Source organism: Salmo salar, chromosome 03 (genome assembly GCF_965601325.2).
Source record: "Salmo salar chromosome 03, fSalSal1, whole genome shotgun sequence".
In the NCBI taxonomy this organism is placed as follows: domain Eukaryota; kingdom Metazoa; phylum Chordata; class Actinopteri; order Salmoniformes; family Salmonidae; genus Salmo; species Salmo salar.
The window spans coordinates 75,310,031-75,440,000 of NC_138293.1; the positions used below are offsets into that span (position 1 = coordinate 75,310,031).

Genomic DNA, 129,970 nt, shown 5'->3' on the forward strand with positions numbered 1-129,970 from the left:
CTTCTGATGTAAAGGTACAGTCTGAATCATTTGGACATAGTTGTCTTTTCCCCCAGCCTCAGATACGTTTTACCTTACTGTATTGTGATGTAAAATGACATTGTATCACCAATATGTAGGTGTTCTTCCATTACTTTCCTGTATAATTTCACGTTTTAAGCATTGAAGTTGTTTAACATGTTTTTAGTTTGACAGTGGACACTAACACTAAATGGACATTAAACCAATAGTGAATGGGTTCAGTCACGATTATTGAACAATGCTCAAATGTGGCGGTGCATTTCATTGTTGTCAAATTTCCCTTTGACACGTGTAGCTGTGTCTCTGGAGTAGAAGCCCCGCCCTTTCACTATTCCGTCTGTTTCAATGGCCGAATCTAGAGGTTTATTACCTTATTTGGACCAATAGAATCCATCCACATCCCAGTACGAAAAAAGACACGCGACTAGTTCGAGAAAGCCCCGCAAATGTTTTCAATAGTCGTCTGTGTCGACTGCGATTTAAATGAACAATAAATCAATGAGTGTAGATCACACACATATATATATATATATATATATATATATATATATATATATATATATATATATTACAGCTGAATATTTTGATACATCAACAAATATAAGAACATTTTCGAGCTACCTTGTATGCTGCATATAAGTTGATTCAAAGCAGAAAACAAATCACATGTTCATGCATAGCTATAAATTGTAGCATCTGCGTTCTGCCAGTACTATTGTATATGAATGGTATAGTAGCTACAAGCTCAGGCATATTCGTTGAGGGCTCTTAATGAACCACTGAGGTCTTTGAGCCAGTGTAGCTGACGTATCTCAATGAAAACAAGTACACTCCGGTATCCTTTCCACCGGGAAAACTGTCTGAATAGGATGCCTTTGACAACCTGGATCGGGACAGGAGTAACGTTTGCTTGAACGAGAGACCTGCAATTAAGGACATATATTCCGGATTCAACACTATACTGCGACAGCTGGATTGACAACAATGATGGATTTAGCTAATTGCTAGCTAACAACCAACCAACCCACCAATCTAACGTTGGCTAACTAACGTTAGCTAGCTAGCAAAGTCAGCTAGCTAACAGGCACATTTAGCTAAATCTTTGAAGAGGAACCACAGACGGATCTGTAGTCACATTAGCAACTGTCTGCCCAGTTAGTTGAACGTTACAGCGTCACCATTTCCGGGCTTGTGATATCTGGGATTGTGGAGCGGGACGTTGCTTTGAGGGGTACGGGGATCGGATCTGTATCGGTTTCCATACCCGGACAGCTAGAGGACAGCATGGCTGCAGGAAAGGGAGCAGGGAAGCCCTCGCTACTGCAGAACGAGCGTATACGATTCATTGTCTGTTTCCTCGGAGTCTTCGTTTGTTATTTTTATTATGGCATATTACAAGAGACAATGTAAGTAGTTTCTTGGTCTGACATCCGAGCGACAACATGGATTTCAAAACATAGGCTCTTGATGCACATTGCTTTTATTGGCTGTTTCTTTGTGCACATATGTTAGTTGCTGATGCTATAGTGCAACAAGTTCATGTCATTATTGAATGTAGGCGAGCCAACTCTACAGAGCTGAAAGTGTTCAAAAAAACTATATCCCTATGGTATTAGCTTGCTACATACTGTAGATATGTCTTGAATGGTATGTCACTCAAGGGTGAGGAATCTCATCTTGTTTCCAGTGATGATTTGTATCTGTAGTCAACCAGAGCAGACTACTAGTACCTCCCACTGCTCTCTCATTCTCTTTTTATAACCTACAGATACTCCACAGTCTAATTAACAAATAATTCCTTTGCTGAATATCAAGGCCTGTGTGTTTTTGTGTGTCACACCGGTCTTATATGTGTAATAAGAAGTGGATTAACTCTGGATTAACATGAGTGGTTGCACTGATGAATTGTCATAATGCTGTTTGTCTGATATACCCAGTACCCGAGGACAGTATGGTGAGGGGGAGAAGAAGGAGAAGTTTGTTTATGCCACAACGCTGGTATTCATCCAATGCATCATCAATGCTGTGTTTGCCAAGATCTGTGAGTAAACCACACATAGTCATCAGTCATGGCCTTTCACCTTCTGCCCAACACAGTCATCTCCAACATATCTTTCCCCCTGTGGGTGTTTCAATGGTCTGTTGGTGTTGAATCTCCATGTATTATAGATGTCTCGTCTCTGCCTCCTCCCCATTTAGTGATTCAATTTTTTGAGGGTTCCAGACCAGACCACACCAAGAGCTGGCTCTATGGAGTGTGTTCCCTGTCTTATCTTGGAGCCATGGTATCCAGCAATTCTGCCCTACAGTATGTCAACTACCCCACACAGGTCAGCCTTATCCCTCAGCCCATACAGTGTCTCGCTGTCATCATCATCATTTGTTGTGATATTTTATTATTCTAATATCTAAACAACCTCTCTATTGTTGTCACAGGTGTTGGGGAAGTCTTGTAAGCCCATCCCAGGTAGGTGTAATAATTATATTATTGCTCATCCTGACCCCATTCTCAACACCTGAATATGTAATAAACAAGTCATATGCAGCCTTTGGCTTAGTGACCAGGGCAGGTTTGAGGGGTTAGTTTGCCTTATTGTATTGCAGGGCCTCTTACTGCAGCAGTGTGTCATGTTTCAGTGTCAGCCAGACTCCCTTATTTCCAGTGCCATTTTTAAAGCTGCAGTATCTAACTTTTTGGGCGACCGAACCAAATTCACATTGAAATATGAGTTATAGATTTGTCATTCTCATTGCAAGCCCGTCTAAGAAGCGGTGTATCTGTTCTATGTGCACTATTTCTATCCTTCCCGTTCTTAAGTTTTGTTTTTGCATCTTTTACTTTCGGTTTTGTATGGTACAATGATTATTTACACTATACATGGCTTGTTTTGTGACATACACTGAAATTAGACAAACTATTCGAATTTTTGCAACCAGGAAATATCTGTGTGATTTCTGCATATTGCACCTTTTTTAGAACTACACATCCCATCAGCCCTTCCAAACTCAGTGTCCCTGTTAAATGAACATACATTCTATTTGCATGCACCTGCTGTGAGTCTCTGACTCCTCATGTAGACTACCCTATGACTGCAAGTGTCATGCTAACAATAAGTACAGGAGCCTAGTCTTCTGTCCTGCCCAGTATGTTGCAATATGTAAACACTGTCTAAGGTTAGTGTGTTCTATAGTAATACACTGACCAGTCTTATCCCTTGAGCACGTGCAGCCCATTAATCTACATAGCCATGGTTTTTACCCCCTGACTGAATTGTCTTTCTATGTGCACATCAACCTAATAGACCAGTGATGGCTGCTGCTGATAACCACCCCTCACATCCCTTTGCCTTTGGTTCCACAGTGATGATTCTGGGTGTATTTGTACTGAGGAAGAAATACCCACTGGCCAAGTACCTGTGTGTGCTGTTGATCGTCAGCGGGGTGGCCCTGTTCCTCTATAAACCCAACAAGAGTGTCGCTTCCACAGAATCTGCTTTCGGCTTCGGGGAGATCCTGTTGGTGAGTGTAACTGTCTTCATCTGCCTGTGGTATTATCTCTGTGACCTGGTCAGTGTTTCTCTGTGTGTGTCTCTGCCTATATGTGTATTTGCTGTCTGTGCCTCTGTGGGTTTGTAAATGTGACCTCTTTCCCTGTATCCTAGCTGCTATCTCTGACCATGGACGGTTTGACTGGTGTGGCCCAGGACCACATGAGGAGTCTCTTCCAGACCAGTGCCAACCACATGATGCTCAACATCAACATGTGGTCCACCCTGGTGCTGGGACTAGGTGAGACACCTGTTTCCCCTCACAAGTGTGAAAATATACACTTTGTCTGATCTCTCTGCTTTGTGTTTCTTCTGTATCTCTGCCAGCTCCACGTCTCTACTAAATGCACCATTATTTATTCAATAAAATATCTTCATATCAGATCTTCCTTCTCAGTCTAAGTGTCCCAATCTCATGCTTTTCTACAGCCTTACTTTTATCAGAAACCCTTTCTTCGGTTTTGGCCAAAGCAGTCCCCACATCCCCAGTTCTATTCAACCCAATCAAACTGCTGTTACTGCTCTGTACCAGTAGGAGGAGCCCTTAATCCACTGTTGATTTTGAGTTTGGAACAGGCATTTTCACCATAAAGTCATGGAACCATATCTCAGCATGGGTTTGATTCCAAAACAATTAAAGTAATTAATTGGCTTCTCCCCACATTTGTAGCAGAAGAAAAGGCTAACCAATCCTATAACTTGAGATTAAACAATAAGAATCAAGCAGCCTAGTTAAATAAAGGTTAAATTAAAAATAATACAAATTTAAAAAACCAATTGTTACATGCAGGATAAAATACATCAATTTATGCTGAATTGTGTCACTTTCAGTAAATTATCCCATGTGTTTTTCTTTCAGGGGTGTTGTGGACAGGTGAGGTATGGGACTTCCTGAGCTTCACAGACCGTCACCCCAGCATCTTCTGGAACATCCTTTTGTTTGGAATCACGAGTGCTTTAGGCCAGGTATGGTCTCACATGGGTGTGACTGTGTGTGTGTGTGTTAAAAGGAAATAATGTCCATGTCTGCAAATTGTCACATTATACATTTTAATTGGTTCACATACGTGTGATTCTTATGGATAAGTGCCAATGTGTGGTTTACAGTGGTCTTTCGCTATTTTGCTCTCACGCTCATTGCAGAGGGTCTTTTATAGTAACAGTCATTCACTCCTCTTCCTCTCTTAGACCTTCATCTTCATGACTGTGGTGTACTTCGGCCCTCTCACCTGCTCCATTGTCACTACCACACGGAAGTTCTTTACCATCCTGGGCTCTGTCCTTCTGTTCGGCAACGTCCTCAACACCATGCAGTGGGTCGGCACTATCCTGGTGTTCCTTGGTGAGTAACAACATTAACTTGTTAACTCTTAATATCTCTCTGATGTTGTGACTATCTCTCTGTTTCAATCTCTCTCTCTCTCTCTCACTCTCTCACACTCGCCATCTCCCTCCACCATGTGCTCCTGTGTCTGTAGTAACTTTATGCTTCACCTCATAGTTGAAATACTGAGCTGCTCTTCAGCTGCTTATGGAAATGTTCCATTAGAGCTCAGAGGCCTCAACTAGTAGTGACGTCTCTTTTTGGTTGATGAGGTGACTAGACACTACTGTCTTAATTGTATCATGTGCTTTCTCATTTAAGGTCTCGGGTTTGATGCCAAATTTGGCAAGACACCAAAGAAGACCACACACTAAGGAACCTGGAATATGTGTCATGCAAAACTGACAAACTGAAAGTCCAGTGGACAGAAATCCATATCTCTCTGATTTTCTTACTACATCCTGCCTAGGCAGTACACCTACATACACTTAGTCATTGTTAGTTACCATATTATAATTTAATTTTTTTACATAATCATGAAAGAAGCCCCTATGTTTTCAAACGTCCCCATTCTCCTGAACCTACTAAAACAGACAAGCATCATCTACTTAGACCGCAAGACCACATCCACATGAAGAGGAAATGGGGCAGAATGAGATGGGTGGGCAGAGGAAAGATGACAACATGCACGTCAAATCCCTTGTGGTTGTTGAGGCTGCTCCTCCCTTTGGACTACATCTAAACCACACAGGCCTATGAATCTCAGCTCCAAGATTTACCTCATGAACTCATCACCAAGGAATGCCTGGTTTTCACTGGTATTTGTAACCGTAGTAAAGAAATTGGTTACAGAAAAACACCCTAATAAACGAGTCGATTGACTTGTCAGTTAGTAGAAGTTTTCCAAGTAAAGCTCTGTTATCAGATCTCAAGTTGTTGAGACCTGCACAAGATTCTGAAAGTTGACATGCTGTAGATGAGGAGTTTGAACACTTCCATGTAGTTGACTCGGGATGTTAGTCATCTTTTCCATTATTATCTTGGCAGACAACTAGCCTCTCTGTATTGTAGAAATAATAAACATAAAATACTGTAAATAAACCATTCCATCTGTATTATGGAAATAATAAACATAAAATACTGTAAATAAAGCAATTTGATACTCATGGCCAATCTGACAGCTAAATGTTGTTGCTTTTAAAAAAATAAAAGTAGGATATGCCTTGAACTACATAGTAAAAGGGAAACCATAATATGGTATCAGCCTAGCTATATGTTTAATAAATTGCTATTATTGAAAGTTTTGGCCAAACTGGATGAAAATCTGCCAACGTACAATTATTTTCCAGAGAATTAAAACCAGATGAAATTAAACAGAAGGAGACATGATTTGGCTTGAATCTGTGTTTTGATATGACAATTAAACATGTTTTCCATGGTTCTAGGATTGTAACACCAGGCTGACAATGACCTAGTTCTTTCTCAAAATTATAAATGTATCATGTAAGCATGTCATGGGAGTGCATTTGTTTTACTTAATACTGAAAGACTTTTGGAAGGTTTGTTCGTTGTAGTCTATCAGATTAGGTCTACTTCACTGGTTGGAACTTTCCCACACAGCATCATAGACAGGCTGTGCAGAAACTCTTATGAGATGTTTATGACCAATTTTCAGTGAAAATACAATTCAGAGGAAACTAACGTTGGTAGATGTTGGCGAGGCAATCTGATTAACAGGGTGAGCTGCAGGATGCTGGCAGAGCACACAGAAAACTAAATTGTCCAGCCCACTGTTTGGGCAAGCTATCCCGAGGTCCTGCTGATAGAGACAATGAATTACAACACATGTAGTGTGAGGATGCTGTTCTCTGATGTAGCATCACCCTTATAATATACAAGAATGCTGTCAAATAGCAGTAGCTGAACACTACTATACTGTTTTACAGCCTCCTTCGTTCAACATCGGAGGACCTGATGGTGCAGTGGTTTGGACGCAGGTTTGAGTCCCGGTCGGCTACCCAACAAAATTGCTGTGTTGTTATCAGAAGTGGGATGATGTCGTTGTGCGCTTCCTAGGGGTAGTGTTGCATCCCACCTAGTCTAGAGCTTCCGACAGCTAGGCATAGTGGCTCAGGTATTGGATGAACAGATGAAGGGTTAGTTTGAGTCAAGCTTGGTCTACCCCTGAAGACACTGGAGTATCATTACTGAAAGTACTGTAGGTGTGTGAGACAGAGTCAAGTGAAAGTAATCTGACATCCCTCTACAAATATTCTCCCATGAATGCTTCTGTTGTATGACTGGTGGGATTCGTCTTCAAACCTACTGAGGCCCTGTTCAAATACTTTGAAAAAGCATCCTTCCTTATTCCCTTCCTTGAAGTAAGCTAATCAGTGATGGAATATAATCAGATATAATTGGACTGGGAGGTAGGTTCCTAGGTGTGAGAAGTGTGCAGAAGGGCATGAGACAAAGGAATGTGTAGTATTGGGGAAAGAATCGTTATGTGTTAATTGTAGGGGTGCCCATGGATCAGAAGTGTCCGTTGCGAGAGAGGCAGGTTGAGGTTACCAGGGTTAGAGTAGAGCAGAGGGTGTTGTATGCTGAGGCAGTGAAGAAAGTAGAGGAAGATGGTTCAAGGGGGAGGGATCCTGAGAGGATCCGTGTGAGTAGATCTGTGCCAGCACAGAAGGATAGGCCTATGAATGACATATGCTTCAGTAAGATTGGCTTCTTAACGTTTATAGCAATGGTTATCAACCACGGGGATGGAACATAAGTCCCAGAAAATAGAGGTTCTGGTGGCAGCTGCAGAGAAATATTTGGTTGTACGAGATTTTACTTCAGAAGAGTTACAGGGTGTGTTGAGTGGTGGTGTCCAGATAGGGTTTTAAATATTGGAATTGGGTGGTGGGTTGATCATGGTTAGATGACAGTTTTTTCTTCTTCTTATTGTATTTAATTTTGTTCCGAAAAGTATAAGGGATTTAGACCCGAGTGTAGTTAGTGGCAGTTTTGCAACATAAATATGATGGATGCCAACCGCCACACCGAAGAAGAACGAGTTGAGGACTCAAGGGCGTGAGGAATCTCCACAGAAAGAACAATGAGACAGATATTTTACCGGATGTATAAATATGAAGCATCCGGTTGGCGTTTCCACTCACTACCAAATATGGTGACGTGAGGAAGCTTGTGGCCGGCAGTGGGAGAAGATTGAACGAGATGGACTTTGGCCGAGATTCTGCACATTTTCTCATCGCTGAAACAGTTTATCGACATACAGGTTTCTGTTTCCAAAACTAGAATCTGTAGACTTTACCCTTTGCCAAAGTAAAAAAAAAAATGTATTGTTTAGGAGCGCAAGGACGAATGGATCTCACTGGCTCGTGCTTTACTCCCACCTCCTTGCTTGTTCGACCCACTATGATTCGTTCATCTGCTCTGTGGTATATCTTGGGTTAGTTATAAAAAATCATTGATATCTCTGAAACGCATCTGAAAATACGCTCAGTTCCTGCCCTGGCAAGGCCTACATTAATCCGGTTATTGCTGTACAAATTGGGAGAAGTAAACCCTCACAATGCTGAGCACAGTTAGCCGGCAGCTTAAAAGCCACCCAGCAGTAAGTACATGTGAAATCGGGAAGTTTGCTAAATCGTATAGATTATTTGGGGGGGATTTGCGTCGTGCTAACGTTAACTTCGAAGCTAACCACATTGCAATTTTTAATACGTTACTCGTTTCCCCCAAGTGTCGACTTTTTGTCATGTGTTTCGTGTTTGGAAAAAGACGACAAGATTGAATATAACGATATGGTGTTTACTGCATTGATCGTTGATTGACAAGTGATGGCATTTACCACAGACCTAAACGGCCCTGTTTGCTAACTAGTTAGCTACTGTAGCTATTTGGCGCAAGTGTGGGTTATGTTCTTGAAAGGGCAAGGTCTAAAAAATAATTGAATGTATAGTTAATATTATTTACACGTTTTAAGTGACTGTCCAAGGGAGGGAGCAGGCGTGTTTAGCTAGATGGTTAGTTGCTGGAATTGCGACCTGGCAAAAAAGACCTCAACTCAGTCAAGGACGAGGCGGTTAACCGAGGACATAACGTTACTATGCCAGTGTCACAGAACGACCTAGTGTAGTGGCTTTTTCTTGAAAAAGGTTAACTAGCTATGAAAGTACTTTTCTTTCTTTTTTTAAATCAAGGTTTATTTGGTGGAAATCGGGTAACTGTGGTCTCGGGACTTTGGCGAAAGTATTTTTTGGGGGGGAGGAAAGCAATCCAGTTGACTAAATATTTTTTTATAGACGACCCTCCTCGGTCCTGCCATTATGCTCCTGAAGTTGCCGGTAATAGGCTACACCAGCGGCCGGTTGTCTTTTTCATGTGGAGTGCCAATTTACAATTTATCTAACCAGTTATGGTTTTCATCCACATTTTCGTGGAACAGCTTAATTTCCATTACAATAACGGTTTTTTTTTTTGTATTGCCAACTAGGTAAAAATAATCAACATAAAGCCAACGAATAACATTGCAAGTAAATCATATCCTGATGAAAATAAATATCCTATAAATCACATTGGCTATGCATGGAGGTTTGTTCATTTCATGTTCTTCAATAGTTAATCTCTCTACTCCATCTGCAATGAACTTGAAACATTGTATTAACTGGGTCTGGCCCACAGTTTGCACTGGCAACTGTATCAACTCTTATTGGTCCTCAGAGTTTAATGAGCCACTGGACCAGAGCATTACTTTTATATTTTCATGCTGAGGCTCGGTGGTTATCGAAAGTGAGCAAGCTGGAAAGATTTTTCGAATACAGTGAGGAACTATTTAAATTCTCATTGGATGTAAAGTAAAGACTGACTTGCTGTTTGAGGAAGAAGGAAGCTCATTAGTGGTGGTGAGTTAAGACCATCAGAAATACTATCGGACATCACCAAATGGGCACATTCATACATTTGTGTGTAGACCAGGTAGCCTAGATTTACTTCTGTGTAATCGGGTGTGCCTCCTTACTCAACATTGACAGGAGCGCTCCAAACAAAATACAATTAATAAGTTGACTAAACTTGTAAATGGAGTGAAATAAGTGTCGCATAAATTGTGAGCTCTGCAAACGTGTCCGCTCCGACAATGAGAATGGTAAACGACTAATAATTTATTGAATTAACATAAATTACTGTAAACAAACGTAGCTTAGAATTGGTGGGAATGAACCTTAAATGTACCACTGGTCATGTATGTAATGGTGACTTGATGGACACCATTACAAACCAATTCACACAATGAATTTATGAAACAATGAATGCATACGAATTGGCGGGAGAGAGCAGATTCTGGAGCGACGCAAACGTTGTACATCTAAGCCACACTTACCTTCTTCACGCAACATTTTTTAAATTATACCTAAGACACATTTTCTTCACACATACTGTAGGCCTAAGGAATACTCTCACAATCAGCTTCAGGTCCAAAGCAGTAGTCATTTATGGAAAACCAATGGAATTTCACTTGTTTTCAAAATGTTCTCAAATACCCTCATGGCACCCGTGCCTTGCGTTGAGAATGCTTATCTTAGTATGATGGACTGCCATCCCCAGCGGCCTCCGCAATGGATTAGTCCACAGAGACGGGCACGAATCAGACAGGAGTCTACTGTGCCATGAAAAACAAAAAATCTATCGACCAAACAATTGCTCAGTTGACTGAATGGGGTCAACCCTATGATAGCCATATTTCCCTTGATTGCCACCTTACCCTGTCCTCCATTGTTTCCCCCTAACTCTTTTCTATTTCCTCCAGCTGGTCCCCCTCTTCATCTTCATCGGTGGTGGGACGGTTATGTCTGGGGCGTATCTCTTGCGCCTGGCAATGGGACCCCATGTCAGGTAAGGGCCCTTGTAAAACACGTCACTAATAAGGCTCCAGTCCAAATGGAAGCCGTCTGAAATGAGAACCGCATAGGAACTGGATTGACCTTGAGTGTTTTGATGTAACTTTAGCTATAGTTAGTCATAAGTCAGACACCGGTGTCAATTTCAATGTGCAGGACGGGTATATTGCTATTAGTTCAACTTAATTTCAATATGTATGTTGTCTGTAGTTGGAATCGTAATGGCAACCCCGAGCCATGGAACAAGACGGAACCCACACATCAGCACAAGGTAGGTCAATCACTTGCCGGATGATCCGTTATGTCTGGATAAATATATCACAATGGTCAGTGCATTAAACTTGGTCCCTGCTGCACATGGTAGTGAGCAGAGGTTCCCTCACTGCGCTGTACAACATGTTAATGTAGTGGCTTGAGCCAAAAATGTCATTGGGCTGTTGTCTGATTCCACTCATCCCGTAGTTTAATTCATTATACACTATAATCCTGTTAGTTTAGTAAGTCATCTGATCAGCCAATCTAATTGTCAGTCACAACAACAAAGCAAGTTTGACACTGACTGAATAACAAACTTGGGAATGATTCAGAAAGTAAAGGCAGGTTTTTGCTTAGAATATCTACTGTTATTCATCAATATTTGATCTCTGATGGTCTTGTCCTTAATCTTTATTGTTCCTTCATTTCATTCATAGTTTTACTCGGTGAACATGGACTACAGCAAGCTGAAGAAAGAGGGTCCTGACTTCTAAACTCTTCTGCTGGACCAAAGGCTTGAGGAAAGAAATGACTTATTCTAACACTGACGTCCCTTACACCTGTAACTTGAAACCAGTGGATGCAAAGAGGCTAAACCGCACAAGTTCCGTCCCCTTTGACCTTTTAACCATCTCTTTTTTTCCCTCATACCTCATGGTTGTGCCGCAATAAAGTTAAGGAGTCTTTTCTCCTGTGTACAGAGAAAATGATGTCTGTAATTCTTTGTAGTCGGTGTTAAGGGCTTCAGGACTGATTTTTAATTCTAAAACATGATATTCTGGTACCACGTTCTGGTTTGAAATAATGAATTTAGTAATTTGTTTCCCCACACTGACTTGATTGTCAATATTTTGCTCTTGGTTTTTGCCTCATGCCACCTTTTGTCTTCCTTGCCCTCCTTTTCCACCTGGCGGCTTTGTCTGCATACATGTATATCATAATACGCTTGACTATGGTCCAGTGTGTAATTTACAGTATGACATGCTTGGTACTGCATATGCTCACCCACAAGTTATCAGATGAGCCGTTGACATGCTAGTGCTGTGTGCCTTTGATAGATCTTCACATGGTCTGACCATCTGTTCAAGGCTGCACTGCACCATTATAGGCCATGTTGTCTGAAGGTCTGCAATCACTCACTGACTAAAACCAGGCACGTGGGAGTAAAGGATAACAGACAAACTATTAAGGTTGGCATTGTATTAGCAAACAATAAAGCAATGATAATGTTCCCGAGAGTAATAAACAGCAGATAAAAGCGGGTTCTCAGGGAGACTGGTGCGGAGGTGTTTCTCCTAGAATGTCATGGCTCTGCCTGATGAGTTTGTGAATGTCTTCAGGTCACACTGCATCTCTCAGGCTGGGAAAACTCTGAAAAGGATGTGCAGCCAACACAACACTGGAAATGTCAAGGATGGCTTCACATTGGAATAAAACGACACATAAGAACTTCCCCCACCCTCTTAAAGGTTGGGACAGGCTTTGTATCCAATACAATAATGGTTTCAGTTGAGAGATGAAACTGTTTCCTTCACAACTTTAATTTGTTTTACAAAGAACCCCTTTGATTACGCTGAAATATTCAGGTTGTAGAAAACTAATCTGAAGACTACTTTCTGTGCTTTATCAGAGACCACTGTAATTGGGGCCATGAGTATTTTTCTGACCGTGAGACCTCTGCATAGTCATACAAAATATTGTCACAGTATAAAATTGGATATATATTATTGGTCCTCTTTATTACGTGGTGACGGCTCCCTAGAACTGGAAGACCAGTCAACAGTGAGAAACCGGCTGTGAGTCCACTGTACAAAGAGAAGTTTGAATTCTTCAAGGGTCCTGGCTCACCTTAACCACTGGCCAGCATTTTTACTCTTTTTCACATGACACCTGGTCAGGGGACATCGGCCAGCAACACCAAAGACTAGCAACACACTGTCCATCCAGAATTTACCTTTATTTTTTACAAGGCAAGTCAGTTAAGTACAAATTCTTATTTACAATGACAGCCTACCGAGGAATAATGGGTTAACTGCCTTGTTCAGGGGCTTAAAAACAGATTTTTACCTTGTCAGCTCCGGGAGTCGATCCAGCAACCTTTCGGTTACTGGCCCGACACTCTAACCACTAGGCTACCTGCCGCCCCATATACCTATCCCCTGCTTCATATTTTCTGACAATCTGAGTAGGTACTTGGAATGCTTCCACCACAGTTTGTGTGTGTGCACGTTTGTATGTGTGCACACAGGTACTAATTACATATGTACATTAATGTGTACTTTATGCTATGCAGACAAAAACATTAAATTTTTTATTTATAGTACTAGTCAAAAGTTTGGACACACCTACTCAATTTATTTGTACTATTTCTATGTTGTAAAATAATAGTGAAGACATCAAAACTATGAAATAACACATGGAATCATGTAGTAACCAAGAAAGTGTTAAACAAATCAAAATATATTTTATATTTGAGATTCTTCAAAGTATCCACCCTTTGCCTTGATGACAGCTTTGCACACTCTTGGAATTATCTCAACCAGCTTCACCTGGAATGCTCCTTGGTAACTACATTATTTCATATGTGTTATTTCATAGTTTGGATGTCTTCACTATTATTCTACAATGTAGAAAATAATAAAAATAAAGAAAAACCCTTGAATGAGTAGGTGTGTCCAAACTTTTGACTGGTACTGCATGTCTGTACTCAATAGACATTAGCTCTGTCACACAGGCATGTTTAGGTTACATAGCAGTTTAGCCTGGTATCATGTATAACTGGATGGCACTCAGCATTTGATGCCGATCCCAGATACCCAGGCAATCTGAGTCACATGATAATACATGCATGCACACACAGGCTAGCATGGTTTCAATAACAGCATGAACAATACAGAGATCTGTCTCCATGTTTGGTGAGTAGTGAATCTGAAGGTATTACGAATTGGTGGTTTCACTGGTAAACACAGCAACACTGTGGTCACATAGCTCACATGTCACCAGTCCACTTTCATTAGTTTTCTGCTTCAATATACAACAGCAATAATTCTGCAATGCCCCCCTCCCTCCCTTGCTCATTCCCCCAACATCACTGTGGTTCACAGAGTTCAACCGCAATTTCAAATCTGATGTAAACATGACATTTAGTCTTCTGATATTAATCATGTTTTCTTTGACAATTTATAACCCATTAAGGCAAAGAGCCGGGGTTTCTATCTTTACCAGAACAGTCACTGCTCTCTCTGGCTATATGAATGTTTACCCAGGATCATAGCATTCTTAGTAGAAGGATCCTCTGGTAAATCTGGGATATGAATATCTTATATTAGATATATTTGCCGAGATATTTAGAGATTTAGATGGCTTCAGCGCTCTGTGCTGTGTGTTATTATTCGATTAAAACAATGAAGAATAGGAATCATGAGGTGGATTTGAATGATAAACTGTACAGTATATCAAGATTTATTGCACTACCAATTAGGTTTGACAGGCAGCAGGTGACCCCTCACACCTACAGCTGTGTCGTACCGACCCCAGTGTATAATACCAACGACACACCCTCATCTGACACGCACTGTGTGGTGATGACAGGTGGCAGGGGCTGCTAAAGGTGAAACCAGGCTCATGACTGAGTTACAGGCTGACGGTGCTAAAAGCTGATTAAATTAGAGTGATGGATATGCTCATGTGTTGACAGCCCTCTCTGTCTCCAGAACTGTGGTTTCACAGGCACCCTACACACCCAGACCAGAAACAGCTGTAGTTTACCACTCCGTACATGATCACTCTCATAGTCACCCAACACGATTCTTCTAAATACCTGTCTTCCTTTGGCCTAGTTTCGTTCATTTCGAGAGAAAAGGGGCGAGGTTGTGGAGAGGTCATCTTAGCTATATTTTTCCTGTCAAAATAAAAGTTTGGCTCTTTCTCTGCTCCCTTTCTCCCACTGATCACTATCGTTCTTCCTCTGCCATCATTTTGTTATCTAATAAAACTCAATCATGCACAGACAAACCCATAGGCATGCACATGCACAGACAAACCCATAGGCATGCACATGCACAGACAAACCCATAGGCATGCACATGCACAGAGTGAAGTCAGTGCTGTTGTATACCAAGACAATCACATTGATCCTAGGGCTCCTTCACTCCCTCTGACAAAGTGCTATTTGCTGCAGACACCCAGAAAGGTCAGGGCTGTCCATGTAGTTTTGAGGGATAGATTGAGTAAGGACACTGCAATTTAACAGCCAATTCAAAGGAAATACCATTGGAATGAATCAGGGACTGTGCTGGAGTCTAAGGTGCCTAGTCACTTTGGAAACATTTCCTGATTCTGAAGTTAAATGGCAGCTACTGTCTGTGTGTTATCAACACCTTTACTCAGAGGGGTAAGATACAATAGGAGAATATAGAAAACAAAAAAACACAACAGATAAACAAACATCTATATCCAAGTTCTTATCATCCATGGCATCTGTGTGTTGATTGAAATCGAATCTAATCTTTTCTTCAACCGTGGAAAGAAAGCAGGTCAAAATTTAAATAGCTGAAAATAGAACATCTGGCTGGGCCTTGTCAGTCACCGGTGCGTAATGAAATATGGAAATGAGGGCGCTCTTCAAAGAGATGCGGGCCTTCCGTGCCGTCTTGGGTCTCCAGCAGGCCCCTCAACAGCCCTGGTAGAACCCCGCCCTCCTGAAACACACAGTGCATTTTCAGGTGCTGTGGCCCAAGCCATCAGCGCTGCCAGTTCGTTAGCGCTTGCAGACTGGCAAGGCTGGCAGGTGGCATCATTAAACTTCAAACCCGCTTTCGACCTGGGGTTCTGCCGCAAGGAGACCGCCCGCTCACACGCTTGCCAGCAGCTGATTAGCGCCACACCACCACCCAACACCCAACACACCTTACCCCCCTCTGCTACCATCACCAGCCCAAATAGAAAGCACCCTGTCTCTGGCCAAGCATAATATCTTTATCAATAACACCAGTCTGTCTTCCTTTTGTTGTCCCCAACATCACTCTTCTCTTTTCTTCGCCTCCACTGAAGGCTGACGGCATATCTCCCCCTGGCAATTTCCTCTGTGATTGAGTCATGAATGATAATGGCTGAATTATTTGCTGAAATGGTCTCGTAGGATTCATTTCATGTTCACTGATAATGGAAGGGCTTTGTCTGTCTTGCTAATGGTAAACTGGTGAGAGAGACGGATCATATGTCTTTGTAGGCAGCCTGACTTTGTATTTTCATTGCCACATTGTAGAATCATTGATGTATTTTTATATTTTGTGTAGTGGTTCAACCTATGGACGACAGGATCCATTTCCACATGTTCTACTTTATTACCACAATATCTAAGAGTGACCAGAAATCCTGTGAGTCTTTCAAACTTCTACTTTGAGGTCCACATGATCTCGCCATCCCTTCAGATCCCAACACGCTGTGTCACTGACCTCCCATCATGACATGCAAAGCCCCAGAGTGTTGTCAGGGAGCTGTGGCCCTCCCATTGGCCCCCCTGGTCAATCTGCGTAGCACAGTCTGTCACTCTTAACAGCCAGAGCCTTGAGGAGGTACAGTCTAGAATTTAAGACCCAGTCAGATTTCCTCAGTCCTGTCTCTTAATATAAATCACAGACATTTCAGTTGGGACTCTTTCTTTAATGCTGAGAGAGAGCTTTTGCCAACTGTACCTTTTTAACTGGACAGAAGAAGATCTGATAATGTGCTCCAAAAGCACCCCCGGGAGATGTAAGGACTGCTGTGAGGAGAAACAACAGTTTTGCTGCTGTAAGACGATAAGAAAAGGGGCCTTACTCATAATTCAGATCTGTAGCTAATGAACACAGACACCCACACAACTGAGGCAGACTCCAGGAGAAACTGGAACAGGACTGAACCAAAATGTCCTCTGACGGGGAGGGAGACAGATGAAGGTCTAAGGAAGCCCTAGAGTAAAAAATAAACACATTTACAAATATGTGTAACTTGTTTCTCCTTCCTCAAGGGAAACAGTTTCCAGTTTTTGGATTGTTATCTTTTATGCCACGTTGCTATCTTGGTACCAGTAATTAGTGTCCAGGGCATGAACACAAACAAATGAGCATGAGGCTAATAGGAAGACCAGTAGATCAAGCAACATTTGCTTGTTTATGTCTTATAACTCTCCACTCTGTATGGGTGTAAAGATCTTCTCCACTGATTTGCCACATGAGCAGTGGCACAGAGATCACACAGTTACTCTCATCAACTTCACAGCCTTGGGGCTTTGACACAATCCAGTGAACCCCACTATGCTGTTCCTCCTGAGTCAGGACTGGCTTCTCATCATGTTGTCACACAGTGCACGCAAGCCACATATACAAAGAAGTCATAGGGGACCACAGACAGAAATGTTCCTCTGCCTTATTGCAGAGGATTGCTGGGTATGTTACTGTAGCTCTCAACATGACCGCTGATGAAAATGAATGTACATTCATACACATTCTGTGAGTTTGGGTGAAAAGCATAGGCCTCCGAAGATATACAACACTCTTCTCTAATAGGAGTACATGCAACAGGGTATTCATCTTCATCACAATTATTTCTCTCTCTGCAATGTTGGGAAGGGCCCGTCAGTAAGCATTTCACTGGTAGTGTACACCCGTTGTCTACGAAGCATGTGACAAATAATATTTGATTTGAATTCACAGATTGCTTTGACGTTATTTCCTCCACAGGGAGGCAGCAGAGTGTGTGTGCGTGCGTGCGTGCGTGCGTGTGTGCGTGTGTGCGTGTGTGCGTGTGTGTGTGTGTGTGTGTGTGTGTGGTGTGTGTGTGTGTGTGTGTGTGTGTGTGTGTGTGTGTGTGTGTGTGGCAGCAGAGGTGAGCACCAGGCAGGGCGACCCCTCTCTGTAAGTGGTTGACCCCCGGGGCTGGGCATGGCCACCATGTTCCCCTGGCTGCTGGCCCTCATCCAGAGCAGTCAGAATGGTGGAGCAGCGCTGGGACTGGAGCAGAACCTTCGGACTCCATCTGTCGCCTTCTCCGCAGTCACAGCAGAGCAGAGGGAGACAGAGAGAGCCACAGACAGGCGTGCCCACCCCCACCAGCTGCCAGCACTCCCAGCATCTGACTTTCCTTCCTCCTCATCTTCTCTATCACATCCTTCTGTTCTCCTTCCCGCTTTGCCTCATTCTGTTTAAGCTCAAAGTGTCTTCACCCAGGATGTTATTATTTTTGGGGCTATTTGTGATAACCCCTAATTTCTACATTTGGAGTGAAAGTATCTGTAGAAAGCACCAGGTTAGAGGGGAAGTGTTTTTGCTCTTCCAGATGTTGCTACAGTGAGAATATGAGTGTGTGCAATATATGACGCTGACCCTAGGGGGCGGTGTCACCTCTTCTAGATACCAGCCACTGTATTTTAATTATGTGAAGGTCCCAAACACTGCTGGGACCCAAGAGTCGTGCTCTGCTACACTGGGACTGGTTTTTGTATTCTGAGCTCAAGTGCTTCTAAATGGTACCACAAGGTTTTAACATAGGGATTCACAATTGACATTCTGTCCTTCCCCTGTCTTACAGCCTACTGCAGAATGAACCTGTCCTTCCCCTGTCTTACAGCCTACTGCAGAATGAACCTGTCCTTCCCCTGTCTTACAGCCTACTGCAGAATGAACCTGTCCTTCCCCTGTCTTACAGCCTACTGCAGAATGAACCTGTCCTTCCCCTGTCTTACAGCCTACTGCAGAATGAACCTGTCCTTCCCCTGTCTTACAGCCTACTGCAGAATGAACCTGTCCTTCCCCTGTCTTACAGCCTACTGCAGAATGAACCTGACCTTCCCCTGTCTTACAGCCTACTGCAGAATGAACCTGTCCTTCCCCTGTCTTACAGCCTACTGCAGAATGAACCTGACCTTCCCCTGTCTTACATCCTACTGCAGAATGAACCTGACCTTCCCCTGTCTTACAGCCTACTGCAGAATGAACCTGTCCTTCCCCTGTCTTACAGCCTACTGCAGAATGAACCTGTGCTTCCCCTGTCTTACAGCCTACTGCAGAAATGAACCTGTGACCGCAGATGTGTTTGACTAAGACAGAGAAAAAAACATGACTAATTCTGATACATCTCTGGTGGACCATTCCCATTTAGTTGCAAATTGAAACAGGCTGGAGAGGAATTTTCAAAACAGACAATCAGCCAGAACTGACTAGGCTGTAATTAACTCAGCCTCAACAGCTACAGACAAATCGGCTTGCTGTAGTTTTTGGTACGTATGCTACCCCGGTCCCCATAACACACTGGACATTCAATAGTACGGATGTGTAACTCCTTAATATAGCAGGTTTAATTTGTCCAGCAAGTTTGATGTTACTTATTGAAAACTGAATCATATAGTCAAAGCAAAAAATGTTATGAGACCTGGAGACTTCTAGCATGCTTCAAACCAAAACATTATGCACAGCTAAAGTGAAAACTCATCAGGAGCTATGCTGGTCATTATAGCTGGAGCCTCGAGGCAATGATATGAAAATGTAAAACTATTAAATAAACTAAACTATTTGTCTAGACTTTCATATCACTTTTTCCTTCCTGTCAAATGCGTACGTGCATGAGGCAGAGTTGAGATGATCACAATATCGTATTCATGCTGGCAGTATTTTGATGAGAGACAGGGATATAACCGAGGCCTGCTTCCAAACCACTGTGCGTAGACTGCTGTTTAGGGTCAGACGCCACACGGGGGACACGAAATGCACGCTCTCCTAAAACCGGAGAGCTAAACAATAATTTGTCCGTGCAAATATCCTCAGCAATAGCATCCACTGTCACATAGTCCATTAAGCGACACATTGTGACATGGTGCGAATATGGCCTCTGATTTCTTAGGGCCTCTATTCCCCCAGACAGACCTGGCACTGATTGTGTCCCTGCTGGGTCACTAAAATCAGCGCTTTGTGAAACCTGCAGGCTATCAATTGCAAGAAGATTGATGGATGTGCAGCAGAGCATTTATTCAATGGCCCAACATGACATTATTTGTTAAAACATGCCTATGATGTGATGGTCATCCTCATAAAATCATTTAAAACATATGTCTATGCTGATAGGTGCTTATACCTCTTCTCTAAACTCATGGACCTCTCTTACAGTGACACATATTTGCCTATCCCTGTCTTATTGACACATGGGTGGTTTGATATGTGAGTGAGGTGAAACATTTTCATTTTCTACCTTGGTTTGCTCTAACGTCCCGGGAGACGGCAGACGTTTGGGCCGCGGCTCAGCTCACAATCACACTGAAGAAATGGCCAAGCGCGCTATTGAGGCGATTACCGCCTACACCTTTGACTTTCCGCTCCGGGCCTGCTGTGATGCATCGCATTTGGAATTCCGACAGTCGTTTTATAAAGCTATTTCAGCCACCCAGGTGCTTTTATACGCATGCTTCCCCCCTACCCACACAGCAGAACAACCATCCAACTAAAACCCCATTTTATCATCTCTCCGCGTGAGGATATTGGGACACATATCAAAGAAGTCTGGTCTTATGTTTAGCCAACTGAAAAGAATATGGTGGATGTATAAGCAACCAGGCTAGCCTAGTACAGCTTAGTGTGAAAAGGGTAATAGGCTAAACAGCAAATGCTAAATAGTAGCATAGCCATATGCTTTTCTTGTGTATTCTGTTAGAAATCTGTCTACATAAGTGACATCACTTATTTTCAATGAACATCTCCCTGTGTGTTTTACCTGAGTTGAGTAACAGCTGATGCAGGAATTCTGCTCTGGACCATGTGAATAATTGTAGGTCTATTCCTGATTTTTAAAGCTCCAGCCTCGTTAACCATATGAGCCTACTGTATTGCTGCCATATTTGCACAATATAGTGGAGACAAATGCCCCAAATCGCCCATATCCGCACTTTCATAGGGAAGTCTAATCCCATTGCAAGTTATTGCCTTCATTTGTCTCCCGTGTTATCATTACTGTGCATGTGATTGACACTCCCGCGAGAATCTATTTGGCAGGCTCACCTTCCGTTCCTCTCCTGTAATGTGCAAGCCCCGCGTGATGGACGCTTCTCTCGGGGCCGATGCACCTTTCTTCTGATCATCCTTTATCTCTGACTGAACATATTGGATTATTGATTTTGCGAAAGACTCGGCGTGTCGGGAGTGTGTGGTTGTGAGCGTTCAACAAACCCACATTCCTCTGTTGCAAGTTGCTCATAATAACCCTGACATCTATCAACATACAGACACAAAATGGGACATAATGAGCAGGTTATTTATTATTTATTCCATCGCAGTTTAGATTCCATTCGCTATATAATTGGGCTTATGTAATAGGGGACAGAGCTGTCCATGGTGCTGAAATGTCTCACACGCAATGTCGAATCTCAGAGAAGTGGCAAAAAGAGATTGAGAGCAGATGATTAAGGAAACCCTTCCTCCAAACCGTACTCTGCTCTCTGTGCCGTTGTTGGGTTGACTCGTGGGTGTTTTTTTTACGCAAGGTAGGCACACATATGGCTCCAATGTGGAAGTGGATTAGGCAAAGTGGAGCGAGGTCATTAAACAGAAGTTAATAATCCAATGAAACAACACACACCACACACACACACACACACACACACACACACGCACACACACACACACACATACACACACACACACACACGCACACACGCACACACATACCATCAGAGACGGACCATCTGGAATCTCACTCGTCCTCTGAAGAGATGAATTACTGGACTGTAGCTCCAGCGCCAGCAGCATCCACAGGCAGTCCTCCTCAGCAGTACAGTGGAGGGAGGAGGAGAGGGGAAAGCTGGGAAGAGAACACAGACAAAACAGGTAGCACTTTCATGGCTCCTCAGGAGACTGTGTGAATTAGGGCAGTCTGATGGGGAAATCAGCAGGAGGAGGGAGGAGGCTTCAGTCAGGAGGAAGACATCAACTTGGGACATGGATTTTATTGATATTAGTGTGTAAACTCAGTCGGTATTTGTGTGAGAGAGGGAAAGAGGCAGAGAGAGAGAGAGAGAAAGACAGAGAGTCAGGTGGAGAGAGAGATGGAGAGAAAGTGAAAGAGGCCGAGAGAGAGAGTATTTGTCTCCAAAGGCCTCCCCAAGTGGGACGCCTCTCGCTGTTCACTGACGTCAATGGAGCAGTGACATGTGACTCATTAGAGCAGCAGACACGTGACTTGTTTGCTAGCTGTTCAGTTTCAAGGCCCCCACCACACCACAACCAGCACCCTGTCCGCTACCCTCTCCCAGACAGCTTGTGGCATACAGTGTGTAAAGCAGAGAAAGCCCCAGGGACCCGCTCCCCATGTCCCCCTGCTGTCTAAATGAATTAGTAACATGCAATGCTACAAACACTAGCAGACCACAGATTCATGCAAAGCAACATCTGGGCACACCTGAGCATCACAGTGACAGCGGGAGCCCCCATGAACTTACTAGGGAAGTACCCCTAAAGGAAACTTGTAACTGTCACCATATGGAATGTGTAATTGTTGGAGTACAAACACTCACATGATGTGCCAAAACTGAGTGTCTCAGCATAACTGCATAGACAATATGGTTGTCCTCCCTGTACTGTGTTTACCAGTGTGGTTGTCTTGTCTTGTCATATTTAGAACTCAGATAATTGGTGTGTGTTCAGGTGAAGTCATTCCCACTTGATTCACTGACTGTGTGTGTAACTGGCTTGTGTTGACAAAGCCCTACCCCTCCCACTGCTTCCTCAACACTTCCGTTAGACTGCAGAGAATCTCAATATCTCGTCCCCTCTGCCTGGCTCTCTGTTAGGACTCTTTCTCTCTATCTCTTCTTGCTATCTCTCCATTTTCTCTCAACATTTCCACCTATGTCATGTTTCTTCTCCTCTCTTCCCCTCTTTCCTTCTCTCGTTCTCTCTCTCCTCCAGACAAATGCCACCAGTGACAGAAACAGCTCTGCTGGTTTGCTCTGAATTTGCATACTGTATGTAAATGAGTGCCAATGTTGTTCATAGATCTGTAATTAACCAAACAGCCGAAGCTTACAGACAAACGTCGGTCTCCATTACTTTTCCAATAATAGAGTTTCTGGTGCGCTGCTTTTAAGTGGCTAACCCGATTACCTTCTCTCTAATGCCTTTCCAGGATTGGTTGAAACTAATGTCCTAGATGGGACTGCAGGTCTTTGACTATTGGAGCTCGAGTTTGTTTCATGATGAAAAGAAGCTCCCCCCTCTGAATGCCTGAACGGATGCAATTATATTCATTATAGGTTCTTGGGCCGAGCGTTTATATAATAATGTGATACTTTCATGTTTTTAATATACCACTGCCTGAGAATATGTGTCATCTATATGAATTATGTGCTGTACAAAGAAGACTTAAGCCATTCCCAGTCTGTCAGTTGATTTGAGGAGGTAGGACACAGTTTGATCTGGTGATGCCATGTGAGAATGGCCCTATGAGTGACTCTACAGACTGGGATTCAAAGGATTCAAAGCCCATTTGTGCCTGAGGAATCAACATCTGAAGCTATCCAAATCCAGGTCATACATTTCTGATCTCTCTCTCTCTCTCTACAAATCAACAATGTGATTGATGGCTGAGGTCAAGAGGGAGCGGTAATAAGAAAGTCAGTATTGCTTTGGGAGATGATAAGGTATTACTGAGACACTGATGACAGAGATGTTAAATGTTTCTGTTTCAGCTCTTCTTTAAGACACTGTAATGAGAACACACTATTCTCTGCGTCTCAGAATCTCTGAACACCCAACTGAGATAGGATGGGCTTTACTCTGTATCACTTCATAGTGCCTTAATGAGACTTCATTAAAAAGTCCATGGCATCTTTAATGGCCACAGCAGTTTTTGTTTGTCTATAAGCACTGCTGTTTTCCTGGCCTAATTTGGGGATGGAAGAGAAGAAAAAGTGCATTGACCTGTGGCTTGGAGTCGTTACGCCCTTTCAATGTCAGGAAAACAGATTGATAAAGACAAGTACAAACCCATACTGAGCTGATTGGTATCTACTGCAGTGAGCAGACATACAGTATGGGCTAAACAGTGTGAAGAACATGACTTGTGTGCCAGAATGTCTTAGTTGGAAGTGCAGCAGTGCAGGTACAGTATATGGCACATAGCCCTGAGATTCACCTTGCTGAGAAGTCAATCATAGCAGAATTTTTTTATTCCAGGCTTTATGAGGTAATTATCATTCCAATTGCATTGTGCTGGCTACAGCCTAACTGTGTCCAAGCAGTTTCCACTTCAAATATTTCTCCCTCACTTTTCATCTCCTAGTAGCTAATTAAGATATTAATAATTGGCTCCTTTGACAAGAAATTTGGGGAAAAAACTGAAATAGCAAATAGGACATCTATCTGAGAAGCATTATATTGGTTGGATTAGAAGAGATTCCCTTCCCATCTTGGGCAAACTGAGAATCTGGTTCTCACAAATGTATGCTAATGTCCCAGAGCACACAAACTATCTTGTTATGCTCTTAGCCCTCAAGAGGCCTTTCTGGAAATGTTCAAACTATCTTTTCAACTTAATCATTTCATTGCAGGACTCTTTTCCACCCGGCTGACTGATTGAGTATGCATTTCAAGCTCGTCATAAGAGAGGTAGCAAGCACAAACAGCACTGATTTCTTCTTTTCAATAAAGAAAACTACCTCCGTTTGGAATAGTGGGACCGTCTCTAATTAGAGGAGAAAGAGTCCCTTTCTAACAGCGTTGGGATTTTGAAAAAGTCCATTTGCCAGAGTAAGGAATCATTAAACACACCATTAAAGCCCTCTCCTTTAATATTGTTGAAGGGAGTTTTAGCCCATTTAGTCTGTGGATTGAGCGTTGTGAGCTTTTTCTATGCATATTTTCATTTCCTTGGCAGGGAAGTCAAGGATACAAGCCTGATCAAGCAAACACACACACTGAATATTTAGTCTTACAGTCTGCATTATCCATTGAGTGTAGGCCTAAAGTCCAGCATTCATCTCCACACAAACCACAGTGAAATAAAGTAGAATACCCTGTAACATCTAAATGACAGTCTGACTTGTAGTTTTTTGTTTCTGTCTTTACAGTTGATTTTTTTCACTCAGCGGTCTGACTTGGCCTGCAGCGAGGGGCTGGTGAGTCTCGGTGGATATGTTGGCCTAAGCAGCCGGGTCTGAAGTGATTATGTGAGTGCGGTGGGAGAGATTCCTTCAGGGCCTGTGGGAAGACTACACACAAGGCTACACGGCCTCTATGTTGACGAGAGACAGAGAGAGAGAGAGAGAGAGAGAGAGAGAGAGAGAGAGAGAGAGAGAGAGAGAGATCTGATCTGTCCTGATCTGTGGTCTCAAATCCCATTCTAATTATTATTATGCAAAGCATGTGGACAATGGACATATCATTGTAGGCCTATTACTTTCTAAATTAGTACAGGAGGCTAATATGCTTCAAGTCATTCCTCTGTGTCTGTTCACACATTTTGTGTAGGGATATTTCAAAAAAAAATTATCATTTTATTTTCATTAATTATGATACATTATGATATAAGTTTGACTGAAGAATTTTAAACTGATTTTTGACACTGTATTGCCTCTGTTCAAGTTATCCCTTTGAAATGTTTTAATCTGAGTCTGTCTTGATTGTGTAAACAACACAAACAGTAATTAAGCAGTAAAAGCCCGCCATAATGACCTGTAACAATTAATTATTCCTATTATCTCGCTTTGTCTTTTAAAGTGCAGCCAAGCAATCAAATTAGTTTATTTTTCCTTTTTGCCATTGCCTTGTTTACTCTATAAGCACGTCCTTCAACGATCTCTTTTTCAGAACTGAGGAGCTAATCCGAAGAAAGGCAAGCTGTCGTTTATCGCTGCCTAACAGACAAATCCACTCTAAATGGCCGGAGATATTCACTCATTGGCTCAATAAATCCATTTGTGAATTTACCCAGGGACTCCGGCGGATTGTTGTGGTTGATGTTGTTGTTTACTATCCTTTTTTACTGACTCCTCGGTCTAGACTCTTCAACTTTAAGGATAATTATGTAAATAAACAGCACATAAATGGAAAATGGGGAGATAAACACTTCAACAGACAAAAAGTCATCACTGTTGGACTGAGTGGTTAGTATCCATTTGCTTTTAATAAAACGTAGAGAAGTGCACTGGGAATGTATTCAACCTGCCTCTCTGCTCAATGTTTCATAATTCTCTTAATTTCTTAGGTTCTTCCTTTTGCCTACCCCATCTGTTATTTATTCTCACTCTCCTCACATGTCCTCAGTACAGTCTACTAAATGACCTAAACTGCACCTCAGCCCCTCATCCTGTCATATCCAACCTTCCTCATTTCCTCCTGTACCTTCTCTCTCCTAACCCTAACCCTCCCGTTCCCCCTCTCTGCTGTCCCTCCTCCCATGGTGTGGTTGGTGTAGTAATTGAGTGAGAGCAGTGACCCTGGAGTGCTACGTGTAATCCACACTCTATAAGCACTCTAATTAAAGTGCAAATTCAATACTCCCTCATCAACATTTTACTGGCTGCACATTTGCTCGCCTGACACCCCTCAGGTAATTACAGGGAGACTGGCAGTTCAATCATTCACCAGAAGAAAACATGAGCAAAAAACATGAGCAAAAAAAAGACAATGTGCTGCCTTTTTATGGTGTGGGGATAGGAGTGCACAACTGAAGCACACTGACTGTACCACCACTTGACCTGCCTCCTGGAAATCTTGCTTTCACTTTTTTCCACATTCAGATAATCTAATTCCTTTCTTTCTAATGATAATGATTACATTATCAAAACCAATGAAGTGATGTGTGGCCACATGAGAGGATATTCTCCAGATGCTACACATAATAAAAGCCATGAGCACACACATGCACGCACACACAACAATTTTTCGCCAGTATGTGTTTGTTTGTGTGTTTCACTATGTGTGTGAGTTTGTGTGTGTGTGTGTGTGTGTGTGTGTGTGTGTGTGTGTGTGTGTGTGTGTGTGTGTGTGTGTGTGTGTGTGTGCATGTGTGTGTGTGTGAGTAGGAGTATGGTTTCGCAGCTTTAATTAAACTTCCACTATTTTCTCTCAGCTTGTCCCCAAAGGGCCCCGTCTTCTTCCCCACCACATGCTTATTTATTTATAATTGCATTAAACTCCTTCAGAGTGGAGCTACCGGAGAACATGGTGCCAACCCTGCAGACTGAGCAGACACTGTCACAGGGTAATACACTACTATGTGGTGACTGCATTCTATTGGCTTGGAATAATAAGGATTTTGCATAACTCATGAACATGTGTGTTATGCTTGGTAGTAAAAATCACAAATGAAATATGTAATGGTATTCCTGTCAAGGCTGTTCCCCTTGCTATGAATGGGAAAGAGCAAACATATCCACTGTTTCGGGAACATCACGAATGTTCAAGCCAACATCCAAATTCTGGTGCCAATGCATTTTTTTATTTTAGTAAGAGTTCAATAAACGTTTAAAGTTATCTTTTTTCTTCTTGACAAATATTTTACATTTCTTTACTATATTTCTATAAACTTCTTCTGCCTTCAAAACCATATATCCCGGTAGACAACTGCTTGGAAGATGATCACAGAAATAGAATCTAAGAACTTCAGTTCAAGATGAATAATCTATGAAAGATTAAAGTCCACAAAATAATATGCAATCTGTCTGTGAAAATCACATCTTTCATTTCAACGCTGTGAAATTGTCACTTTCTGCTACAATAGTTTTCACCAGTTCCACGTACAGGAGGACACAAAGTTTTGGAATGTTCAGATAAACCAAACATGCCTCTCTGACATCTAGAATAAGGAATCACATCAGCTCTATTTGTGGTATTTCTATCTACAACATTTTCGTAATGAACATGGCCCTGGAATGAGATCAAATGGCGGGAGTAGTGCGGACAAAGTGGAGGAAATGGAGAAAAGGTTGGGGAAGCAACAGCTGTGCTGGAATGCGTTCTTTCTGGGTGACAGTTCTGATGATATGGAGTGGAAGGATGAGGGTCAAGGATCTGAATGGTCTGTAGTGGAAAGACATAGGAAGAAGAGAGATCATGACACTGAAAGCAGTGGAGCGTCTAGTATGGAAAGCATAAAGACACCATAAGGTAGGAAGTAAGAGTAAAAATGTGTCCGAGTGGAAAGTTGTGATGGTGTTTGATGAGAACACAGGGCCTTATTTACACCCTATCCGATTAAGAGAGAGGCTAGAGAGGCTCAGAGATATAGAATCAGTCATGATGTATCATATGCAGATTGGTGGAACTACAGTGAGGAGTCCTGTAGTAAGTGGACTTCCTCTCGGGGCTGGTGCTTCTGCTGGTCCTGGTTTCAAGACCTGTTCAGAAATCTTGCGCTCTTGAATGTGCTTTGTCAAAGGACACGTTGATAATGAATAAAGTTGACTTCATAGCTTTCATTGGTAAGGTTATCAACACGACTTCGGTTGTGGAAAGCAGAAATGCCAGGTTGAAGGTTATTGTAGGTATGACAAAATAGTTATTGGAGGTAACAAATGTTACTGTGGAAAAGGTTGCTGACATGCTGAATAATCCTAAAGGTGGATAGTTTCAGCATGATATAGATTAAGTTTAATGGGATTGGGGGGGTCTGGGAGGGATTTTGGGGGGAGCATGTGCTAGAAGTTAGTAGGGATTTATTTAATTATTTTATTTTATACCTAACAAAAATATAAACGCAACATGTGAAGTGTAGGTCCCATGTTTCATGAGCTAAAATAAAAGATCACAGAAATCTTCCATATGCGTAAAAAGCTTATTTCTCTCAAATGTGGTGCACATGTTTGTTTACATCCCTGTTAGTGAGCATTTCTCCTTTGCCAAGATAATCCATTGATTGGTGTGGCATATCAAGAAGCTGATTAAACAGCATGGTCATTACACAGGTGCACCTTGTGCTTGGGACAATTAAAGGCAACTCTAAAATGTGCAGTTTTATCACAAAACACAATGCCACAGATGTCTCAAGTTTTGAGGGAGTGTGCAATTGGTATGATGATTGTGGGAATGTCCACCAGAGCTTCTGCCAGAGAATTGAATGTTCATTTCTGTGCCATAAGCCGCCTCCAATGTCAATTTGACAGTATGTCCAACCGTAACCACGCCAGCCCAGGACCTCCACATCTGGCTTTTTCACCTGCGGGATCATCTGAGACGAGCCACCCGTACAGCTGATGAAACTGTGGGTTTGCGCAACTGAAGAATTTCTGCACAAACTGTCAGAAACCGTCTCAGGGAAGCTCATCTGCGTGCTCATCATCCTCAACAGGGCAAATGTTCACCTTCGATGGCCACTGGCACACTGGAGAAGTGTGCTCTTCACGGATGAATCCCAGTTTTAACTGTACTGGGCAGATGGCAGCCTGCGTGTATAGCATCGTGTGGGTGAGCGGTTTGTTGCTGTCAACATTGTGAATAGAGTGCCCCACGGTGGCAGTGGGGTTATGGTATGGGCAGGCATAAGCTACGGACAACGAACACAATCACATTTTATCAATGGCAATTTCAATGCACAGAGATAACGTGAGGAGATCCTGAGGCCCATTGTCGTGCCATTTATCTGCCGCCATAACATCTTGTTTCAGCATAATATACGGTCCCATGTCGCAATTCCTGGAAGCTGAAAATGTCCCAGTTCTTCCATGGCCTGCATATTCACCAGACATGTCACCCATTGAGCATGTTTAGGATGCTCTGGATCGACATGTACGACAGCTTGTTACAGTTCCCGCAAATATCCAGCAACTTCACATAGCCACTGAAGAGGAGTGGGACAACATTCCACAGGCCACAATCAACAGCCTGATCAACTCTATGTGAAGGAGATGTGTTGCGCTGCATGAGGCAAATGGTGTGACCAACAGATGCATATCTGAATTCCCATTCATGTGAAACCCATAGATTATGGCCTAATGAAATCATTTCAATTGATTGATTTCCATATATGAACTGTAACTCAGTAAAATCTTAGAAATTGTTGCATGTTCTTACAATGTTCTTATAATGGTGCTGGAGGGGATGGTTGCCGTTTTACGGGCTCCTAACCAACTATGCTATTTTGTTTGTTTTTTTGCATTGTTTGTAACTTATTTTGTACATAGAGTTACTACCTCATCCCCATATTATTACTTACTCTCTTGCTTTTTTGCACCCCAGTATCTCTACTTGCATATTCATAATCTGCACATCTATCACTCCAGTATTTATGCGAAATTATAATTATTTTGCCTCTAGGGCCTATTTATTGCCTACCTCCCTACATGTGTCTACATAGATTTTTCTATTTTTCTATTTTTCTTTTGTGTTATTGACTGTACGTGTAAGGGTGCGTGCTGGTGGCAGGGAAGTCAGGCGCAAGAGATCGAACTTGGTATAAAATGGAGCAGTTTAATTAGTGCTCAAAACTCAGAAAACCAAAATATACAAAATAATACAAGTGGGTACAAAACCCGTCACACACCAGAACATATCTAGCACAAAGCTTACAAACAAACAATCACCAACAAGGACAATGAGGGGGAACAGAGGGTTAAATACACAACATGTAATGAATTGGATCGGAACCAGGTGTTATACAAGACAAGACAAAACCAAAGGAAAATGAAAAGAGGATCAGTGATGGCTAGAAGGTCGGTGACTTCGACCGCTGAACGCCGCCTGAACAAGGAGAGGTACCAACTTCAGCGGAAGTCGTGACAGTACGTTTGTTTATGTGTAACTCTGTGTTTTTGTTTTTGTCGCAATGCTTTGCTTTATTTTGACCAGGTCGCAGTTGTAAATGAGAACTTGTTCTCAACTGGCCTACCTGGTTAAATAAAGGTCAAATAATTTTTTTTTAATAAAGTTGCTGCTACTGTCTCTAATGACCGAAAATAGCTTCTGGACATCAACACAGTGATTACTCAACTAGAACTGGACAAAGGGTTTTATATAATCAGTCAGACGCAAAGGATATACTGCTTCCCGGAGACCAGGCCCAAATCCCTATCATTTGCGTCGGGGTGCCTTGTGAGGATTCGTAGGTTAGTGAGTAAATCGCCACCACCATCGGTTCTGTTGGCCAATGTGCAATCACTAGAAAACAAACTGGATTATCTACAGTCAAGATTATCCTACCAACGGGACATTAAAAACTGTAATATCTTATGTTTCAAAGAGCCATGGCTGAACGACGACACGGATAATATAGAGCTGGCTGGGTTTTCCGTGCATCGTCAGGACAGAGCAGCTACATCTGGTAAGACGAGTGGCAGGGGTGTGTGTCTATTTGTCAATAACAGCTGGTACTTAATGTCTAATATTATTGAAGTCTTGAGGTATTGCTCGCCCGAGGTGGAGTACCTCATGATAAGCTGTAGACCACACTATCTACCTAGAGAGTTTTCATCGATATTTTTCGTAGCCGTCTGTTTACCACCACAAACCGATGCTGGCACTAAGACCGCAGTCAACGAGCTGTATAAGGCCATAAGCAAACAAGAAAATGCTCATCCAGAAGCAGAGCTCCTAGTGCCTGGGGACTTTAATGCAGGCAAACTTATATCTATTTTCCTTCATTTCTACCCGCATGTCACATGTGCAACCAGAGGAAAGGAAAACTCAAGACCACCTTTACTCCACACACAGAGATGCATACAAAGCTCTCCCTCGCCCTCCATTTGGCAAAACCATAATTCTATCCTCCTGATTCCTGCTTACAAGCAAAAACTAAAGCAGGAAGTACCAGTGACTCACTCAATGCGGAACTGGTCAGATGACGCGGATGCTACGCTACAGGACTATTTTGGTAGCACAGACTGGAATATGTTCCGAGATTCATCCAATGGCATTGAGGAGTATACCACCTCAGTCACCGACTTCATCAATAAGTGCATCGATAACATCGTCCACACAGTGACCGTATGTACATATCCCAACAAGAAGCCACGGATTACAGGCAACATCCACACCGAGCTAAAGGCTAGAGCTGCCGCTTTCAAGGAGCGGAACACTAATCCGGACACTTAAAATAAATCCCGCTATGCCCTCAGACAACCATCAAACAGGCAAAGCGTCAATACAGGACTAAGATTGAATCCTACTACACCGGCTCTGACATGGCAGGGCTTGCAAACTTTTACGGACTACAAAGGGAAACCCAGTCGCAAGCTGCCCAGTGACGCGAGTCTACCAGACGAGCTCAATGACTTTTATGCTTGCTTCGAGGCAAGCAACACTGAAGCATGCATGAGAGCACCAGCTGTTCCGGACGACTGTGTGCTCACGCTCTCCGTAGCCGATGTGAACAAGACTTTTAAACAGGTCAACATTCACAAGGCCGCGGGGCCAAACAGATTACCAGGGCTTGTACTCAGAGCTTGCGTGGACCAACTGGCAAGTGTCTTCACTGACATTTTCAATCTCTCCCTGACCGACTCTGTAATACCTACATGTTTCAAGCAGACCACCATAGTCCCTGTGCCCAAGAATGCGAAGGTTACCAGACAAAATGACTGCCGCCCAATAGCACTCACGTCGGTAGCCATGAAATGCTTTGAAAGGCTGGTCATGGCTCACATCAACACCATCATCCCGGAAACCCTAGACCCACTCCAATTTGCATACCGCCCCAACAGATCCACAGATGACGCAATCTCAATCGCACTCCACCCTGCCCTTTCCCACCTGGACAAAAGGATCATGTATGTGAGAATGCTGTTCATTGACTACAGCTCATCGTTCAAGACCATAATGCCCACAAAGCTCATCGCTAAGCTAAGGACCCTGGGACTAAATACCTCCCTTTGCAACTGGATCCTGGACTTCCTGACGGGCCGCTTCCAGGTGGTAAATGGTAGGCAACAACACATCTGCGCCACTGATCCTCCATACGGGGGCCCCTCAGGGGTGTGTGCTTAGTCCCCTCCTGTACTCCATGTGAACCCACGACTGCGTGGCTAAGCACGACTCCAACACCATCATTAAGTTTTCTGACGACACAACAGTGGTGGGCCTGACCACCGACAACGATGAGACAGCCTATAGGGAGGAGGTCAGATACCTGGCAGTGTGGTGCCAGGACAACAACCTCTCCCTTAATGTGAGCAAGACAAAGGAGATGATTGTGGACTACAGGTTAAAGGATGGCTGAACAGGCCCCCATTAACATTGATGGGGCTGTAGTGGAGCGGGTCGAGAATTTCAAGTTCCTTGGTGTCCACATCACCAACAAACTATCATGGTCCAAACACACAAAGACAGTCATGAAGAGGGCACGACAACATCTTTTCTCCCTTCGGAGACTGAAAAGATTTGGCATTTGTCCCCAGATCCTCAAAAGGTTCTACAGCTGCACCATCGAGAGCATCCGGACCGGTTGTATCACCTCTTGATATGGCAACTGCTCGGAATCTGACCATAAGGTGCTACAGAGGGCAGTGCATACGGCCCAATACATCACTGGGTCCAAGATTACTGCCATCCAGGACCTATATACTTGGCGGTGTCAGAGGAAGGCCCAAAAAATTGTCAAAGACTCCAGTCACCCAAGTCATAGACTGTTCTCTCTGCTACCGCACAACAAGCGGTACCGGAGCGCCAAGTCTAGGTCCAAAAGGCTCCTTAACAGCTTCTACCCCAAGCCATAAAACTGCTGAACAATTAATAAAATGGCTCCCCGGACTATTTACACTGTTTTTACACTGCTGCTACTACACTGTTTATTATCTATGCGTAGTCACTTTACCCCTACCTACATGTACAAATGACCTCGACTAACCTGTATCCCAGCATATTGACTCGGGACCGGTACCCCCTGTATATAGCCTCGTTATTGTTATGTCATTTTATTGAAGAAGAAGAAGAAGTGGAAGAAGAAGACTGTATAGTCAGGCTTTTTCACATACTGACTGTCCTATCACAGCATGGCAATTATATATATATAATTTATACTTTATTGTAAACCAATTCAAAATATATAGAAAAACAATGAGTTTACAACAGAGAAAACAAGCATTACAAACGACAGTGAGGGGAATACAGACAATACATTAAAACAATAATGTGTCTTGATTGTTTTTTTTGCTATGAGAAGAATGAATTGTGTATATTTATTGTTCAATTTAATTCTCAAAAAGAATAAAGAGGTTTTTGACTCTTATATTTACATGAATAAATGTATTAATAAGACATGTACTTTCATGAATAAAGTATTTAGCTAAAATTACAAAGCATGGCAATGTTTTGGTATGGGCGTGCATGCTTTCGTCACAGGCATAACCCGGATGTAGAGTGCCAGTGCTGACAAAAAAAAATCATATCCTGCCGTGGAACAGACTGAAAAAAGGTGAGTTTTAAAACAAAAGGGAACATTGCTTTGAACAAATTCTAAACTTTGCTTGTACTCGCTTTCATTCTGAGACCAAACACCAGTGAACGTGTGAGTTTGGTATCTAACAGGAATACGGAAGGCACTTAGCCAACTTGTATCTATCTATTTTACCTTCTCAACAATCTCGACTGTTGATGTTCAAGATAGCAAGCTACACTTAGCTAGCTAACGTTAGCTCGCTAGCTAGCTAGCTAGTTAACTAGCCAGCAGTCTGGTAGCTAGCTCGTCGGAAGCAAGCCCTGACAAATCGTCTACCAAACATTAGCTAATCGTGCTAAAATGTAGCAAACTACTTGTTGTAGTTTCCTACTTAGCCAGCTTACTAGCTAGTTGGTTAGCCAGCTGAGCTAGTTAGCTAGCCAATCTACGCTGCCTCGCGCTTGTCTGACAATGGTTTGACAGCTGGTTTTAGTTTGACCACTTGTGAAGGAAGGATTCATTTTATGTAGTTGGTGTGCGGGAAAGAGGTAGATTATTCCTAGAAATGAATACATGAGTAATTCTCACAGGGGCCCTGTGCGTCAGTAAAAGCATATTTTTTTGTTGTTGCCACATTATGAACCCACAATTTGCTCTGAAGCCACCATCCCACAACTGCCCGTATCCTGCCAAATAGTGACCATCACTTGTATCCCGTATTTGTTTGCATGAGTTGTGCGGCACAGTGGCCTTTGCCAGAAACTGAGCTCCATAGATAATGTGAAGAGCAGGCTGAGGGGTTGCTGCATTGCAGAATAAGGTCCTGCCTAAAGATGAGCAAACTGTGAAATTGTCAATATGGTTAACCATGCACAGACAGAGGAAATTACGATGGCAGATGTTTTTTAAGTGGGCGTTTTGGGGCACAGCTGGTATTTCACCAAATAAAATGTTGATGCAAGATTAGTTTTAGTACATGAAGTGCTGTGGGAATTCTCAATCATTCTTGTGTGGTCCTTCAGCATTTTTCCAGATTGTAAACACATGCAGGTTGAAACTGAGGGAGCCATGTTGGAGTTTAGTTGAGCATCTGAGTGGTTTAGGGAGGTATGCTCTGAGACAGCATAGATAACAACTACTGGGACACCCATTACAGTCCCAGTCCTAAAAGCTGCCCGCAAGGAGCTGCGCTAGAAGTACTCATTCACCTGCCACACACCTGCTCCAACAGACACCTCAAAACTGATAGGCCTACACTATTTCAGTGTAAGTCAGAGTTTTGGCTCTGTTGATGAAAATGGGGCCTGTGAAAGTCTGAAGACAGACAGGTGTTTAGTTGTGGCTTGAGTGCAGAGACTTCATCTTGGCAGCTGTTTAACTGGGAAAGTCATTTTGGTGTGAGTGGAGTACTTGTCTGACTAGAGTACTTACCTTGATTTGACATGCTGGCCTCACCAGTCAGTGTGGCTGTGCTGAGAGGCAGCCATCTCATAACGGTAAGGAAACCCCTGTGGTTGTCAACAGGAATGTGCTTCTCTATATGAAGACACATTTTGTACATGCTTCCAGACTGCGTTGACAGGAAAGGATCCTCAGAGCAGGCACAGAGTTCCGTAGTTAGTCAGGCTGTAGTCAGTGATTAGGCCAAAATGGTAAAAGAAATTTCCGTTGCACAACACCTTAATGACCATGACTGGCGATGGAACACTTCAAAAGTTACCGGTTCTGCAGTACCTACCTAGTCGTTTCACTGCACACAAACTCCTAGCCAGCCATCACTTCCCAGCCAACTCCATCCATCCATTCTATGTTATGATATGTTAAATTGGTCAGCACTCGATTTAGCGGAGATGCACTCTACACACCATCCACAGGACAGAACACTTTGTTTTATTTACGTGAGGTGCTTCTTTAACTGCTAGGAATAACAGCCAATCGAAGTGCATGGCGGAGGGCAAGCTAATGTAATCTGACAGCAATGGAGTGGTAGAGGCCGCTCAGGAATCGTAAAGCTGTCGCTGTTTAAGCTCCTAAATTTGTTGCTAATACCCGCCTGCCTCAGCTTCCACATGGCCACAGAGCCGTGAGAAGAGCACCGGAGTGTGCGTCCAGGCAGTTTAGTTGTGTAACTGTGTCTTTCCACCTGTGTATATATGTGGATAATGGTGGTAATAGGTGTGTGTGTGTGTGTGTGTGTGTGTGTGTGTGTGTGTGTGCGCAGCTCCAGTAAATGTGAGTCAGTGTGACACTACAGGTGCAGCTTTAGAAGAAGCCCATTTCTCACAATGCTGATTACTTGTGAGGGAATGCAACAAGTATTGAATTAGTTTGCTGAGAGGTTGGAAATTGAAATATGGATTGGGGCCGCAAACGCCTGCCTGTGCTATTGGCTGTTTTGGATGTGTGGGATGAAATGTATTTTGTGTGCGTGTGACTGATGCAGACAGTGGCGGTATCTAATGGTTTTCCACTGCTCATTCCTGCATTCCAATAACAGGATGGGAGCAGGAGTGACACAGATGAAGTGGATGTTTTTAGTCACCTTAAAGAGACGCCAGGCCATTTTTTTCAGCCAGACTAACACCAAGCCTGCTGCTCTTCCATTACATTATGGCATCCATTTTAAAGTGAAACACAAACCAGGGCCGGTTTCCTAAAAGCATCATAAGGCTAAGTTCATCGTTAGAGCCTTCGTAGGAGCATTGTTAAATCCAAGCTTTTTCCTTAACCTGTCTGGGAACGTGGGACGCTTGCGTCCCACCCTAGTCAACAGCCAGTGGAATCGCGTCGCGCGAAATACAAATACCTCATAACTTCAATTTCTCAAACATATGACTATTTTACACCATTTTATAGATACACCTCTCCTGAATCGAATCACGTTGTCCGATTTCAAAAAGGCTTTACAGCAAAAGCAAAACATTAGATTATGTTAGGAGAGTACCCTGCCAAAAAAAATCACACTGCCATTTTCAAAGCAACTAGCATGCATCACAAATACCCAAAACACAGCTAAATGCAGCACTAACCTTTTGACAATCTTCATCAGATGACACTTCTAGGACATCATGTTACACAATACATGCATTTTTTTGTTCGATAAAGTTCATATTTATGTATAAAAACAGCATTTTACATCGGCGCGTGACGTTCAGAAAATATTTTCCCTCAAATGCTTCCGGTGAATCAGCGCTACAATTTACAAAAATACTATTCTAAAACATTGTTAAAATGTAATATTGTCATTCAAAGAATTATAGATTAACATCTCGTGAATGCAACCGCATTGCCAGATTTAAAAATAACTTTACTGGGAAATCACACTTTGCAATAAACGACGTGGTATGCTCAGAAAAATAGGCTAGGCGATACATGTTAGCGCCATCTTGGAACCATCTAAAATCAAATATACTATTGTAAATATTCCCTTACCTTTGATTATCTTCATCAGAAGGCACTTCCAGGCATCCCAGGTCCACAACAAATGTAGTTTTGTTCGAAAAAGTAAATTTATGTCCCAATAGTTCCTTCTTGTTAGCGCGTTCCAAAGGCTACTCATAATGTACTGAAGCGCGCGGGACTTGTCCTCACGAATGTGCAAAAAATATATATTTACGTTCGTTCAAACATGTCAAACGTTGTATAACATGAATCTTTAGGGCCTTTTTCAACCAGAGCTTCAATAATATTCAAGGCGGACGATTGCATTGTCTTACTAAACGTTTCGGAACAAAAGGGTTCCCATGGGCGCCCGCGTCATAGTAGTAATGGCCCTCCCCCTGTGACCAACTTCCCAAGCCTCTCTTTGGGTCAGTTTCTACCATAGAAGACTCAAACCACTTTGTAAAGACTGTTGACATCTAGTGGAAGCCTTAGGAAGTGCTAAATGATTAATAAGTCCCTGTGTGTTTCAATGGCAAAGGCTTGAAAGTGATTCCACACATCAGATTTCCACTTCCTGTTCTCTAATTTGCCTCAGTATATTTCATGATGTGTAGCCTAACATGCGCAATGATGTGCCAAATCGGTGACTTAGTGCATTTGTATTGGGTAAGCATTAGAATAAGACGCCTCAATATTTGCAGCCTTAGGTGGTAACTTCTAAGTTCTGATCCGTCGTCAGTATTGTGAAATCATTCTTATGTTAAGGCAAGATTAATGGAGAAAGCTGATCCGAGAGCAGCACTGCCTTTTCTTTCCAGCCTATCAGTATCGACACATGCTCCTACAACTCACTTAGCGACCATTCTCTCTGCGTGGTGATTTGGGAAACGCCTGTTACGTCTTTGGCCGTTATAGGAAAGATGCATTGTTAAAACACTCATAAGTGTAAATTCCTTCGGTATCGGGAAACCGTGCACAGCTCACTCCATCTGCCATTTAGATGTATTTAAATGTGCTGCTTTGCTGTGCTGGTGGCGGTTTAGCTTAGTGAGCGTCTGGCTGGGTGTGGAGAGTGTGGGCTGGAGGCTGGCCTGGTCTGGGGGCTAGAGGCCATCTTCTCCCTGGCCGAGTAGCCTTGCCGCTGACCCCGGGAAGCTATCTGAATATCAATGACAATGCAGTGATTTAGAAGTGGCCGTGGCCCCAAAGTCAGATCTAATCGTGCTGGTATTTACTGCCATTTGAGCTTGGAAAGCAGCAGTAGACCATCTTGCTGTTGTGATGTGAGGCCAGTTGAATTCAAAGGTAATATCCATATGGCTGTTTGGTATTTGGGGAATGAATCACCCATCTAGGGGTAGTATTTCTGAGGATTGGGTTAAACAGGGTTTAAGCGCCGTGTAAATTCAAGGTCAAAGGGGAAATTATGCAAAGAGATGCCCAGACAGACGGATGGAGTGAGAAAGATAAGTGAGACTTTACAGAGGGAGATGCTAAACTATTGTCTAGTAAATTGGAAGTGAGAGGAACTGGTTTAATGCAGGTGGAGTGAGTGTTATGTGCAAAGATGGAGATAAAAAGATGAACAAATCTAGATAAGATGGAACGAGAAAAGGAGTTATATAGGAGGTGGAGGTATAGAGAGAGCGAGTGAGATGGGGGAGAGGGAGGTGATGTTGGGGGTGGAAGAGGATTGCGGTAGTGAAATCGATAGTTCATACCATTCTGAAATTGAGTTTCTTTCTTTTTTTCTCTCAGAGAAACAGGTATGGAGGGTATAATATGAAATGGCTCTGGCTGAGGACCGTTACTCGAGCAGCAGTATCGATTCCTGGGCCGTGTTCCAATTATAGTTGGGTATTTTTGTCCGAGGCCCTCGCTCTGCAGCCCTTAAAAAGCTGGGGACAAGGCCGGACAAAGTTTTTGGGTGACGACTGATTTTGTCTTATCGCTTCCCCAAAGCGGCCCACTTTTTCAGTCATCAAAGAAGTTAGCTGGGAAATATCGTGTGCTGTCTCACTGGTCTCTGAGGACATCACTAGAGAATGGAGATTTCCCCCATGGCTGTCCCTCTTAACCTGTTGGGGATAGGGGGCAGTATTTGCACGGCCGGATAAAAAAACGTACCCGATTTAATCTGGTTACTACTCCTGCCCAGTAACTAGAATATGCATATAATTATTGTCTTTGGATAGAAAACACCCTAAAGTTTCTAAAACTGTTTGAATGGTGTCTGTGAGTATAACAGAACTCATATGACAGGCAAAAACCTGAGAAGATTCCTTACAGGAAGTGGCCTGTCTGACAAGTTCTTGTTCTTCTTGGCTCTGTTTATTGAAGACTGAGGATCTTTGCTGTAACGTGACACTTCCTACGGCTCCCATAGGCTCTTAGAACCCGGGAAAAAGCTGAATGATATCGAGGCAGCCCCTGGCTGAAAAACATTAGCGCGTTTGGATAGTGGCCGGTCAGAGGATCATCAGACTGGGGCTCGTGCACGAGATGTTTTTATTTTCTCTCTCTTTGAACGTAAACACGCTTTCCCGGTCGGAATATTATCGCTTTTTTACGAGAAAAATTCCATAAAAATGTATTTTAAAATCGGGTACGTTTTTTTTATCCGGACGTGAAAATACTGCCCCCTATCCATAACAGGTTAAGAGATTCACTGGCATTACAGAATAAAGAGAAAATAATATTGTTTGTGTGTAGGTTTGTCAGTGTGTGTCTGTAGCTAAGTGGATTTGGCCATGTCTCTGTTGTGGGTTTGCATAACCTATGTGCAGGAAACATACATTCTTTCTACACTTGTGTGATTGAGTGTGTGTATTTGGGGGGGCAGGTTGGAAAAACAACACCAGGTTGCAGACTCTCTTCTCTGGCTGAATGGCAGTAGAATGACAGTAGATTGCTCTGTGGCGTCCTCCACGCTGCACTTAGCCGTTCATTGTGTGTGCAGCCAGACATGAGCAGAGAAATTGTAGCTCTTTGTCGCCTTTGTTCCTGGAGGATTTCCAAGGTACAATGGCATGTAATTCCCAGCCTGATGTCCTTGCCTTTGCTCCTGCTTTTAGAGAGACTTATCTGGGTTTGGAATTGGGGGAGAGGGGGCTGCTGGATCTTGGAATAATGTAGGACAACTTTCTGGTACTCTTGAGGTTCAGTAAAGTTATTGTGTTGTCTGTCTCTATTAGCGGACTCTCTCCTCTTTCTCTAGCGTCTGTCCCATTTGTATTTTATTCCTTTTCTCTCTTCCTCCCATCTCTCCAAATAATGTCAGGCTCATGCAATATGTTGTTTCTCCACTTATGTGTTAATGAAGTGGATGAATATTCATGAGGCAGAGCTGACATCGCTGTGGAGATCTTGTCAAGGGAATATAGAGTGGCAGGGCTAGACATTAACTTTTTGCTTGTCATGCCACTAACACCATTTGCACGTCATTGTATGATGCAAGGAGCCATGCATTACTATCTTTTTTTACCATAGAGACTCAGACCAAAATGTATGCTACACTCTTTGCGTAGTCGAGCCTATCTCAAAATACAACACTGCCCCTTTAAGGCTCTCCTGGAGGATGGTTAGCCACCCTTGGTAGCCTATAAAATAGTGCAACTTTACAATTACTACAAAATACTTTTCCCTACAGGGCTCGACATTAAGGGAGTCCCATTGTCCCTGTGATGATGATAAATGTCTGTTTTAAAATGGACTGTTTTAAAATTCATCCAACCACTGCACATAAAAAAAACTAAAATCCCCAATGTGGCTGATGCAACAGATCAGACCATTTAGCTTAAAATGTTGATAGTTTTTTTTCTTTATATTAGAAGCTCAACAATGCGCACATGGCTGTAGGCTATCCGTGGATGTTCCAAAATGCAATTAGCAGGAAAACATCTTTCTCAAAAGCGCACCGCATGCACCAGTGGTTTCATGTAAAAATTAAGGGGAGATCTAAAGATGCATTAACTAGCATGGCTTACTAATATGACTAGGATTATGCTGTTGGACAATAAAATAACGTTGACTTTAAAACCAGTAGAACATGAGAATCATGCTGTTTTCAATGGTGTATTAAGTGTTAATAAAATAATTCCCTCAACATTTCTATGGTTGTATTTTGGCTATGCTAGGCTACTTTGAAAGAAGGTACATGCTTCAAATTACATTAAATGTCCAGGTTTTAAACAATTATGTTTATGGTCAAATAGATTTAAAATGCTAACCTTCCCTGCTCAGATTTAAGGTGGGTGACGTGTGGTGCGCCACAGGCACTGTCCTTCACTCTCCAGTCTTGTGACCATTTGATCTGAAGGAACCGTGCCTCCAGTATGTCGACAGAATCAAGCCTTTACATGCTCATGTTAATTATCCTTCATTATATTTGTCAATCATCACTATATTTTTGTAATTAAGTCTCATTAAAGTTTGGCCACATTTTCTGGCACCTCATGTCAGTATCGGTTTGGACATGAAGCTGTAGCCAATATGCATATCACCTACATTTTGACATGTAGGATTTTTTTTCCTGAACATTAATAAAACTAGGGGTGTGAACATTTTAAATGAAGTTGGGATCCTTAACGTTAAGAAAAATCCTTAACCGAACCCCCACCCTACAAATTAAAGTCACAGTGCAGTTATCACACTTTTTAAATTTGTATTTATTTATTTTTTCTCTTTGTCATAGCCTTACTAGACTATGGCTATAAAGGCCTAGGGAAGGTAGTGTAATTTAAATTAATTCAGAGAGGAAGAGGTGAACTTTAGGCTACTGTGGTGAATTTGCAAGGCATGGAAGACAATTAAGACCTTGTGAGATGCAGATTCCCAAGATGTATATGGTTCTGCCTGCCCCTCCTCTCTCTCCCTCATGCTGGCCTGCCTGCTCTTTCTCTTCGCTAATGACCCAAGTGTGTGTTCAGTCTTTGGTCTGTTGCGAGGATATTCTACATGCTTAGGCTATTCATGGCACTGGTGTTGGCAGTATACAGTATCTTTGGGCCAGTCTTGCACGGGGTAGGCTTCTCTTAGTTGCTTAGTGGGTAGGGGTGTTACTGTCTCATATGAAATTACAGTAGGCTACTGGTGTAGCGTGTATTGATTACCCTTTTCAGATATAATGATATGTGTCCTCTTGTAAGCGCCTTGGTTACGACATGCTTGTTTGTCTGTTAGGGCAGGCTACACTACGGCTTTTTAAACGCTGACAAGAAACTTTCTCTGGAGACATGAATGCCATTTTATTTGTCTGTAAAGTAATGTCGAAGCGGGACTACTTTCCATCACTAGGCGTCCAGAACTTTCAATCCTAGCATGCCTGCTGCCTGTGCTCTGACTAAAAAAAGTACTTTAAAGTATGTTAATTATCACGACTTACGAAGACATTTAGTAGAAAGAAAGCACTTCTATCTACCCTACCATAAAAAACAGCATAAACAACACAGCAGCATCAATCAGCAACGTTTGTTGTCAGGGAAACAATTGAACATTCTATGCTGGAGCAAAATTTTAGTGTCTGAAAAGGTACATACGCTGCTGATGCGGCACTTTTTTTTAATTGTCAAAGTGATCAATTATGGACATGTTACTGTATTGCGTTCTGTGTGTGTAAAGGGTCACGGTAGATATAACTTCATTGCACAAACGGTCATACATCTGTAATAGGACCATTTGCATTATGAATAAATGTTGGTTATTAATTTTTTTTCTTATCATTTTAAATGGAACCCCCCCTCCCCAAACATGGCAATTTAAACGTTAAGAAAAAATGTCCATTTGGCACATCCCTAAATAAAACATTACTCTGTTGGCCTCTGATCCAATTCTGATCAGAGTAATTGTTTGATATTGTGATTTTTGTGTGAGGCATTGTACTTAAACTTAAATCTATATTCTTCTGCCCATTTCAGAAATACAATCTCAATGTATATGATGTATGCTGTGCTTACTTCTCTCACATATTGCCAATCTATCTCACCCCCCTTCTTTCATTATGTCTGCTTTGTATTGCTTTTCAGTGTACAGATACTCTTTTTGCTTGGCAGCCTTTCATTTGGATTCTCGCTCTCTCATTCTTCTTCCCTCTCTTCCTTTCTCTCTCTCCTCCATTGCTCCATACCTCTGTCTCCGTGGCAGGGGATGTCAGACCCCTGCAGCCCACCGCTAAAGTATCTCATTCGATCTGTAAAATCTTTGATCTCACGATATCCATGCACTGAGCCACGACAGCAAATTGTATGGATGTTGCGGCACAAGAAAGAAACGTGTGCATGTGATTGTCATTGTCTATGTGCTCAAAAACCTTTAATTTGGCAGTGTGATGGTGTCAGCATTTGTGGGAGAAACTCTTAATTAGAGGGAAGAGCTTGTCCTCTCTCTGCTTGTGACGTTCGATAGAGCAGTAGTTTTATCAGTTGATATTTAACCCTGTCAGCTCCAGACAGTATGACAGATCTCCAGTCTCATTCTCCCAGACATGCTCCCTATGGTCAGGGAAGGGTGGAGTTTGGTCAATTCATCTACACTCTATTACAGAACCCCTCCATCTTCATAAATCCACTCACCAGCTATCTATAGGCTATACACAACCCACTGGTATAGGCTTTATACAACCCACTGTCACTTCACCTGTCTCATCACTCACTAAAACTGATGCTGGGATCACTAGCAAGAGCATGTGTTGCTCAAATTGATGATATTGAAGGCCATGGAATGGGGTTACAACCTAACTTTGGGGGTAGCACCCTGACTTTGGGGGTAGCAGCCTAACTTAAGCCATTACAGTGTAATTGATCCAACCTTCTTGGGGGCAGCTATGGAGGCAGACAGCCCTTTGAATATGCCCCACTGTCATCTCCTTGGACACCTCAGGGTCCTGATGACAGGGAAGGACACTCATCTTGTCTGTGTGTCTGTCTCTCTGTCCCTCGCTCCTCTGACGGTGTGTGTGGGCTGTGTCCTCGCCCCCCCTCTGTCTGTTCGCTCTCCTCGCCCCTCGACTGATCAAAGCCCCTTTGAGGGTTCTGAGTAGTTCTGAGCTAATAGCCGATAGTGATCTGATGTGTGTGTGTGTGTGTGTGTGTGTGTGTGTCTTCTCAGTGATTAGACACCCAATGACAGGCTGAGCCAGCCCTGCCTACCGTTTTTATCCTTTAAATGGGCAATCTGCAGTTGCGGCATCCATTTGTTAAAATGTATGAATGATAAGTACCCATTTGATTCTTGAAGAATATAGCTTAGAAATGCATCATGAGCTTAGTACTACTGTCGTACCCCATGAGAACCCAAAATATAAGCTTGTTTTACTCCAATGTTTGTAAACAAAACATAGTTCAAACTTACATTTTGTCAGTCCTTGCATTCATAGCTCTGCCTATGAATTTCGTAGTGGTTACATTTTCTCCAGCCCCATCCCTCAACTGCGGATTGCCCCTTTTAATGTTGCACCTTCCCCAGCAGTCGACTCAATTATCAGTGATTAAGTTAGTGTCAGTCTTTAGCGCTGAGCCATACCTCTCCTCCCCGCCGTGTGGCACAGAGGCCCCGAGCAGAGCTACTGATCCCAAGTCAGCGCTGTGGAGGGACGTACATTATGTAGACAGCTCTAAGTATAACCTCTGTCCTCAACTCTGATCCCCAGACAACAAGGTGACAGCGTACTGAAAGTTGGCAACACCCCCAAAGCCTTAACCTCAGTGAGGAGGAAGAGGTGTTGCATTAAGTTATAGGATAACTGTATAAAGCTTTAACCTCAGTGAGGAGGAAGAGGTGTTGCATTAAGTTATAGGACAACTGTATAAAGCCTTAACCTCAGTGAGGAGGAAGAGGTGTTGCATTACATTATAGGATAACTGTATAAAGCCTTAACCTCAGCGAGGAGGAAGAGACATTGCATTAAGTTATAGGACAACTGTATAAAGCCTTAACCTCTATGGGCTAGGTGGGACGCTTGCGTCCCACCTACTCAACAGCCAGTGTAATCCCGTGGCGCGATATTGAAATACCTCAAAAATGCAAAGACTTCATTTTTTCAAACATATGACTATTTTACACCATTTTAAAGACAAGACTCTCCTTTATCTAACCACACTGTCCGATTTCAAAAAGGCTTTACAACGAAAGCAAAACATTAGATTATGTCAGCAGAGTACCCAGCCAGAAATAATCAGACACCCATTTTTCAAGCTAGCATATAATGTCACAAACCCAAACCACAGCTAAATGCAGCACTAACCTTTGATCTTCATCAGATGACAACCCTAGGACATTATGTTATACAATAGATGCATGTTTTGTTCAATCAAGTATATATTTATATCAAAAACCAGCTTTTTTACATTAGCATGTGACTAGCATGTGACTAGCATTCCGACCGAACACTGCCGGTGAATTTACTAAATACTCACGATAAACGTTCACAAAAAACAGAACAATTATTTAAAGAATTATAGATACAGAACTCCTCTATGCACTCGATATGTCCGATTTTAAAATAGCTTTTCGGTGAAAGCACATTTTGCAATATTCTAAGTAGATAGCCCGGCATCACAGGGCTAGCTATTTAGACACCCAGCAAGTTTAGCACTCACCAAAGTCCGATTTACTATAAGAAAAATGTTATTACCTTTGCTGTTCTTCGTCAGAATGCACTCCCAGGACTTCTACTTCAATAACAAATGTTGGTTTGGTCCCAAATAATCCATTGTTATATCCAAATAGCGGCGTTTTGTTCGTGCGTTCAAGACACTATCCGAAAGGGTAAATAAGGGTTACGAGCATGGCGCATTTCGTGACAAAAAAAATCGAAATATTCCATTACCGTACTTCGAAGCATGTCAAACGCTGTTTAAAATCAATTTTTACGCCATTTTTCTCGTAAAAAAGCGGTAATATTCCGACCGGGAAAACGTTTTTTATTACAAAGAGAGTGAAAGTAAAAGCATGCTATCCCCTCATGCACGAGCCTCAGTCTAATGGCCCTCTGATAGAGCACTTGCCAAACGCGCTAATGTGTTTCAGCCTGGGGATGGAATTACATTGTTCAGCTTTTTCATGCCTTCTGAGAGCCCATGGGAGCCGTAGGAAGTGTCACGTCATGCCAGAGATCCCCTGTATTTGTTAGAGATGATCAAGGAGGGCAAGAAATGGTCAGACAGGCCACTTCCTGTAAGGAATCTTCTCAGGTTTTGGCCTGCCAAATGAGTTCTGTTATACTCACAGACACCATTCAAACAGTTTTAGAAACTTTAGGGTGTTTTCTATCCAAAGCCAATAATTATATGCATATTCTAGTTACTGGGCAGGAGTAGTAACCAGATTAAATCGGGTACGTTTTTTATCTGGCCGTGCAAATACTGCCCCCTAGCCCCAACAGGTTAACCTCAGTGAGGAGGAAGAGGCATTGCATTACATTATAGGATAACTGTATAAAGCCTTAACCTCAGTGAGGAGGAAGAGGCATTGCATTACATTATAGGATAACTGTATAAAGCTATCCTGGTGCTTAGGTTCTTATCCAAGCTGAGATGACCCTGCTTTCAGAGGGAGAAACAAGGACAGAGCCTTACATTGTAGAATGATATTAGTGATTCTTATTATTCCAGTTAGATTTTGAACTTGCAGGGGGTTACCGAAGATGGCATTGAGATATATAAGATCTGAGCCCTTGTCGCTCAGTCCTCACCCCCTCCTCTCCACCAGCCTTTCTCTAGAGTAGAGGACTGGCCTTGGTGGTGGCACAGGCGTGTGTTTGTGGGTGGGTGTGTGGATTATTGTGAGGCGTCGCGTAAAAAAACCCTCTTGGCTGCAAGGTCACGTCTCTTCTCTGCCTCATCCCCCTAATCCTGGCCTGTAAAGACATACCTAACACCCCCCACACTAACACCATAATACCTCCCCTTAGCTACACACACACACCCCTAACCCTCTCTGTTCTGCCCTGAAGTCTCCAGAAGGCACACCTCGCATGTCTTTGCCTGTAGCATTTTGACAAGTGAATAAACATCAGCTGCTTCAATGCCCCCCTGTCTCCCAGCCTCTACCTAACGCATAATGCTCCCCTCTCTTCCACCTCTATCTTATCTGCCCCTCACTTGTCCTCTACTCTCCCTCTAACTCTACCGTATCTCACAGGCTGGAAGTGGAAGCCGACCCTTGTAGGCTGGTTATGGATCCCCACAATCACTGGGCTATTACCTCTACCCTGTCATTACATATAGATAAGACCCACTTCTAGTCTTTAGTCTATCTATAGAAAACCTAGCAAAATGCTCTGTCCGTATAGGTTCTGAGTCCTCTCAGGGGACAGACAGACAGGTGTGGGTTGGACAGGTAGGGAGTTCTCAGTTGGATTTAAATGTATAAACCTCTGAATTGGGATGTAAATACCTTTTGCAGATTTGGTGGGTGTAGCTCTCTCCCAGTTTGGCGCTCCAACCACGATCTCCCTCCCTGTGCCTCCCTCCCCGTGTTGTCCAGTGAGCAGCAGCAGTGATCAGTAAGGAGAGATGGTAATCTGCCGTAGCCTTAGCGCTCTCTGGCTCTGCTCTCCTTGAAGAAGATTGATGGCCCTCCTGGAAAGGCTGCTTTTGTGGATGGGCAGAAAAAAAGAGGGGAGGGAGGAAATGGATTTAGAATGGAAAATTTGAAGGAGAGGGATAGAGGGAGGTAGTGGGAGAAGTAGATAAAAAAGAGATGGTGCTTGAGAGGTTAGGAGATGAATGGGGGATGAGTTGGAGTTGATGAAATTATGCGAAGGGGTCCGGGGGACTGTGTTTATCTGAATGTGTGTTTGTGTAAACATGGCCAGAGATTAGGCTTGGACTCATCAGTCCTCACCCATTATCTGACTCCCACACACACAGTACTCGCGCACACACAATTGTATGTTGGTTTAATCCATTTGAATTCAATCCATTTTTGACAGCATCCCTTTTGATTTAAGCGAAACCTTCCATTGATGTTTGCCTATGGAAGAAGGGGCCAGAAAGTGACTTTTTGGACCTGATTGCCTAAACATTCAGGAGATAATGGTGCTTAAAGTTCATCCACTTTGCATACCATACCATGAGACATCCATGTCTTCACCATTGGGGAAAATATAAACTGTTGAGTTTAAATTATATCAAAAGCTCACAAGCAGGGTTGTCAAACTATTTGATAATTTCTTCCCCCAAAAATGTTTTAATAAAAAAAAAAAGTGGACCAATTAGCATAAATGCGTAAGCTCAGATTTTTGTTGTTTTTGATATGGGCGTATATTGTAGCTTCGACCCAACTTTACATCTTCTGCGGTTTTGTGTTTGTGCCCGCTATCTGTTGAGACACAACATGCTCTTGAATACAGGGTGGTGGGTGTCATTTCAAGCATAGAACAATTATTCATAGAATGGACCTATCCCTTCAGACCACTGAAATTTAGCTGGTATACCATTGAAATGTAAATTGAATTAAAATTGTAACTTCTAATTATTACCACAGAGATGGCCGCCAGTCCACCCACCATCAGATGTCAACTTAAATGGTCATGTCTATACTATGTTTCCTATGGAGTATAAACAGTATAATTTAAAAACAACAGATATTCCCATTCAAGGCAACATTCCCTCTCACACCATCTTTGTGGTACCATTTCAAAGTGGAAATGTCTATTTTATTCCCATTTCAGTACATTTAGTTACCATAACATGACACCCACCCTGTATTGAAGAACATGTCTCAGCCGATGGTGAGCACAACACAAGGCTCTAAGCTACCACATATTTGAATCTAAAAAAACAGTAGTTTACGTGTTTTTAGGTAATTAACGTTTAAGGTAAAATAAATTATATTACAACAAATTGAGTAGTTTGATAACCCTGTTTTTAAGTGATATCAATCTCAACCGTTTCTCTTTTGCAGTGATGAAGACATGGCTGTCTGGTACCTTTTCTATCTCTTGAATCTCTTGGCATTCGGGTCCAAAAAGTAATTTGAGCATTTCTACAATGGGCAAATATGTATGTAAAGTTTGCTTCAAATCAAAAGGGGTGCTGTCAAAAAGGTATTCAAATTGATTTACCTTCTTAGTTCAGGTTTTCACGAATAAACAGATTTGTACTACAGTTCCTGTCAAGATGCATATTTGCATACACAAATGAGCTGTGCATAAGAACCATATGTAACCATAATGTGTGTCTAGGTCTGTGAGCACACACTGTTCCATTCTACGTTTTCCATTTTAGTCATTTAGCAGAAGCTCTTATCCAGAGCGACTTACAATTAGTGCATTCATCTTTAGATAGTTAGGTGAGACAACACATCACAATTGTATCAAGTACATTTCCCTCAACACATTTCTTCCAGATGTTTTTGAAAGATGGGCAGGGACTCCGCTGCCCTGACTTTAGGGGGAAGCTTGTTCCATCAAGTTGCAGGAGTTTGATGGCAGAAGCGGGTAGCCCAGCCAAAAGAGTTGCACTAGATGTGCCTGGATTAGGACCTGCACCGCTTCCTGTGTGAGGAAAGGTTGTACTCTGAAGAGAGTGAACTTGCAGGAGCGAGTCACTGCTTTGATGTTTGCAGAGAATGACACTGTTGTCCAGGGTCACGTCAAGGTTCTTTGCACTCTGGGAGGGGGGCACCTTGGAGTTGTCAACTGTGATGGAGAGGTCTTGGAGCGGGCAGGCCTTCCCTGGGAGGAAGAGGAGCTGTGTTTTGTTGAGCTTGAGGTGGTGGGCCGACATCCAAGCTGAGATATATGCCAGGCATGCAGAGATGCGTGTGTCCACCTGGCTGTCAGATGGGGGGAAGGAGAAAAAGTAGTGTCATCTGCATAGCAGTGATAGGAAAGACCATGAAAGGATATGACAGAGCAGAATGGCTTAGTGTAAAGAGGAGAGGGCCTAGAACCAAGCACTGGGGGACACCAGTAGTGAGAGCACGTGGTGCAGACCCAGAGTCAGCTTTGGCAAAGTGGAGAGCAGTCTCGGATGAGTGACACAACTTGAAGCCTAACTGGTTAGGATCAACAAGATTGTTCTGAGAGTGATAACGAGAGAGTTACAGCACGCTCAAGTGTTTTGAAAAGAAAAGAAGGGATACCGGTCTGTAGTTGTTGACGTCCGAGTGATGAAGTGTTGGTTTCTTAAGGAGAGGCAAACTTGAAGTCAGAGGGGACACAGCCAGTGGTCAGGGATGAGTTGAGGTAAGTGAGGAATGGGGATGGTCTGGAGGAGGGGATGGGGTCAAGTGGACAGGTTGTTTGGTAGCCAGCCTTCATTAGTCGCAGGATTTCTTCGAGAGAGAGAGGGGAGAAAGAGGTCAAGTAGTTCTGCGGGAGTTATGTGTCCCCCGAAACATGACCTGCCGCGCTGCTTTGCTTTGCTGCTTCTTTACTTCTTATGGGTACCTGGGACGGTAGCGTCCCACCTGGCCAACATCCAGTGAAATTGCAGAGCGCGAAATTCAAAAATTCAACATTCTTGAAAATGTGTTACACATCAAAATAAAGCTTAACTTCTTGTTAATTGTCTCAGATTTCCAAAAGTCTTTACGGCGAAAGCATACTATGCGATTATCTGAGGACAGCGCCCAGCACACAACACATTACATAGTTTCCAGCCAAGTAGACTAGTCCCAAAAGTCAGAAATGGCAATAAAATTAATCACTTTACCTTTGGTCTTCGTATGGTTGCACTCACAAGACTCCCAGTTACACAAATGTTCGTTTTGTTCGATAAAGTCCGTCTTTATATCCAAAAACCTCAGTTTTTGTTGGCGCGTTTTGTTCAGTAATCCAATGGCTCAAAGCCAGTCACAACAGGCAGACGAAAAATCCAAGAAGTATCAGTAAAGTTCGTAGAAACATGTCAAACGATGTTTATAATCAATCCTCAGGTTGTTTTTAGTAATAATAATCAATAATACTTCAACCGGACAATAGCTTCGTCAATATAAAAGAAAAATAAGAAAGGCGCACTCTCGGTCGTGCGCATAAAACGGGTCTGGGGACTTTCCACTATCCACTTATTCAGTTGTCTTACTCCCTAATTTTTCAGAATACAAGCCTGAAACAATTTCTAAAGACTGTTGACATCTAGTGGAAGCCATAGGAAGTGCAATTTGAGTCCTAAGTCAATGGATACTGTAATGGCATTCAATAAAAAACTACAAACATAAAAAAATCCCACTTCCTGGATGGATTTTTCTCAGGTTTTCGCCTGCCATATCAGTTCTGTTATATTCACAGACATTATTTTAACAGTTTTAGAAACAATGTTTTCTATCCTAATCTACCAATGATATGCATATCCTAGCTTCTGGGCCTGAGTAACAGGCAGTGTTGCTTTTCATCCGGAGGTTAACAAACTGCTCACTTAACCTGTTTGGGATAGGGGGCAGTATTTTCACGGCCGGATAAAAAACGTACCCGATTTAATCTGGTTACTACTCCTGGCCAGAAACTAGAATATGCATATAATTAGTAGATTTGGATAGAAAACACTCTAAAGTTTCTAAAACTGTTTGAATGGTGTCTGTAAGTATAACAGAACTCATATGGCAGGCCAAAACCTGAGAAGATTCCATACAGGAAGTGCCCTGTCTGACAATTTGTTGTCCTTCTGTGGCATCTCTATCAAAAATACAGCATCTCTGCTGTAACGTGACATTTTCTGAGGCTTCCATTGGCTCTCAGAAGGCGCCAGAAAGTGAAATGACGTCTCTGCAGTCTCTGGGTGAAAAACAGCAGGAGTTTTTGTGAGTGGTCAGGCAGGGAACAATAACACTGGAGATGCGCGTCCACGAGACGACTCCATGTTTTTCTTTCAGTCTTTGAATGAATACAACGTCGCCCGGTTGGAATATTATTGCTATTTTACGAGAAAAATAGCATAAAAATTGATTTTAAACAGCGTTTGACATGCTTCGAAGTACGGTAATGGAATATTTAGATTTTCTTTGTCACGAAATGCGCTCGCGCGTCACCCTTCGGATAGTGACTTGAACGTACCAACAAAACGGAGGTATTTGAATATACCTATGGATTATTTGGAACCAAAACATTTGTTGTAGAAGTCCTGGGAGTGCATTGTGACGAAGAACAGCAAAGGTAATCCAATTTTTCTTATAGTAAATCTGAGTTTGGTGAGGGCCAAACTTGGTGGGTGTCAAATTAGCTAGCCATGATGGCCGGGCTATGTACTCAGAATATTGCAAAATGTGCTTTCGCCGAAAAGCTATTTTAAAATCTGACACCGCGATTGCATAAAGGAGTTCTGTATCTATAATTCTTTAAATAATTATGTATTTTGTGAACGTTAATCGTGAGTAATTTAGTAAATTCACCGGAAGTGGGTATGCTAGTTCTGAACATCACATGCTAATGTAAAAAGCTGTTTTTTGATATAAATATGAACTTGATTGAACAAAACATGCATGTATTGTATAACATAATGTCCTAGGAGTGTCATCTGATGAAGATCATCAAAGGTTAGTGCTGTGGTTTTGGGTTTTTGTGACATATATGCTTGCTTTGAAAATGGCTGTGATTATTTTTGGCAGGGTACTCTCCTGACATAATCTAATGTTTTTATTTCGCAAGTAAAGCCTTTTTGAAATCGGACAATGTGGTTAGATTAACGAGAGTCTTGTCTTTAAAATGGTGTAAAATAGTCATATGTTTGAGAAATTGAAGTTATAGCATTTTTGAGGTATTTGTATTTCGCGCCACGCTCTACCATTGGATATTGCTGAGGCGTTCCGCTAGCAGAACGGCTGTCCCTAACAGGTTAACCCGGAAGCCAGCTGCACCAATGTGCACCAATATGTCGGAGGAAACACCATCCAACTGAGGTCAGCTTGCAGGCGCCCGGTCGGCCACAAGGAGTCGCTAGAGCATGTTGAGCCAAGGAAATCCCCCTGCAAAACCCTCCCCTAACCTGGGCGACGATGGGCCAATTATGCGCCACCCCATGGGGGTCACGGCCGGCTGTGACAACCTGGGATCGAACTGGAGGCTGTAGTGGCGCCTTAGACCACTGCGCCACTCGGGAGGTCGTATTGTTTTGACAGTATCGCAATGTTCTTTTTGAGCTAGTTGGCTGTACCTGCACCAAAACTCCAGTATTTTTCCTTCATATATTGTTCTCCAACTTCTTTTTAAATAGATTGATTTAAATACATTTTCTCATGGCTCTCTGTTGTGCCTCTGCAGCAGACATATGGTGAGCAATATGCTTGGAACATCGAGTTGCAATACATACAGAATCGTGAGAATCGCAACAGGTATCGTATCAGCACCTAAGTATCGTGATCGTATCCTGAGATCCCTGGTAATGCCCAGCCCTATTATTAAGTAGCCACTGGATTGGCTGACGGTGTACACCCCCTGGACAGGATGCTAGTCTCTCGTAGGTGACCTTTGAATTACCCTAGGCATATTACTCCTTTATGGTTGTGTGTGTGTTTGTGAAAAACCCAGATCCTCCACTGTGTGTGCAGCAGCAACACAGGGTTGACTGGCCCAGTTGTGCTCATAATTATGACAGTTATTCACTCTTAGTGGCTCTTTTTAAACATAGTCAAGCGCTTGATGTGCCCCCCTGGCCAGCTGCCGCTCTCTAATTATTCCTCTTTGTCAAGTCTTAAGGGGTTTCAGCAGCGGTGAACCTGTGAGGAACAGTCCTTTTTTTCTCTTTTTCCCTGTATCATGGCTGACGTCTTTTAATGTCTCTCCCCGTCCCTTTCCGACCTCTGCTTAATTTGTCTTCCATCCTTTCTCGTTTTGTTTTTTTATCCTCGTCTTGTCTGCTGCTCCCCTTCTCTCTCTTTTTCATCAGCATGTAGTACATCGACCCATCTTTCATCCTGCCTCTCATCTCCCATTCTTCCTCTCGCTTAGCTTTTTCTGCTTTCCATTTGTTTTCTTCTTACACTTTTGTTTCCCCCGCTACTCTCCTGTCTCTCTCAGCTCCATCCTCCTCTCCTCCCCTCCCTCCCTCTCCCTCATTCCCCTCCTCACCATCCAATCCCTGCTCTCTCAAGCTGAGGAGATGTAGGTTTGCTCTGCCATGGAGTTTTGACAGGATGGATGGCAGCGGGTGTCTGTGTTGTCATCTCATCTCCCCTCTCCAACCTGACTAAACGATCAGGCTCACTGGTGGACAGACAGACAGGCCGGGGCAGGGAGTGCAGAGGCAAGGAGGGTGGCAGGGCGAGGCCCCAGAGTTTACCCAACCTGATTACAGGATCACACACTGCAGGTCAACCCTCATTTCCTGGATTTCCAACTCATTACCACACCGCTGACCAACGCCTATCAGTCAGGGAGGGAGGGAGGGGAAGAGAAGGAGGAAGGCGGGAGACGGATGCATAGAGAATGAGTACAGGTCAGAGAAAGGAGAAGAGGGGGTGAAGGAGGGATGGCCTGAAGAGATTGAGATGAGAGAAAGCACAGTGTAAATGATCATAGGTCATAGACAGGGCGAGGAGGATAGCTGTTGCAGTGAGCCAAGGGGATTTTAGTCTCCGATTCAGACAGTAGAGGTAGTAGATCTAAGTAGCTGTTATGTAGGTCTGAAGGCTGGTTTAGCCAGATGACTTTCACTGTACAGACCAACCAGGAAGGCTCTGCCCACCACAGGACCACGGAGACGCACCCTCTTCACCTCACACAGTTGACTCATTATTTTGTACACAGTCTGACACAATCACAGCATATTGTCAGACCTAAGTTTCTCTTAATCGCCATTTTGCCTGTTAAACGGTGTTTGAACCAGGCGGCATTAGTGATTTTGGAGCCCAAAAATATCAACCGGACTCATGCTTCTGTTGTCAGGTTTTGAATACACATCTGCTTTTCCAGTCAATAAGAACACTCACATATTCATTGCAGGTGAGCTATTGATCAAGCCTCTGTCCCCCTGAGACACACACCTCTGACAATTATACTGCCTCTCACATTCCGTGCTTGTATTTTGCCTCTATATTTTGCATCTGATTGACATTTGTGACTGGCTTGTGTAAACCTGAGGGTGTTAAGATGATTCCATTCATTCCTTCAGTCCACCTCTCTTCTCTCTGAGTTTCTGACCCAGGGGCTATGGCAGGGTCTGGATTAAAGAGAGGGGGAAGAGTGTTCTTTATTCAGAACATGTCACAGAGAGACATTGTTAGGCAGAATGGTATTGCACTTGGCTTCGTGTTGTGATTCAGTTGGATTGGCTTTCTTCATGGTCTCAAGTTGGGCCTATTTGTTTTAGATGACTGCTCTGAAACATTACTTTGTCTTACAAACCAGAAGAGCTTGACGTGTCATATCTCTCAGCAATTGTCTTTGTACATGTCTGTAAGTTATCTAATGAAGCCTAATATGAGTACATATCTTAAAGGGACCATACAACCTGATGAAGCTCATCTCCTGTTCAGTTATGTGGGAGTCTCTGCAGGAACTAGAAGTGCTAGTGTTTATTACTAGACATTAGGGATGCACCGATATGACATGGTTGGCCGATACTGATATCCGATATCTTCATTGTCAAAAAAAACCCTATACTGATAACTAGGGTTGCACATTTTGGGGAATATTCAGAGGTGGCAACTTTCCATGGGAATTAATATTAATACCATTTTAAATGTAGATATTTTTTCATTGGATATATTTACCATATCATATGGAGACAGAAACATAAACCTTTTACCTTATCATAAGTAGACATAATTGCAAATGATTAACTCCTTCCAGTAGAAAAAAAAAACAAAAAACAATTTAGGTACAAATTGTACTTTAGTTAAATGAGTTGAGTCTTCACATGGGATGATTTCACTGACCAACAAAAGGGAATATTGAATGATCCCCAATGATCCATCACATCTCCCAAAAACATTTTCAACATACATATGTCAAATTATAGTCTAGAAACTTAAGCTTTGGTTGTCTTCCCCTCAGGCTTCCATGTCTTCTCCCTGGACCTCCTCAATGTCCACCTCTTGAACATCAGACTCTGAGTCACTTTCCAACCTTGTTGCGGATGGCTAGTTGTCAGGCTCAAAAAGCCTCAAATTTGCCCGGATGGCCACTGTGTAACTGCGGTAGGGCAACATCTGAAAAACAGTGCGTACCGGGGCTTGACCAGTCGGCGAAAGCCATCATCCACAACAGAGAAGGGTTGATTGTCAAGGGCAATGAGTTCCATGATCTTGGCGTTAATAGATTTCATCTTTGAGTTGTCTAGCTGAAATTGTCTTACTCATTCAAATTACTGCTGGACTTGAACTTGTTTAGTTGTTGGAAGTGTGCGCTGTATTTTTCTGCTTTTGTTCTGTGTAGCGCTGTATTTTTCTGCTTTTGTTCTGTGTAGCACTGTATTTTTCTGCTTTTGTTCTGTGTAGCACTGTATTTTTCTGCTTTTGTTCTGTGTAGCACTGTATTTTTCTGCTTTTGTTCTGTGTAGCACTGTATTTTTCTGCTTTTGTTCTGTGTAGCACTGTATTTTTCTGCTTTTCTGTGTAGCGCTGTATTTTTCTGCTTTTGTTCTGTGTAGCGCTGTATTTTTCTGCTTTTGTTTTGTGTAGCGCTGTATTTTTCTGCTTTTGTTCTGTGTAGCGCTGTATTTTTCTGCTTTTGTTCTGTGTAGCGCTGTATTTTTCTGCTTTTGTTCTGTGTAGCGCTGTATTTTTCTGCTTTTGTTCTGTGTAGCGCTGTATTTTTCTGCTTTTGTTCTGTGTAGCGCTGTATTTTTCTGCTTTTGTTTTGTGTAGCGCTGTATTTTTCTGCTTTTGTTCTGTGTAGCGCTGTATTTTTCATGGTGTCATTACGTCATCTACCTACGTTATCTAGGTATGTTCGTCAGCTTTAACATCGGTTTTACATATTGGCGTAAGACATCGGGCCGATGTTGGCATTTTTTAAATAATATTGACATTTTCCGATATGCTCACAGATTTATCGTGCATCCCTACTAGACTCACTGAGATCATCTTCTGAGTGAACTACTGGGGCCCTACTTTCTACTGTCTTGCTGGACTTTCCTTGCTAAACTTACACTACACATTCACAAAAGTATTATTGTGTGCGTACATGTTAAGTAGCGGTAGCTGAGTCCGTTCAGATACACTTAGTCAGTGGTTTGTTTGTATGTATGTGTCTTGCGTAGAGGTGTTTTGTAATGGTTGTTTTTCACAATGAACTCACACACTCCTCTCGTCTCAATTAATCTCTTGTTTGTGTTCTCCTTCTCTACAGCCAGACAGGAGGCCCAGGCAAACAGAGGGACACAGCCAGAGACGCAGACAGACAGACGTACAGATAGAGGAGTGCTCCCAGACTGACAGACAGAGGGCCCAGCTGGCCCAGCCATGGCATCAGCCAGCAGCACAGATGTTTGAGGTACTTTGATCTGGGTGAGTACCAACTGGGTTGGATATAGGAGGGGGGGGCGCCTACCAACACAGGCAAGATGGGGGATTTTGGCTGGGGCAGTGGCTGGTTTGAAGAGACTGAGGGAAATGTTGTGAGAGAAAAATAACTAGGAGTGGGAGAATTTTGTTGATAGAGAGGAAGGTTACTTTTAGATGGGAGAAGGTGTGAGATTTAGTGTTTGAATAAATGAATGACGCAAAGAAGTGAAAGGAGAGGAAAGAGGACAAGGATAGACAAACAAGGAGAGGAAAGAGGGTGGATGCAAAGACAGCAGAATTAGATGTAGGTGGCAGCATTGAATCATTCAATATATGATTCAGATGTGTCTGTCTTCAAAGAGCTAAAGTAACACTTCATTTCTAATAAAGGACTTACAGGTGTGAAAAGGGGAATAATTATCAGTGTTGGTGTGAGAGATGAGGGAGGGGAGGATATTGTAACTGTAAATGACCGGTTACAGAACTGTAAACTGGAGAGAACAGAGGATTTTTAAGAAATAAAGTGTTTGTAGACGTTCTAGTAAACTTAACAAATCCTTAAATATTATCTGAAACAACCCTCTAGATGGAACCAAAGGTGAACAGAATCCGTTATGTAGAAATTGACCATCGCCCACACAGTGTTTCTCAGATTAAATGACAAGTATGCATGTTAAAATAGTTCTGTGTGCTTATTGTGTGTATGAGTGATGTGCGGGGCTGACCCTGCAGTGAGAGCGCTTAGCAGTGATCAGAGACCAGTGTCTCTTTATGGAGACAGAGTAATTAGTTCAGGGCATTAGAGGACCTGTCACTGCGTTTCTCTCATCCCCTTCCACCTCACCTCATCCTCGGTCAGTGGCTCCTTCCCCTGTCCCCCTCCCTCACGGCTGCTCCAGGTAATTGACGCCACTTAAGATCATTGAGTGTGTGTTTCTAAAATGTGTATTTTATTTGTATTTTTTATATTCAGTGGCTTTGCTATGCTCTGCTCTATGCTTGCTGGCTTCACCATGCCTGACTGGCCCAGCGTCGCTCACCTGACCTGTCGCTCACCCTTGGCTGGCCTGCCAGCTGGCTGCCAGGCCCAACGAGCTCCCAACGCTCTGCCTCTCCCGTTCAGCACAGCAGGGGTGCCCCTGGAGGACCTGGCCTGGCAGTGGACCGGTCCACTCACAATTAGTTAAAAGACTGCATTACAGACACTTTAATGAGAACAACTATTGTGATCTATGTGAGAGAAACAACTCATGCAAGACTGAAAATCTATGGTGGATGAAACCTCAAATCGCTTCATATAGACTTTATCCAAGCTGTTATTGATTGGTTTACTTTATTTAAGCAGTAAGGCCAGAGGGTTAGTGGTATATGGCCAATATACCATGGCTAAGAGCTGTGTCCAGGCACTCCACGTTGCGTCGTGCCGAGCACAGCCCTTAGCCGTGGTATATTGGCCATATACCACACCGCATCGGGCCATATTACTTAATTATACCATGGCATTGTTAAATACTTGTTTCTGATTGGCTTGAAGGGCATTCTAGAGTATGTTATTTCTCTAAAATGCATGGTATATTTGCACGGTAGAATTCAATATAGTTAATTCTTACATGTTCTATGTTTGAGCTGCTTTTGAAAGCAAAGGTCAAATTGAAAACATTATTGGCATTGTTCAATTGGATTTTTCATAATAGCATGCTAGGACTGATGGTTTGGTTCGCTAAACTAGCAAGTATCTTTGTTTGGTTACCAAGGCAACCACTGTAGCTATCTAGTACATTTTCTAGCTACTTCAGTGGATGTTGAATGCATTTCTTGCGTGGTGTTAAATTCTAGACATGGTATTAAAGGGATAATCAACTAGGGGCTCTCTGTGTTCTCTGGAAAATAATGCACCTAGCGCGTCGTGGAACACGATTTCCACGTCTTTATTTATTTAACCCTATTTCTCTCCCCAATTTCGTGATAGTTAGTCTTGTCTCATCGCTGCAACTCCCGTACAGACTCGGGAGAGGCGACGGTCTAGAGCCGTGAGTCCCCCGAAACACGACCCAACCCAACCTAGCTTCCCGGTCCTGACCGGCTGCGACTGAGCCTGGGCTCGAACCGAGTCTCTGGTGGCACAGCTAGCGCTGCGCTACAGTGCCTTAGACCACTGCGCCACCCGGGAGGCCGCTGCACTGCTTCTTGACACAATGCCCTCTTAATCCGGAAGCCAGCCGCACCCATGTGTCGGAGGAAACATCCGGCCCGCCACAGGAGACGCTAGTGAGCGATGGGACAAGGACATCCCTGCCGGCCAAACCCTCCCTTAACCTGGACGACACTGGGACAATTGTGCGCCGCCCCATGGGTCTCCCGGTAGGCTGCGACTGAGCCTGGACTCGAACCCGGAGTCTCTGGTGGCACAGCTAGCGCTGCGATGCAGCACCCACGCTCCACTCAGGAGGCCACGTCTTTCATGATTATCCATAGAACGCTTAGTCCCTCATTAATTATCCCTTACATGATTTGATCTTTGAGACCACGTAACAATGGACCTGTCAGTGCTGGGAAAGGGATCCTTAGGACCTGTCTGATATACACATCTAACTCAGTCATTACTCCAACCATATTGCATTTACTCACTAACACATGCTAACAGATGAATGTGGCAGCTCAACGGACATATGTGACAGTCCAGGTTTCCATCTTAAAGGTCTTTTCACAGTAATTCTTTTGGGACGTATTACTGCCCAGCGGCCAACTTTGATCAACTATGCTCTACATTCACTGACTGGCATTGCCTGTCGCTTGGCAACCTGGAAAGGTGTTTGATTCCTCTCCCTTTCTTTCGCCTCCTCAATCGCTCTCTTCTCTTTCACCTGGTTTCTGTCTCGCATTCGGCCTCCTGGTTCTAATTCCAGTTGCTGCGGCAACCCTGTAGCTTTTCTGCCGATGGCTCCCCCAGTCTCAAACAGGCTGCTTGTGTGGAGTTGCTTAATGATTAGGTTTTATTTCTATCTCTCCTCCTGAAGGGCCACATTCCAACTGTGATCAGCTCCTCAACACCCTGTCTATCCCTCTTTCCTTCTTTCCTTTCCTCACTTCAGCCACAGCTTCCCTTATGCATCTACAAGTACTTGCTCTGTGATGTGCCGTTGTTTACGTCTACCGGTTTGTGAATTGTCTCCGTTTGAGTGGGGACTTTCTCACTCCATCACTCTCTCTGCGTCATTGTCTGGTGTTGTCACCATGAGTCTGCTGGAACTGAATCCGTCTCGGTGGTGAGTTTGACTGGCCGGGTGGAGAATGGAATGTGCCAGACTAATGACTCCATTAGTGTGTGTTAATCTGTGAGGGGTGTGGCTGGGGGAAAGTTAACTCCAGCACAGACTGACAGGATGGACTGGAAGACTAAAGGGTCTGGCTGCTGAGAGTGTTGGCTGGAGTATTATGTTGAGGATAAGCGGCAGTGAGGAGAATGGGTAATGTTAAACTAAACTGGTGTGCTCTGAGAAGCAGTGAGGACTTTTAAAATGTCCCCCGGCACTGTGTGTGTGTGTGCGCATCCGTGCACGCCCAACACCAGAGCAGCCTTATCTGCCTGGCATTTCCAACCTCAGCGCTGGCTGCAGCAGTATTCTCTATCTGATGACTCACCAAAAGGCTTCTCTGAGAGAACATATTGAGAGGCAGCGAGCGCAGGTACACTTAACCTTAACATGAATTAGGAAAGGTCAGATGGGGAGGGTGAGGTACGAGGTGGGGACAGCCACTTACAGCACCGTTATTGTTTGGATCTTATCTTAATAGACTCTGGCTGGGTGGATGTGATGCCTGGTGTCTGCCAGGCAGCTTTGCACAGCGCTCTGTGGCCAGGTAATACACTGATCCTGGATCAGATCAGACTGGATGTTAAGTTGACAACATGCCTCACTGAGATGGCCAAATGGTCTGGAATCAGGTTGTAAAAGTTGCAAAGCTTTACAATTTTGTATATTTGTCCCAGTCCTGAGTCAAGACAGTGTCGGGTCTGAGTACTGACTAGACGCGGTGGCATTTAGAGGCCAGCCACCACACACACACACACACACACACCAAGGTGTCTGGAGTCTAGATGTACTGAACACTCAGCGTAGTCTCAACACTTCATCACAACCGCAGGGCTTTAAAAAGAAAGTTTGGCCATACCTACGGGTGGTGGCATCTGTTAGTCTTCATGCTTCTACACCTTCCACAGACAGGAGCTGCTCATTCTCAGCATTCACTGTATAACTAACTCACTGTTTAATTCATGTATGGATAATATACATGTAGAAAGGTGAGATGGAAGTATGTAAAGCAAGTTTAATAGTGCTGCAGAAATGTAAATGAGGGAAGAAGTGTGTGTGTGTGTGCGTGCAGTAGGAGGTGGAGTGTGTAAATGTGGTAATTGGGGAGCAGAGTGACGTCGGGGCACCAGAAGAGTAGCCCCTGTCGCATGGCGAGCAGCAGACGGATAGAGCTGAACTTATTAGTGCTGCTGCCTTCCCCTCCTTTCCCCCAGCTGAAAAGAGCAACACGAGAAGACGGGAAGAGGGAGAGCACGGCGTTTCCTTCTTTACCTCCATCTCAACCCCTCCCTCTCTCTATTCTCTCCCTCCTTCCTTTCTACTTGTCTATTGTGTTGAGTGTTTGTCGAAAAATGGCCAAGAAAAAGTCCATGTTACTTGTTGTATTGTCTCTGTCCATGCATTACCGTTCACTTGGACCCTCCATCATCTGACTAGCCCTTCTATCTCCATTACTAGACACAGCTCTGGCGATGGTGTACTACAGTGGGCTGACATGCCTATTCCACAGGGGGTTTGTGCTGTTGAATGGTCCTGCTTAGTCTCATTGTGGGGGGGGCCCACATGTTCTCCTGGGAGGGGCACAAAGGGAGGCTGTGTTCTGTTAGAAATGAGGGAGAATGTTCACAGAGGTGGGGTGACGGCGTGGGGCAAGGGGTGTACCCCGTTATCTCCCTGTGGCAGGCGTTTGCCCTTGATCGCAGTGTCTCAGCACACAGCATGACAACTTAAGAGAGGGGTTGATCTTAATTAGCTCTGCTGAAGTACCGTAATTTCCCGACTATTAAGCGCACCTGAATATAAGCCGCACCCACTGAATTATTTTGAACATAAATAAGCCGCACATGTCTATAAGCCGCAGGTGCCTACCGGTACATTGAAACAAATTAACTTTACACAGGCTTTAACGAAACACGGCTTGTAACAAAAATAAATAGGCTCTAACGAAACACGGCTTGTAACAAAAAATTATAATTAGCAGTAAGCTTTAGTTGTCTTTTTGCACTGAGTCAATTCCTCACGCTGCTGTTTCCAACGTCTTATCATCGACTCATTAAGACCAAGCTCCCGTGCAGCAGCTCTATTTCCTTTTCCAACAGCCAGATCAATCGCCTTCAACTTGAAAGCTGCATCATATGCATTTCTCCGTGTCTTTGCCATGATGAGGGTGACAAAATGACTACCGTAATCAGAATGATGGGAAGTTTGAGAGCGCTCGATTTAATCTAAACAGTAAACAAAAAAGTTGTTTTGACCTTAACCCGTTCGGCAATTTCATTGGTCTAATGAAAGCTTCATGCCGCCAAAAAACTGAGCACGTCACAGAATGTAATTTTTTTTTAAATTGAAAGCGGAAAAAATCCATATTAGCCGCGTCATTGTTTAAGCCGTGAGGTTCAAAGCTTGGAAAAAAGTTGCGGATATGATGGTGGTGATTGCAGCTATAGGTGTTCACATTCTTCCATGACTATATATTGCTCCTAAAGTAGTTTAGTCTCTCTCTGTGAGATGCCTTGTGGAGAGGCAGGTGGGCAGTGGGTGGTCTGGGCCTTGGTGTCTGACCCTCACTGTCAGCTGTGTCTGTGTGTAAGGGAGTACGTTTAGAAATGACAGGTTTCCATTTTTAATGAGAAGAAAAAAGCCTGTCCTCAACTCAAAACGCTCGCCCTCTTGTCTTTCTGTTTCTCTATGCAGCAGTGGACCTGAGTAGACCCACACACTCTCTGGTGTCTCTCTCTCGCGCACTCTGGCGTCTCTCTCTCGCGCGGCGCTCTGGCGTCTCTCTCGCGCGGCGCTCTGGCGTCTCTCTCGCGCGGCGCTCTGGCGTCTCTCTCGCGCGGCGCTCTGGCGTCTCTCTCGCGCGGCGCTCTGGCGTCTCTCTCTCTCTCTCGCGCGGCGCTCTGGCGTCTCTCTCTCGCTCGCGCGGCGCTCTGGCGTCTCTCTCTCGCTCGCGCGGCGCTCTGGCGTCTCTCTCTCGCTCGCGCGGCGCTCTGGCGTCTCTCTCTCTCGCGCGGCGCTCTGGCGTCTCTCTCTCTCTCTCGCACGGCGCTCTGGCGTCTCTCTCTCTCTCGCGCGGCGCTCTGGCGTCTCTCTCTCTCTCGCGCGGCGCTCTGGCGTCTCTCTCTCTCTCGCGCGGCGCTCTGGCGTCTCTCTCTCTCTCGCGCGGCGCTCTGGCGTCTCTCTCTCTCTCTCTCGCGCGGCGCTCTGGCGTCTCTCTCTCTCTCGCGCGGCGCTCTGGCGTCTCTCTCTCTCTCGCGCGGCGCTCTGGCGTCTCTCTCTCTCTCTCGCGCGGCGCTCTGGCGTCTCTCTCTCTCTCTCGCGCGGCGCTCTGGCGTCTCTCTCTCTCTCTCGCGCGGCGCTCTGGCGTCTCTCTCTCTCTCGCGCGGCGCTCTGGCGTCTCTCTCTCGCGCGGCGCTCTGGCGTCTCTCTCTCGCGCGGCGCTCTGGCGTCTCTCTCTCTCTCGCGCGGCGCTCTGGCGTCTCTCTCTCGCGCGTCTCTTTCTCTCGCGGCGCTCTGGCGTCTCTCTCTCTCGCGGCGCTCTGGCGTCTCTCTCTCGCGCGGCGCTCTGGCGTCTCTCTCTCGCGCGGCGCTCTGGCGTCTCTCTCTCTCGCGCGGCGCTCTGGCGTCTCTCTCTCTCTCGCGCGGCGCTCTGGCGTCTCTCTCTCGCGCGTCTCTTTCTCTCGCGGCGCTCTGGCGTCTCTCTCGCGGCGCTCTGGCGTCTCTCTCTCGCGCGGCGCTCTGGCGTCTCTCTCTCGCGCGGCGCTCTGGCGTCTCTCTCTCGCGCGGCGCTCTGGCGCGGCGCTCTGGCGTCTCTCTCGCGCGGCGCTCTGGCGTCGCTCTCTCGCGCGGCGCTCTGGCGGCGCTCTCTCGCGCGGGGCTCTCTGGCGGCGCTCTCTCTGGCGGCGCTCTCTCGCTCTCTCTGGCGGCGCTCTCTCGCTCTCTCTGGCGTCGCTCTCTCTGGCGTCGCTCTCTCTGGCGTCGCTCTCTCTGGCGGCGCTCTCTCTGGCGGCGCTCTCTCGCTCTCTCTGGCGTTGCTCTCTCTGGCGGCTCACTCTCTCTGGCGGCTCGCTCTCTCTGGCGGCGCTCTCTCGCTCCTCTCTCTGGCGGCTCTCTCTCGCTCCTCTCTCTGGCGGCTCTCTCTCGCTCCTCTCTCTGGCGGCTCTCTCTCGCTCCTCTCTCTGGCGGCTCTCTCTCGCTCCTCTCTCTGGCGGCTCTCTCTCGCTCCTCTCTCTGGCGGCTCTCTCTCGCTCCTCTCTCTGGCAGCTCTCTCTCGCTCCTGTATGTTAGACCATAAATCTAATATAGATCTAAATATAATAAGTCTGTCTTAGCTCTCATATCTGTCAGTGTAGACCAGTCAAGTTGTCAGGGGCAAGAATGACTGTCACAACAATGTTGTATTTCGAGAACAGAAAATAGGCCGAATGCCTGGCAGCTTTGGTCAGCATATGTTAAAAATAAAACAGTTAGGCACATTGATTGTTTCCAGGCAACACGATTTGTGAGAGGAATCAGAAGAGACAACTGGAGGGTATGGAGAAATGGAGCTTAAGACAGGCTTAGTATTTGGTCCCTTTATGAGCAAGGACTGCTAATTACCAAGCTCTCTAGTCCTCAAAAAATGTGTTTTGAAATCCACTTGATGTTTAAAATGGAGGCGAAAGCGTGTTACCTGGCAAAGTCAAACTGAAGGACATCTACTTCAAAAACATTATCTAATTCTCTTTTTGTTTGCTTTTTCTCTCATGCTCTCCTTTGAATTATAACACCCAAATTATAGAGCATTTTAGAGTATCTCTCTGGGTTGTTTATCAGGTTGCAGTTTTTGGTCCACATTGAGACACTTTTTTTCGTTATCTGAAGCAAAAAAGAATGGGTCGAAGGGGGAGTCTTGGGGATCCCCACTGTCTGTCTGAAAGCTCTCTCCTTACCTTACTGATTGCTTGGAGCTTATTATGGAAGTCAATCGTCTCTTCACATTTACAGATAGTTACATCTATGTTTACAGCTCATGTCCTCTGCTAGGTGTAATGATTGCTTTTACAGATATGAACACGGGCCTCCAGAAGGTAGGAGTGGGGGTTGTAGAGACTTTGTTGAGGGAAGTGCACAGGTCAATGAGAGAATACAGTAGATCGTCGTGTGGGGATTCTTCCTGATGGTATGAGCCTTATGGTCCATGTTAAGTCTTACATGGGATGAGCTTAATTAAAAAGTATGTAATCTGACTTTTTTTGTGTGTGAGTGAATACGTGTGCAAGGTTTTCTGTTTATCTTGATATTTTTTTTGTTTTTGGCAGTTTCTCTTTGTTCACATTTTGCACCATATTTCTCTCTTGGCCAGTCTCTAACAATGGAGTACCAGATACCAAGAAGGTCACTGAGGGAAAGGAAATGGATCACCAGAGTTGTTTCCATAACCACCAATAGCAAGTAGCACCATCCATCTAAAATGTGGTTACTGCCGTGTTATGGCAATCAGCAACCTTTAATGCTCCTCTGTTGGAGACTAATGGAACAATGGAGAAAAAATTAAAACATTTAAACAAGGCGAAGAGAGACTCCCTCTCACTTAATTTGCATTTTAATTATAAATCGCATAATTACAACGAGTAAGGTATCACACCAGCCTCTCTCTCTCCCTCCCTCTTCCTCCCAGCTTCGCTTCATAGGTTAGAAAAACTCTAACTCCATGTATTTCTTTAGGGTAGATAAATAAATAGGGGGAGGGGGAAAACAGCAGACTGCGGCAAGGCAAAGGTTAAAGCAGCATTACTATTAGCTCTGAAGTGTGTTGGTTTATACTTGATGTGCAGGAGATGGATATATAGCTACGCTCTACAGTCATGTCTGTTCAGAGTTCTTCTATGGGCGCTGTCATCTTTAATCAGGAGAAGGTTGGTGTGTTAAAGTCTCCTAAAGCTCAACACTATTTGTCTTTGTCAGGAAATCCTGTCATTTTGGAAAAAGTTACTTACATGTGGTGTTTGACTGTGCCTATGTGATTGTATGTGAGCTTACAACTGTGTTTGTCTGCCCTTACAATTGCACACAGTTAGGTGTTCCGTTGTGAGTGTAGCTCTAATTGATCCTACTGGAACTGTGAGCAAGGATTCAGACCTGTGACTTAATGAGAGGGGACTAGGTCACACGGCAGCTGGCCAGCTTTGAGGGGAAGCAGGGAGGGGAGAGGGTTGGGATATGTGATGGAGCCAAAGAAGGGGAGAGTGAGATCTAGGTTTAATGCCATGGCAGCCTTCTGGGGGCTATAGAAAGCCAGAGAAAGGGGGTTGAGTTGGAGGTATACTGAGGGGAGAGAAAGGTGGAGATCTCTGGGTAGGGAGTCAGTGATATGGAGCCAGATAATGATATAGTATCAGTTGGGCTGTCTCCACGGTTCTCGTAGGGCTTTTGTCTGAGTGGCTCTTAATCCATCTCTCCTGCCTGCGGCTCTGCAGCCCCGGCTCTGCAGCCCCGGCTCTGCTCTGACACACTCCTTGCCTCTGGTCTTGGTGTGTCTGGGGGATCAGGGCAGCTCTGTGCTGAGCTGGCTGGACAGACACAGCTCAGCTTACATGCACCACAACCATCACGTGTTTTTGTCAGAGCTGTACATGTCTGTCATACAGGTGCTGTATGTTACTCTTCCGACTGTCAATCCTACCTGGAACTGCACTCCATATATGTTGTATTCGCTTGCCTTTAAGGCCAGTATCTCTTCCTGTCTTTTACTGTAGCCATCATACTACATTATCTTCTCTCCAATCTCTCTTACCTTAGCCTGTTACTCTTACCTTTTGATTCCTCTATCTGGAAATAAAGTTATCCACCTGTTCCTTTGACCCCCACTGATGTTGGAGCAGTTTTTATCCCCGACTCAGTGAGACTCCTAGATCATATCGGAGCTAAGATCACACTTCAACTGCTCACCACACAGCATCCGGCTAGCCTGCAGGGACAATTATACATTCTCTAATAGCAGTGTTTCAGTGATCAGTTATGACTGGTCTGTCTGTCTAATTGGTGGGGAACCTTCAGTCAGTACCGTGTGTATTTTTCAAATGGGGGTCAGAGCCTTCAGCTGATCAATCTAGTCTGGTCTGGACACACTGCTTTAATACGCTCCCTTTCATCGCTCTACCACCCTAGCCGCTTTTAATTCAACCTGACCTTCTAATTAGCAGACTTCATTAACCCTCTGTCAGATGTCTCGCTGGAGGAAAGGGAGGAGGGGGTGATGTTAAAATAAGGTAACGAGAATCAACGTATTTTGATATGTGGACAAACTTCACACCACCCCCCCACTTCCTCTGGCTGCACATCCTCCCCCTGGCCAGGTGGTGGCGGTGTCTGGCTGCTCGGCGCTAGCTAGCGTGTCTTCTCCTCTCAGCAGGAAGCGGGCCCGGAGGGAGAGGCTGGTGGGTGGTGCCGTGTATTTGATGTTTCTCTTTCATGTTGCAAGTGAAAGGGAATTTAAATGGAGAGCCGTTATGCGTATGCTTTTTTTCCCCAGAATGAATGTTTTTTTTCTTCTGAGTAGAGCAGTAGCCAGCTGTAATGAATTCCAGAAGGGGTTCCATCCTCTTCTTCTCTTGTCATCCAGCAGGACCTCCTATTTGACAGCAGGCCCGGCGTCTTTAAGTCCCTGCCGCATGTTGGCATGTTGTTCAGGCTATATTTTAACTATTCTATATGGATGTATTTAGACACTCACTAGTCCAGGGGTGGGCAATAACTTCGGCTTGAGGGCCACACTGGGATTTCAAAAATCAGCACTTTTTTTCCCCGGACTGATTTGTTTGTCTAAAGCAGTTTGTGGACCAGAGAAAGGACAGTTATTTGAAAATGTAGAGGTCCATTATCAATTCTCCATACATTGTCTAGTTTTAGAATTTCAATACATTTACATTTATTGTTTTACTCAAACCACCCCGGGGAATGGGCTTGGAGGCCGGAGACAGCCTGTGGGCCGTATGGTGCCCACTCCTGCTAGTCACTACACAAATTGACCACTCTTGCACTAGTGAAAGATTATGTCTATCTACAAATGTTCAATATATATACCCAGAGCTTTGTTCATGTGGTTCCTTTTTATTGATGTTTCTCAAACTAGAGTATGTAATAACTTGTGTTTATTAACCTCTTACATCTAGACGTTCCGCTAGCGGAACACCTGCTCCAATATCCAATGGTAGGCGTGGCGCGAATTACAAATTCCTCAAAAATACAAAAACTTCAATTTTTCAAACATATGACTATTTCACAGCATTTTAAAGACAAGACTCTCCTTTATCTAACCACACTGTCCGATTTCAAAAAGGCTTTACAGCGAAAGCAAAACATTAGATTGTCAGCAGAAGTACCCAGCCAGAAATAATCAGACACCCATTTTTCAAGCTAGCATATAATGTCACAAAACCCCAGAAGACAGCTAAATGCAGCACTAACCTTTGATGATCTTCATCAGATGACACACCTAGGACATTATGTTATACAATACATGCATGTTTTGTTCAATCAAGTTCATATTTATATCAAAAAACAGCTTTTTACATTAGCATGTGACGTTCAGAACTAGCATACCCCCCGCAAACTTCCGGGGAATTTACTAACAATTTACTAAATTACTCACGATAAACGTTCACAAAAAGCATAACAATTATTTTAAGAATTATAGATACAGAACTCCTCTATGCACTCGATATGTCCGATTTTAAAATAGCTTTTTGGTGAAAGCACATTTTGCAATATTCTAAGTACATAGCCCAGCCATCACGGGCTAGCTATTTAGACACCCGGCAAGTTTAGCCTTCACCAAAATCAGATTTACTATTACAAAAGTTTGATTACCTTTTGTTGTCTTTGTCAGAATGCACTCCCAGGACTGCTACTTCAGTAACAAATGTTGGTTTGGTCCAAAATAATCCATCGTTATATCCGAATAGCGGCGTTTTGTTCGTGCGTTCCAGAAACTATCCGAAATGGTAAATCAGGGTCGCGCGCATGGCGCATTTCGTGACAAAAAAATTCTAAATATTCCATTACCGTACTTCGAAGCATGTCAACCGCTGTTTTAAAATCAATTTTTATGCTATTTATCTCGTAAAAAAGCGATAATATTCCGACCGGGAATCTCCTTTTCGGCAAACAGAGGAAAAAACACAAAGACGGGGGCGGCCAGTGCACGCGCCAAAGCCCACAGTCCCTTGATCGGCCACTTGACAAAGGCGATAATGTGTTTCAGCCTGGGGCTGGAATGACGACATTCAGGTTTTTCCCGGGCTCTGAGAGCCTATTGGAGCCGTGGAAAGTGTCACGTTACCGCAGAGATCCTTTGTAATAGAATGAGATGTCAAAGAAAGACAATAAATGGTCAGACAGGCCACTTCCTGTAAAGGAATCTCTCAGGTTTTGACCTGCCATTTGAGTTCTGTTATACTCACAGACACCATTCAAACAGTTTTAGAAACTTTGGAGTGTTTTCTATCCAAAGCCAATAATTATATGCATATTCTAGTTACTGGGCAGGAGTAGTAACCAGATTAAATCGGGTACGTTTTTTATCCAGCCGTGAAAATACTGCCCCCTAGCCATAACAGGTTAAGAAGTGTACTGTTGAATCTGCAAGCTCCCTCCAAGCTACAGTCTAGCTGTATATTAACTCTAGGAGAGAGAGAATGGAGTGTTGTTCTGAATGCTGATAGATTGGAATCATGGCTGGTCTGTCACATATGAGTAGACTAAACCCCCACTGGAACGTTCTAATGAGAAAGAGAACCACGAGGTACATGGGATGCCTCGACTTTCAGTTAGGCTACCTGAACTCACCTGAGATGACTGAGAAACATTCATATTGCCCCAGTTCCAAGGTGGCGTAGCAGTCCGACGTCTTTGTCCTCGTCGTGTCCCGTGTATATATATTTTTTCTTCACATATATTTTAAAAATATATTTTTCTTAACCTCAACTACAACATACTCTCCTGCAATCCGCCTCACCCATGTGGTATGGATCTGCTATTTTCTTTCTTTTGAACCGGAACCCCCAACAGAAGCTAGCCAGCTAACTAGGTCGTAGTCATCGGCTAACCTTTAGCCCGGACAACTCTTGCCAGTCTGCATAGCGCGACTCAAACCAGAGCAAATCAGACATATTTTTCTCCATATCTCTGGTTTCCTACCGCAAGCTCAACCTTTTCACCTGGATCATCGCAGCTAGCTAGCTGCTATCCGAGTGGCCACTCCTGGCTAACGTCTCTGTCCCGAAGCAAGAACCAATTAGCCTAGAGCTAGCCATTGCTAGGCCCATCTCCCGGCTAGCTGAAGAGGTCCATCAGCCACTCCTTGGGCTACAATACCTATTTTTCCAATTGGCCTGGACCCCTTTTACTGCTGACACGGAGCCCCGCCGATCCATCACGACTGGACTATGGACGTAATCTGCCCGAGAGGTGTTTTCCAACTGGCTCCTCTGTCGCGTTGTCCCCTGAATGCCCATCTGCTAGCCTGCTAGCCGCGGCCCGCTAGCTGTCTAGAGCATATTGGGCTGTTAGCCGAATAGGTCCATCGGCCAATTTCTTGGGCCACTATGCCTATTTTGCCAATTGGCCTGGACCCTTTTACCACACGAAGCCCTGCTGATCCATCACGACTGGACTGCCGACGTAACAGCACGAGGGGGCTACAACAGACTTCTTCCTTCGACGTCCCCTTTCTGCTAGCTTGCTATTCCCGGCCCGCTAGCTGTCTGAATCGCCGTGTCTCCAGCCAGCCGAGCTACTCACTGGACCCCTATGATCACTCGGCTATGCATGCCTCTCCCTAATGTCAATATGCCTTATCCATTGCTGTTTTGGTTAGTGATTATTGCCTTATTTCACTGTAGACCCTCTAGCCCTGCTCAACACGCTTTAGCTAACCATTTAGTTCCACCTCCCACACACGCGGTGACCTCACCTGGTTTAAATTATGTTTCTAGAGACGATGTCTCTCTCATCGTCACTCAATGCATAGGTTTACCTCCACTCTATTCTCATCCCAGCATACCCTTGTCTGTACATTATGCCTTGAATCTATTCTTCCGTGCCCAGAAACCTTGCCTTTTTACTCTCTGTTCCGAACGTACTAGACGACCAGTTGTTATAGCCTTTAGCCGTACCCTTATCCTAGTCCTCTGTTGATGTAGAGGTTAATCCATGCCCTGCAGTCCCTTGCTCCACTCCCATTCCCCAGGCGCTCTCATTTGTTGACTTCTGTAACCATAAAAGCCTTGGTTTTATGCATGTTAACATTAGAAGCCTCCTCCCTAAGTTTGTTTTACTCACTGCTTCAGCACACTCTGCCAACCCGGATGTCCTAGCTGTGTCTGAATCCTGGCTTAGAAAGACCACCAAAAACCCTGACATTTCCATCCCTAACTATAACATTTTCCGACAAGATAGAACTGCCAAAGGGGGCGGAGTTAGCCTACAGAGTTCTGTCTTACTATCCAGGTCTGTGCCCAAACAATTTGGGCTTCTACTTTTAAAAATCCACCTTTCCAGAAACAAGTCTCTCACTGTTGCTGCTTGCTATAGACCACCTTCTGCCCCCAGCTGTGCCCTGGACACCATATGTAAATTGATTGCCCCCCCATCTATCTTCAGAGCTCGTGCTGTTAGGTGACCTAAACTGGAACATGCTTAACACCCCGGCCATCCTACAATCTAAGCTTGATGCCCTCAATCGCACACAAATTATCAATGAACCTACCAGGTACAACCCCAAATCCGTAAACACGAGCACCTTCATAGATATCATCCTAACCAACCTGCCCTCCAAATATACCTCTGCTGTCTTCAACCAGGATCTCAGTGATCACTGCCTCATTGCCTGCGTCCGTAATGGGTCTGTGGTCAAACGACCACTCCTCATCACTGTCAAACGCTCCCTAAAACACTTCAGCGAGCAGGCCTTTCTAATCGACCTGGCCCGGGTATCCTGGAAGGATATTGACCTCATTCCATCAGTAGAGGATGCCTGGTTATTCTTTAAAAGTGCTTTCCTCACCATCTTAAATTAGCATGCCCCATTCAAAAAATGTAGAACCAGGAACAGATATAGCCCTTGGTTCAAAAAAGTTCTGGGACACTGTAAAGTCCATGTAGAATAAGAGCACCTCCTCCCAGCTGCCTACTGCACTGAGGCTAGGAAACACTGTCACCACCGATAAATCCACGATAATTGAGAATTTCAATAAGCATTTTTCTACGGCTGGCCATGCTTTCCACCTGGCCACCCCTACCCCGGTCAACAGCCCTGCATCCCCCACAGCAACTTGCCCAAGCTCCCCCCATTTCTCCTTCACCCAAATCCAGATAGCTGATGTTCTGAAAGAGCGACAAAATCTGGACCCCTACAATTCAGCTGGGCTAGACAATCTGGACCCTCTCTTTCTAAAATGATCTGCCGAAATTGTTACAACCCCTATTACTAGCCTGTTCAACCGCTCTGTTGTATCGTCTGAGATCCCCAAAGATTGGAAAGCTGCCCCGGTCATCCCCCTCTTCAAAGGGGGAGACACTCTAGACCCAAACTGTTACAGACCTATATCTATCCCAACCTGCCTTTCTAAGGTCTTCGAAAGCCAAGTTAACAAACGGATCACCGATCGTTTAGAATTTCACCGTACCTTCTCTGCTATGCAATCTGGTTTCCAAGCTGGTCATGGGTGCACCTCAGCCACGCTCAAGCTCCTAAATGATATCATAAGAGACAATACTGTGCAGCTGTATTCATCGACCTGTCCAAGGCTTTCGACTCTGTCAATCCCCGTATTCTTATCGGCAGACTCAACAGCCTTGGTTTCTCAAATGACTGCCTCACCTGGTTCACCAACTACTTCTCAGACAGAGTTCAGTGTGTCAAATCGGAGGGCCTGTTGTCCGGACCTCTGGCAGTCTCTATGGGGGTGCCACAGGGTTCAATCCTCGGACCTACTCTTTTCTCTGTATACATCAATGATGTTGCTCTTGCTGCTGGTGATTCTCTGACACCATTCTGTATACTTCTGGCCCCTTTTTGGACACTGTGTTAACTAACCTCCAGACAAGCTTCAATGCCATACAACTCTCCTTCCGCGGTCTCAAACTGCTCTTAAATTCAAGTAAAACTAAATGCTCTTCAACCGATGGCTGCCCATGCCTGCCCACCCGTCCAGCATCACTACTCTGGACGGTCCTGACTTAGAATATGTGGACAACTACAAGTACCTAGGTGTCTGGTTAGACTGTGAACTCTCCTTCCAGACTCCCATTAAGCATCTCCAATCCAAAATGAAATCTACAATCGGCGTCCTATTTCGCAAAACAAAGCATCCTTCACTCATGCTGCCAAACTTACCTTCGTAAAACTGACTATCCTACCGATCCTTGACTTTGGCGATGTCATTTACAAAATAGCCTCCAACACTGGATGCAGTCTATCACAGTGCCATCCGTTTCGTCACCAAAGCCCCATATACCACCCACCACTGCGACCTGTATGCTCTCGTTGGCTGGCCCTCGCTTCATATTCGTTGCCAAACCCACTGGCTCCAGGTCATCTATAAGGTGGGGCTTTACCTAGCAAAGACTTATCTCAGCTCACTGGTCACCATAGCAGCACCCACCCGTCGCACATGCTCCAGCAGGTATATTTCACTGGTCACCCCCAAAGGCAATTCCTACTTTGGTTGCCTTTCCTTCCAGTTCTGCTGCCAATGACTGGAACGAACTGCAAAAATCACTGAAGCTGGAGACTCATATCTCCCTCACTAACTTTAAGCACCAGCTGTCAGAGCAGCTCACAAATCACTGTACCCGTAAATAGCCCATCCAACTACCTCATTCCCATACTGTTATTTATTTTGCTCCTTTGCACCCCAGTATCTCTACTTGCACACTCATCTTCTGCACATCTTTCACTCCAGTGTTTAATTGCTATATTGTAATTATTTCGCTACTATGGCCTATTTATTGCCTTACCTCCCTTATCCTACCTCATTTGCACACACTGTATATAGATTTTTCTTTTGTATTATTGACTGTTTGTTTGTTTATTCCATGTGTAACTCTGTTTGTGTCGCATTGCTTTTCTTTATCTTGGCCAGGTCGCAGTTGTAAATGAGAACTTGTTCTCAACTAGCCTGCCTGGTTAAATAATAATAATAATAATAATAATAATAATAATAATAATATATATATTTTTTAACATCTTCCTCTGCACCCCGATCTTCTGTTTCTAATGGGAGGGATGGAGAGGACACGACATCATTCAGACCCTTGGTTTCCTGGGAACTGTTTGTCCATATGTCAATGTTTGAGTAATGCACGCACCTCTTAGTGGTGAGGTGAAGGCTGTGGTGGGAGGGAGGTGAAGGCTGTGGTGGGAGGGAGGTGAAGGCTGCGGTGGGTGGGAGGTGAAGGCTTGCGGTGGGTGGGAGGTGAAGGCTGCGGTGGGTGGGAGGTGAAGGCTGCGGTGGGTGGGAGGTGAAGGCTGCGGTGGGTGGGAGGTGAAGGCTGCGGTGGGTGGGAGGTGAAGGCTGTGGTGGGAGGGAGGTGAAGGCTGTGGTGGGTGGGAGGTGAAGGCTGCGGTGGGTGGGAGGTGAAGGCTGCGGTGGGTGGGAGGTGAAGGCTGCGGTGGGTGGGAGGTGAAGGCTGCGGTGGGTGGGAGGTGAAGGCTGCGGTGGGTGGGAGGTGAAGGCTGTGGTGGGTGGGAGGTGAAGGCTGCGGTGGGTGGGAGGTGAAGGCTTGCGGTGGGTGGGAGGTGAAGGCTGCGGTGGGTGGGAGGTGAAGGCTGCGGTGGGTGGGAGGTGAAGGCTTGCGGTGGGTGGGAGGTGAAGGCTGCGGTGGGTGGGAGGTGAAGGCTGCGGTGGGTGGGAGGTGAAGGCTTGCGGTGGGTGGGAGGTGAAGGCTGCGGTGGGTGGGAGGTGAAGGCTGCGGTGGGTGGGAGGTGAAGGCTGCGGTGGGTGGGAGGTGAAGGCTGCGGTGGGTGGGAGGTGAAGGCTGCGGTGGGTGGGAGGTGAAGGCTGCGGTGGGTGGGAGGTGAAGGCTGCGGTGGGTGGGAGATATGGACTGGCACAGTGAGAGAGGCCTGTCTATGTAATTAATATAAATGTGCTCCAGGTCTCCTTTCTCCCTCATCCTGTCGGTCCCCACAGCAGCAGACTAGGATGGGATATGGAAATGAGATGTGGGCGGTAGGCAATCACGCATGTACACAAACCGAGAAACACTCACCACACACCTGTCTGTTACACACCGCTGCCATCCTTAACTCATACTTTGTTTAGTGATTTGTTTTCAGGGGAGCACACAATCCACACAACCCTCTTAACGCTCTCTGACGTAGTGCTGTGATGATATTTATTTCCCCTGCCGTGTGTGTTCTTACCTGTTAGTCCTTCTGTCCATTGGTGCTGACTGTCACCAGCTGAATCACCATGATGAATGAACCTTCTTAAGATTTTGAAGTGAGGGAGTTCAAGGATTACCACACACACACACACTACCACACCCCCCACTATCTCTGAGTTGTTACTGTCATTTTTCTGCTTCTCTGCTCCTGATGATTGTCCTGAAAAGACAAATCAATCCCCAGCTTTATTCTGGTTAAGTGTCATCTGGGTGTATTTAGAAAAGCTGTGAAGTTGTTAGCAATGATGCCAGTATTGTCATGTTTTCTTAGTGGTTCCCTCGTGATAGCTGTTGGCAGCACACATGTTGGGAGACAGTAGCCTATACAGAGACATGAGAAAACACACAGCTTAAGGAAACATACGGGGGCCACACATTTATTGCACCCATACAACGCACACATTCCGCCACACAGCAGTTTGCATGTGTGCATGCATTTGTGCATTTAAGCTGCATATTTGTTACACCCATGAACACTCACTAGTTCACACAGACTATAATTCATTGTTAGGACGTCTCAGGTAATTTAAATTGCAAATCAGTGCTGCCTTGTTCTCCATCTTTTGATTAATATTGTATTGTTTTACTGAGTAAAAATGCCACCAGTGTTTTTCATCCGATGCAAATAGAAAAAAATAACAAACAGAAAGATCAGATCCAACAAAGTTCTCTCTAAACATTCATTAAGTCCTGTCTGTGTGTCGTCTCACCCGTCTCCACTCTGTCAGGCAGAGGAGGTGGACGGCCCCCCCCATTGCCCTTTCCTTCCCTCTCACTCTCTCACACACAGATTCTGGGAAGTTCTCTAGGTCCTGAACTTCCCTTTCAATCAGCCACTAATTAAGAAGCAAAGCGAAGGGATTGTCTGGCTACGAGACAGGGGGACTTGCAGGTTGACTGAGAAAAGAGAGAGAACAAGAGAAGAGATGAGACTTTGCCCTGAGACCCTGCGATATCTTCAATTTGACATGTGCAGGATGAGTGAGAAAATGGAGAAAGGAGCCAGGGGGGAGAGGGAGGAAAGGAGCCAGGGGGGAGAGGGAGGAAAGGAGCCAGGGGGGAGAGGGAGGAAAGGAGCCAGGGGGGAGAGGGAGGAAAGGAGCCAGGGGGGAGAGGGAGGAAAGGAGCCAGGGGGGAGAGGGAGGAAAGGAGCCAGGGGGAGAGGGAGGAAAGGAGAACAAAAGATGATAATTTGTTGATTTTATTTAACCAGGCAAGTCAATTAAGAACACATTCTTGTTCTATTCCCAGGGGTCATCTGTGGTTCTGTAAAGGTGATATTGAAGAGAAGTAATTGGTTAAAGTCACAGTTCTCTCTCATAGATTGTAGATCTATGGTTCAACTGAAGTCAATGCTGTTTTTCTATTGTGGCCGTATTCACACATGTACCTTGAAAAACAGAGTGAATAACTTGTGCACACACAGACTGATAGAAGTTTGCACATTTTGGAATAGGCTATGACTTTTCCAAGTCAATGTGCTCTTTGAAAGTTCTATATGACCTTGTGTAGGCTACTTGAGTGAGTGGAGATTGGCAGGCAGGTGTGGGATGATAGTCTTAAGCCTTGCTCTTCACTCTCAGTCACAGATCGGCTGGCACTCCGCTCCGCTCAAAGCAAAAGAAAGGCAGAACCACGGCAGATAAACGAGGGCTTTTCTCACTGAAGCCAAGCGAGCAGCGTGCACAGCCTCTCTGATTTAAATGCAGAGGCCCTTTGAAAACAACAATTCAGAGCTGTTTTGTCCTACTTACTGAGCAATACCGCTCAATTACAATTAGCCTTTTAACACACACGCACTGACTATAACACCTATGATAATGCTGCTCTCTCTGGTTGTAGGGTGTTGCTGTGGGTTCCCTGGACATTCCCCAGACGTTATCCTTGGCTGGACCCTTGGCTGGTGGTCTGGTTGAATACTTAGCCCATTCAGTGGTGTTTTGTTGGGCTCAGCCACCCCTCCACTCTGCCCCCCTCCTGGCTGGTGCTCAGGCTCCACTCAGGCCCCCCCCTGCCTCAACGCTGGCGATGTCAAGAGTCCCGAGTCCCCCTCCCCCCGCGGACATGTCCAGCGGCCCTGTGGCTGAGAGCTGGTGTTACACTCAGGTAAGCGTGTGTGTACATGTATCTGTTTTTCTATGTAGAGTACTTACGTCTGTCTGTCTGTCAGTCAGTCAGGACTGACAGACAGTGCTGGTGTTTTTGATAACAGCCTGTTTAAAGAAGAGGGATGTATTTGTTTTTTTCTATTGATGTTTTTCATCTCTCTGTCCTTGCAAAATCATTTTTTGTTGCAGCTTTTTAATATCCTTTCTTCTTCCCCTGTTTGTTGTCAGTGTTTATTGAGATGAAAGGCAGGTTTGATGTGTGGTTTTGAAGTCCAGGCTGACCAACCAGCCACTTAGCTACCTGTATGGAATAGATAAATAAATTAAAGTCATCATGTCTGATTCCGGCCTTGTGTGTGTGTGTGTGTGTGTGTGTGTGTGTCCCTACCTCTGTTAGATCAAAGTGGTGAAGTTCTCTTACATGTGGACCATCAACAACTTCAGCTTCTGTCGCGAGGAGATGGGCGAGGTCATCAAGAGCTCCACCTTCTCATCGGGAGCCAATGACAAGCTTAAATGGTGAGTGGAGGCGGGGCCAAGAAGTGGGCGCTATGGATAAGCCATAAGGGACTACAGGACCAATAGCTTGTCCATGATTGATCTGATTTAGACTCCTAAGTCTGTTGGACAGGTAGTTGACTGACCTTGTCTCTGTATGACTGATGCTGATCCCTCCCTCTGTGTCCAGGTGTTTACGTGTAAACCCTAAAGGCCTGGACGAGGAGAGTAAAGACTACCTGTCCCTCTACCTGCTCCTGGTCAGCTGTCCCAAGAGCGAGGTGCGTGCCAAGTTCAAGTTCTCCATCCTCAATGCCAAGGGAGAGGAGACTAAGGCTATGGGTAAGTCACACTTGATTTGAGTTGATTTGGATCCCCGTTAGCTAATGCCATGACGACAGCTAGTCTTCCTGGGTCCGACACATGACGAGAATGGCATTACAGACAAAAATACTTTAAAATGTACATGTATTTAAATAACATTAACAAGTAGACATTACAGACATTTAAAATACCTGGAAGGAAACAGTCAGTTCAGGTGTCAGTATCTGTCCAGTCATATGGTCAATCTTAGTAGAAGTACTTTTTAATGTTTTGCTTGGGAAATATCTATCCCCAACAACCCACCCTCTCTATAGGGTCAGTGGTGCTGTGCCATTGTAGTCCCATTGTGTACCTAGCTTGATATTCTGCTGGTGTGAGAGAGGTAATGTGATAACAGAACTACTTATAACAATACACTCTTGAACCTCTCAGCTCAAACCTGTAGCTTGGCAGTAGAAAATGGAAGCCATGTTGACCAATAGGAACAAGGTTAGGAAGTTTCAGAGATGTATTACCGGTGTCTCTGAAGTTTACTAAGTGAGTGTGTGCATAGGAGGGGGTGAGGGAGCCAAAGTGTGTCTAATTCAGTGTGCGGGCCGAGGTGTTGATAGCCGTATGGGTGTGTGTAATCACTGCAGGTGGGATTCGTTCCCCCCCTGCATATTTAAATCAAAGTAGCATGGAGCAATTATTGTCTTCTGCCTCTTCTCTGGCTGATGAATTGGAAAGGAAACGTGTTTCTTCCAATGCCTACTCTTTTTAATTAGGTTATGTTATGGGGAGGAAAAGCAGACTTGTTTGGAATTGATTAGAGTGGGCCAGATGTGACCGCTTCCTGGTTATCAGGCTCTCTACCTGGTTGGTTGTCTCTCCTCCGGCACCCCGTCGAGCACAGGAAGTATGGGAGGAGGTGAGGAGAGGGGCAGAGGAGGAATGTTTGTATCAGAGGTGTATGCAGCAAGACTGTTTACAACCCCCCGCAGTGCAGGTCGTGTAGAAAGGGAAATGGTTTTCCTGTTGAGAAACAACTACCGCGTGAACTCAACCCCTCACACACTTTCGCTCTACATCTTCATTGTGGCAGTGCTTTTTCACTCCTCAACAACAACACGTTCACAAACACTACTGTTATGAAACAGGCCCTGTGCCGCATACTGTAATTGTGCATCAAGTTCACTTGAGAGGCTCTTAAGGTACAGTTAATGCATAGTTGGCTGTGCCCATTTCGCTGCACCACTCTAAGGGGGACAGCAGTAGCCTGCAGAGTGGGTAGCAAACACCACCTAGAGTCATTTCATTCCTTCACTCGGTCAGCTCACCTGAATCTGCCTCTCCACATGACCACTAAAAGAGATTAAAGATGGAGAATGTTAAGAAAAGGTCTTCTGTTCTCCTCTTCGTGTCTCTGGGGGGGTTTGTTGTAAATTGTGGTCTTTGGTGGTAGACCCCCAGCCCCCCCGCCCCCAGACGCAACCCATCTTGCCCTCAGCTCTCTGCTCGCCTTGTCACTGGTGAAAATTACCCGTAGCCACCGTATTCGTGACAAGGGGCTTCAGCGAGCACTCCGTCTGAGAATATGGCAGTAAAGATAGCTCTATCTGTTCTGGATCATTTAGAATCCAATTAAATCCATGCCTCCTGAAGAGAACCCAGGCCAAATAAAAACTAAGTGCCTTAATTAAGAAGGCTGTGGCTCAGAGTGTGAGGACTGTTTATGTGGCATGTCACTGCCGGGGCTCTCCACACAGTCTCACAGGGCCACACACGCCACTGAAATGGATAGTAAGACCAAGTACAAATTACTGTGATACATAGCTAAATAAACAGATATATAGGTGGTTAGAAATATGGTTAAAGATTATTGTGAGTAATGTAAAGATGCTGCATATATCATTTGCTGCCTTAAACATGAACTGTTTCAAGTGGATCTAACCTTTAACCTCATACTGTTCAGCCACCCCCACCTGAATAGAGGGCCTCAATCAGTAATGTATGTTGGTCTCCTCTGTTGGTCTCTGATGGTGTTACTGCCTGCTAATGGAGATAGATTTGGGCTCCACTGGCAACCCCCCCACCTCTCTCTCCCCTGAACATCCTCTCTTCTCCGCCACATCATTTCTCTCCCTGGCTTAGTCGCTAGCTAGCTGGCTCTCCTGTGGGATTGTGGAGGAACGGTTTGTAACGTGTCTCTTGGCACCCCCCCCCCCCCCCTCCTCTCCTGTGCCAGATAAAGCAGCCTGCTGGCAGACACACTGCTGCACTGACAGCTCTGAGAACACAGAGAGAGAGGAAGTCTCCTGCTATATGGTGGTGGTGGCTAGGGTTTATTTAAATGGCCCAGAGCTGAGGGTTCCTCTCAGACACTGGGCTCTGTAGTGCTGTTTAGGTACTAAGTGCTAAGGAGAGGTTATGTCTCCAGTGTGTTTGGTCACAGGCTCAAGTTCAGGTTCATTTGCTGTGTACACAGGTCTTCATACACTGTATATTTGAAAAGAACCATCTCATTTGCCAGTAGTGTTTGTGGTGTTGTGGTTAGTGTCTCCTGGCTGATTGAAACCTCTGTCTGAATGCTTGTCTGTGGTTGTCAGAGCTGGTTGCCCGCGGTAACTGATGGGGGCGGTCAGGCATTCAGTGTGGTTGTGTTGTGGGAAGAGTCATTGGACAGTCTTTACATAATCACATATCCACACGGCTAGAAGGAACGTCGTTACACATGTTTGTGCTGACACTTGCTTATAGAGCTCATTATTCAATAGAGATGAGATTTTCTTCGGAAATGGCGTGTGTGTGTGCTCGTTTGTGTATTTGTTGTGTGTGTGTGTGTGTGTGTGCGAGCGAGCTTGTGTGCCTGCCTTCCAGGTTATATGTCAGCCTATGTAGGTGTGTGGGGGTTGATGCAAATGCAGGTACTCCATTACACATACTGAAGCGTTGACTGTATGTGTTGTGTAGTGTATTTAATGAATGGGATTTAGACTAAAGGGCAGCAGTTGAAGTGGAGGGAAGAAGTGGGATGTAGGCAGTAGTGGTTGGGAGGATGGGGTTGAAGTGTGTGTATGAAGTTCTAGGTGTGTGTGTTTTGATTGTGTTTGTGTAATTGGGAAAAGCTCCAGGCTCCTTTTGGGATTCTCTAAACCTCCTTCCAGAGAACAGATGATCAGAGGGATGGAGGGATTAGAGTTGTGTTTTGAACTGATGTACATACTGTACATTACACGTTCTCTGTCATGCCCGCACACACACACTCTTAGTGTGACCCACACTATTGAGTAGTGCTCCTCTGTTGGCCCGGAGTGTGTGATGTTTGCCAGCCAGTCTTCTGGGTGACCTTCTCACTGTGTGTGTCAACCAGGCCCCTGAGCCACAGCCTGAATATGTATGCTATGCTCTCTAAAACACCCTGGCTCTCCTCTCTCTGGCTCGCTCTGACTCCATCTTTCCCTTCTCCTCTCTGAAACTTTGTCCCTGTCTCTCTCTTTCCTATTTTTTTTCCTTTATCTCTGTCTCACTTCATCGATCTACATATCTCACCTCACATGCCACCTCTGTTAATGACAGGCTTCTATCCACTGTTTGAGTGACCTGCTTCCATCGCTGGTCTTCTCACTCCTCCTCCTCCTCTCCTATTTGTCATTCCCCTCCTGACTCGGTGGCCCAGCCTGCTGTGACCCAGCCTGCTGTGACCCGACCGTGACCACATGCAGTCTGACCTGGTTGATCCCATGGCAGTGTGAGGTTCTGGTCCTGCTCAGGAGACCCAGTGGAGGCAGCAGGGTCAGCTGAGCTCAGCTTAATACACACACACGCATACACTCACACACACAAACGCACAGTCGCGTGCACACAGACATACACCTTAGTGTGGAAAGTGAGCAGGGACTGAGCAGTAGAGGAGAAATCTCACCTCTCTCCCTCTTCCTGCCGTTGGACTCCTCTCACCCTTTCTTCTCTGTGTTCCGTTCCGTCCCTCCCTCCTCCCACCGTCCTCACACCTCACTTAGGCTGAGACCCAGCCCTGTAGGAAGTTGTCACAGGCTGCTGGTCTTCTTCCACACCCTGATAACACACAGAACAATCCCTCCACCACACAGGGAGAGGAGCTGCTGGTCTTCTGTCATATACCCTGATAACACACAGAACAATCCCTCCACCACACAGGGAGAGGAGCTGCTGGTCTTCTTCCACATACCCTGATAACACACAGAACAATCCCTCCACTACACAGGGAGAGGAGCTGCTGGTCTTCTGTCATATACCCTGATAACACACAGAACAATCCCTCCACTACACAGGGAGAGGAGCTGCTGGTCTTCTGTCATATACCCTGATAACACACAGAACAATCCCTCCACCACACAGGGAGAGGAGCTGCTGGTCTTCTGTCATATACCCTGATAACACACAGAACAATCCCTCCACTACACAGGGAGAGGAGCTGCTGGTCTTCTTCCACACCCTGATAACACACAGAACAATCCCTCCACCACACAGGGAGAGGAGCTGCTGGTCTTCTTCCACACCCTGATAACACACAGAACAATCCCTCCACCACACAGGGAGAGGAGCTGCTGGTCTTCTTCCACACCCTGATAACACACAGAACAATCCCTCCACTACACAGGGAGAGGAGCTGCTGGTCTTCTTCCACATACCCTGATAACACACAGAACAATCCCTCCACTACACAGGGAGAGGAGCTGCTGGTCTTCTTCCACACCCTGATAACACACAGAACAATCCCTCCACCACACAGGGAGAGGAGCTGCTGGCCAGGGGACCATGCCTGATTCTCTCTCGCATATCGGAAAGGAAATGGAGAAAAGGCAGACTGAAAGATTTGAGACAAACAGGCAGTTGATGCTAAGACAAAGATGCAGTGCTTTTGCTCTGTGTGTTTGTGTATCCAACCATACACTCCTTGGCATGTCAAGTCCATAAAAGTTTGACGTGGCTTTCAACAACACAGGTTTAAGATGAGTGAGAGACTGACGCAAAGCCTTTAAATGAAAGTCTTCTGACATCAGTTCCTATTATGCAGAGAGGAAAAGAGGAGAGTGACGATGAATAAAGTAGGGAAAAGAGGAGAGAAAAGAGCCTTTGGAGTGTTTGGATTTCTGTCAGTCTGAGAGGGTGGCTGTCAGGGCCTGTTTGTAGCCCGTCTCTAGAGGAGGGATTAGAGGGAGAGGACCCCCTGATTGAGCACTGGGGTGGAGAACTGGATATGCGCTCAACTCCACCACTGCCTGCATGCATCCCAAATGACAGCATGTTCCCTATTCTATATAGCCCATAGGGCTCTGGTCAATGTCGTGCACTATAAAGGGAATAGGGTGCCATTTGGAACGCAGCCCCTGCCTGCCTGGTTGACTACTGTACCCACCACTGCATCATACCGCTGCTGGTGAATTTCACATAGAGCTTTCAGCAGAGCTGTTACCCCATCTGAATGTCTCCCACTTGGATATGGCAGGAGATCTCTTATGGCTTGGACACCAGTAGCGTTTGCTGGCTGATGGTACTCAGCACCCCTGCACAGAGTTCTGGCTGTAATTTGCTAACCGATTCTTCATGTAGAATCGGGTGAAAACGTCTGCAGCCAGACGTCCATCAGTGGGTGGTTCCTAAAACACACCACGACGAAAGAGCGGCAGACAGGCCGTCGGCCTGGTGTGTGTGGTTCTCTAGACCCCAGGGATCATCCTATATGGCAGGGGGGGCCTGCCCTACAGGGGGGGCCTGCCCTATAGGAGCTTCTTAGATGGGATCCTGTCATTCTATACGTGACCAGGGATCTTTATGTGACGTTTCATTGGAGATCTTTGAGAGGGTCTTGGAGGAGTAAAATGTCTGGGCAGGGAATTCATTGTTATCTGACTTGGCAGACTCTTTGGTCCTGAGCCATTTACAGTGAAGTGAGTGCATTTATATTTGTAGTATGTGATCCCTGAGGGTCTTGAACCCATGACCTTGGCGTTGTTAGCATCGGTCTTACCAACTGGGCCATCAGAACCACTATGGTACAGCAGCGTCTCTGACTCTTGTTATTGTGTTATGTACGTTGACTATGTCCTCAGTGGTCGTGTCCCAAATAACACCCTATTCCCTATGTAGTGCACTACTTTTGTAGTACACTATATGGGGAAAAAGTGGCCATTCTGGACGCAACCAGTGTATGTACGTATTCCTGGTGAAGGACCGCATGAAGGCATTTCTCTTGTGTGTTTGTAGTGCACAGAACCCTCCCTGCCACTTCTCAGGCAGACATACTTGGCAGTCCATAAGCACTTTATAATGGGATGCTTTGATCCCTGCTTTTTCCACCTGCTTATCGTGCCTGTGTGTGTGTGTGTGTGTGTGCCAGAGATGAGGGAGTGTATGAAAAATGTCTCTGTGGAGTGTGGCATCGTTTTCTTATGAGGTGTTAAAAGTCCCCTGCAGGTGACACTTCCTTCATTCAACCTCCTGTCTGGCTATGCTCACTCACTTTCTCCTTTCTCATGGTCATGACAGACACACGTGCACTAACTGTCTGTGTTGTTCCCTTTTACAGAGAGCCAGAGGGCATACCGGTTTGTCCAGGGGAAGGACTGGGGCTTTAAGAAATTCATCAGGAGAGACTTCCTGCTGGACGAGGCCAATGGGCTGCTGCCTGACGACAAGCTCACTCTCTTCTGTGAGGTAGGACACAAGTTCACACAACATAGAGATACAGGTAACTGACAAAATAAAGTAAATGAGGGATTCAAAGTATATTGAAAGCAGGTGCTTCCACACAGATGTGGTTTCTGAGTTAATTAAGAAATTAACATCCCATCATGCTTAGGGTCATGTATAAAAAAAGCCCAGTTGTCAATTATTTTGTCTACCCTGGCTAGAATAATGGATGTCAGTGACTTTGAAAGAGGGTCTCAATGGAGCATATGGGGTTAAAGGGTGTGTGTCAGTCACCAGATCTCAACCCAATTGAACACTTTAAATTCGATTCTGGAGTGGCGCCTGAGACGGCATTTTCACCACCGTCAACAGAACACCAAATGATGGAATTTCTCAGGGAAGAATGGTGTCGGATCCCTCCAATAGAGTTCAAGACACTAGTAGAAATCTATGCTAAGGCACGTTGAAGCTGTTCTTGTTCATGGGGCCAATGCCCTATAATGTTGGCAGTTAGATGTATCTCTATAGACGGGTTGGTTGTTTAGCAACTACATCGACTTGTGTTCAACTATGGGGCAAAACGGACAGGGTTGGCTAAAATTGTTGATAACATGTAAACAATATTTTGTCCCCAATGTTTATTGAAAACCTAAATGAAGTTGCACAATGAGAACTTGTCTCTCAAATACTTTGTTGCGGTTGTTGGTTGACTAGCTAGATAGCAAATTCTTTACCATGTTAGTATAGATGTGAAATCAGTCAAAACACTTCAAAACAAGGCATGGTATCAAGATCAAATGAGCTGAAACGAGACACTTACGCTTCACCACATCCTAGTTTCTTGTCGTTGTTGCTAGCAATCTGACCATAACACACGGCCTTATGCCCCTTTGAAGTGGCACACAGCTAACCCGTTTATAGGACACGCACAGCTAACCCGTTTATAGGACACGCACAGCTAACCCGTTTATAGGACACGCACAGCTAACCCGTTTATAGGACACGCACAGCTAACCCGTTTATAGGACACGCACAGCTAACCCGTTTATAGGGCACGCACAGCTAACCCGTTTATAGGGCACGCACGCACAGCTAACCCGTTTATAGGACACGCACAGCTAACCCGTTTATAGGACGCGCACAGCTAACCCATTTATAGGACGCGCACAGCTAACCCGTTTATAGGGCGCGCACAGCTAACCCGTTTATAGGACACGCACAGCTAACCCGTTTATAGGGCGCGCACAGCTAACCCGTTTATAGGGCACGCACGCACAGCTAACCCGTTTATAGGGCACGCACAGCTAACCCGTTTATAGGGCGCGCACAGCTAACCCGTTTATAGGACACGCACAGCTAACCCGTTTATAGGGCGCGCACAGCTAACCCGTTTATAGGGCGCGCACGCACAGCTAACCCGTTTATAGGGCGCGCACGCACAGCTAACCCGTTTATAGGGCGCGCACGCACAGCTACACTGGGACTAGGGCCAGGAGTCTGTCCTAACCATGTGACCTGACCAGGAAAACCTCATGGGTCATCACTAGTTGCCACAAAGTCATAAACCCGTCTATTTCTGCAATTACTCTTCGCCAACCCTAACATCACTCCTAACCTTATGCCTAACTTTTTAAATTAAGACCAAAAAGCTCTGTGCTGATTCTTATTCGGTCAGTTTGTCAGTAGGGCTCAGGTCAGATGCTATAGTGTTGGGCTAGATTATATCCCCTGTTATTACTAGGCTGTAACAGAGGGGGCAGCAGAGGTCAACCATCTCTCTCTCTCTGTGTCGCCCCCGTTGGATCGGGGAACAGAGTAGAGGTGAACTTCCTGGATATGTTAATGTTCTCGTTGTCAGGCATGCGCCCATAAATGTTTAAAAAGCATGGTGGTGGCTGTTTAAAGCAAACCTAATTAACCCTGCGGGTATGGTGCTGGAATCCATGTCTGGAAGTTTCCCCCTGTTTGTTACGAGAGAGAGAGGAGCGATGTGCAAGTCTGTTTAAAGTGCTTCCATACTGGGCCTATTGACAGAGGAGTAGGAGAAGCATAGCAGCTACTACAGAGCTGTGGGGGGCGGGGTGAGGTGTGTGTGTACTGTGTGTGTGTGACTGCGTGTACTGTGTGTGTGTGTGACTGCGCGTACTGTGTGTGTGTGTGAGACTGCACGTACTGTGTGTGCATGCACAAGTGCCTATGTAAGAGAGGCTTGGCATAGAGAGTACTTCCAACACAGCCCTCCCCAGTGGTGTTAGGCTGCTGGTTGGTTATAGTCCTGGGTGGCTGCCCCTCTCTTCTGTAAATCTCTGGTAATTACACCAGCTCCATTAATGAGGAAACCCATGTGGATTTGGCTGGGCGGTACACTGTATTTTACTATATACCAGCATTGATGCAGGGACCGGTTTAGGTTTTTACTTTAACTTCTATAACAGTATTTGAATGTTTGGTTTGTAATATGCCATGTGTAATGTCCATTTCCTCGCAGACCCACACTTGTGTTCAGTCTACGTGTTCAATGCAGCACATGCTACAATGTTGATGACATCGATGTTTCCACTTAGCTTCTTAATATAAATCCACAAGCGTTCTATAAATAAACTATGAGTTGAGTTTCTTACAACCAGACCTCAACCTCAACGAACACCTTTGGGATGAATTGGAACGCCGACTGCGAGCCAGGCCTAATTGCCCAACATCAGTGCCCGATCTCACTAATGCTCTTGTGGCTGAACGGAAGCAAGTCCCTGCAGCAATGTTCCAACATCTAGTGGAAAGCCTTCCCAGAAGAGTGGAGGCTGTTTATAGCAGCAAAGGGGGGGACCATCTCCATATTAATGCCCATGTATTTTGGCCATATCACCCAGTCCTAGTGTGGGTTACTGTAGTGAGTTAGTGACCCTGGAATAAATGATGAGGGTGCTACCACAAGGTCTTCCCGTGGGCAGGTAAGAATGTAAAGTACTTCAATATTCCAGGTCTCCGATGGCAGTCTTTACTACCATCGGAGACCTGTCTCCTCGTTCTCTCATTCTCTTCTCTTTTTTTTTTCTTTCTCTTTCATTTCTGTATCTCTTTCTCTCCTCTTTCTCCATTCTCTCTCTCCTTTTGTGAGAATGCTGTTCATTGACTACTGCTCAGCGTTCAACACCATCGTCCCCTCCAAGCTCGTCACCAAGCTTAGGACCCTGGACTTCCTGACGGGCCGACCCCAGGTGGTGAAGGGTAGGCAACATCACGTCCACCAAACTGACCCTCAACATGGGGCCCCCACAGGGGTGTCCAAATCTCGTAAGGACTTAAAATGGTCCACGTGCACAGTCATGAAGAAGGTGCGACGACGCCTCTTCCCCTTCAGGAAGTTGAAAAGGTTTGGCAATGGACCCTCAAATCCTCAAAAAGGTCTACAGCTGCGCTATTGGGAGCGTCTTCACTGGCTGCATCACTGCTTGGTACGGCAACAACACCGCCCTCGATCGCATGGTGCTAGAGGATGGTGCGGACAGGCTAGTACATCACTGGGGCTGAGTTCCCTGCCATCCAGGACCTCTATATCAGGCGGTGTGAAAGGAAGACCCGGAAAATCATTAAAGACTCCAGCCCCCCCAAGCCATAGACTGTTCTCTCTGCTTCCGCACAGCAAGTGGTACCGGTGCATCAAGTCTGACACCAACAGGGTCCTGAACAGCATCTATCCCCAAGCCGTAACACTTCTAAATAGGTTCTAGGGAATATCTGAGTTGGCCCTTGTATTTAGTTCTCTATGGCACGCTCACAGGACACTACGCACACATATACTCCAACGCACACACATTTATACTGAATCTACATACATGCACACACACTCACATACAATCATCAACAGAGTAGCAGCAGTGTAAATGATCATACACTGACTATACAAAACATTAAGGACGCCTGTTCTTTCCATAAGACTGACGAGGTGAATCCAGGTGAAAGCTATGATCCCTTATTGATGTCACTTGTTAAATCCACTTCAATCAGTGTAGATGAAGAGGAGAAGGATTTTTAAGCCTTGAGACAATTAAGACATGGATTGTGTGTGTGCCATGCAGAAGGTGAATGGGCAAGACAACATTTTTAAGTGCCTTTAAACAGGTTATGGTAGTAGGTGCCAGGCACACCAGTTTGTGTCAAGAACTGCAACGTGGCTGGGTTTTTCACGCTCAACGATTTCCTGTGTGAATCAAGAATGGTCCACCACCCAAAGGACATCCAGCCAACTTGACACAACTATGGCAAGCATTTGGGTCTACATTTGCCAGAATCCCTGTGGAACGCTTTCAACACCTTGTAAAGTCCATGCCCCGATGAATTCAGGCTGTTCTGAGGGCAAAAGGGACGGGGGAGCTACTCAATAATTAGGAAGAGGTTTCTGAGGTTGGGTATACTCTGTGTATATCCTATGCCTAGTCACCTTACCCCCATACAGTTGAAGTCGGAAGTTTACATACATCTTAGCCAAATGCATTTAAACTCCAGTTTTTCACAATTCCTGACATTTAATCCTGGTAAAAATTCCGTCTTAGGTCAGTTAGGATCACCACTTTTATTTTAAGAATGTGAAATGTCAGAATAATTGTAGAGTGATTTATTTCAGCTTTTATTTCTTTCATCACATTCCTAGTGGGTCAGAAGTTTACATACACTCAATTAGTATTTGGTAGCATTGCCTTTAAATTGTTTAACTTGGGTCAAACGTTTCGGGTAGCCTTCCACAAGCTTCCCACAATAAGTTGGGTGAATTCTGGCCCATTCCTCTTGACAGAGCTGGTGTAACTGAGTCAGGTTTGTAGGCCTCCTTGCTCACACATGCTTTTTCTGTTCTGCCCACACATTATCTATAGGATTGAGGTCAGGGCTTTGTGATGGCCACTCCAATACCTTGACTTTGTTGTCCTTAAGCCATTTTGCCACAGCTTTGGAAGTATGCTTGGGGTCATTGTTCATTTGGAAGACCCTTTTGCGACCAAGCTTTAACTTCCTGACTGATGTCTTGAGATGTTGCTTCAATATATCCACATAATTTTCCTCCCTCATGATGCTGTCTATTTTGTGAAGTGCACCAGTCCCTCCTGCAGCAAAGCACCCACACAACATGATTCTGCCTCCCCCGTGCTTCACGGTTGGGATGGTGTTCTTCGGCTTTCAAGCGTCCCCCTTTTTCCTCCAAATATAATGGTCATTATGGCCAAACGGTTCTATTTTTGTTTCATCAGACCAGAAAGACATTTCTCCAAAAAGTACGATCTTTGTCCCCATGTGCAGTTGCAAATCGTAGTCTGGCTTTTTTTATGGCGGTTTTGGAGCAGGGGCTACTTCCTTGCTGAGCGGCCTTTCAGGTTATGTCGATATAGGACTTGTTTTACAGTGGATATAGATACTTTTGTACCTGTTTCCTCCAGCATCTTCACAAGGTCCTTTGCTGTTGTTCTGGGATTGATTTGCACTTTTCGTACCAAAGTACGTTCATCTCTAGGAGACAGAACGCGTCTCCTTCCTGAGCGGTATGACGGCTGCGTGGTCCCATGGTGTTTATACTTGCGTACTATTGTTTGTACAAATGAACGTGGTACCTTCAGGTGTTTGGAAATTGTTCCCAAGAATGAATCAGACTTGTGGAGGCCTACAATTTTTTTTTCTGAGGTCTTGGCTTCTTTTTTTTAATTTTCCCATGATGTCAAGCAAAGAGGCACTGAGTTTGAAGGTAGGTCTTGAAATACATCCACAGGTACACCTCCAATTGACTCAAATTATGTCAATTAACCTATCAGAGTCTTCTAAAGCTATGACATAATTTTCTGGAATTTTCCAAGCTGTTTAAAGGCACAGTCAACTTAGTGTATGTAAACTTCTGACCCACTGGAATTGTGATACAGTGAAATAATTTGTCTGTAAACTATTGTTGGAAAAATTACTTGTGTCATGCACAAAGTAGATGTCTTAAACGACTTGCCAAAACTATAGTTTGTTAACAAGAAATTTGTGGAGTGGTTGGAAAATGAGTTTTAATGACTCCAACCTAAGTGTATGTAAACTTCCGACTTCAACTGTACATACAGTGCATTCAGGAAGTATTCAGGCCCCTTGACTTTTTCCAAAATTTTTTTTGTGACTTTTTCCACATTCCACATTCTTGGCTCTCTTCCCAATGCCACCCCTCATCTCTTCCCTCTCTCCTGGCTTTGCTCCTCTGCCTTCTCTCGTTTCCTCCTCACTGCTCCCTTTGCTCTACGCCTCCCCTCTTTTTATATCTTTCCCTCTCCTCTACATCTCTCCTCGCAGGTATTTAATGAAAAGATAGCCAGCACAGAACCTTTAATGGAAACTGTCATTAGAGGTGGTCTGAGAGGAGGAGTAAAGGAAAGGAGCGTTCCCTTCAGTGGAGGAGAGAGAACAGGAGGTGGCAGGAGGGGAGGGAGCGGAGGAGGAGAGACAGAGAGAGTAAAGGAAATGTGGATGACCGTAACAAGAGGAGATGATTGTCTAGCTCTCGCTTGCTCTCATATCTCTCTCTCTCCCGTTATATATATATATCTCTCTCTCTCGTTATATATATCTCGCTATCTCTCGTTATATATCTCTCTATCTCTCATTATATATCTCTCTCTCTGTCGTTATATATCTCTCTCTCTCTCGTTATATATCTCTCTCTCTCTCATTATATATACAGTGCCTTGCGAAAGTATTCGGCCCCCTTGAACTTTTCGACCTTTTGCCACATTTCAGGCTTCAAACATAAAGATATAAAACTGTAATTTTTTGTGAAGAATCGACAACAAGTGGGACACAATCATGAAGTGGAACGAAATTTATTGGATATTTCTAACTTTTTTAACAAATAAAAAAACGGAAAAATTGGGCGTGCAAAATTATTCAGCCCCTTTACTTTCAGTGCAGCAAACTCTCTCCAGAAGTTCAGTGAGGATCTCTGAATGATCCAATGTTGACCTAAATGACTAATGATGATAAATAGAATCCACCTGTGTGTAATCAAGTCTCCGTATAAATGCACCTGCTCTTTGATAGTCTCAGAGGTCCGTTTAAAGCGCAGAGAGCATCATGAAGAATAAGGAACTCACCAGGCAGGTCCGAGATACTGTTGTGGAGAAGTTTAAAGCCGGATTTGGATACAAAAAGATTTCCCAAGCTTTAAACATCCCAAGGAGCACTGTGCAAGCGATAATATTGAAATGGAAGGAGTATCAGACCACTGCAAATCTACGAAGACCCGGCCGTCCCTCTAAACTTTCAGCTCATACAAGGAGAAGACTGATCAGAGATGCAGCCAAGAGGCCCATGATCACTCTGGATGAACTGCAGAGATCTACAGCTGAGGTGGGAGACTCTGTCCATAGGACAACAATCAGTCGTATACTGCACAAATCTGGCCTTTATGGAAGAGTGGCAAGAAGAAAGCCATTTCTTAAAGATATCTATAAAAAGTGTCGTTTAAAGTTTGCCACTAGCCACCTGGGAGACACACCAAACACGTGGAAGAAGGTGCTCTGGTCGGATGAAACCAAAATCGAACTTTTTGGCAACAATGCAAAACGTTATGTTTGGCGTAAAAGCAACACAGCTCATCACCCTGAACACACCATCCCCACTGTCAAACATGGTGGTGGCAGCATCATGGTTTGGGCCTGCTTTTCTTCAGCAGGGGCAGGGAACATGGTTAAAATTGATGGGAAGATGGATGGAGCCAAATACAGGACCATTCTGGAAGAAAACATGATGGAGTCTGCAAAAGACCTGAGACTGGGACGGAGATTTGTCTTCCAACAAGACAATGATCCAAAACATAAAGCAAAATCTACAATGGAATGGTTCACAAATAAACATATCCAGGTGTTAGAATGGCCAAGTCAAAGTCCAGACCTGAATCCAATCGAGAATCTGTGGAAAGAACTGAAAAATGCTGTTCACAAACGCTCTCCATCCAACCTCACTGAGCTCGAGCTGTTTTGCAAGGAGGAATGGGCAAAAATGTCAGTCTCTCGATGTGCAACACTGATAGACATACCCCAAGCGACTTACAGCTGTAATCGCAGCAAAAGGTGGCGCTACAAAGTATTAACATAACCTCTCTGGGCTAGGCGGGACGAATTCGTCCCACCTACGTAACAGCCACTGGCAGCCTGTGGCGCGATTTTCAAAACGTTAAAAATCCTATTACTTCAATTTCTCAAACATATGACTATTTTACAGCTATTTAAAGACAAGACTCTCGTTAATCTAACCACACTGTCCGATTTCAAAAAGGCTTTACAACGAAAGCAAAACATTAGATTATGTCAGCAGAGTACCAAGCCAGAAATAATCAGACACCCATTTTTCAAGCCAGCATATAATGTCACCAAAACCCAGAAGACAGCTAAATGCAGCACTCACCTTTGATGATCTTCATCAGATGACAACCCTAGGACATTATGTTATACAATACATGCATGTTTTGTTCAATCAAGTTCATATTTATATCAAAAACCAGCTTTTTACATTAGCATGTGACGTTCAGAACTAGCATACCCCCCGCAAACTTCCGGGGAATTCGCTAACATTTTACTAAATTACTCACGATAAACGTTCACAAAAAGCATAACAATTATTTTAAGAATTATAGATACAGACCTCCTCTATGCACTCGATATGTCCGATTTTAAAATAGCTTTTTGGTGAAAGCACATTTTGCAATATTCTAAGTACATAGCCCAGGCATCACGGGCTCGCTATTTAGACACCCGGCAAGTTTAGCACTCACCATAATCATATTTACTATTATAAAAGTTTGTTTACCTTTTGTTGTCTTCGTCAGAATGCACACCCAGGACTGCTACTTCAATAACAAATGTTGGTTTGGTCCAAAATAATCCATCGTTATATCCGAATAGCGGCGTTTTGTTCGTGCGTTCCAGACACTATCCGAAATAGTAAAGAAGTGTCGCGCGCATGGCGCAATTCGTGACAATAAAATTCTAAATATTCCATTACCGTACTTCGAAGCATGTCAACCGCTGTTTAAAATCAATTTTTACGACATTTTTCTCGTAGAAAAGCGATAATATTCCGACAGGGAATCTCCTTTTCGGCAAACAGAGGAAAAAATCCCAAAGGCGGGGGCGGTCGGGGTCACGCGCCTAAGCCCAGTGTCCCTTGATCGGCCACTTGAGAAAGGCGATAATGTGTTTCAGCCTGGGGCTGGAATGACGACATTCTGTTTTTTCCCGGGCTCTGAGCGCCTATGGACGACGTGGGAAGTGTCACGTTAGAGCAGAGATCCTTAGTAAATGATAGAGATGGAAAAGAAGTTCAAGAAATGGTCAGACAGGCCACTTCCTGTAAAGGAATCTCTCAGGTTTTGAGTTCTGTTATACTCACAGACACCATTCAAACAGTTTTAGAAAATTTAGGGTGTTTTCTATCCATATGTAATAAGTATATGCATATTCTAGTTACTGGGTAGGAGTGGTAACCAGATTAAATCGGGTATGTTTTTTATTCAGCCGTGTCAATACTGTCCCCTAGCCCTAACAGGTTAAGGGGGCTGAATAATTTTGCACGGCCAATTTTTCAGTTTTTTATTTGTTAAAAAAGTTTGAAATATCAAATAAATTTCGTTCCACTTCATAATTGTGTCCCACTTGTTGTTGATTCTTCACAAAAAAAAATACAGTTTTATATCTTTGTTTGAAGCCTGAAATGTGGCAAAAGGTCAAAGTTCAAGGGGGCCGAATACTTTCGCATATATATCTCTCTATATATATCTCTCTATATATATATCTCTATATCTCTATATACTGCTCAAAAAAATAAAGGGAACACTTAAACAACACAATGTAACTCCAAGTCAATCACACTTCTGTGAAATCAAACTGTCCACTTAGGAAGCAACACTGATTGACAATACATTTCACATGCTGTTGTGCAAATGGAATAGACAACAGGTAGAAATTATAGGCAATTGGCAAGACACCCCCAATAAAGGAGTGGTTCTGCAGGTGGGGACCACAGACCACTTCTCAGTTCCTATGCTTCCTGGCTGATGTTTTGGTCACTTTTGAATGCTGGCGGTGCTTTCACTCTAGTGGTAGCATGAGACGGAGTCTACAACCCACACAAGTGGCTCAGGTAGTGCAGCTCATCCAGGATGGCACATCAATGCGAGCTGTGGCAAGAAGGTTTGCTGTGTCTGTCAGCGTAGTGTCCAGAGCATGGAGGCGCTACCAGGAGACAGGCCAGTACATCAGGAGACGTGGAGGAGGTCGTACGATGGCAACAACCCAGCAGCAGGACCGCTACCTCCGCCTTTGTGCAAGGAGGAGCAGGAGGAGCACTGCCAGAGCCCTGCAAAATGACCCCCAGCAGGCCACAAATGTGCATGTGTCTGCTCAAACGGTCAGAAACAGACTCCATGAGGGTGGTATGAGGGCCCGACGTCCACAGGTGGGGGTTGTGCTTACAGCCCAACACCGTGCAGGACGTTTGGCATTTGCCAGAGAACACCAAGATTGGCAAATTCGCCACTGGCGCCCTGTGCTCTTCACAGATGAAAGCAGGTTCACACTGAGCACGTGACAGACGTGACAGAGTCTGGGGATGCTGTGGAGAACGTTCTGCTGCCTGCAACATCCTCCAGCATGACCGGTTTGGCGGTGGGTCAGTCATGGTGTGGGGTGGCATTTCTTTGGGGGGCCGCACAGCCCTCCATGTGCTCGCCAGAGGTAGCCTGACTGCCATTAGGTACCGAGATGAGATCCTCAGACCCCTTGTGAGACCACATGCTGGTGCGGTTGGCCCTGGGTTCCTCCTAATGCAAGACAATGCTAGACCTCATGTGGCTGGAGTGTGTCAGCAGTTCCTGCAAGAGGAAGGCATTGATGCTATGGACTGGCCCACCCGTTCCCCAGACCTGAATCCAATTGAGCACATCTGGGACATCATGTCTCGCTCCATCCACCAACGCCACGTTGCACCACAGACTGTCCAGGAGTTGGCGGATGCTTTAGTCCAGGTCTGGGAGGAGATCCCTCAGGAGACCATCCGCCACCTCATCAGGAGCATGCCCAGGCGTTGTAGGGAGGTCATACAGGCACGTGGAGGCCACACACACTACTGAGCCTCATTTTGACTTGTTTTAAGGACATTACATCAAAGTTGGATCAGCCTGTAGTGTGGTTTTCCACTTTAATTTTGAGTGTGACTCCAAATCCAGACCTCCATGGGTTGATATATTGGATTTCCATTGATTATTTTGGTGTGATTTTGTTGTCGGCACATTCAACTATGTAAAGAAAAAAGTATTTAATAAGATTATTTCTTTCATTCAGATCTAGGATGTGTTGTTTAAGTATTCCCTTTAATTTTTTGAGCAGTATATATATATATATATATATATATATATATATATATATAATCTCTCTCGCTCTTGCTCTCGGTATATATATATCTCTCGCTCTCTCTCGTTATATATATCTCGTTATATCTCCGTCGCTCGCTCTCTCGTTATTTTGCTCGCTCGTTGTTTTGCTCGCTCCCTCTCGTTGTTTTGCTCGCTCTCTCTCGTTGTTTTGTGCTCGCTCTCTCTCGCCATCTTTCTCTCTCTCGCCATCTTTCTCTCGTTATTGCTCTCTCTCTCATCTCGCACGCTCTCGTTATCTCACGCTCTTTCTCTCGTTCATGGCCATATGGTCCCGTCCTGCCTCTGAGAGGGTGGAATAGCCCCAGAGCCCAGCACACATCTCTTCCCTCTCTTCTGGTATTTGTTCTCCATCTCGTATCCTCTCCTGTGGCCCCCTTCCCTCTCCTATCCTCTCTCCCTCCCCTGGCCCCTCATCTTCTCCCCTCAGGCAGAGATGTAGAACAGGGTGTGTGGTGGAGAGGAGACATGTACCAGTGTGAATTGGTGCCAGCTGAAAGCCCTCTTTCTGTCTGCTCCTTAGTTATTTAAACACCACACCAGCGAACTGGCTGGGTGTCATGTAGGGGAGTGCCAGAACAAACCCGGCCATCCTTTCTAGCCATCTTTTTTCTCTTCCCTCTTGTTATCTCTCACTCTGGTTATCTTGCGCTCGTGATCTCGCTCTGGTTATCTCGCGCTCGTGATCTCGCCCTCTGGTTATCTCGCCCTCTGGTTATCTCGCCCTCTGGTTATCTCGCCCTCTGGTTATCTCGCCCTCTGGTTATCTCGCCCTCTGGTTATCTCGCCCTCTGGTTATCTCGCCCTCTGGTTATCTCGCCCTCTGGTGATCTCGCCCTCTGGTGATCTCGCCCTCTGGTGATCTCGCCCTCTGGTGATCTCGCCCTCTGGTGATCTCGCCCTCTGGTGATCTCGCCCTCTGGTGATCTCGCCCTCTGGTGATCTCGCCCTCTGGTGATCTCGCCCTCTCGCGCCCGTGATCTCGCCCTCTCGCGCCCGTGATCTCGCTCTCTATAATCTTCCCTCTGTCCATCTCTGCCAAAACTCCAGACACCTGCAGGTATTTAATGAGAAGATAGTTCCCATTAAAGGTTCTGTGCTGGCTGTCACCAGGTGCACTGAAAAGAGGAGTGAAGGAAAGGAGAGGTCCCTTCAGAGGAGGAGAGAGCACAGGAGGTGGGAGGGGGCGGAGGAGAGAGTGAGAGAGAAAAGGACATGTGGATGACAGGAAAAAGGGGAGATGATGGGCAGAATTGGATGGATAGAAGTTTAGGAGAAATGTGCAGACAGATTAATGGGTTGGTATGTGGGGGAGAAGTGTCTTTACTTTCCTCACTTCTCTAATGAGACACCCTGGTAAATGGCTGGTCTCGCTCTCTCTCATCTCTGACAGGGCTCATACTAACCTCACCAAGGTCAGTTTAAATACACTGTATGGATCTAGTTTTAAAGCAGTGTACTGTATGGATCTCTAGCTCCGGTCCTGGAGAACTAACTGTATGCAGGATTTAGTTCCAAAACCAGCTGGGATGAAGCAAAACCGACACACCAGTAGTTCTCAAGGACCATAGTTTTCCACCCCTTACATACGTTAGTTGGAGAACTTCCTCATAAAATGTACTGTATCTGTGCCTAAGGGGTTTTTCTTACTGTTAAGTGTGGCTAGCTCTATTCAGAAAGTTGAACAGAAGTGTCTTTCGGATGGATACTCTGTCATCCTAAATTGGTAAGTCAGTGGTCCACCTTTAGGCAGACAGAGGTAGTTTCAGAGAGCATCGGCTGGTGGGCATGATTGGCTTGTTTCAGGTAGCCTCCATCTTTTTCACCCACTCTGTCACCTCAGGGAGTGAATGAACCACTGAAGGGTTTTCTCGTTCTACCCCAGTATAACTCTTACTTCATAACAGTGATGATACAATAGTGCTTCTTGTCTCATCTTAACCACCCTACAGCCTCTTTGTATCCACAGAGCTTTCTTTCTATCTTTCCCTCTCGCCTCCGTATCCTCTCTCCTCTTTTTATCTCCACTGTCTCCTTCCAGGGAGTGTGAATAAATGAGGTGGGTGCTGATGTTCAGCTGTTTCCTCCTCTTACTTCTTCTCTCTAGCTCTCTCTCTGTCTCCCCCCCTTCTTTCTCCTGGCTGTCTGTGGGTAAGCACTTTGCCGGGTGACAGCGCCCATCCTTCACAGGGCCCTGCCATATGCCATGCTGCTGTCAGAGGAGACTGCTGCAGATGCTCCAGCTGCTCTCTTCACCCCTATCTACCTCCCTACACACCTCCCTTTCTCGCCTCACACACCTCCCCAAAACTGAGACTGGGAGATGTGTAGAGGCTCAGTGAGACTGAGACACAAAGTGAGAGACTTGGTTAGGGAGGATAGACAGAGAAAGAATGGGAAGGATGGAAGATGGGTGTAAGAGGGTGGAAATAGTTTGAGAGAAGATGTAACAGGGTTTGGAGTAGGCTTGGGCGGTATCCAGATTTTCATATTGTCATATCGCCCTTCTCATATACCAGGATTTACAGTATAACCGGCATAGCACACAAGGGGGGTGCTAAAAACGCAAGAAAAGCCCATTGGGCCTGTATTACCAGAATGCTAACAAAATTAGCACAATCTACTATAATAGTGAAATCACATAGCTAAATGCTAACGGGCAAAAACGGACAAACTAATTGCAAAGACTGGCAAACCCAGCTCATAAAGTTATACAAGCATAGCTACTAACTACCGGATATCATTTTCGATCTGTATGGACATTGGCAAGCGAAAGTGATAAATAAAGTGATAAATTGTGCAAATGAACAAAGTTGTGATGCTTGCTTTTCTGAAGGAAGAGCAGCATGTGGACATGGACCAGATGGGAGAAGAATGGAGGGGGGAAAAAACACTAGTAGGAAGCACAGGGGGAAAAAGAACTCATCCAGAGATCTTTGACTTCTGTCAGAAAGCCATACTAAGATATCTGATGGAAAACATTGAGTAGTGAATTGCACATAAGTGGAACTTCATCACCTCATGTGCGCTGCACAACAGAGACTAACTGATAGATACAGAATGCTGTGGACTCACCACATGGCTTTACTCGTTGTGCTGTTTATAAACAAACACGTGACTGGCTCAAGTGTTCTGGGGAACTACGATACGCTTCATCATTTAAAATGTGACAGGTGAAATGAAGAAAGCAATCTGCTTTATCTCCTAACGTATTGCACAAGTGGACTGAAGGTAACAACTTAAAAAGTAGCTACAAATATGAACATTTATTGAATAAGTTTGAATAAATATTTTTGAATATTGGAAGAACCATCCCGTGGCTTTTTCCAAATACACCGTTATACGATATACCGCCCAAGCCTAGTTTGGAGTAGGGAGAGAGCGAGGGTAAAATGGCGTAGAAAGGAGTTGGCGACAGAGAGAATAAGTGAGGGAAATAAAGCAAGATGACACTTGAGAGAAAGAAAGAGGGTTAGAGACCCAGTAACTGAGATGGGCAGATGAATAGTGATAGATGGTGAGAGAGGAGAAAAGTGCCTTTGTTTCATGTTGATCCTCATCTGATCCTCATGGGCGGCAGGTAGCCTAGTGGTTAGAGCGTTGTACCAGTAACCGAAAGGTTGCAAGATCAAATCCCCGAGCTGACAAGGTAAAAATGTGTCGTTCTGCCCCTGAACAAGGCAGTTAACCCACTGTTCGTAGGCCGTCATTGAAAGTAAGAATTTGTTCTTAACTGACTTGCCTAGTTAAATAAAGGTAAAAGTAAAATCTACTGGGTTTTCACCATTTCGCTGTGTCCCCAGCGCCTCAACGTTGACCTCAAGTGTATCTGTTCCAAGTTGGGTTAGGCGGTATCCAGATTTGCATTCCTTCATACCGTGCTTGTGCCTTCCCAGGATAGGCGGTTTTACCGGTAGTGCACAAAATGCTAACAGGTACAAAGGAAGACCCATAGCGGTTAAGTAAATGCTAACGAGCGCTAAGACCAACAACCCATCTCATACAAGTTTGCAAGTATCTCAAAACACACAAAACAGATATTAGTCAGCAGGGATCTTAATCCAGGAGGGGATTATCTCTTCTGTTACAAGAAGCTTGATCTTTCAAGCTAACGTTAGCTGTTTAGCAAAACCTAGCTGGAGAGAATTTGTCACATCTTAGATAATTAACTTAATAGTTATAAGATATATAGCTGGCAAACATTAGTAGTGAATATCAGACAAGTGTAACTTGATCACCTTCAGTTGCGCTGCAAGGAGTGACTGGCCTTAAGAAGCTCCCGTTTTGCTCATTGTGCTTCTTTGTAAACAAACACACGTGACAGCTGTTTTGGAGAACAAGTACTGTACAAGTAGTAAGCTTCATAATGAAAAATAATGTAACAGTCAAAATAATGAATGTAATCTGCTTCGTCTATTACCTGGTTCACAAGTTGACTGCATGTATTTATATAAAATGTACAAATATTCAAATTTGCTTACGAGGGTATTTAGAAACCCTAGTTTCTAGGCCACCTCATTCAGGTTGAGAATAAGTTACACCTTGATGCAACAACATCAACAGAACTTTAAACCCAATCAAAAAGCCCCTTTAGTTGTTCTTATACAGAAGGAAGCACCCAGTAGCGGTCTTCTTCCCGTGCTCCTCCAGATCGCTTCCTTCAGGCGCTGTTAAGTCAGGCCTCCGTCTCAAAGCTATCAGTTTAGTGTCTCTGATCTTCCAGCAGAGAAAACACAGCTACTTTCAAGGGACCTGAATGGCTGGCCTGCCTGTTTTCCTGCATCCGTGTGTCTGCGTCGGTCTGTCTGCACTTCTCTCTGCCACCCAGGCAGTTGTTTGTCTCTGTGGAAGAACAAACCTGGCGAAACAACAGTAACACATGGCTCTGAAACAATGGGAAACTGGCTGCTGTGGCTCCGGTCCGCTCTCTCTCCCATGCGCGTCGTTCACCAGCTTGACTTCAAATCATGCATGAAATATGCCTCTGCCCCCGTCTCTGTGTCGATCCACTCAAAAATGTCTGTGGCGGTCGGGTGCAGGTGCAGGCTGGTCTACTGAAATACCAACTGTAGATCTAGTCCAGTACCCTGGTTTGAATGGTGTCTCCACGGACTCAATGGAATGCTCATCAGTAGTGTTAACTGTCATTCACCATCTAATAAAGTAGGGGAATAATTTGGCTCATCCACTATGAAGCTTTAATGGGTTGCCAGCAGGGTTGACTGGTATGTTTTGCCCCAGTTAAGCACCTAGATTTAAGTCATTTGGTTTAATGTATGCATGTGTGAGTGTGGGCTTTTAGATGTGTGTGGCCTTATTTTGGGGATTGCTGATACCTCTGAGGAAAGTATGTTTATAAAGACAGTGTGTTAGCATTCAATATAGTTTGTGTGTCTTGAGCAGCACTGTTTACTCTGGTTGACTGGAGAGCGGCTGGAGAGAGAGCGGAGGAAGGGCTAGTCATGCATTATAAAAAGCTGCTGATGAGTTCTGTGCTCGGGGTTCAGACGACAAGTTTAAAAGATCACACACCTATTAAGGCAGAGCTGAGGAAAGGTGTGTGTGTGTGTGTGTGTGTGTGCGTGTGTGTGCGTGTGCGTGCGCGTGCGTGTGCGCGCGTGCGTGCGACGTGTGTGTGTGTGTGTGTGTGTGTGTGTGTGTGTGTGTGTGTGTGTGTGTCCGAGTGCGTGTGTGTGTGTGTGTGTGTGTGCTCTGGATTGATCAGAGAAAAGTCTCATCTTGAACATAAGACAAACTGGAGTGAAAAGAAAAAGTGTTCCATAACTTAATGAACTTGATTTGCTAATTTGTTCAGGACTATTTCACGCATGGCGTATTGTAAGTCTAAACAGACACGTAGAGGAGTAAAAGAGACTGACGCATAAATTAATGAATCTTCTGGGCTCTGAGATTCCATAGTAACTGTCTGGTCTGCAGAGATCAACAGGCTGCTGTGAGTCAATAGAGAAACCAGCAGGTCAGGGGTTAAGGCCATCAATGAACATCGCCACCATAATTATGCGGTAATATATTGTTTCCACCTAGTTAGTTGATGGAATAATGGGCCAGGTTAGCCTAGCCTAGCCTAGCGTGTGGCTAGCCTAGCGTGTGGCTAGCCATGCCATACAGCGGCTGAATGTACCGCCATGCTTAATGGTTTATTTATACCAGCAGACAGACATGAAACAGAAACACTCCCATCTGTATTTACCACTATAGATAATGAGTGCGGCCCAATTGGCACCCTATTCCCTACAGTCAAAAGTTGAGCACCATATAGGGAAAAGGGCGCAATTTGAGACGCGGCCATACAGAGTGCATCTCAACAGACCCTGTTCCCTTCCTCTTACTCAGTCTCCAGTTTACCAGTCATACAGAGTGCATCTCAACAGACCCTGTTCCCTTCCTCTTACTCAGTCTCCAGTTTACCAGTCATACAGAGTGCATCTCAACAGACCCTGTTCCCTTCCTCTTACTCAGTCTCCAGTTTACCAGTCATACAGAGTGCATCTCAACAGACCCTGTTCCCTTCCTCTTACTCAGTCTCCAGTTTACCAGTCATACAGAGTGCATCTCAACAGACCCTGTTCCCTTCCTCTTACTCAGTCTCCAGTTTACCAGTCATACAGAGTGCATTTCAACAGACCCTGTTCCCTTCCTCTTACTCAGTCTCCAGTTTACCAGTCATACAGAGTGCATCTCAACAGACCCTGTTCCCTTCCTCTTACTCAGTCTCCAGTTTACCAGTCATACAGAGTGCATTTCAACAGACCCTGTTCCCTTCCTCTTACTCAGTCTCCAGTTTACCAGTCATACAGAGTGCATTTCAACAGACCCAGTGCTGTCTGTGTTGACTTACTTACCTGCCTCTTACTTAGTCTCCAGTTTACCTCTTTTAATCTGCCTCCTATACTGTCTTCTTTCTCCTTCTCTCTCTCATCTCAATCTTCATCTCTCCTCCACACATGTCCGTCTCTCCCAGTCCTTGTATAAGTTGCTAAGGCCGTGTGTGTGTGTGTGTGTGTGTGTGTGTGTGTGTGTGTGTGTGTGTGTGTGTGTGGAGATGGATGTACATCATTCATACTAAAGTCCCCCTGGAGTGTGATTTATGGAGCCAGCTGTGGGTACCAGACTGTGCCACACACAGTGATACACAATACTCGTGGTCACAATGCTCTCCTCTCAACAACAACATTTTTTTGTACTGTGCCCCTGTAATGTCATCACAGGAAATTAGCTTGTGTTTATGAGAGTCTATTTCCTCCTTGGGATCCTATACCCTCTTATTATTTGTCTGTCTGTCACCCTGTCCTGCCTTTCTTCTCCCAGTCTTTTTATTCTGCATGTCTAACCCTCCCGCCCTGTCTTTCTCTCCCCTCCAGGCTAACACTTACACCTCCATCAGGAGCAAACAAGGGTCCTTGACATTCAATTTCCTGCTTGCCACACACTTTTTCATTGTGTGTTTTTCTCCCCTTTCGTCTCTGCCTGAGTCAGATGGGCAGACAGAGGGACGGCAGACAGAGGAACGGAGAGAGGAAAGACAGAGAGGGGGACAGGGAGGGTGTTTTTCATGGGGGGCAGCCTCCATCCCTCCCCATCTGAACAGCCCAGTAGCAAGGTCACCTTACTGGGATGCATTTGGGAGTTTCAGTGGCCATGACACAGCTTTTTCTGGGAACAGTTTTAGTGGTAATGAAACATTTTTCCGGGAATCGTTTCAGTGTCTTAGGAATTCTGATTCAAAATGTTTGGATTCTTCTTGGAAATTGTTGGGCAATGTTTGGTTCTTTACTTCTGTGGTTTTAAAGGTTGCTGATAACCTAATAGGAGTGTGTCTGTGTGGACGTGTTTAACTATACTTGTGAGGACCAGAAGTCCCCACAAGAACAGTAAACAAACAAAAACTGGAGACATTTTGTTAGTCCCCACAAGGTCAAATGCTATTTCTAGGGGGTTTAGGGTTAAGGTTAGAATTAGTGTTAGGGTTAGGAGCGAAAATAGGATCTTGAATGGTACTGAATTTGGTGTCCCAACAAGGTTAGTTGTACAAGACTGTGTGTGGGGCGCACACTGTCCTGTAGTGAGATAAATTAGTATGTTCGATGTTGTCTTGAACAGGTGGCTAAGCCAGCATGGAGTGTGTGTGTATATATATATATATATATATATATATATACACACACCCTAATGATTAATAGACTGAGTCAAGTCCCGCGTGTCTTGTTTGTGAGTGGATGTGGTAAATGAGCAGAGCACACCGTTAATTCTTGGAGGTGTGTGTTTGCATGGCAGCTTTATTTAACGGTTGATGTATTGATTGGTGTGGCAGAGATCATCTGTTAATGGCTGGTCTTCCTGTATATGATTTGATGTGTGTGTTGTCTGATTTGTCCATTAGAAGGTGTAAGGTGATAGACGGTCTAATACCACTGATGTCTGTCTGTTGGTTACTGTAATGTATACAGTGTGAGTAGACTGACTGATCTTCTCATCTTTTTCTTTCTCTTTTTATTCATTTCTTTTTCTCATTCTTTTTCTATCTCTTTCTCGTCTCCTGTCTCTCCGTCTAACTCTCCCTCCCTGTAGGTGAGTGTGGTGCAGGACTCTGTGAACATCTCAGGTCAGAACACTATGAACATGGTGAAGGTGCCAGACTGCAGGCTGGCCGATGAGCTGGGAGGGCTGTGGGAACACTCCCGCTTCACTGACTGCTCCCTGTGTGTGGCGGGACAGGAGTTCCAGGCACACAAAGCCATCCTGGCAGGTAAGACTACTTTTGTCTCACACGCCACGCACGTGCACACTGACCACACAGAACACCGGACCGACTTCTTACAGATATTGACACATCAATGACAGAAACACAGACTATGGGCTCTATTGTAACAAACCTAACACAATGTTAAATCTTAGCGCTGGCGGTAGCGTTAGAAATATTTTTGCAATTTTCACAACCAGAATTATGGCCCCAGTAGCTGGCAGTGGAGTGAAAGGTCTTATAAAACACAGCCGAGGCTTGGCCCCACACTGACCAATCGGAACGTGCTCCATGGCTAAGTATGTAGTTGCTTTAAGTTGTTTATTTAGTCTTTTATGTGTAGCGTTGTCATCAACTCCAATTCCAATATTAGTCCCTTATAGCCTAGTTCGTTAAATATCCTTCAGCATATTAGCTAAATATTTTCAACATGTTTGCATTCCACATTGTTTTAATTGCATTGCTTTAATATGGAAATACATTATTAAACAGGCTATAGCATTCACACTGATACAGGGGCAAGCTTACTGTAAATTGCAGTGTGGTCAATAAGCAAGACTAAATTCACTAGACTATTGATAAGGCCTAAAAAGAAAGTGTATAATTGTAATAACTAAACAGCTGGGCCTCCTGAGTGGTGCAGCCGTATAAGGCACTGCATCACAGTGTTACGGCATCACTACAGCCTGGGGTTTGATCACAACCGGCCGTGTCCGGGAGTCCCATAGTGCGGCGCACAATTGGCCCAGCGTCGTCCGGGTTAGGGGAGGGTTTGGCTGGGGCGGCTATACTTGGCACATTGCGCTCTTGCCACTCCTTGTTCCGGGCCTGGCGCCTCCATGCTGACTTCGGTCGTCAGTTGAATGGTGTTTCCTCCGACACATTGGTGGAGTTGGCATCCGGGTTAAGCGAGCCCGCGCGCCATGACCCGCGCGGCTTGGCGGGTCATGTTTCGGAGGACGCATGACTCGACCTTTGCCTCTCGTGAGCCCGTTGGGGAGCTGCTGCAATGAGACAAGCTTGTAATTGGATTGCAATTGGATATCATGAAATTGGGGAGAAAAAGGGAGTGAAATTACAACAAAAAGAACAAATAATAAATACTAAACAGCACCTTGTTTTAAATAAGCTATGTTTACATTTTGAGTTGAAGGCACCATAATTGCTCCACGTGGGCATATAATACAGAGAAAACGTGGACTATGTAGGATTTTACAAACATCCATACTTTTTAAAGGAGCTGGATAAAGATCCAAAATAGAGGGCGAATGCCCACTCACTGTTATACTACTCATAAATGTAATGTTTTATAAACATAATGGTACCATCTCACAGATCATATTTGCACTTCTACAGAAATAGTAGTTGGGGTCTCAACTTACCGTTGCGAATTAGAAGAGTAGAATACACAAGGGGCAATTTCTAAATGTGTTTATCAGCAGTTATAGAAATGTGAGTTATAGATCTGTCATTCTCATTGAAAGCAAGTCTAAGAAGCGGTAGATCTGTTCAATGTACACTATTTCTATGCTTCCCGTTCATAAGTATTTTTTTGCGTCTCTTACTTTTGGTTTTGTACAACAGCTGAAAATATATTATTTTTTGTTATTGAAAATATATTTCACAGTGTTTTAGATGTTCCAATGATCCTCTACACTGCTTGTTTTGTCACAAACTGAAATCAGGCGAACTATTAGAATTTGAGCAACCAGGATATGGCGGAGTGATTTCTGCATATTGCCCCTTTTTAAAACTGCAACATTTTCTCTACACCCCATGGCAAAACGTGTAGAATTGCACAAAATGAACTGTAAAACTTAAAAACATGGCTTTCTACTGTCAACAGGGGGGCAACCAAAATGTTCTACTCGCAGACCCTCAAGCAACCGTGGCCCCTCATGATAAGTTTAGATTTTTGGGGGGCCCCCAGCCCCATTAAAGTTTCCCATCCCTGCCATAAACCCATAGATGGTGAATCTTTCAAATAAGTTTTTTCAAGCAAAAAACAAAGCACTTTAAAAAAGAAAAAATTTAACTAACAACAATATTTCTAGACAGGATCGGGTCAGAAGCATGATATCATAAATCACATCTCTTGTTCCATGAGCGTAAGGCAATGTGTGCACACGTAGACTTAGGGCTCTTGGGCCGGAGGCATGCAATATAGTTTATTAAATAGTACACACTAACCATATAATAGGCCTAGTTAGAACAAACATAGCCAATGTATTTTTTGATATTGGCTTCAACATGGAAATATTAGTCTACACACATTGCACTTAAAGCCATGGACAATTGGACATTGCCCAAACATTATAATAAGATAAGTCTACCATCGCTGTTGATATGGCCGGTTAGTGACTTTGCCACGTAAAATGTAAACAAATTAACAGGCTAAGTGCGGATTCAGCGCCAAGGACAGCAATTGGAATTTCCGTAATTTCACATTTAGGTTCAGATTAAAGTGGAAGATGGAATTGTTTTTGTCAATGATAAAGGAAAAACACAAGCAGTCTATTGCAATAACTTAATGTTCCTAAACTGACTTCCTACAGTCACTGGCACCTTTCATTCCATAGGCCTAATGAGTCCAAACTTTTCACAGTAGCTGCATGGATAAAAATAATGTCCAATATAAAGAAAAAAACGTGAATGTCTGACTGTTTTGATGCTCATGCTATTTTTTTATAAAACATTGCTTATAGGCTACTGATTATGCTACTGTGAGCCTCCACTGACCAAATCAATGCTAGAAACCAATTGCATTACCGCAAAATCCAGCTTTTGGTGAGTCTTAAATATCACCAGAAGCGCTGCTTGAAATTGGGACATTGGCACACGTATTTAAGGACACCCCAAATATTTCCACTTCTCCCACCGCACCGCCCCTCCCACCGCACGCGAGCTGATATAAGACAGGTAAAATAGTGGAGCGCTGGCTTTTAGAAGTTGAAATTGCCAAAGAGCAGGCTGTTAATGGCAGCCGCAAATAGAGCCCCATGACTGAGTATCTGACTGAAACTTTAAGGAACTCTCCCTGTGGAGAATGGGAATGGCTGTCAATTATCCAGTCATTTTGAGACATTTTAATTGTGTGCTGCTGTGGTATTGGGGTCTTCAATCTCTCTCTCCACCCCCTCATCTGGCTGTCTGCACCTCCCCCTCTCCTTTTCTCCTTCTCCCTCGCTTCTTCCGCTACCTGGGTTAGGTGACACCCACTCCCCTCATTGTTCTCCCTCTCCACCACCGTTCCTGTGACAACTCTCCGGGCCGTTAATCGCTGTGGAGACGGACAGAGCAGGATCAAAAGGGCTGTGGAGTGTGTGTGTGCTGGCTGAGTGGAACGCTTTAAATTGGCTTCTTATTGGTCATGTGATCTAAAACAGTGTGTGGTGCTTCTCTGTCTACTGCAGAACGAGCTCGGCACTGCATCTCTATAATACCCTCACACAGCTATGGAACAACACTCACAACAAAACAGCTCTCAGCTATGGTACAACACTCACATCAAAACAGCTCTCAGCTATGGTACAACACTCACAACAAAACAGCTCTCAGCTATGGAACAACACTCACAACAAAACAACTCTCAGCTATGGAACAACACTCACAACAAAACAACTCTCAGCTATGGAACAACACTCACAACAAAACAACTCTCAGCTATGGAACAACACTCACAACAAAACAGCTCTCAGCTATGGTACAACACTCACAACAAAACAACTCTCAGCTATGGTACAACACTCACAACAAAACAACTCTCAGCTATGGTACAACACTCACAACAAAATAACTCTCAGCTATGGAACAACACTCACAACAAAACAACTCTCAGCTATGGTACAACACTCACAACAAAACAACTCTCAGCTATGGTACAACACTCACAACAAAATAACTCTCAGCTATGGAACAACACTCACAACAAAACAACTCTCAGCTATGGAACAACACTCACAACAAAACAACTCTCAGCTATGGAACAACACTCACAACAAAACAACTCTCAGCTATGGTACAACACTCCAGTTGTCCTACTCCCAAGCACACTAGTCTAATACTGTAATAGAGAGGAATCCCATTTCTTTATTAGAAAAACATATGTAGACTATGAAACAGTGATGATTTAGAGGGGGGAACTGTCTCCCTTTGGGAATGGCTGTCAATTATTGAGTCATTTTGAGCCATTTGAAATGTGTGCTGCTGTGGGGTTGGGTTTATCTCTCTCTCTCTCTGACAAATCTCTGATGAATTAAACAACGCTATGTGGTTTAGTGCATCCCAAATTACATCTTATTCCCTAGTGCGCTACCCTGGTCAAAAATAGTGCAATATATACAGTGGGGGGGAGTATTTGATCCCCTGCTGATTTTGTACGTTTGCCCACTTACAAAGAAATGATCAGTCTATAATTTTAATAGTAGGTTGATTTGAACAGTGAGAGACAGAATAACAACAACAAAAAATCCAGAAAAACGCATGTCAAAAATGTTATAAAATGATTTGCATTTTAATGAGAGAAATAAGTATTTGACCCCGCTGCAAAACATGACTTAGTACTTGGTGGAAAAACCCTTGTTGGCAATCACAGAGGTCAGACGTTTCTTGTAGTTGGCCACCAGGTTTGCACACATCTCAGGAGGGATTTTGTCCCACTCCTCTTTGCAGATTTTCTCCAAGTCATTAAGGTTTCGAGGCTGACGTTTGGCAACTCGAACCTTCAGCTCCCTTCACAGATTTTCTATGGGATTAAGGTCTGGAGACTGGCTAGGCCACTCCAGGACCTTAATGTGCTTCTTCTTGAGCCACTCCTTTGTTGCCTTGGCCGTGTGTTTTGGGTCATTGTCATGCTGGAATACCCATCCACGACCCATTTTCAATGCCCTGGCTGAGGGAAGGAGGTTCTCACCCAAGATTTGACGGTACATGGCCCCGTCCATCGTCCCTTTGATGCGGTGAAGTTGTCCTGTCCCCTTAGCAGAAAAACACCCCCAAAGCATAATGTTTCCACCTCCATGTTTGACGGTGGAGATGGTGTTCTTGGGGTCATAGGCAGCATTCCTCCTCCTCCAAACACGGCGAGTTGAGTTGATGCCAAAGAGCTCCATTTTGGTCTCATCTGACCACAACACTTTCATCAGTTGTCCTCTGAGTCATTCAGATGTTCATTGGCAAACTTCAGATGGGCATGTATATGTATTCTTGAGCAGGGGGACCTTGCGGGCGCTGCAGGATTTCAGTCCTTCACCGGCGTAGTGTGTTACCAATTGTTTTCTTGGTGACTATGGTCCCAGCTACCTTGAGATCATTGACAAGATCCTCCCATGTAGTTCGGTGAGGAATCAGCCCAGTTCTCATGATCATTGCAACTCCACGAGGTGAGCTCTTGCATGGAGCCCCAGGCCGAGGGATATTGACAGTTATTTTGTGTTTCTTCCATTTGCGAATAATCGCACCAAATGTTGTCACCTTCTCATCAAGCTGCTTGGCGATGGTCTTGTAGCCCATTCCAGCCTTGTGTAGGTCTACAATCTTGTCCCTGACATCCTTGGAGAGCTCTTTGGTCTTGGCCATGGTGGAGAGTTTGGAATCTGATTGATTGATTGCTTCTGTGGACAGGTGTCTTTTATACAGGTAACAAGCTGAGATTAGGAGCACTCCCTTTGATTAGGAGCACTCCCTTTAAGAGTGTGCTCCTAATCTCAGCTCGTTACCTGTATAAATGACACCTGGGAGCCAGAAATCTTTCTGATTGAGAGGGGGGTCAAATACTTATTTCCCTCATTAAAATGCAAATCATTTTATAACATTTTTGACATGCGTCTTTTCTGGATTTTTTTGTTGTTGTTCTGTCTCTCACTGTTCAAATAAACCTACCATTAAAATTATAGACTGATCCTTTCTTTGTCAGTGGGCAAATTACAAAATCAGCAGGGGATCAAATACTTTCCCCCCCCCACTGTAGGAAATAGGGTGCCATTTGGGGGCACATCCTGTATCTCCTGGTTCATGGCCCTGCTAGTCTTCAGTGAGAACTGGTGCTGCTGGTCAAACTCATTGAACATGGCTTCATTAGGCCTTGGGAGTAGCAGTAGCAGGACGCTGTGTACAGGAGGCTGTTCCTTCTTTCCACTGCCCCTGTGGCTGGCAGGCAGGCAGGCAGACAGGCAGACAGACAGACAGACTATTCTTTCTCTCTCTCGCTCTCTCCCACGTTAGCTCTATCAATCTATCCATGTACGAATTACCTCAACTAACCTGTACCCCCGCACATTGACTCGGTACCGGTACCCCCTGTATATAGCCTCGTTATGTTACTTTTTATTTGAGTTTATTTAGTAAACATTTTCCTAACTCTATTCTCTATTTCTTGAACTGCATTGTTGGTTAAGGGCTTGTAAGTAAGCATTGTATTCGGAGCATGTGACAAATACATATTGATTTGCTCTCTCTACCCCCTCCAGCCCGATCGCCAGTGTTCAGTGCCATGTTTGAGCATGAGATGGAGGAGAGTAAAAAGGTGAGTGTTGTAGACAGTGTTGTGACCTGAACAGTCCTGTGTCTCAGTGGGGAGGATCTTCATATATCTTTCTCTCTGTTGCATCATCACTAGTTCAGACAGGGATGTGTGTATACAGTTACTGTACCTTTCCAGAATGTTGCCTCTGTCTGCATGGAGTTGGCAGCCTCACTGTAAGATCTGTAACTGTAGGATTTGTGGGAGTTTGACCAAAATAGATCCTTGCTAGGTGTGTGTGTGAGCCCCGTGCCATGGTGGGTCCTGCTCATTTGATAGGGAGGTGGTGAGATTGAACGTCAGTGATTTAGAGGTCGTGTCGGAAGAATATTGATGCGGGCCCTGTTCAAAAGGGGAAATTATAAAGCACACAGCGAGGAAATACATCTCAATTGCTATATAAGTGGGCGTCTTCATCAGGGAGAGGGGGAGGGATGTGTCCCCATATGATAGAGAAAACAGATTCAACAGTCTGTAGTGGGAGAATGAATGCGTTTGTAAATAAACACAGTAATAGCCAAGCTTTGTGCCTGTTTGTGTGTATTGGTAGACTCTGTATGTCTGTGTGTTTGTGTGTGTTGGTAGACCATGAAAGATCACATGTGTACTCTCTGTACAGCATGAATGTTTGTTGGTGATAAACAAACACGTGTATGTCTGTGCTAATGTGTTATGGGTTGATTTGTAGTGTGCTGTTTTGTTAGTGTCCAGAGTGGAACATTAATGTGCTATGAGCTGTCTGTATACCCGGCCTGACCCCGCTGAAATACCTCAGGTCGCCGTGACGACGATAAAGCAGCAACATAATTGGTTTACTGCATTCCTCTGCCTCTCGGAGCGGAGAAAAGGGTTCAGGTTACCGTTACCGTGCCGACGAGCGATAAAGAGCGCTTGCCGTTGGCTGCAGGCACCGTTCGTTGGGAATGAATGCTCCGGATTAATTCCAGGAATCGACTGTGGGGGAAAAAAATACATCTCAAATGTCGTTTTCAATTTTGGGGTTGAGACTGTTTCAGAGGTGTTCTGGTGTTCTGGTCTGCTCACAACTATTTGGTGTGTGTGTGTGTGTGTTATATGGGTTTAGACATGGTGGGTTTGTGACATGAATGATAAAGTAGATAGTCAAATTAGCTATACTGAGCAAAAATATAAACGCAGCGATTTTACAGAGTTACAGTTCATAAGGATAAATTCATTAGGCCCAAATCTATGGATTTCACATGATCGGGAAAGGGCGCAGCCATGGGTGGGAGCCATGCCCAGCAAATCAGAATGAGTTTTTCCCCACAAAAGGGCTTTATTACAGACAGACAAACACTCTTCAGCACCCCTTCCTCTTCCCCCCTGACTGTCCCACAGGTGAAGAATCCAGATGTGGAGGTCCTGGGCTGGCGTGGTTACACGTGGTCTGCGGTTGTGAGGCCTTTTGGATGTATTGCCAAATTCTCTAAAACGGCGTTTAAGGCGGCCAATGGTAGAAAAATGAACATTCAAATCTCTGGCAACAGCTCTGGTGCACATTCTTTCGGTCAGCATGCTAATTGCACGTTCCCTCAACTTGACACGTCTGTAGCATTGTGTTGTGTGACAAAACGGCACATTTTAGAGTGTCCTTTATTGTCCCCAGCACAAGGTGTGTAATGTTCATGCTATTCAATCACCTTCTTGGTATTCCGCACGTGTCAGCTGGATGGATTATCTTGGCCAAGGAAAAATGCTCTCTAACAGGAATGTAAACTAATTTTGTGCACAAATTAGCTTTTTGTGTGTGTGGAACATTTCTGGGATCTTTTATTTCAGCTCATGAAACATGGGACCAACACTTTACATGTTGCGTTTATATTTTTGTTCAGTGTAGATAACTGCATCATGGGAAGACTGCTGGAACAGGATCACAGTCAATGGAGCGCTCATAATGGGTCTGATGTTTGGAAGTTGTGGTAATATAGGCTCTGAGCACTGCCCTGGGTCTCTTCTCTCCTCCAGAACCGTGTGGAGATCAACGATGTGGAGCCCGAGGTGTTCAAGGAGATGATGTGCTTCATCTACACGGGCAAAGCCCCCAACCTGGACAAGATGGCTGACGACCTGCTGGCTGCGGCTGACAAGGTTAGTGTGGGTGGAGGAGGAATGAGGTGTGTATCGTATCTGATATCATATTGTATGGATGAGTGAGTGAGTATATCATATGTTATAATGTTCCCTGGCGTGTACAGTATGTTATGTTCATGTGTGTGAGGTCTATGTGATGCTATGTACCATATGTAGTGGTCCTGTGTGCAGAATGATGCTAGGTCTTTGTTAGGTGTCAACATATCTGAGTAATTGCTAGGACCCCAGATCTTTTGATGCGCTAACACTACATTGTTTGTTAAGTGCTGCCCTTCGCTCCTCAAGGATTCATTTTGTGACACTCCCTCATCTTAACTCTGCATTCATCCTCTCTCCTCCCATTAATTTCCTTCCCTCTCTTTTCTCATGCAGTGTGTGTGATTTATTTAACGGTGCATGTGTGTAACTCTGTAAGGAGCTGCTGGAATAACTGGAGGCCAAGGCCAGGTCTCACTAAGTTCCTCCTTACCCCTCTGATGCTATCCCAGCAGCCTCTCTGGCTACACAATAGTACAGCTCTTATGTAATACACACACACCTGAATCGCCAGCCTCAGTCCTCCTGGCTGATTAGCAATGTTATGGGGCTTTGTGTGTGTGTGTGTGTGTGTGTGTGTGTGTGTGTGTGTGGGTACGTACACTATATATACAAAAGTATGTGGACACCCCTTCAAGTTAGGGGATTCGGCTATTTCAGCCACACCCGTTTCTGACAGGTGTATAAAATCAAGCACACAGCCATGCAATCTCCATATACAAACACTGGCAGTAGAATGGCCTTACTGAAGAGCTCAGTGACTTTCAACGTGGCACTGTCATACGATGCCACCTTTCCAACAAGTCAGTTTGTCAAATTTCTGCCCTGCTAGAGCTTCCCTGGTCAACCGTAAGTGCTGTTATTATGAAGTGGAAACATCTAGGAGCAACAACGGCTCAGCCGCGAAGTGGTAGGCCACACAAGCTCATAGAATGGGATGGAGTGCTGAAGCGCGCAGCGCTTAAAAATAATCTGCTCTGGGATGCAACACTCGCGACCGAGTTCCAAATTGCCTTTGGAAGCAACGTCAGCATAAGAAATGTTTGTCAGGAGCTTCATGAAATGGGTTTCCATGGCCAAGCAGCCTAGCGTCGCCTGGAGTGGTGTAAAGCTCGCTGCAATTGGACTCTGGAGCAGTGAAAAGCGTTCTCTGGAGTGATGACTCGCGCTTCACCATCTTGCAGTCCGACGGACAAATCTGGGTTTGGCGGATGCCAGGAGAACGCTATTTGCCCCTATGCATAGTGCCAACTGTAAAGTTTGGTGGGATAATGGTCTGGGGCTGTTTTTCATGGGTTGGGCTAGGCCCCTTAGTTCCAGTAAAGGGAAATCTTAACTCTACACCATACAATGACATTCTAAATGATTCTGTGCTTCCAAATTTGTGCCAACAGTTTGGGGAAGGCCCTTTCCTGTTTCAGCATGACAATGTCCCCGTGCACAAAGCAAGGTTCATAAAGAAATATTTTGTCGATCAGTGTGGAAGAACTTGACTGGCCTGCACAGAGCCCTGACCTCAACCCCATCGAACACCTTTGGCTGAATGCTCTTGTGGCTGAATGGAAGCAAGTCCCTGCAGCAATGTTCCAACATCTAGTGGAAAGCCTTCCCAGAAGAGTGGTGGCTGTTATTGCAGCAAAGGGGGGGACCATCTCCATATTAATGCCCATGGTTTTGGAATGAGATGTTTGATGTGCAGGTGTCAATACTTTTGGTCATGTAGTGTATATGTGATGTGCCCATTTGCACGCAAGGACACACTCACCTATCTGTCAGTGTGTGGATGGTGGCCAGGCCTTTTGTGAGTGACTTTCTTCCTCAGAGTTGTGTGTGTTTGTCTACACTGTGGGTGGACTGTACCGTGTTGAGTTGGACACCCAGGGTTTAACAGGACGTCAGATAAATCACCTTTCAGTGTTTACACACTACCATGATCTCTGCTCTCTCTCCCTGGTTCCCGCGCTCCACCTCCAGCACTCACTGTCAACACTCCTTTTCAAACCCTCTCCCTCTCTCTCAAAGTCAAACTAGCTTCATTAACGTGACAGGAGCAATTTGATGTTATGAAATCATTACACAGTCCAGCATTTCCTATTGTAAATGGTGATAGATAGCAAGTACAAATATATTCGTTTTCTCCCCCCCCATCTCTCTGTCAGTATGCTCTGGAGAGGCTGAAGGTGATGTGTGAGGATGCTCTATGCACCAGTCTGTCTGTGGAGAACACTGCAGAGATCCTCATCCTGGCAGACCTGCACAGTGCAGACCAACTCAAAACACAGGCTGTGGACTTCATCAACTAGTGAGTGGCACACACACACTGCACTCCTCTCTCATTCTATACTCCTTACTCAAACACACACACTGCACCCCTCTCTCATTCTATACTCCTCACTCAAACACACACACTGCACCCCTCTCATTCTATACTCCTCACTCAAACACACACACTGCACCCCTCTCTCATTCTATACTCCTCACTCAAACACACACTGCACCCCTCTCTCATTCTATACTCCTCACTCAAACACACACACTGCACCCCTCTCTCATTCTATACTCCTCACTCAAACACACACACTGCACTCCTCTCTCATTCTATACTCCTCACTCAAACACACACTGCACTCCTCTCTCATTCTATACTCCTCACTCAAACACACACACTGCACCCCTCTCTCATTCTATACTCCTCACTCAAACACACACACTGCACCCCTCTCTCATTCTATACTCCTCACTCAAACACACACACTGCACCCCTCTCTCATTCTATACTCCTCACTCAAACACACACACTGCACCCCTCTCTCATTCTATACTCCTCACTCAAACACACACACTGCACCCCTCTCTCATTCTATACTCCTCACTCAAACACACACTGCACCCCTCTCTCATTCTATACTCCTCACTCAAACACACACACTGCACCCCTCTCTCATTCTATACTCCTCACTCAAACACACACACTGTACCCCTCTCTCATTCTATACTCCTCACTCAAAACCCTCTCGCTAAATACCTAGCACATACCGTTACTATACCCCTTACTCAAAACACTCTTGCTATATACCTAACACAAACTGTTACTGTACCCCTCACTCAAAACACTCTCACTGTTACTGTACCCCTCACTCAAAACACTCTCAATGTTACTGTACCCCTCACTCAACACACTTGCTATATACCTAACACACACTGTTACTGTACCCCTCACTCAAAACACTCTTGCTAAATACCTAACACATACCGTTACTGTATCATTCACTCACTGGGAGCTCGATTACTCTTTTTGGAAATAGTATTTTACCTCTTCTCAGACCAATTTGATGCCATATTAACAGGGGCAATTTAGCAGCAAACATGTTTTGACAAATCTGAACTTGTATGGCTGGGATATGAAGGTATACTTTGGGATTTCAGAATGAGGCCCTTTATCTACTTCCTCAGAGTCAGATGAATTCGTGGATACCATTTGTTATAGCTCTGTGTCCAGTATGAAGGAAGTTAGAGGTAGCATGCTAGCAGATAGCCATAGACTTTGAGGCACTGCGCTAACGTTAGTTAGCATTGTCTTGCAAAACTACCTCTATCTTCCTTCATACTGGACACAGAGACGTAAAAATGGTATCCACAATTGTATCTGTCTTTGGGGAAGTAGATAAAGGGCTTCATTGCCAATGTCCCGAAGTATCCCTTTTATCTAAAGCGATTCTCTATGACCGAGGCCATACACGGCATGAGGTTGCTCCTCAATGTGCTGGTTGTTTGTGATTCGTCAACATTCATGTGAACACGACATTACTGTTCCCTTTAGTCAACACTGACGAAGGCCATCCATTGAACTTGCCATACCAATAAGGGCATTTTAATTATGTGAAGAGGGCCTTGGTCCTCTATATTCTGTACTCTCTTCAGTCCCTACTCCTGCACACATCCACTCTTTTCTTTCTCCATCTTTGAGTCGTTCTTTCCTTTCTAAGTCACCCTCTCCCCCATTACCTTATGCTCTGACCCCCCCCCCCTCTCTCCTACTCTGTCCTCTCTCTCTCTCGCCTACTCCTCTGTCCTCTCTCTCTCTCGCCTACTCCTCTGTCCTCTCTCGCTCCTGTGATTCCACTCCTAAACCTGGTCATTAATTGTGGTTATGGGCATTATGACAGTTTTTAATTTGACTGTGTTGTTGTGGAAATTGACCATGGGGGACTCCAGGTTGCAAGGCGCTATCAACCCTCCTCCCTCTGACAACATCGACAACAACTGAAATCAATAAAGAGGACGAATATAGAAAATAAACTACACAGTGTAACCAATAAACCCCAGACCTCCCTCCCCCCGCCCTGCAGTCAACACCGTTAGCTCCCACCTCTCTTCTTCTTCCACTCGCTCTCCTTCCATTTTCTCCCTCCCTCTCTCCTTCCTTCCCTCCCTCTGCTTCTCCTTCATCTCCCCCTCCCTTCTCTCTCTCCTCTCCTCCCCCTCTCCCCCAGCGCCCTGGGCCTGGCCTGCTCTCCAGCTGTGGCTGCTCTCTCTGTGCTCTTTGCTGGTCTGCTAACCCCAGGCACAGCTCATAGCTCACAGCCTATTGGCCATTAGAGGGAGCAGGGGGTCTCCCCTACCAGGGAACTGGGTCAGAGGTGGGCTGGATTTCTGGGAGGTATGCTGCTGGACACACACACACACACTTTCATTAACATACACACACACACTAATACACAGAACAAATGTCATTAAAGGCCATGTATGTGTGTGCGTGATAGTGCAGTACTGCACCCTGAGGGTGTGAGGAGGCTGGGGATTCCCACAGGGCCCAGTGGTATGCAGTCTGTCAGGCCTGTGTGGAGGGATGGGATGGAGGGGCCAGGTGAGAACAGTGCTAATCTCTCCTTCTTCCTCTCTGCCTCACTCTTTCCTCCTCTCCTTCTGACTTTTCTCTCTTTGTCCCTCCCTCCCCCTCTCTCGCCCTTTCCTCTTTCTCCCCCACCTCTGTCTCTCTCTCTGTCTCTAGCCATGCTGCTGAGGTGATGGAGACGTCTGGCTGGAAGTCCATGGTGGCATCCCACCCCCACCTGGTGGCTGAGGCCTATCGCTCCTTGGCCTCGGCCCAGTGCCCCTTCCTGGGACCCCCACGCAAACGCCTCAAACAGTCCTAGTGTCCCTGGATCCCTTGCCCAGCTCTGCTCTGCCCTGGGACCACAGAGGGCCCTACTCTGCTCTCCTCCTCCTCCAGGCCCCCTCCAGAACCTCGAGACGCCCAGATTGATACCAGAGCTCCTCCCTCCCTCCTCCCTCAGCTGAAAATACGGGGGGGTGGTATGGATTTAGTACAAAGACGATGAAAAAAAGGGATGATCCACCCTGATAACTGAATATAGACAGTGACTACCTTGTCTTACCCTGTACACCTGTAGAGAACAGTGTTTGGGTATAGGAGGGAGGTAGAAGTTGTAAATTGTTTGTTTTTTTACTTTACATTTTTTTTAAGTCCTCCTTGTAGCATTGTGTAAAAACCCAAGCTTTATGTATGAAATCAGAAAAACAAACAAAAAAGACAATAACCAAAAATGGACAAAGAGAAAGTTTTGGGTGATGAAGTGCCACCATGTCCCAGTCATCTTCCCTGAGCAGAGAAGCACCCCTGTAGTTCATGTTTGACATCCATCTTGTACAAAATAACATTTTAAGCATTTTTCTCACCGAAGGGCGAAAAGAAAGGTGATTTTTGCAGGAAACAAGATGGAGATGAACACGTTTTAATGTTCAAAATGTCCAACCTTTTTCTCTAAGAAAAACGACATACAAAAACATATTATATCAACTGTTTTTACTCTGACCCTTTTCAGGACTACTTTCCTCATTGGTGGAATTAGAACGCACTCCTACATCACTGTCAAAACGCTAACAAATGTTTAGTCTCAACACAAAATACAGCTATTTTGGATTGTAAAAGCCTTGTTGTCTTTCAATATCTGCTGAGTTGTCATTAGTGTGTGTGGTGACCATGTCTGCCAACGATTGACTGGTTAAACACCCAGTTCAAACTGCTGCACTCAGCCATATTTACATCTCATGATCAGTCTGTTAAATTCCCTACACACACCTCATCCTACTGTACTGTAAGTGCCAGGGTACGTCTGGTGGTGTATAGCCTTTCCTGTTGGCACTGTCAGTTCTAGTTGTTTGACTTGGTCTTAGTGTGCTTCCTGTCTGTGACTACAGATGTAATCTCCTCGGTCCACTGGGCTAATGGTGTGTATTTGAACAGGATTTGTCTCTGTTGACCGAGGTTGTAGCCCAGCAGGACTCCGATCAGCATTCCCATCACCCTGAAGTCTCTAGAGAAGCTGTTTCCACACCAGTCTATCAGTCATCATCTGCCAGGTGTCCCAGCCACCTCTGTCCACTACCTAACACACCGTCCAGACTCTACATTAGCTACAATTGTGGCACAAAAGGCACCCTATTCCATGTTTAGTACACTACTCGTGACTAGGGTGGCCATTTGGGACACAACCTACATCTCTTTTAGGATAGAATGGTGTGATCGCTGGTATTAGTAGTGTAGTGAGAAGGAGCATGTAGGAGATGGACATCTGAGTGGTCACAGGCAGAGCTAGGCTAGTGGGAGGGGAGAGAAAGTGGTCACAGGCAGAGCTAGGCTAGTGGGAGAGGAGAGAAAGTGGTCACAGGCAGAGCTAGGCTAGTGGGAGGGGAGAGAAAGTGGTCACAGGCAGAGCTAGCCTAGTGGGAGGGGAGAGAAAGTGGTCACAGGCAGAGCTAGCCTAGTGGGAGGGGAGAGAAAGTGGTCACAGGCAGAGCTAGCCTAGTGGGAGGGAAAGTGGTCACAGGTAGAGCTATGCTAGTGGGAGGGGAGGGAAGGTGGTCACAGGCAGAGCTAGGCTAGTGGGAGGGGAGGGAAGGTGGTCACAGGCAGAGCTAGCCTAGTGGGAGGGGAGGGAAAGTGGTCACAGGTAGAGCTAGGTTAGTGGGAGGGGAGGGAAAGTGGTCACAGGCAGAGCTAAACTAGTGGGAGGGGAGGGAAAGTGGTCACAGGCAGAGCTAGCCTAGTGGGAGGGAAAGTGGTCACAGGCAGAGCTAACCTAGTGGAAGGGGAGAGAAAGTGGTCACAGGCAGAGCTAGCCTAGTGGGAGGGGAGAGAAAGTGGTCACAGGCAGAGCTAGCCTAGTGGGAGGGGAGGGAAAGTGGTCACAGGCAGAGCTATGCTAGTGGGAGGGAAGGGAAAGTGGTCACAGGCAGAGCTAGTGGGAGGGGAGGGAAAGTGGTCACAGGCAGAGCTAGTGGGAGGGGAGGGAAAGTGGTCACAGGCAGAGCTAGTGGGAGGGGAGGGAAAGTGGTCACAGGCAGAGCTAGTGGGAGGGGAGGGAAAGTGGTCACAGGCAGAGCTAGTGGGAGGGGAGGGAAAGTGGTCACAGGCGGAGCTAGCCTAGTGGGAGGGGAGGGAAAGTGGTCACAGGCAGAGCTAGGCTAGTGGGAGGGGAGGGAAAGTGGTCACAGGCAGAGCTAGCCTAGTGGGAGGGGAGGGAAAGTGGTCACAGGCAGAGCTAGAACTAGTGGGAGGGAAGGGAAAGGGGTCACAGGCAGAGCTAGTGGGAGGGGAGGGAAAGTGGTCACAGGCAGAGCTAGCCTAGTGGGAGGGGAGGGAAAGTGGTCAAATCAAAATAGGCAGAGCTAGGCTAGTGGGAGGGGAGGGAAAGGGGTCACAGGCAGAGCTAGTGGGAGGGGAGGGAAAGTGGTCACAGGCAGAGCTAGCCTAGTGGGAGGGGAGGGAAAGTGGTCACAGGCAGAGCTAGCCTAGTGGGAGGGGAGGGAAAGTGGTCACAGGCAGAGCTAGCCTAGTGGGAGGGGAGGGAAAGTGGTCACAGGCAGAGCTAGCCTAGTGGGAGGGGAGGGAAAGTGGTCACAGGCAGAGCTAGGCTAGTGGGAGGGGAGGGAAAGTGGTCACAGGCAGAGCTAGGCTAGTGGGAGGGGAGGGAAAGTGGTCACAGGCAGAGCTAGGCTAGTGGGAGGGGAGGGAAAGTGGTCACAGGCAGAGTTAGGCTAGTGGGAGGGGAGGGAAAGTGGTCACAGGCAGAGCTAGCCTAGTGGGAGGGAAGGGAAAGTGGTCACAGGCAGAGCTAGCCTAGTGGGAGGGAAGGTGGTCACAGGCAGAGCTAGGCTAGTGGGAGGGGAGGGAAGGTGGTCACAGGCAGGGCTAGTGGGAGGGAAGAGAAGTTTTTCTATATAAGTTATTTCTATATGTATGATTTAGTGTCACTTCCTCTTACTAAGCCTTGTCCTTGAATTGTTGTCAGTTCTCCTTTATAATACCAACAAGTTTGCCTTTGAGGAGAGAAGATCTGGGACTCCTCTGAGCTGGCTTCTTTACTTTACATACTCATGTCCTAGCTTCCCTTGTGTGTGTGTGTGTGTGTGTGTGTGTGTGTGTGTGTGGGTGTGTGTGTGGGTGTTGTAAGCGGTTTAGACTGTTGGGGAGAGATGGATGGATAGAGGGATAGAGGAGAGGCGTGTGCTATTGTCATGCATGCTGTATAAGTCTGTCGCTCTCTCCTTCCTTCCCCTCCTCCCTCTCCCTCTTTCCCATGCCACCCCATCACTCACTCTCTTTATGGGAGTGAGAGATGAGCCGGCAGGTCAGTGCTGTAAACTGGGTAACAAGCTCTGTGGCTGTGTCAGCCCGCCACAGCTAAAGAAGAGAAGCCGGGCCATAAGATTGATGTCCACTGCTCCACTCTGCCCTGTAGCAGGAAGAAGAGGGAGGATGGAGGGGAGAGGGGGGAGGATGGAGGGGAGAGGGTGGAGGGGGGAGGATGGAGGGGAGAGGATGGAGGGGAGAGGGGGGAGGGATGGAGGGGAGAGGGGGGAGGATGGAGGGGAGAGGGTGGAGGGAGAGGTGGAGGGGAGAGGTGGAGAGGGTGGAGGGAGAGGTGGAGGGGAGAGGGAGAGGTGGAATGGGGAGAGGTGAAAGGGGAGGAGGAAGATGGGGAGCGGGGAGAGGATGGAGGGGAGAGGGGGGAGGATGGAGGGGGGAGGATGGAGGGGAGAGGATGGAGGGGAGAGGGGAGAGGATGGAGGGGAGAGGGAGAGGTGGAATGGGGAGAGGTGAAAGGGGAGGAGGAAGATGGGGAGCGGGGAGAGGATGGAGGGGAGAGGGGGGAGGATGGAGAGGGGAGAGGGGAGAGGATGGAGGGGAGAGGGGAGAGGGGAGAGGATGGAGGGGAGAGGGGGGAGGATGGAGGGGAGAGGGGGGAGGATGGAGGAGGGGAGATGGAGGAGGGGAGGATGGAGGGGAGAGGGGGGAGGATGGAGGGGAGAGGATGGAGGGGAGAGGGGGGAGGATGGAGGGGAGAGGGGGGAGGATGGAGGGGAGAGGGAGGGGAGGATGGAGGGGAGAGGATTGAGGGGAGAGGATTGAGGGGAGAGGATTGAGGGGGGAGGGAGAGGTGGAAGGGGAGGATGGAGGGGAGAGGGGAGAGGATTGAGGGGAGAGGATTGAGGGGAGAGGATTGAGGGGGGAGGGAGAGGTGGAAGGGGGAGGATGGAGGGGAGAGGGGGGAGGGAGAGGTGGAATGGAGGATGGGGGAGGATGGAGGGGAGAGGGGAGAGGATGGAGGGGAGAGGGGAGAGGATGGAGGGGAGAGGATGGAGGGGAGAGGGGGGAGGATGGAGGGGAGAGGGGGGAGGATGGAGGAGGGGAGATGGAGGAGGGGAGGATGGAGGGGAGAGGGGGGAGGATGGAGGGGAGAGGATGGAGGGGAGAGGGGGGAGGATGGAGGGGAGAGGGAGGGGAGAGGATGGAGGGGAGAGGGGGGAGGATGGAGGGGAGAGGGAGGGGAGGATGGAGGGGAGAGGGGGGAGGGGAGAGGATTGAGGGGGGAGGGAGAGGTGGAAGGGGGAGGATGGAGGGGAGAGGGGGGAGGGAGAGGTGGAATGGAGGATGGGGGAGGATGGAGGGGGGAGGGAGGGGAGGATGGAGGGGAGAGGGGGGAGGGGAGAGGATTGAGGGGGGAGGGAGAGGTGGAAGGGGGAGGATGGAGGGGAGAGGGGGGAGGGAGAGGTGGAATGGAGGATGGGGGAGGATGGAGGGGAGAGGTGAAAGGGGGAGGAGGAAGATGGGGGGGGGGGAGTAAGATGGGGGAGGAAAGGAAGATGGGGGGCAAGGAAGACTGTGGGGAGGAGGCAAGACGGAAGGGGAGGAGGCAAGACAGGCGGGGGGAGGAGGCAAGACGGGCGGAGGGATGAAGGGGAGGAGGAAAGACTGGGGAGGAGGCAAGATGGGCCGAGGCAAGATGGGGAGAGGGAGGAAGGGGAAGAGGAAAGACGGGGGAGGGAGCAAGACGGGCGGGGGGAGGCAAGACGGGCGGGGGAGGCAAGACGGGCGGGGGGAGGAAAGACGGGGGGGAGGGATGAAGGGGAGGAGGAAAGACTGGGGAGGAGGCAAGATGGGCCGAGGCAAGATGGGGAGAGGGAGGAAGGGGAAGAGGAAAGACGGGGGAGGGAGCAAGACGGGCGGGGGGAGGCAAGACGGGCGGGGGAGGCAAGACGGGCGGGGGGAGGAAAGACGGGGGGGAGGGATGAAGGGGAGGAGGAAAGACTGGGGAGGGGGCAAGATGGGCCGAGGCAAGATGGGGAGAGGGAGGAAGGGGAAGAGGAAAGATGGAGGAGGGAGCAAGACGGGCGGGGGGAGGCAAGACGGGCGGGGGAGGCAAGACGGGGGGGAGGGATGAAGGGGAGGAGGAAAGACGGGGGGGAGGGATGAAGGGGAGGAGGAAAGACGGGGGGGAGGGATGAAGGGGAGGAGGAAAGACTGGGGAGGAGGCAAGATGGGCCGAGGCAAGATGGGGAGAGGGAGGAAGGGGAAGAGGAAAGACGGGGGAGGGAGCAAGACGGGCGGGGGGAGGCAAGACGGGCGGGGGGAGGCAAGACGGGCGGGGGGAGGAAAGACGGGGGGGAGGGATGAAGGGGAGGAGGAAAGACTGGGGAGGAGGCAAGATGGGCCGAGGCAAGATGGGGAGAGGGAGGAAGGGGAAGAGGAAAGACGGGCGGGGGGAGGCAAGACGGGCGGGGGGAGGCAAGACGGGCGGGGGAGGCAAGACGGGCGGGGGGAGGAAAGACGGGGGGGAGGGAAAGCAGTTGTGAAAGGGCAGGCTTAGAATTTACTTAGGTTTTCTAGACAGCAGTGTAAACCCTGACAACTCCAATGGCAAAGCCTGGAAATGGATTATAAAGGAGCCCGCACACAATGTGTTCACATACATACATTCAGCATATCCACTAATATACTAACACATGGCTGATATTTTCTATTAATACATTATACTGTTGTATAACACTGTCTGTACACTCACCAATCAATGTATACAAGGTCATAACATATTCCTTTGGTCTATTTCTGTACAGTTTGTAACAGGCTTCACTGTACTGCTGAGCGTGTTGTTTCCTCTCCCACAACATGCTTGATCTCGTGCTCCCTGCCACGCCAACACGTCTACCTCGCCGCCATGCTTCACAACGTTCTCGCCAGTTGTCCACTGAAAAATATCTGATTCAATGGCACCATTGGCTCCTTTTCAAGCTGTGGGTGACTATCCTGTACGATCTGACTCCATTACACACTACAACACGTATGATAAGTCCTCTACTCCATGACCCCTCCCTCTCCTGTGACAAGTGAAAAAGACTGAGGCCTCGGGGAGAGATGAAAGAGGAGACGGATGGGGATAATAGCTAGATGAAGGGAGATGATCAGGTGACAGATGGGACAAGACAGTGAGAGAAGGAAAACTAGACAAAAGTAATTGATCCTCTTGTACAGATCTGTCTGGTTTATTGACGGATCTTGACAAAATAAATCACAAAACTTTGTTTCGATAACAAACATATTACTTTTTCCCAGTGTGTCTGTTTAGTTTTGTGTAAAAAGCAGGTGTTCTGATTCCACCGTAGTGTTCTGAGAGGATAGTCTGCAGCATGCAGAGGGCAGACAGACACGTTCTCCCCCAGATATGTGAAATGAACCGGCTGCTAACAACGGAGGGAGAAATTAGAAAAGGGAACGAATTATACCAGGGAGTTGAGAGCACACCAACACACCAACACACTAACACATAGACACACACATACACACTCATATATAAACTGCTAATTACTTTGTGAGCTCCAATCTGTGGTGCGATGGAGCAGGAGCAATATTGTGCGATTGTGGGTGTTTGCCTGGCTCATAACAACAGACCAGTGAGGGGGAGACAAGCTCATATATTAAGATAACCCTGAAATGGAATTGTATTTCCCTGGCGGTTCAAACGACTTCTGTGCTTGTGAACTGATAGTGGGTGAGATTTGGCTTTAATGAAGCAAGACGTATTGTGCACAATGCAGCAGAGGTAGGTAGGTGGGGGGGTGTTCGTGTATCCCATTTTCACTAGGTGCCCTGTTATCAGTATGTGTTTGTGTAGCCACAGAGGAGACTTTGTTGCTATTATTCAAGCTAGGTTGAAGTGTGTGTCTGAGCGCGGAGAATCATTTGGCTTGAAATAATCAAATGAAAGAGTTTTATTCCGTGAGTGTCAGGCTCATCCCTGGCTTAATCTTTCTCAAGATCCCCAAAGACGCATGCGATTGTGTGTGTTAATTTGTGTGTTTGTACGTGTATGCATTCGTGTGTGTGTGTATACCCACTGTTGTGGCAGTGTCACATTCATCTATTTATTAAAATGTTCCCTCCTGGCCTGGCCCGTCCCTAATGAGACCTGTGGAGCAGATGAGTGATGGAGCTGAACTCTGCCTGGGAGGACAACACACACCTCTAGGAGAGGGAGGAAGGAGAGGCAGGAAGGGGGAGAGCAAGGCAGGAAGGGGGAGAGCAGGAGGGAGGAAGGGAGGGAGCGAGGGAAGGAAGGAAGGAGAAATGGTGAGGAGAGGGAGGGTATGTGACTGATAGAGATGCACTGTTGGTTAAGACAAGGAGAAGAGGGAAGGAGCTGGAAGACTGGAGGATTAGAGGACGAGATAGACAGAGGCGGTAGAGGACGAGATAGACAGAGGCGTTAGAGGATGAGCGACGGAGGCGGTAGAGGATGAGCGACGGAGACAGGCGGAATGAAAGATACTGCACAAGGACAGGCAGAGACAGGAGGGAAAAAGACAGAGGGAAGATGTGAGGGTGGGGAGGGAGGAGAGGAATGAGAGAGCACGCTAATACAGAGGGGAAGAAACCGAGATGGCGTGAGCTGGAGGGAAGGAGACAGACGTGTCATGATGGAGTGAGATATTGAAGGACAGCGAGGGAGGGGGGTTGTCTTGCGAGGGGCCCGGTCCATTTGTTACCAGCATGTGGGTAAATGAAAGGCTTCTCTCAGCCTCGTTAAGCTTGATGCACTGCCCCAACCATCCTAACGCAGCGCTGATTAAAATGCATCTTCTGCAGCGGCAGGGCTGGAGAAGCCAGAGGAGTGGGCAGCAGACCAGGGCTGAGGCTGCACTCCTGTCCCCTTGCTGCAGTGCCACAGCAAATGGGCCGAAAGGTCACGCCTCAGTGACCCCACAGCCATGCCTTATTTATCTAGCCTTTTACCTCAGCCAGAGGGGTGGGGAGAAATGAAGCAAGAGGGAGGTTATTTGGCTCATTTGTCCATTTTGAGGACAAGTGATTTACAGGTTATACAGAAGCTTGAACTTGCAACTCCTCGTGAGTCATTGGAATAGCTGAAGTCCATCTTCTTGGAATATTCAGTTCAGCCACACATACTCACACTGGCTAGCGCTAAGGCTCACACTGGCTAGCGCTAAGGCTCACACTGGCTAGCGCTAAGGCTCACACTGGCTAGCGCTAAGGCTCACACTGGCTAGCGCTAAGGCTCACACTGGCTAGCGCTAAGGCTCACACTTATACCATTGACGCAGGGTTATCAGAATTGAGTCTTCATACACACACACACACACACACACACACACACATTTCCTCTCCCCCTCCCTTCCTTCCTCTTCCATTCACTCAGTGTAATGAGCCCGTACCTGAGAATAAGCTAGAAAGACAAAGTGCACTAATTCGATCTCCTCCTCGTTTCATCTCTCGTCTCGTTGATAGTTACAAACACCAACTGTATAATCTCTGTGAACAGTTTTGGCGGCTTGGGGGGGAAAAGGGAAATGTGGAAGAAGATTTAACCTGCTTCTGTCTGCCCAGCTCCTCCGCCCAACCTTCACTCTTCATGAGATCTGTGGCTGCCTGCTGTGCTGTTCTCCGTGAGCTGATGACGGAGGCTAAAAGGAAGGAATTAGGTTAGAACCGTAAACCACTAGCCTGCTAGTAAACCAACACTAGCTGGGACTCAAGACAGCTCTAATGATCTGGCACAGTTCCTTGTTCAGTTGAAACACAAGGCATAGTGACGGGATTGGTTTGGTGACAACGGGCGCTCCCCAATTGTCACCTTTTTCCCATTATAGTGCACTACTTTTGATCAGTGTCCATAGGGCTCTGGTAGAAGGTGGAGTGCCATTTGGGATATGATCGTACTGTTGAAGGGCAAGGCATTGGGTAGCGACAGGTAGTTACTGTGCTGTCAGTGCAGCCATGCTGATCTATGGTCTTGTTATAGAG

The 129,970-nt window shown here is 45.4% G+C and overlaps 3 protein-coding genes across 4 annotated transcripts; all 3 read left to right on the top strand.

Moving 5' to 3' along the window:
- Window positions 1-836: 836 nt before the first annotated feature.
- Window positions 837-6,059, top strand: s35b1 (Solute carrier family 35 member B1). The gene is given in 9 exon segments (NM_001140406.1): window positions 837-1,427; window positions 1,959-2,062; window positions 2,221-2,351; window positions 2,458-2,488; window positions 3,383-3,540; window positions 3,684-3,810; window positions 4,429-4,535; window positions 4,758-4,911; window positions 5,215-6,059. Coding segments are annotated over 9 exon segments (987 nt in total). The 5' UTR covers window positions 837-1,305; the 3' UTR covers window positions 5,268-6,059.
- Window positions 6,060-8,230: 2,171 nt separating this feature from the next.
- Window positions 8,231-11,764, top strand: LOC106601603 (cytochrome c oxidase subunit FA4). The gene is made up of 4 exons (XM_014193936.3): window positions 8,231-8,518; window positions 10,712-10,797; window positions 11,013-11,073; window positions 11,495-11,764. The coding sequence occupies exons 1-4, from the start codon at window positions 8,477-8,479 to the stop codon at window positions 11,549-11,551; spliced, it is 246 nt and encodes an 81-aa protein (XP_014049411.1). The 5' UTR covers window positions 8,231-8,476; the 3' UTR covers window positions 11,552-11,764.
- Window positions 11,765-34,334: 22,570 nt separating this feature from the next.
- On the top strand, window positions 34,335-121,299 carry LOC106601601 (speckle-type POZ protein). Of its 2 annotated transcripts, none has more exons than XM_045715379.2 (11): window positions 34,335-34,421; window positions 57,997-58,154; window positions 78,740-79,003; window positions 79,403-79,524; window positions 79,694-79,845; window positions 86,378-86,505; window positions 106,508-106,685; window positions 113,147-113,202; window positions 115,186-115,308; window positions 117,507-117,649; window positions 120,359-121,299. In XM_045715379.2, the coding sequence occupies exons 3-11, from the start codon at window positions 78,926-78,928 to the stop codon at window positions 120,501-120,503; spliced, it is 1,125 nt and encodes a 374-aa protein (XP_045571335.1). In that variant the 5' UTR covers window positions 34,335-34,421; window positions 57,997-58,154; window positions 78,740-78,925; the 3' UTR covers window positions 120,504-121,299. The 2 variants fall into 2 exon arrangements, with proteins under 2 accessions (XP_045571335.1, XP_045571334.2); XM_045715378.2 differs by having other exon boundaries at window positions 57,997-58,140.
- The last annotated feature ends 8,671 nt before the right edge of the window (window positions 121,300-129,970 follow it).

Bases quoted from the DNA above. Each gene is read 5' to 3' on its own strand.
- LOC106601601 (XM_045715378.2), top strand. The intron at 79,525-79,693 runs GTGAGTGGAGGC...CTCTGTGTCCAG, and splicing joins GCCAATGACAAGCTTAAATG to GTGTTTACGTGTAAACCCTA. The intron at 106,686-113,146 runs GTAAGACTACTT...TACCCCCTCCAG, and splicing joins ACACAAAGCCATCCTGGCAG to CCCGATCGCCAGTGTTCAGT.
- LOC106601603 (XM_014193936.3), top strand. From the start codon at position 8,477: ATGCTGAGCACAGTTAGCCGGCAGCTTAAAAGCCACCCAGCA. The intron at 8,519-10,711 runs GTAAGTACATGT...TATTTCCTCCAG, and splicing joins AGCTTAAAAGCCACCCAGCA to CTGGTCCCCCTCTTCATCTT. The intron at 11,074-11,494 runs GTAGGTCAATCA...TTTCATTCATAG, and splicing joins AACCCACACATCAGCACAAG to TTTTACTCGGTGAACATGGA.